Below are 144179 nucleotides of genomic sequence, written 5' to 3'. Positions count from 1 at the left end.
CGAGCGGGCAGTCAGCCTCTGGAAGCTGAAGAAGTCGGGGAAACAGATTCTGCCCTCAGAGCCCCCAGAGGCAGCCACCCTGCCAACACCACCTGGGCTTTAGCCTCCTGAGACTGATTTTGTACTTCTCACTTCCAGAATCGTAAGTTAATGAATTGGTGTTGTTTTATGCCAGTAAGTGTGTGGTAATTTGTTACAGTAGCAATAGCAAACTGATACAAAAAGTTTGCAAATGGTTTTAGGGTTTTGATTGCCAAATTTTATCAGCAGTGTATGCATGCCTGTCTTTTTAAATTTTTAATTGGCACATACATATTATGGAGTATAGAGCGATATTTTGATGCATGTGTACAATGTGTAATGATCAAATCAGGGTAATTAGCATTATCTGTAACCTCAAATATTTATAATTGCTTTGTGGTGGGAGCATATAAAGTCCTCTCTTCTAGCTTATGAAAATATAAAACAAATTACTATAGTCACCCTACGGTGTCATAGAACATTACAATTTATTTTTCCTAACTGTAGTTTCGTGTCCATTAACCAGCCTCTCCCTGTCTTCCCCTCTCCCCTACCCTTCCCACCTTCTAGTAATCACTATACTTTTTTAGTGTCCACATATGAGTGAGAGCATGCATTACTTATTTTTCTATGCCTGGCTTATTTCACTTAATATAATGTCCTCTAATTCCATCCATGTTGTTGTAAATGATATGATTTAATTCTTTTTATGGCCAAATAGTATTCCATTTTGTATGTATACCACATTTTCCTTAGCCATTCATCTGTTGGTGGACACTTATGTTGATGCCATATTTTGGCTATTGTGACTAGCACTGCAATAAACTTGGGGGTGCAGATATCTCTTTGATATACTGATTTCCTTTTCTTTGGATAAATACCAGTAGTAAGATTGCTGGATCATATAACAGTTCTATATTGAGTTTTTGAGGAAACTCCATACTGTTTACCATAATGGCTATATTAATTTACATTCCCACCCACAGAGTGTTAAGAGTTCCCTTTCCTCCACATCCTCACCAGCATTTGTCATGTTTGTTTTTGATAATAACCCTTCTAACTGGAGTAGTATGATATCTCATTGTGAGTTTTATTTGCATTTCCCTGATGATTGAATGTCTCTTTAATCTTTACCTTTTTTTAATGGGTATGTTCTCATTTAAATACATTGTTAACTCTTCTAGGATATGAAACATGTCTGGTACTTCTTATTCTTATACAGGTATCCTGAACCTGATAGATCCACAAAAGTATTAACGATGTTGATAAATTTCAGTAGCGTTGATAAATTTCAAAAGAAACTTGACCTGAGTTTTTGAAAAGGAATTGCATGAGTTCTACTTTGAGCCTTCTGAGTTAGGTTGAGTATGACATTGCATGTTTTAGAGTCAAAAAAAAAAAGTTCCTTCAACAGAATAGGATATCAAAAACCAAAGTTTTTGAAAGTAAGCTTAGCAGTGCCATTTTGTTACCAAAATGAGAGACAAAATTTGAAAACAATAGGAAAGAAATAGAAATACACAATGCAGATTAATATGTAGAAATCGAACATAGGTCATGCTTAACCTTTTACAATTGTATGTTTTTCCTCTTTTTCCACCTTTGTTGTTCTAACACATTATCACATCTAAGAGTTTTTGCAGGTATCTTTAGTTTTTAAAAACATGATTATGTCATCTGCAAAGAAGAATGAGTTGATTTCCTCTTTTCCAACTTGGGTGCCTTTTATTTATTTCTCTTTCCTGGTTGCTCTGGCTAGGATTTCCTGTACCATATTTAATAGGAGTGGTGAAAGTGGGCATCCTTGTTCCAGTTGTTAGAGGAAAGGCTTCCAGCTTTTCTTAGTTCAGTATGATTTTGGCTATGGGTAGTCATATATGACCTTTATTATGTTGAAATATGTTTTTTATACCTAGTTTGTTGAGAATTCTTATTAAGGTTATCAAATGCTCTTTCTGCATCTAAAGATGATCAGATAGTTGTTTCCTTTATTCTCTTGACGTGATGTACCATGTTTGATTTGTGTATGTTGAACCACACTTGCATTCCTGGGATAAATCAGATAAATCCTACTTGATTATAGTGTATTATCGTTTGATGTGCTGGGGTTTGGTTTGCTAGTATTTTGTTGAGGATCATTGAATCTATGTTCCTCAAGGATACTAGCCTACAGTTTCCTTTTTTGTTGTTGTATCGTTGTGTGTTTTTTTGTACTGGGGCAATGTTGGGCTTGTAAAATGAGTTGGGGAGAATTCCCTCTTCAATCTTTTAGAATAGTTTGAGAAGAATCAGTATTGGTTTTTTGTAAGTTTGGTAGAATTTGGTAGTGAAGACATCTGGTCCTAGACTTTTCTCTATTGAGAGACTTTTTATTACTGTTCCAATCTTGGTTGGTTGTATGTGTCCAGGAATTCATTTCTTGTAGGTTTTCCAGTTTGTTGGTATATAGCTGTTCATCATAGTATCTGATCTTTTTCATATCTGTGGTATCAGTTTTTTTTTTTTTTTTTTTTTTTCCTACAAGTGTGTTTAAGAGAGTTGGCCGGGCACGGTGGCTCACACCTGTACTACCAGCACTTTGGGAGGCCAAGGCAGGCGGATCACGAGGTCAGGAGATCGAGACCATCCTGACCAACACGGTGAAAACCAGTCTCTACTAAAAAATACAAAAAAAAAAAAAAAAAAAAGCCAGGCTTGCCGGCGGGCACCTGTAGTCCCAGTTACTCAGGAGGCTGAGGCAGGAGAATGGCATGAACCCAGGAGGTGGAGCTTGCAGTGAGCCGAGATTGTGCCACTGCACTCCATCCTGGACAACAGAGCAAGACTCCATCTCAAAAAAAAAGAGGAACAACATGACCCAACTTCAAATTGTATTACAGAGATACAGTAACTAAAATGGCATGGTACTAGCATAAAAACAGATACACAGATCAGTCAGGCATGGTGGCTTAGGCCTGTAATCTCCACACTTTGGGAGGTGGAGACAGGGGAATCACAAGGTCAGGAGATTGAGACCACCCTGGCTAACACAGTGAAATCCCATCTCTACTAAAAATACAAAAAATTAGCTGGGTGTGGTGGCGGTCGCCTTGTTTGTTATTATCAAAAGAAACATGACAAATGCTCATGAGGATGTGGACGAAAGGGAACAGAACAAGACTCCATCTCAAAAAAAAAAAAAAGCTTTATTCTAGTTTTAGGATGAAACTTGAAACAAGTATTTCTGTTAGAAAGGATAAATTGTGCAATATTCACAGATGAGTGAATAACTATTACAATAAGTAAACAGTATCTTAATGCAAACAATATGGATTAATCTTATAAGCATCATGTTACATAAAAGAAGCAATGCAAAATAATGCATTTCACAGTTGCTAACATGAAAAGTAAAGGAATTATAAAACTAGGCTAATTACTTTCATTTTTAAAAATCTATGTTTATTTTTGTGGGCACATAGATATATATTTATGGGATACATAAGATATTTTGATACAGGCGTGCAATGTGAAATAAGTATATCATGGAGAATGGGGTATCTATCCCCTCAAGCATTTATCTTTTGAGCAATCCAACTACACTCTTTAAATTTTCTTAAAATGTACAATTAAGTTATTATTGGCTATAGTCACCCGATTGTGCTATCAAATAGTAGGTCTTATTCATTCTTGCAATGTTTTTGTACCTATTAACCATCCCTACCATCCCCCAGCCCCCACTTCCCTCCTAGCCTCTGATAACCATCCTTCTCCTCTCTATCTCCATAAGTTCAATTGTTTTGATTGTTGGATCTGACAAATAAGTGAGTATATGCAATGTTTGCCTTTCTGTGCCTGGTTTTATTTCACTCAACATAATGATTTCCAGTTCTATCCAGGTTGTGGCAAATGACAGGGTCTCATTCTTTTTAAGACATATATATTATGTATATGTACTACATTTTCTTTATCTGTCTGTTGATGGACACTGAGGTTGCTTAACAGTGCTGCAACAAACATGGGAGTGCAGATATCTATTTGATAAACTGATCTCCTTTCTTTTGGGTATATATCAAAGAGTAAGATTGCTGGATCGTATGGCAGGTATATTATTAGTTTTTTGAGGAACCTCCAAACTGTTCTCCATAGTGACCGTATTAATTTACATTCCTACCAACAGTGTATGAGGGTTTCCTTTTCTTTACATCCCCGTTAACATTTGTTATTGCCTCTCTTTTGGATATAAGCCATTTTAACTGGGGTGAGATGATATCACATCATAGTTTTGATTTGCATTTCTCTGATCAGTGACGTTGAGCACCTTTTTTATGCCTGTTTCCCATTTGTATATATATATATATATTTTTGATGGAGTTTTGCTCTTGTCTCCCAGGCTGGAGTGCAATGACGTGATCTCAGCTCACTGCAACCTCTGCCTCCCAGGTTCAAGTGATCCTCCTGCCTCAGCCTCTCGAGTAGCTAGGGTTACAGGTGCCCACCACAACACCCAGCTATTTTTTCTTTTTCTTTTTTTGTTTTTTGTTTTTTGGTAGAGACAGGGTTTCACCATGTTGACCAGACTGGTCCCGAACTCCTGACCTCAGGTGGTCCACCCACCTTGGCCAAGTGCTGCGATTATGGTGAGCCACTGCCTCAGCCACCATTTGTAATCTTTTGAGAAATGTCTATCCAAATCTTTTGCCCATCTTCTGATTGGATTATTAGATTTTTTTTTCCTATGGAGTTGTTTGAGATTCTTACATATTCTGGTTATTAATAGCTTGTCAGCTAGGTAGTTTGCAAATATTTTCTCCCATTCTGTGGGTTGTCTCTTCACTTTGATTGTATCCTTTGCTGCGCAGAAGCTTTTCAACTTGATGTGATCCCATTTGTCTATTTTTGCTTTGGTTGCCTGTACCTGTGGGGTATGGTTCAATAAATTTTTGCCCAGATCAATGTCCTAGAGATTTTCCCCAATGTTTTCTTGTAGGAGTTTCATAGTTTGAGATCTTAGATTTAAGTCTTTGATCCATTTTGACTTTTTGTATATGGTGAGATATAGGGGTCTAGTTTCATTATTCTGCATATGGATAATCAGTTTTTCTAGCATTTATTGAAGAGGCTCCCTTTTCCCTAATGTATGTTCTTAGCACGTTTGTAAAAAATGAGTTCACTGTATGTGTATGGATCTGTTTCTGGTTTCTCTATGCTGTTCCATTGGTCTATGTGTCTTTTTTTTTTTTTTTGCTATGGAGTCTTGCTCTGTTGCCCAGGATGGACTGGAGTGGCACAATCTCAGTTCACTGCAACCTCTACCTCCCCGGTTCAAGCAATTCTCCTGCCTCAGCCTCCCTAGTTGCTGGGACTACAGGCGCCTGCCACTATGCCTGGCTAATTTTTTGTATTTTTAGTAGAGATGGGGTTTCACCCTGTTACCCAGGGTGGTCTCAATCTCCTGACCTCGTGCTCTGCCTGTCTCCGCCTCCCACAGTGCAGGGATTACAGGCATGAGCCACCATGCCTGGTTGGTCTATGTATCTGTTTTTATGCCAGTACCATAGCGTTTTAGTTACTATATCTCTGTAATACAATTTTAAGTTGGGTCATGTTGTTCCTCCAGTTCCCCGCCTCTCCTCCATCTTAGGATAGGTATTGCATTAAATCTGTAGCTTTCTTTGGGTAGTATGGACATTTTAACAATATTGATTATTCCAATCCACGAACACAAAATATTCACTTTTTTGGTGTCCTCTCCAATTTTTTTCATGTGTTTTGTAGTTTTCATTAGAGATCTTTCTTTTCTTTTTCTTTTTTTTTTTTTTTTTTGAGACGGAGTCTTGGTCTGTTGCCTGGGCTAGAGTGCAGCGGCCGGATCTCAGCTCACTGCAAGCTCCACCTCCCAGGTTTACGCCATTCTCCTGCCTCAGCCTCCCCGTGTAGCTGGGACTACAGGCGCCCGCCACCTCGCCCAGCTAGTTTTTTGTATTTTTTTTAGTAGAGACGGGTTTCACCATGTTAGCCATGGTCTCGATCTTCTGACCTCGTGACCCGCCCGTCTGGGCCTCCCAAAGTGCTGGGATTACAGGCTTTAGCCACCGCGCCCGGCCTTCATTAGCGATCTTTCGCTTCTTTTGGTTAATTCCTAGGTATTTAATTTTATGTGTAGCTATTGTAAATAAAGTTTATTTGTTTATTTCTTTTTCCACATTGTTTGCTGTTGTCACATAGAAATGCTACTGACTTTTGTATCCTATAACTTTACTGAATTTATCAGTTCTAGTAGTTTTCTTGTTTCTATTAGTTGTTTCCAAATACAAGATCATATCTGCAAACAAGGATAGTTTGATTTCTTCCTTTTCAATTTGGATGCCCTTTATATGGTTCTCTTGTCTGGTTGCTCTAGCTATGACTTCCAGTACTATGTTAAATAACAGTGGTGACAATGGGCATCATGTCATGTTCCAGATATTAAAGGAAAGGCTTTCAGTTTTTCCCCAGCTTTCAGTTTTTCCCCATTCAGTATGATTCTAGCATGATTCTAGCCGTAGATCTGTCACATATGGCTTTTGTTATGTTGAGCTATATTCTTTCCTCAGCTTTTCGGAGGTTCTTATGAAGAGATGTTGAATTTTATCAAATGCTCTTTCAGCATCAATGAAATGATCATATATGGTTTTTATCCTTCATTCTGTTATGACGTTTCACATCAATTTGCATATGTTGAGCCATCCTTGCATCCCAGGGACAAATCCCTGTGCCATGATGAATAATCTAATATATCATTAATTTCAGTTTGCTAGTATTTTGTTGAAGATTTTTGCATCAATATTCAGAGATATTGGTCTGTAGTTTTCTCTTTTCGATGTATCTTCATCTGGTTTTGGCATCAGGTTAATACTGGCCGTGTAGTACTCCCTGTATTTTTTGGAATTGAGTAGGACTGGTATTAGCTCATCTTTAAATGCTTGATAGAATGCAGCAGTGAAGCTGTCAGTTCCCAGGTTTTCTTTGCTGGGAGACTTTTTATTATGGCTTCAAACTTGTTACTTGTTACTGGTCTGTTCAGGTTTTGGATTTCTTCATGATTCAATCTTGGTAGGTTGTATGTGTCTAGGAATTTGTCTGTTCTAGATTTGCCAATTTATTGGCATATAGTTGCTCACAGTAGCCACTAATGATCCTTTGGATTTCTGCAGTTATCAGTCTTAATGTCTCCATTTTCATTTCTGACTTTATTTGTATCTTCTCTCTTTTTCTTTTTCCAGTCTGGCTAAGGTTTGTTGATTTTGTTTAACTTTTCAAAAAAACCAACTTTTGTGCATTTATCTTTTGTATTGTTTCATTTCAATTTTATTTCTGCTTGATCTTTATTTTTCTTTCTTTCTTTTTTTTTTTTTTTTTGAGACGGAGTCTCGCTCTGTCGCCCAGGCTGGAGTGCAATGGCCAGATCTCAGCTCACTGCAAGCCCCGCCTCCTGGGTTTACGCCATTCTCCTGCCTCAGCCTCCCAAGTAGCTGGGACTACAGGCGCCCGCCACCTCGCCCGGCTAATTTTTTTTGTATTTTTATTAGAGACACGGTTTCACTGTGTTAACCAGGATGGTCTTGATCTCCTGACCTCGTGATCCACCCACCTTGGCCTCCCAAAGTGCTGGGATTACAGGCGTGATACACTGTGCCCGGCCCTAGTTTTGGTCTTAAAATCTACTTTGATAAGTATGGCAACTCCTGCTCTTTTTAAGGTTCCATTAACATGGAATATCTTTCTCCATCCCTTTTTCAGTCTATGTGTATCTTTATAGGTGAAGTGTTTCCTGTGGGCAACAGATTTGTTTTTTCATCCATTCAGCCATTCTACATATTTTGATTGGAGAGTTTAATCCAATTGCATTCAATGCTACTATTGATAAGTAAACACTTACTCCTGCCGTTTTATTTGTTTTCTGGTTATTTTGTGATCTTATCTTCCTTCCTCTTTCCTTCCTTTCTTCCTTTAGTGAAAGTGATTTCCTCTGATGATATGGTTTAGTTTCTTGCTTTATTTTTATTTTCCTTTTTTAATTTATTTCAAAATATATATATATATAGCTTATTGCTTTCTGCTCCTGTCAGACATAACTTACCTGAAGTTTATTGCTTTTTATATTTTGTGTATCCATTATATATTTTTTGGTTTGAGATTACCATGAGGCTTGCAAATAGTATCTTATAACCCATTAATTTAACCTGATTACAACAACACTGCACAAACAAGCATGCAAAAATAAAATTAATAGAAATTCTACACCTTAACTCCATTCCCTGCTTTTTAACTTTTTGTTTCTATGTATCTTATTGTACTATGTCTTGAAGAGTTGTTCTACTTATTTTCAATTGGTTCATTGTTTAGTCTTCCTACTTAGGATAAGAGTAGTTTACACACCAGTTACAGTATTATAATCTGTGTGTGTGTTTTTTTTTGGTCTACTTACTATTATAAGTGAGTTTGATGCCTTCAGGTGATTACTTATTGCTCATTAATAGCCTTTACTTTCTGGTTGAAGTACTCCCTTTAGCATTTCTTGTAGGGCAGATCTGGTGTTGATGAAATCCCTCGGCTTTTGTTTGTCTGTGAAAGTCTTTTTTTCTTCATGTTTGAAAGATGTTTCCATTGGATATAGTATTCCAGGGTAAAAGTTTTTTCCTTCAGCACTTTAGCTGTCATGCCACACTCTCCTGGCCTGTAATGTTTCCACCGAAGACTCTGCTGCCAGATGTACTGGAGCTCCATTGTATATTATTTGCTTCTTTTCTCTCACTGCTTTTAGGATCCTTTCTTTATCCTTGACCTTTGGGAGTTTGATTATTACATACCTTGAGGTAGTCGTCTTTAGACACTAAGTCTGCTTGGTGTTCTATAACCTTCTTGTACTTGGATACTGATATCTTTAGGTTTGGGAAGTTCTGTTATTATCACGTCGAATCAATTTTCTACCCATATATTTTTCTCTACATCTTTAAGGTCAATAACTGTAGATTTGCCCCTTTTAAGGCTGTTTTCTAGATTCTGTAGGCATGCTTCATTGTTTATTTTTACTTTTGTCTTCTGTATATTTTCAAATAGCCTGTATTCAAGCTTATTAATTCTTTCTTCTGCTTAATCAATTCTGCTATTAAAAGGACTCTAGGCTGGGTACGGTAGCTCATGCCTGTAATCCCAGCACTTTGGGAGTCCAAGACAGGTGGATCACAGGAGGGCAGGAGTTCGAGACCAGCCTGGCCGACATGGTGAAACCCCATCTCTACTAAAAATACTAAAGTTTGCTGGGTGTGGTAGTGCACACCTATAGTCCCAGCTACTTGGGAGGCTGAGGAGGGAGAATCGCTTGAACCTTGAAGCAGAGGTTGCATTGAGCCAAAATCATATCACAGCATTTCAGCCTGGGCAACAGAGCAAGACTCTGTCTTAAAAAAAAAAAAAAATCTAATGTATTCTTCAGTATGCCAATTGCATTTTTCAGCTCCAGAATTTCTGCTTTTCTTTTTAATTATTTCAATCTCTTTATTAAATTTATCTGAGAATTCTGAATTCCTTCTGTGTTGTCTTGAATTTGTTTCCTCAACACAGCTATTTTGAATTCTGTTTGAAAGGTCACATATCCCCTTCTCCAGGATTGGTTCCTGGTGCCTTATTTAGCTCATTTGGTAAGGTGATGTTTTCCTGGATGGTATTGCTACCTAGTAGATGTTCTTTGGTGGCCAGGCATTGAAGAGTTCAGTGTTTATTGTAGTCTTCATTGGTCTGGGCTTATTTGTACCTGCCCTTCTTGGGAAGGCTTTCAAGATACTAGAAAGGTCTTGGGTGTTGGGATCTAAGCTGTATCTGCTTTAAAGGGCACCCCGAGCCTAGTAACACTGATTCTTGAAGACTTATAGAAATATCACCTTTATGGTCTTGGACAAGATCCAGGAGAATTCTCTGGATTACCAGGCAGAGGCTCTTGTTCTCTTCCTTTACTTTTTCCCAAACGGAGTCTCTGTCTGTTCTGACCCACCTTAATCTGAAGGTAGAATGGCACAAGCATTCCTGTGGCCACACCACTTTGACTGTGCCAGGTCAGACCTAAAGTCAGGATAGTACTGGGTCTTGCCCAAGGCCTGCTGTAACCCACTCCCTGGCTACTACCTATGTTTGCTCAAGGTCCTGGGGCTCTATAATCAGCCAGTGGTAAAGCCAGCCAGGCCTGTGTCCTTCCCTTCAGGGAAGCAATGTTGCCCGGGCCCTGAGTGGGTCCAGTGATACCATCTGGGAGTTGGGGACTAGAGTCAAAACTTACTCTACCTGGTGTTCTAGTGCACTGCGCTTAGCTGGATAACAGTCTTTCCCACTCTTTCCTCCCCTTTCAAACGTAGAAGAGCCTCTCCCCAGGGCCCCCACCACAGGTCCATGAGGAATACTGCCAGACTATAGCTGGGACTCTTCAGTTAGCTTGTGGTGAATGCTGCCTGGCCTGGGACCCACCCGTCAGGGCAATAGACTCCCTTCTGGCCCAGGGCAGGTCCACAAATGCTGTCCAAGAGTCAAGTTCTAGAATCGGGGACCCCAAGAGCCTGTTTGGTGCTCTGCCCCTCTGTGGCTGTGCTGGTATTTAAGATACAAAACCAAGTCCCCTTTACTTTTCCCTCTACTTTTCTCAAGCAGAAGTTTTGTCCCATAGCCACCACAGCTGGGAATGTGCTGAGTTCATCTCAAGCCAGAGAGTTTTAGGGGTTCACCCCAGGCCTCATCATAGTACCTGGGTAGTACTGCTGGTTATTCAGGCCCAAGGGCTCTTCAGTTAGCCGGTGATGAATGCTGTCAGGACTGGATCCTTTCCTTCAAGGCAGTGCGTTCCCTTCTTGCCTGGGTTGTGTCTAGAAATGTCCTCCAGGAGCTAGAGCCTAGAACAAGGCCTCACAACTCTGCCCGGTGCCTTGTCCTGCCATGGTTGAGCCAGTATCCAAGATGCAAGACAAAATTCTCCCCTACTTTTCCCTCTCTTGTCCCTAAGTGGAAGGAAGGGGCCTCTTTTGGAGCCACAAGCTGTGTAGCCTGGGGATGAGGGGGTGATACCAGCATTCCATTAGCCATCCTAGCTGGTCCTCTAATATGTCACATGTCCCCCCAGTCCACTGTCCCTGGGCCTAATTCATCACTGGGACTCACCTAAGAGTTGCAGTCCTTATGTCCTCAACTGCCTTTCAAGTTCGCCTGGAGACAGAGCGCTATAGCCCTCGTGGCAAGGTTTGCAGGAACTCAAGTTCCTGCCACTGGGATCAGTGATTCCCTCCTCTGGCTAGGGCTAGTTTAAATGCTCCCTCTGTGGGCAGGTGTCAGCTGAGTTTGGTCCAATTTTCCTTTCTGCTCTAACAGGACAGCACTGAGTTCAATGCCTCACAATTGCTGTGTTCTCCTTCCCGACTTGCCCAGAGGTGTTCTCTGCACCACACCAGCTGCCAGGGGTGGAGGGAGGGGTGGCATTGGCTATTTGGGACTGTTTTTTCTATCTCTTCAGAGCCTCTTGCAGTGATGAAGTTAGAACTAGATATTATGAGGGCTCACCTGATTTTTGGTTCTTACGAAGGTGTTTTTTTTTCTGTGTCAATAGTTGTTAAATTGGTGTCTTTGTTATGGAATGATTGGAGCCTTCTATTCTGCCATCTTGCTCTGCCTTTCTGTGATCTAGGCTAATACTTTTAGCAGGAAAAGAGTTTTGAATCAAGAGAAGTGAGATGGAACCTGGTAGTACTCCTACCTTCTTTAAAAAACTGGGGTGATTAATTATTTTATACTATTTGTTAAATCTTATGCTTAAGTTTTATGTACTTTTTCTGTGTGAATATTACATTTTACAAAGAAAAAGTTAAAAAGGAAAACATCTGCTGCATTATTTAGCCCGTCAAAGTTAACCGTTAAGTTTCATTGTGATGCTCTCAAGGGGAGAAACTATATCCCTCATTATCCTTTTTTTCTCTCTCTCCCTTTCTCCCTCTCTCCTTGAACATATTTTATTTATAGAACATATTTTATTTTATTTAAATACCTAACATTTTATTTATTACTGTACAGTTAATGTACAGATTAAACTCTATACACTGTCCTGTAATCTAATTCCCACTTGTAGGTCTCTTGAGGCACATTCCATATCAGTACATACAAATCTACTTTTTGAAAATTATTAATATATTAAATTTTTACATAGAGGTAGCATGATTTAACCACTTCTGCATATGGGCATTTTAGTTGTACCGGGTATTTTATATCAAATAATGTTGCCATTAATATAGTTTTAAATAAAGTTTGATGCTTTACCAATGTATTTACAGGGTTTGCACATAAAGTGTACTAATTTTATATTGTGACAAATGTCAATTTGGTGTCTGAAAAGGTGGCACCAATACACTTTCCTGACAAGAAAGGATAAAACCTATGAGATTTTTCAGAAAATTTCCTTGAAACCTTTCATGTTTATAAATACCAAACATTTTAGATTTTCAAACTGATTAATAAATCATTTTAAAATCAAAATATTTTTATGAAACACTTTTTGCATTAACTATGAAAGCAATACAAAAACATTTCTTAAAATACAATAAGACAATTATCTCACAATATCCAATTACAGAGAACCCTTGTGAAGCTTAGGAGAATACCACAGGCAGAATCTCTCTAAGAGTAAATAAATAAATATAATAGCGCCTAAGGAGAGACAGCTAGGTAAGAATATTATATTGAAATGGGATGGTGTGCTATTTTTAATGATTAAATCTAAACTGTTGTCTTTGAACCCAATAAAAGATACAAAATTTGAATAGAAATTAAAGGATTTAAGGTACAGATGAAGGTGTTATTTTTCTCACATAAGATACATGAGTTCCTAAAAGATGCTTAGATTTATACTATTATTAAAATATTAAGGTAATTAAGTAATATTTAACTATAGCTTTCAATACTCAACAAGATCTGTGATTCCTTTAGGTGAAAGATGAGAATAATGGTATTGTAATGCTTTTCCTAGATCTCTGCTATCCATAACCTAAGTTCTTATTAGGAATTGACAAGGTCAAACCATTTTTGTTATACTTTTTTTTTTTTTTTGACAGAGTTTTGCTCTTGTCACCCAAGCTGGAATGCAGTGGTGCGATCTTGGCTCACTGCAACTTCCACCTCCCGGGTTCAAGTGATTCTCCTACCTCAGCCTCCTGAGTAGCTGGGATTACAGCCAAGTGCCACCACACCCACCTAGTTTTTATATTTTTAGTAGAGATAGGGTTTCGCCATGTTGGCCAGGATGGTTTCAATCTCTTGACCTCATGATATACCCACCTCGGCCTCCCAAAGTGCTGGGGTTACAGGCATAGGCCACTGCGCCTGGCCCCTACTTTATACTTATGATAAAGACTTTGAGGGGACTTAACTATCTGATTAAATCATTTTGTACATACCATAATCTTTTTTACCATGGTGTCTTCATTCTTTAGGCCCTTGTTTGAATTCATCTTTTGGATGCTTGTATTTTATTGTTAAGTGGTGTTTTGCAATATTTTACTATAAATAATCCTACTTGTATTTAAGGGAATATTAAAAGCTGCAGCACATACGGGCCAACAGAATCTAACATTATAGTTGTAAATTTCTCAATAGCAAGAGAAAACTGCAACGAAAATAACCTGGGCCGGGCACGGTGGCTCACGCTTGTAATCCCAGCACTCTGGGAGGCCAAGGCAAACGGATCATGAGGTCAGGAGATTGAGACCATTCTGGCTAACAAGGTGAAACCCTGTCTCTACTAAAAATACAAAAAAGTAGCCGGGCGTGGTGGCACGTGCCTGTAGTCACAGCTACTCGGGAGGCTGAGGCAGGAGAATCGCCTGAACCTGGGAGGCAGAGGTTACAGTGAGTGGAGATCGTGTCACTGCACTCTAGCTTGGGAGACAGAGCAAGACTGTCTCCAAAAAAAAAAAAAGAAAAGAAAAGCTATTGAAACATTTTGAAACATTTAAGGTTGATCATTCTATCTATATTTGCAAGAGTTAAAAATCTCTTTTTAATAGGCAGAATATTCACTTTTATACATATTTGGGTTCCTGGCTTGTCCATTAAAAGAAATAAAACCAAAATTATATGTATTGAAGCATAACATAAAACTGTCATACTATTTGACATTATTATGTATACAGAATATCCAAAAGCATCTGTGGGTAATTATTTTAGAACAAATCAGTGTTGTAAGTTTTGTTGGGGACAACTGTGGTATCAGTTTTAATGTCTCCGTTTTCATTTCTGATTTTATTTGTGTCTTCTGTTTCTTTCTTGGTTGATTTAGTTAACAGCTTGGTTGACTTTATCTTTTCAAAAAAACCGAGTTTTCATTTTGTCCTTTTGTATTGGTTTTTAAGTTTTTATTTCATTTCGTTCTCCTCTGACCTTGTTTCTTTTCTAATTTGTGGTTTGGTTTGTTCCTGCTTTTCTAGTTCTATGAGGTGTATATTGTTTATTTGAAATCATCTTTCTACTTTCTTGACATAGGGGTTTACTGCTATAATCTTTCCTCTTAACACTGCTTTTGGTGTACCCTATAGGTTATGGTATATTGTGTTTCAACTTTCACTTGATTCAATAAGCTTTATTTCCTACTTAATTTCTTTCTTGACCCAATGGTCATTCAGGAGCATGTTTTAATTTTCATGTGTGTGTATAGTTTCCAAAGTTTCCCTTGTATTTTTTTCTCATAGAGACAAGGTCTCACTCTATCACCCAGGCTAGAGTACAGAAGCACCATCATAGCTCACTCTAGCCTCAAACTCCTAGACTCGAGCAATCCTCCCACCGCAGCCTCCCAAAATGCTGGAATTGTAGGAGTGAACCACTGTGTCTGGCTTGATGACAACTTTTTTTTTTTTTTTAATTAGTTGACTTGTTTCATGTTGTAACATATGACCTATCCTGGAGAATGTACCACATGCTGATATATTCTATATCTGTTAGATGAAATGTTTCGTAATTGTTAGTTTGGGCTAATGTGCAGTTTAAATGTAATATGTCTTTGTTAATCTTCTGTCTAGATCTAATACTGAGAGTGGGGCATTGAAGTCCCCAACTACTGAGTCAGTCTCTCTCTCCCTTTAGACTTAATATATTTACAAATCTGGGTGCCCCAGTGCTGGGTGCATATATGGTTAGAATTGTATCTTCTTGTTGACTTGATCCCTTTATCATATAGTGGTCTCCTTTATCTTTTTTTTACTGTTTTTAATTTAGTCTGTTTTACTTAAGTATAGCTGCTCCTGCCCACTTTGGGTTTCTGTTTGCATGGAATACCTTTTTCCATCCCTTCACTTTCAGTGTACATTTGTCTTTATATGTGAGATGTATCTCTTGTAGGCAGCATATAATTGGGTCATTTAAAGTCCATTTATCCCATCTTTATCTTTTTTGCTGTGTTGTTTTTGAGACAGTGTTTTGCTCTGTCACCCAGGCTAGAATATAGTGCCATGATCTCAGCTCACTGCAGCCTTGACCTCCTGGACTCAAGGAATCCTCACACCTCAGTCTCCCAAGTAACTGGGATTACAGGTGCATGCCACTATACCCAGCTAATTTATTTTTTATTTTTTGTAGATACAAAGTCTCACTATGTTGCCCAGGTTAGTCTTGAACTCCTGAGCTGAAGGGATCCTCCCGCATTGGCCTCCCAAAGTACTAGGATAATGGATGTGAGGTCCTGCAGCTGGCCTCCATCTATATTTTTTAAGTAGAAAGTTTAATTTGTTTACCTTCAAGGTCATTATTTATACATGAAGATTATTCTTATCATTTTCTTTATTGATTTTTTGCATAGCTTTTTTTCCTTTCTCTTATTTATCATTGTGGTTTGGTGGCTGTGTATAGTGGCAACATTTGAGTCCTCACTTTTTCTTACTTATATGTTTGTTCTACCAGTGGGTTTTCTACTTTTGTGTCTTAATGATAGTAGATATTGTCCTTTTCCTTCCAGGTGTAGGACTACCTTAAGTACTTCCTCTAGGACTACTCTAGGGGTGATGAATTCACTTAACTTTTGCTTGTCTGAGAAATACTTTATTTCTCCAACTATGAAGGATAACTCTTCTGGGGATATTATCTTTGGCTGGCAATTTTATTTCTTTCAGCACATCGAATATCTTATCCCATTTTCTTATGGCCTGTAAGGTTTCTGTTGAGAAATCTGCTGTTAGTCTGATTGGAGTTCTCTTATAAGTCACTAGATGCTTTTTTTCCCCACTTTTTAAGAATTATCTTTTTATTTGGCTTTCTTTAGACAGTTTGACTAAAATGTGCCTTGAGGACAACCGTTTTGAATTCTATCTATTTGAAGATCTCTGAGCTTCTTATATCTGGATATCTAAATCTTTTGCTAACCTTGAAAGCTTTCAGCTGTTATTTCATTAAATAGGCTTTCTATCTCCACCTTCTGAAATACCAACAATTTGAATATTTGGTTGCTTTATGGTGTCACATATATCATGTAGGCTTTGTTTATTCTTTTTCATTCATTTTACTTTGTCTGCCTGGATTATCTTAAGAGATCTATCTGCAAGTTTTGAAATTCTTTCATCTGCTTGATCTAGTCTATTGTTGGAGCTTTCAAATTTTTTTTTTTATTTCATTCAATGAATTCTTCTGTTCCATAATTTGTTTGGTTCTTCTTAATGATATCTCTCTTCAGTAGATTTCTCACTCATATCCTGAATTGTTTTCCTTATTCCTTTGCATTGTTTAATCTGTGTTCTCTTGTATCTCACTGAACTTCTTTTAATTCTTTTAAAATTTTTATCTGGTATTCATAAATTTCTTTCTCACTAGAATCTGTTACTGGATGTATTAGTTGATTTTCATGCTGTTGATAAAGACATACCTGATACTGTGTAATTTATAAAGGAAAAAGGGTTTAATTGTCTTAGAGTTCCACGTGGCTAGGGAAGCCTCACAATCATGGCAAAAGGCAAGGAAGAACAAGTCACTTCTTACATGCATGGCAACAGGTAAAGAGAGAGAGCTTGTGCGGGGAAACTTTGCCTTATAAAGCTATCAGATCTCATGAGATTTATTCACTGTCACAAGAACAGCACGGGAGAGACCTGTTCCCATGATTCAGTTACCTCCCACTGGGTCCCTCCCATAACATGTGAGAATTCAGGATGAGATTTGGGTGGGGACTCGGCCAAACCATATCATTCCACCCCTGGCCCCTCCCAAATCTAATGTCCTCACATTTCAAAACCAATCATGCCTTCCCAACAGCCCCCCAAAGTCTTAACTCATTTCAGCATTAACTCAGAAGTCCACAGTTGAAAGTTCCATCCAAGACAAGGCAAGTCTCTTCTGCCTATGACTCTCTAAAATCAAAAGCAGTTTAGTTACTTCCTATACACAGTGAGGGTACAGGCATTGGGTAAATACATGGAAAAATTGGCCAAAGCAAAGGGGCAACAGGCCCCATGCAAGTCTGAAATCCAGTGGGGCAGTAAAGTTTTAAAGCTCCAAAATGACCTTTTTTGATTCCATGTCTCACACATCCAGGTCATGCTGATGCAAGAGGTAAGTTCCCATAGTCTTGGGCAGCTCCCTTCTGGCTACTTTCATTGGCGGCATTGAATGTCTGCACTTTTCCAGGCACATGGTGCAAGCTGCCAGTGGATCTACCATTCTGGGGTCTGAAGGATGGTGGCCCTCTTTTCACAGCTCCACTTGATGGTACCCTAGTAGGGACTCTGTGTGGGAACTCTGATCCCATGTGGCCATTCCATACCACCCTAGCGGTAGCAGAGATTCTCCATGAGAGCCCCGCCCCTGCAGCAAACTTCTGCCTGGACATCCAGGCATTTCCATACATCCTCTGAAATCTAGGTGAAAGTTCCCCTACCCCAATTCTTGACTTCTGTGCACTTGCAGCCTCAACACCATGTGGCAGCTGCCAAGGCTTGAGCCTTGCACCCTCTGAAGCCATATCCCAAGCTCTACATTGACCCCTTTCAGCCACAGCGGGAGCAGCTGGGATGCAGGGCGCCAAGTCCCTAGGCTGCACATAGCATGGGGACCCTGTGCCTGGCCCACTAAACCACTTTTTCTTCCTAGGCCTCCAGGCCTGTGATGGGAGGGGCTGCCATGAAGTCCTCTGACATACCCTGGAGACATTTTCCCCATTGTCTTGGGGATTAACATCCAGCTCCTCATTAAGCAAATTTCTACAGCCAGCTTGGATTTCTCCTCAGAAAATGGGATTTTCTTTTCTATTGCATTGTCGGAATGAAATTTTCCAAACTTTTATGCTCTGCTTCCCTTCTAAAACTGATTGCCTTTAACAGCACTCAAGTCACCTCTTGAATGCCTTGTTGCTTAGAAATTTCTTCTGCCGGATACCCTAAATTATCTCAATTCAAAGCTCCACAAATCTCTAGGGCAGGGGCAAAATGCCACCAGTCTCTTTGCTAAAACATAACAGAAGTCACCAGCTAGGCACGGTAGCTCATGACTGTAATCCCAGCACTTTGGGAGGCCAAGGAGGGCAGATCATCTGAGGTTGGGAGTTCGAGACCAGCCTGACTAACATGGATAAACCCCATCTCTATTAAAGGAAAAAAAAAAAAAAAATTAGCCAGGCGTGGTGGTACATGCCTATAATCCCAGCTACTCGGGAGGCTGAGGTAGGAGAATCGCTTGAACCCAGGAGGCAGAGGTTGCGGTGAGCCAAGATCATGCCATTGCATTCCAGTCTGGGCAACAAGAGTGAAACTCCATCTCAAAAAAAAAAAAAAAGTCACCTTTGCTCCAGTTCCCAGCAAGTTCCTCATTTCCATCTGAGACCACTTTAGCCTGGACCTTATTGTTCATATCACTGTCAGCATTTTTGTCAAAGTCAGTCAACAAGTCTCTAGGAAGTTCGAAAGGCAACCTCTGCCTTCCGGGTTCAAGTGATTCTCCTGCCTCAGCCTCCCAAAGCAGCTGAGACTACAGGCACGCGTCACCATGCCTGGCTAATTTTAGTATTTTTAGTAGACAGGGCTTTAACATATTAGCCAGGTTGGTCTTGAACTCCTGACCTTGTGATCTGCCTGCCTCGGCCTCACAAAGTGCTGAGATTACATGGGTGAGCCATCGCACTCAGCCAATAGTGAGAAACTTCTAAAAGCTGGGGGTCATGGCGCATACCTGTAATCTCAGCTACTGGGGAGGCTGAGGCAAGAAAATCCCTTGAGCCCAGGAGTTTGAGGCTGTGCTGAGCTAAAATTGTTCCACTGCACTGTAGTCTGGGTGACTATGAAATCCTGTCTCTTAAAAAAAAAAAAAAAAAAAAAAGGTAATAGAATTGTTAAGCAATGTCAGAAGTCCACTTGATATCAATGTTTCTGAATTTAAAGTGAGGCCAGTTGGAGCAGCCGACTGTTTTTCTCTGGCCATTTTCATTTGCTCAGGTGTAGTTGCAGAATAGGAAAAGAGTTGAGTTTAACCAGGGTTGGGAAGTTGGGATTGCCATAGGTAAATGTAATGAAGGGTAGATAGGGGCAAGCAAACATTGTGTTTCAGGGGGGCTCTAGCGATGGATCATCGAGCATAAGCTGAGTAAAGAGATCATGAGGACATGAGGTAGGTTTAAGGCTTAGTGATGGACAGTGGAAAAGTAGTAGGATCAATGGATAGAAAAAACAAATTTTAGAAGTGAAGAAGAGGAAAGATGGATATTCAAAGGCTTGGATGCTCGAAATAAAGACCAGAGATGGTGAAATTATTGACAAGGTAGAGTAGAGGGAAAGATGAGGCCACACAATTCAAATATATCAAATATGAGATATTGAAAGCACTAAGAATAGTGATAGAGGTAGTAGTGAGAAAAAGACAGTGACCCAAGTTCTAAAATCATCAGTGAGAGAGATGGCCAGGAGGTAGGTAGATGATTGCAACAAGGAATGTCTAATCTGTTGCTAATTATAACCTACTGCTTGGGATTGATCTCTTGGACAATTAGTAGTAATGAGACTTGAATTTGTATATTATATACAAATATATAACATGCAAATGTATATATTCTCTATATGCATATATATAATATATAATATTATATATATATATAAAATCTCCCTGTGGGTGGTATCATAGCCAGGAGAGGAATGGCCTGAGCAAAGCACACAGAGCAATCTTGGCTCATTTACAGATTGCAGTGGACAATTTACCAGCCAGTGAAGTGATCACCTTGTGGGGTAAGGTGGAGAAGAGGTATCTAACTAGGGGAAGGCAGCAGAATAAAAACTCTATAGTTAATTTTGTACTTCGTACTTTTAGAAAATGTAAAGAAGCTTAAGTAATCTTTTCAAAGGAAATCTTCAAAGGTGTACGGGGGCTCCTCTTACAGGTTCCACTTTGAATGACTATTCCTAAGTAGATGAGAAAATCTGTAGAAAACTCTTTGTGCCTATGTCTAGATCATACTGTTCTGTGGGCAAAAACCTTGTGGCTTCTTTTCTAAAGTTCCCATTTTCAGACACATATTGCAAATCTTAGGAGCAGTAATGTCAATTTGTTTTCCCCAATACCACATGTTTACTTCTCCAGTTACCTCTGGTCAATGAAGACAAGCGCAGTCTTACTTCAGGGTCAAAGTACAACCAATCAAGTACTGCTTGAAAAGTAGAATCCAAGGGCTGTTCACCCTGGACGTCAGTATAAAAATAAAATTGCTCCTTTTAATTAGCTTCCACCACTGCAGGCCACTGCTGCTGCTTTCTCTCACCAGCAAGATTCTACCACTTCTTCTTTCTGCAGGTGGATACATCACATTTAAACATGAAAATTGCCCTTTTCTCTCCAGGAAACCAACCATAGAACTAAACTCTACCTTTCTTCGACTTCCTCATGTTTTCTAGATAGTTGCATGCATCTTGTACCTTCTCTAGGGTCAGGTTGGAAAATCAAGACCACGTTATCCTTCTCCAATATCCAACCAATTATAGGTCTCAATTAGTGTAAAATTTGGCTGCATATAACAAGAAAATCCAAAATAAGTTATTTAAACAACTAAAAGTTTATTCCTTTTTTTTGTAAAGTCCAGAAGGAATTGAGGCCTAACATGATAGCTACATGAATTTGTCAGAGATACAGGTTCTTTCTAGCTCTCTACACTGCCATCTATAGGATGAGGCCCTCATCTTTATGGTCCAACATAGTTGCTAGATCTTCAGTCATCATCTTCACTATAGGCAGTAGGAACAAAAAAAGGTGTATTCCCCATCTTTATTTTTAGAGATGGGGTCTTGCTCTGTTGCCCAGGCAGGAGTGCAGTATAGTGATCATAGCTACTGCAGCCTCAAACTCCTGAGCTTAAGGGATCCTCCCACCTTAGCTTCCTGAGTAGCTAGGACTGCAGGTACTATGCCTGGCTAAATTAAAAAAAAAAAAAAATTTAGAGACAAGATCTCACTATACTGCGCAGGTTGGTCTCACACTCCTGGGCTCAAGTGACATTCCTGCCTCAGTCTCCCGTAGCTGGGACCACAGGATTATGCCACCACGCCAGCTTATCCCCTCTTTTAAGAAGTCTTCCCAGACCTCCTACCTATCAGTGGCCAAAACCTAGTTACATGGTCACATCTAGCTGCAAAAGATGCTAGGGAATATAGTCTTATAACTGGGTAATAACATGCATGGTCAAATTTCAGCCTTTTTTTTTAAGGAGGAAGGGAAGAATTGTTAAGTGGAAGCAACTATTTGTCCTGCCTTTTCCTCCTGCTCAATACACAGACAACACAGCAAGAGATACTGTTGTCCTTTGAGAAGCCAAAGTTTAGTATGGCTAAATTGACTAATTATTACTTTGTGAATTAATCAGAAGATATTTTTAAGAATTTAAAATCTTAAGTATTCTCACCACAAAAGTGAAAAGAATGTGAGGTTATACATGTTAATTAGCTCAATTTAGCCATTTCACAATGTGTGTGTATATTATATACACACACACACACACACACATATATATATATTTTTTTCTTTTTCTTTTTTTGAGATCGAGTCTCGCTCTGTCGCCCAGGCTGGAGTGCAGTGGTGCGATCTCAGCTCACTGCAGTCTTCACCTCCCCGGTTTAGGCCATTCTCCTGCCTCAGCCTCCCTAGTAGTTGGGACTACTGGCACCCGCCTCCAAGCCCGGCTAATTTTTTTGTATCTTTTTAGTAGAGACAGGGTTTCATGGTGTTAGCCAGGATGATCTCCATCTCCTGACTTTGTGATCCGCCTACTTTGGCATCCCAAAGAGCTGGGATTACAGGCGTGAGCCACCGCGCCCAATCATGTATATGTATTTCAAAATATATTGTACAGGATATATATGCACAATTTTTATTTGTCAATTTAAAAAACAATGGAGACTTGAGGACATGGGGTGTTCTTAAAGAGGAGTGTGACATTCAGTGTTGCTTTAGAAGAATCCTGTTTGGAGGCTGTGTGGAGAGCAGGCTGGAGTGGGGCAACTTTAAGAGGTTCATGGTGACCTTGGCAAGTGCAGATTTGATGAAATGATGGGGCAGGGGCAGGGAAAGGCAATCCCAAATCTTGGACTTCCAGATCATTGACTTTTTTAATAATGTCTTGTGCTCTTTTTCCTTTACTCACTTCACCATTATGTGAACTACCTCAGAATTGCTTATTTTAAATATCCTACTTTTTGACCATCATTTAAGAAAAAATATTTCCAACAAACCTACTTTAGCATCTCCACTTCAAAAAGTCTTTACTCCCAAACACTGACCCTACCACTTTTCATACACATCAAGCACCTGCCCACAGCCACCTCTGGTTCTTGCTGCCTTCTTTGTTGAGCTTAATCTGTGCTCTTCCCCTAAACCTCTACCCAATGTGCCCCCAATCCTCTTGCCATTTTCTCCTTTTATTGTGAATATTGTATATGTCATTCCCCCTTTCCATTGGTGCCTTCTCACAACATTGAAACTAAAGTCTCTCCTATCTTCAACCGTAGTCAGCTGGGTGTGGTGGTTCATGCCTGTAATCCTAGTGCTTTGGGAGGCTGACGCGGGAGGATTACTTGAGGCCAGGAGTTTGAGACCAGGCTGGGTAACATAGCAAGACCCTGCTTCTACAAAAGTGCTTAACTTATTTATATATTTTTGAGACAGAGTCTCACTCTGTTGCCCAGGCTGGAGTGCAGTGCTGCAGTCTTTGCTCTCTGTAGCCTCTGCCTCCCAGATTCAGGTGATTATCTTGCCTCAGCCTCCTGAGTAGCTGGGACTACAGGCACACGCCACCATGCCTGGCTAATTTATTTTTGTATTTTTACTAGAGATGGGGTTTTGCCATGTTGGTCAGGCTGGTCTCAAAATCCTAACCTCAAATGATCCTCCTGCCTCAGCCTCCCAACTTACTGGAATTACAGGTGTGAGGCACTGCTCCTGGCTCAAAAACTTATTTGGATGTTGTAGTGGGTGCCTGTAGTTCCAGCTACTTGGGAGGCTGAGGTGGCAGACTCATTTGAGCCCGGGAGTTTGAGCCTGCAGTGAGCTATGATTATGCCACTACACTCCAGCCTGGGTAACAGAGTGAGACTCCATCTCTAAAACAAAACAAAACCATGACATAACCCCAGTCTTCCTTTCAGGCCATACTCCCTCTATCTCCCACCCTTCTTCCTTCCTTCCTTTCACAGCCCTGCTTCTCAAAAGAATTGTCAATCTTTGCTGCCTCAACTCTCTCTTTTTTTTTTTTTTTTGAGACAGAGTCTTGCTCTGTTGCCCACGCCGGAGTACAGTGGTGTAATCTCCACTCACTGCAACCCTGCCTCCTGGGTTCAAGAGATTCTCCTGCTTCAGCCTCTCGTGTAGCTGGGACTATAGGCACCTGCCACCATGCCCTGCTAATTTTTGTATTTTTAGTAGAGATGGGGTTTCACCATATTGGCCAGGCTGGTCTTGAACTCCTGACCTAATGATTCACCGGCCTTGGCCTCCCAAAGTGCTGGGATTACAGGCATGAGCCACTGTGCCTCGTCTGCTGCCTCAACTCTTTACCTCCTCTGGACTCTTGTTTATGTAGAAACTGAAGTTGCCAATTATAATGACAAATAGTTGTTGAAGATGATTTAGGTGCTAAACTCTTCAACAAATAGGGTAAAATGTGGCAGTAGCTAAAAGGTCAGTAGTTGGGGACACTTTACAATTTTTAAGAGGAGGACCGTTCAGTCATGATGAGTGTTGAACAGCTCGTTGACACCAGCGTGAAGATCTCAAAGCCAGATTTATATCGATTTAAGAAAACTAATGTGGGCCGGGCGCGGTGGCTCACGCCTGTAATCCCAGCACTTTGGGAAGGCAAGGCGTGTGGATCATGAGGTCAGGGGATCGAGACCATCCTGGCCAACATGGTGAAACCCCGTCTCTACTAAAAATACAAAAATTAACTGGGTATGGTGGCATGTACCTGTAGTCCCAGCTACTCAGGAGGCTGAGGCAGGAGAATCACTTGAATCCAGGAGGCAGAGGTTGCAGTGAGCCAAGATCATGCCACTGCACTCCAGCCTGGTGACAGAGCAAGACTCCATCTCCAAAACAAAACCCCAAACTAATGTGATGTTTCTTCTACGAGAGTTGTGGAGCAAACCATATGTATGTGTGCATATATATGCATACTGTCACTTCTATAACATTGTGTGTATATGTTATAAGCATAAAACTATGTCTAGAAAAGAGTTTGCAAGTGTTAACAGTGATTACCACTAGGGCCTAGGATTTGAATAATCTTTCCTTTTTTTTTTTTTTAGAAAAAATCTTCAATATTCTTTGAAAATGTATATCATTCTTGAATTCAGGAAGATGTAAAATGATTTTACATTTTTGGGGAAGCTTTTAATGGATTATTTTCAAGTGACCCGGGTTCTTACCTTGCCTCCATTTAAAACTGCATGTCTAGTAAGAAGGAGAATAAAAATAAAGAAGGGTCAGTGGCTCATGCCTGTAATCCCAGCACTTTGGGAGGCTGAAGTGGGCGGATCACAGGGTCAAGAGATTGAGAACATCCTGGCCAACATTGTGAAACTCTGTCTCTACTAAAAAATATAAAAATTAGCCAGGCATGGTGGCGCGCACCTGTAGTCCCAGCTACTCAGGAGGCTGAGGCAGGAGAATCGCGTGGACCCGGGAGGAGGAGGTTGTAGTGAGCCGAGATTGCACCACTGCACTCCTGCCTGGGTGACAGTGCAAGACTGTCTCAAAAAAAAAAAAAAAAAAAAAAAAGGGTGATGGGAAGTGACTTGATCTTCACGTATGGTTGGATCCTTAGGTTCAAGCAGGTAGCTGAAAATCAATTGTAGGAAGACACAGCACACCTAGGCACAAACCCAAGTGCAGAGACCCCTCCTACTGCATGCAGTCAGAATATGAACCTGCTTTTAAGTTTTTGCTTCTCCTAGAAAAAGTGAGAATATTGCAATTTGTTGAATAGCAAAAATTAAACAATTGTAGCAATATGTCAGATAACTTAAGCTTCTCCAGAAAAAAAAAAAATTGTAAAAGCAATGTCTAATTTGTTACATTGTCTTTACAAACCATTCATTAGAGTTTATGTCATGAGCTTGCGTCTGTTATGGTCAGAGTTTAGTTAGATTGTGAATTATAGGCTTGAAATAGAGATGTATTCTTTCAACTGCTGGAATCCAGCACTTGACTTTTCTCATGCTGAAAGATGATTTTTCCTTATTTAGAAAATTTCCTCAGGCCTTTGCTAAAATATTTTTAAAGCTTTGGTCCTTTAATAAAGAATAAAGAAAAGAGGCCAGGTACAGTGGCTCATGCCTGTAATCCTGGTGCTTTGGGAGGCCAAGACAGGAGGATTGCTTGAGGCCAGGAGTTTGAGACCAGCCTGGGTAACATAGTGAGAATCTGTCTCTACAAAAATTTTAAAAATTAGCTGGGCATGGTGGTGCATGCCTGTAGTCCCAGCTACTCTGGAGGCTTAGTGGGAGAATTGCTCAAGTCTGGGTGTTTGAGGCTGCAGTTAGCTGCAATTGTACCACTGTACCCCAGCTTGGGTGACAGAGTAAGACACTGTCTCAAAAAAAAAAAAAAAAAAAGACAAAAAAAAAAAAAGACTGAGAAGAACACTATTAGATCATATACAGACAACAGTTAGCACACACATTCTCCTATGAGTGTTACTTCAGGAAGACAAACTTAAAATAGAAATGTACAGTCTTCCATTCACATAATGAATATTTGAGCACCAATTTTGTTTCCAGCATCAAGTTGGGAACTGGGAATAACACCATGCTGAATAAGACATCAGTTCTTGTCTTGAGAAAATCTTAGTCTAGTGGAGGTCAGAATGGTCAGTAGGCAGTTACTTATAGAGTAGTACTTGCTTCAACTGGGAATTCACAGGGCGCTTCCATGAGCACAGAGGGGCTCCCACACCAGTATTTGAGGGTAAGGAAGACAACTTGGAAAAGTTCAATAGAACTTCTTTAATTTATGCATAACCTGACTATAAAATTTAAACCTTACTTTGACCTTTACTGGCAATATTTTAAGTAAGTTGCTACCAGGTCGTGCCACTTAAGTAAGATATGGTGGGTGGCTTTTATTATACCTACTGTGACTTGTATGGACACTGTTGAACCTTTACATGTGGTATCTGGAGAATACATAGGAATCAGGACAAAGGAGTGGGGAGAGAGCAAGGACAAAAGAAGGAATGATAGGAGAAATAGTGCTGAGTGACCACACTTATCACTAGACAACACTGAATATGGTGCTTATTTTTTCTTTTTTCTTTTCTTTTCTTTTTTTTTTTTTTTTGCAGATGGAGTCTCATTCTGTCACCCAGGCTGGAGTGCAATGGTGCGATCTTGGCTCAGTGCAACCTCCGCCTCCCGGATTCAAGCGATTCTCCTGCCTCAGCCTCCTGAGTAGCTGGGATTACAGGCATGTGCCACCATGCCTGGCTAATTTTTGTATTTTTAGTAGAGATGGGGTTTCACCATGTTAGTCAGGATGGTCTCAAATCTCCTAACCTTGTCATCCACCTACCTTGGCCTCCCAAAGTGCTGGGATTATAGGCATGAGCCACTGTACCCAGCCAGTGCTGAACTTTTCATAATAAACTATAGGTGTATGGTTAGGCTAGCATAAATGGTTTCTAGTGAGTTTTTGCTCGGAATACCATCTATTCTTCAGAGTAGCTATGAGGGCAAGGAAGGTTAAGGTGCTTGACGCCACACAGTATATTTTTTTTATCCATAACACTTCAAACATTTTAATTGGAAATCATTTCAAACTCACAAATAGGGTTACAATGATAATACAAATAATCCTTGCTTCATTGTCTTATTTCTCTCACATTCTCCCTCACAAGTGTGTGCACATGCCTGGGCAATTTTGTTTCTGAATCATTTAAGAATAATTTGCATACATCGGCCGGGCACGGTGGCTCACACCTGTAATCCTAGCACTTTGGGAGGCTGAGACGGGCGGACCACGAAGTCAGGAGTTTGAGACCATTCTGGCTAACAGAGTGAAATCCCGTCTCCACTAAAAATACAAAAAAATTAGCTGGGCATGGTGGCGGGCGCCTGTAGTCCCAGCTACTCAGGAGGCTGAGGCAGGAGAATGGCGTGAATCCAGAAGGCAGAGCTTGCAGTGAGCCCAGATCATGTCACTGCACTCCAGGCTGGGTGACAGAGCGAGACTCCTCTCAAAAAAGAATAAGTTGCATATATCGTAGTCTCTATTCCTAAATACACCAGTGTATACTTTCGTAGAAGATACTTTTACAGAAATGCAGTAACTAACTTCAGTATATTTAATATTGATATAATATTCTTTTCTAAGCTACTATCCATACTCCAATTTTGTCAATTAATTCAATGTCCTTTATAGCAGTGGTCCCCAACCTCTTTGGCACCAGGGACTGGTTTTGTGGAAGACAATTTCCCACGGACCAGGGTTGAAAGGGGACAGATGGTTTTGGGATGATTCAAATGCATTATGTTTATTGTGTACCTTATTTCTATTATTACATTGTAATATATAATGAAATAATTATATAATTCACCATAATGTAGACTTAGAGGGAGCTCTGAGCTTGTTTTCCTGCAACTAGACGGTCCCATCTGAGGGTTATGGGAGACAGTGACAGATCATCAGGCATTAGATTCTCCTAAGGAGTGCACAACCTAGATCCCTTGCATCTGCAGTTCACAATAAGGTTTGCACTCCTATGAGAATCTAATGCAACAGCTGCTCTGACAGGAGGCAGAGCTCAGGCGGTAATGGGAGATATGGGGAATGGCTGTAAATACAGATGAAGTTTTGCTTGGTCACTGGCTGCTCACTTCCTGCTGTGTGGCCTGGTTCCTAATGCCCAGGAGGCTGGGGACCACCTGCTTTACATTTTCTTCTCTGACACAGAATCTAGTCTAAGATTAGGTACTACATTTAGTTATGTCTACTTAGAATCCTTTAATTTGGAACATTGCCACATTTTTTTTTTTTTTTGACATTGACAGTTTTAAAGAGTCCCTTTTATTGTTCATAGTACTTTAATACTAGATAACCTCTTAGTACCTGGCACAGGGTCAGTACTTACTTATTGCTTGATCTTGAAGACAGATATGCCTCCAAACAGGAAAGAAAAAGGATTGGTAAATGTTGATCTGGGCTGTAAGCACAGTTAAGAGCTGCCTACTTTGCCTTAACTAGTAAAGCATATCTCATGTAATCATTTTTCAGAATTAAATATTATTTTAACATAAGGGTATTCAGCTCTATTTTACATTATTGCCTACTCACTACAACATTTCACTGATTTAGTTATACAGTTCTCTGCTTTGGAATTTTAACTTTATTTGGAATTTTAAAAAAGTCTTTGTCAAAACTAGCCATGTCTCCTGTTTTGCAAGTGAAGCAACCAAACAAGAATAGAAAGCACTTCTGGGTGAAATGTAACCTTTTGATCAGGAGATTATATAACAGACGTTTCACAGTTTAGGTGAGAATTCCAGTCTTATGGCCAAAACATAACATTATGGGGAAAATGGGCATCAAGTACGTATTAGAAAATTACTGTTTGTGATTTTGCACAGTAAATAAGACTACAAAACACACAGACTGCACAAATCTCAGTGAAGTGTAGAATTATGTTGAATTCTAGGTTGAGGACCTTACATATTTGACACTAATCCTATCTCCGTGCTCATAGCAGAGTCCGTCAACACTTGATTGTCTTCCGTATGGATGCAGATTTTCTGATCTTTTTTTCTGTGTAAATCTTATCACTCTACTGCAAACGGATAGCAGGAATGTTTTACACAGTACCTTTCAGAGTGCAGTGTACATGGTTGCCATTGAACCAATACTGATAAAATGTTCTGCCAGAAGTAGGAATTGATACAAGTGTTGCAAGTCAGACAAACCTGAACCCCTAGTCCCAAGTCCCCTACTTAGCTGGCAGTGTGGCCTTGAGTGTGCTAAGCTCTATTTTTCTCATCCATAAAATGGGAATACTGGTAGTTTCTGCCAGAAAAAGGCAGTGTGAGGTTGGTATAAAAGCTTTGAAATTCAGTACAACAGGGCTCACGAGATGGGTCTAGTTCGGCCAACATTTCCAATTCTACATTTCGGTGTTCAGCAGATTAACATGCTTTTAAGTTGTTCATGAGTTTCTAACTATGTATATCTCATGATTCATGAGCTGCTCAATTAAAGTCTGAGCCATCCATAAAGATGGCAACGTGAAATAAAGCCACCTTTGAAGCACCCAAAATCACAAATGGGGCCTTGCCCAAGGTTAAGTCATGATTTCTGCAGATAAACTATGCACCACCACAGTATACAGGGACCCCAAGCTGGCTGGTGTGAAAGTCATCCTTCTAGAATAGAAATGGAATCTCAATGCTCTAAGTCCTACACAAATCACTTGGGGAATCTTGTTAAAATGAAGATTCTGATTTAGTAGGTCTGGAGTGTGGGCTGAGATTCTGCATTTATAGAATGTGTTTGGTGAAATATTTTGATATCATTCTAAAGACCAATGAAAAATACACTGAAACTTTATTTAAAAAGTCAGGGTATATAGAAAACAAAAGGCATGTTTGCAAAATTATTTATTTACATTTTAAGCTCACATTAAAATCTTTCTAGGATAGAATGGCTAAGATGAAATATACAAAGCTGATATAAACACATAACTCATTAATCTTTATCTGAACAGAAATACAGAGATGGCTTTAGATAATCTGTTTTCTTCACAAAACCAATGTTCCCTTAAGTCATGCCATGATAATGTCTCCCCATTAAGAACTTGTATTGTCCAAAACAGCTGAGAAGCAAAAAGCTAACTTTGATTTGTTAAACAGCTATTCATATGCCACAAAACCAAAACTACTTTACAGTGCTGACAGGTCCAAATAGGTCCAAACATGATGATTTTTAAATGAGTGCTTTGGTTAATTAGGCTTTGACTTGGTTTTTGGCATTACTGGTATAATTGTATCATTCCAATGCGTCATTACAGGTAATCCATTCAAAACATGACTTGCTTAACACTATCACAAAGCACTTAGCCTTGCCTTGATTGGAAATACCTTTAAGATGCTGACAATAGCAACAATTTCTCTTTTCCTTCATTCAGCAAAAAAAGAAATCACATAAATCACAAAATAAAAAATTCATTTCTCACATGTTAAAAAAGCAAAGTCTGCCATAAACCCTTATTCTTGAGAGAAGAAATAGTTTCTCATAATATCTGCCCTGGGTATTAGTGCATTATTAAAATACTAGACCTGTAATATCGCTTCCTATGCCTTGAAAGTCTGACTTCATGATCTACTTATGTAAAATATGCAATGCATTGAAGTTTCTGGGAAGAATTTACATTTAAAACAGTTTTAAAACTCTGGATTTAGTAAGAATTTTAGAAAAATAAATAAAACACTGTGGTTCTACCTCTCCCCTTCTACTCTCCCTTCACAAATCTGAGCTTAAGTGCAGGCTTCTAAAGAACAGATGAGAGCAAGATAGTCTGAGAGGTGGGTTTTACTATCCACATTTTCCTTTTCTTAGTGTAACATGTTATCACAAAGGCAAACTTGATTCCCTTTCCTTGAAATGAAGATCCCATCTTCTAAGATGATCTTAAATAATTGTTCTTAAATAAAAAAGCTTAAAAATCAGTGCTTTTAATAAGCAACTAAATGCCTATAATACATATAACTTAATATTTTGAAGAGTGCTACTGTAAAGTTTGAAACAACATCTAAACGTAATTTTAAGTTTACATTTAATTCTTTAAAAGGTCTTTTAAAAGCTATAAGCTCTATTACAATTTGCCAACTAAATTATAAATTGCCACTCACCTTCTCAAAAATTGTTGCACAAATGTATACATTTAAGGTATCTATATGGGAAAAACCTCAATATGAGAAATATCAATCTCATAAGTGGGGTAAAACGAGAAATTAAGCACCTAGATATTGGTTAAATTCACTTTCATTTGAGCAGCATTTTGATTTTGAATAGAGATTCTAAATGTAGTCTAAACTTTCCAGAAAGTCATATTTACATTCATGGTACATTTTATATACACATAAATACAAATTTATAGGAAATACACAAATTAACCTACACCTCTTATCGTGTAAAAGACGAAAATTAAAAATACAACAACTGTGATCACATGCTAAGGCCAGCTATCTGGGAAATATTATTGTTCAGTTCCGACAGCAATAACCTTGAGTAACTTGGCGCATATCACAAATACACTACAGGTACTTAGTTTATGTCTGTCCTTAGCCTAGGCCAAGCCATAGTTTTAAGTGAAAAAATTTTCTGTGAAAGCTAATGCCATACAAGTAGTTAAACACCTACTAGAAATGTTTGCACCGCAGAAGAAAGATCTAAAGAAGGCATGATAGCAGATGTCAAATATTTTGATGTATAATAATAGGGAAGGATTAAAATTAACTCTATATCCAGGGAGAAGTCAGGGCTTTCTGACAAGAGCTGTGCAAAAATTCAAAGGTCTGCTTCATCAGTGTGAACTCCCAGTCCCACAAAAAACCGTGCCTTGTTAAGGCTCTTGTAGTGAGGCCTCCTGGATTGACCGGTGAGACTCATAAGCCCCAGGAAACCCTGAAATTCCCTGATGGAAATTATTTTGTTGAGATTGAGTTTCTGACACGATGACTTCTTGGGCAGTTTGCTTTCTCTTGTGTTCCTGCCCATAAAGCAGTCCTCGATTTTGCTGTTACACCTTTTGTAAATGGATGGGCTTGGCCCTCCAGGAATATATCAAAGCGAACTTTTCGGATTATTGTCTCATGAAAACAAGCAGGTTGTTGTGATGAGCTTGGATAGTGCCCTGCACCTAGTAAGTATTCCACCAACTGCTGGCGGAAGTGGCTAGAAGCAGAGATTATAATTGGAAGAAAAAGTTACCGAATCTAAAATGTGTAACTGTTCTATAAAGTTTTGATCTTGAGCATGAGTGGTAAGTCCTATTTGGCACTCCTTGACCTCAGGTGGCATGCCAATGATTATCACAGTAAGAAATTCTTAGAATCAGATTTGAGGTATAGAAGGAGTAAGAAATACGGAAAATTTTGATCTATATTAAATAAACTCTTCTATAAGTCAGGTTTTTAACCCTAAAATCAAGGCCTTTTTTCCCCCAGAATATTACATTTACTAAAAATGTAGAAATAAAAATTCTACTATGGCTGTAAATATATAAGACAAATAAATGAGGTCACATGGTTTATACATTTCAGATTCTTAGAGAGGCCCTACAGTAGTTCAGGAAGACAGTTTACAGTATTGTTCCCTGAGTTCTTGAGGCAACCTCAAGTAAGTTCATGAACTCCAAGATTTGAGAGACAGAAAACCTACATGGTCTGCTAATCCCTCTTTTCTAAGAGTAGCTATTTACTCCAAAGTGGTTTGTTCAGTGCTTTCCCTATAGTTCAACTGCTTTAATTATGTGGCTTTATCCATTTCTTAGAAGACCAGCTCCCCAAATGAAACCTCTAAGAGAAAGAAGAAAAGAAAAGGCTGTTTAAAGCAAGTAAGCTTTAACATTAGTTAAGAGTGCAATTGAGTAAATCACTTCTAAATCTATAATACAAAAAGAGTGGTAATACTGCCACAGGTGTTAGAAGGTTAGAATTCTACAGATTTGGGTTTGTCTGACCTCAGTGGTTAATAAGCCCTGCCTCCTAACCAAACAATTATACTCTACCAATTAATTGTCTACCAATTAAAAGAACCAAAACTATTACAATAACTTTCCAGTATTTAAATATGTAAGAACACCTACATTTGGCTTTAAAATACAGTTTATAACAACCATTCTCATCAGATCTCAAACTTCAAATATCTAGACTTTACACATAGATTGGTAACAATGATTTAAAAAAAAAAAAAAAAAACCCAAACCACAAAAACTCATTCAAAACTGCTATTTTTTAGGTTCTTGAATTGTTTTCATACGTCCACATTCTTGGTGGCTATTAGAATTTTAAAATAAACTCAAATCTTGGGAATAATTTAAGTAGTGAAATATGTGAGTATTTATTTTCAAACTCCCGTTAAATGTCTATTTAGAAAAACTAATTATGATAAATGGAAACTCCAGTTCTGTTGCTTAATTTTAACTTTAAGCCAATAAAGGTTAAAAAAGTTGAGAACCTTCTGAAATGTTCCATGTATTTCAGTAAAGTGCACAAATATGAGTGTACCCTTTGGTTTGGCTATGACCTCAAAGGAGGTGTAGAAGTCAGTGGCGCTGGTGTCAGATTCCTAACTATATTACTGAGGCTGGCAATCTTCTCCTCCAGGAGGTAATTTTTCTTCTCTGCTGTTTTCTGTCGCTGTTCAGTCATTTCCAGAGCTTTCAACAACTGGGCATTCTCAACATACAAGTCCTTCACCATTGCGTCTGCCTTAGTGTTCTTGCAGAGCTAGAAACAGAACCAGAAACATCTTGACTCCATTTCTGTAACTCTTCTTAAACCTTTGGTTTAAGGTCTGACATAAGGACTGTTGTTTTGTAAAGGCAAATCACTTCTTCTAATTATATTGTTGTATTTTACAATATAGCTTCAACATCAGACTTGGCATCAGGGATACCATTGGAGCAAATCCACCTTTTCCAAGCTATTTCTTTGCATAAGATGTTGATGTAGGTTACTAATAGAACAGATTGATATTAGAGGGCACCAAAACAAAAGGTTTTTTCTACCTAAATAGGCATTATTTCTTTATTTATTCTTTAAAAACATAAAATACTTTTAAAACTTAAATTCCTGAGGTGTCAGGTGTGGACTGTTTAACTCTGCTTGTAACAGATTGCTTGAATTGCCCATTCGTAACTACAACTCACTGATTATCTAAAAATACAGCTCATGTATTTATTATAACAGAGATAAGATTTGGGCAGTTACTTTTCCTGAAATGTCTTTGTTTTGTTTTGCATGGGGCTTTGTCTAGTCTAATCTTTATAGTTAGAATATATGGTCTAGGTTGGGGTGGGAAAACTTGTTAGCAACCTTGGGATACTTTCATTGTTGTTCCGGTTAATATTTTCCATACCCCCTTCCCATGTTACCTTTTAAGTGTTCATTTTACACCCAATTTTAAGTAAGGCATCTAAAAGTATAAAGGTTTATGAGAATAAAGAGTAAGTAAGGAGTAACTTAACCTATTAGGGCAGGGATAAGGATGACAGCACTCTCAAGCTCAGAACCTAGATGTTTGGCAGGCATCACGTAACATTTCAGAAACTATTCTCTGTTGAACTTCCCAAATACAACTTTTTTTTTCCTTCCTCCCTCCCTTCCTTTCCTTAAAAAAAAGTTGATATTTCTTCATCACCAATAGAATAAAAATCAGGCTCCTTGGCTCAGCACGGGAGGCCTACTGTCCTGTTCCCCCTTCCTCTCTAGTCTCTCCTGCTGCCTCTCCCAGGACAGTGTGAACTGGCAATGCTGAAGTGTTTATACGTGTCCACACCCCACATGTGGTCATAACTCCATGACGTTCCCACAGTCTAGGATGCCCTTCCCCACACTTTAACTGGGTGAAATCTTAACCCTCAAGACGCAGATTAAGAGGTCTTTAGGAAGCTTTCTTTAAACTCTCGGGTTGGATCAAATATCTCTTCTCTTGTGTTCACCTCTACTGAAAACAGGACGGATCCCACTCACTTCTGAACCTACCATTTGGCCAAATGTTTGGCACCTTGTAAGTGCATTCTATATGGGCAGCGACTGTTGTATCCCTGTGCCCACGGCAGGACCTGGCCCACAGTAACTATGTGCTGAATGCTTGGATACGTAAAGAACTGAATGGATAAATGCTTACTAAACGGGACTTTTTCTTCCGTGTGTATTAAGATACAGGGCAACAGAAAGTTCCTGTCTACAGCTGAATTCAGACCCTCTCTTGGGGTTATTCTTAGGTTTTAAGTATCTAAAGAACTACGTTGGGCAATTTCTGCCCCCCACCCAACATGTTCATCTCAGTTTCCAGAGAGGCTATAACACTCTTCCAGAGGGTAGTACTTTTCTGCTTGTCTCTTCAGTGGAGGCGCAACTAATTTCTAAACACCAAAGCCACATCTGCCACCAGCAGGTGAAAAGGAGCAGGCTGTTTAGTGGTCCTGGAATCTGGGGTCTAGACTGTAATTCAAACTACATCTTTTTGGAGTCGCTGTAGCAATAAGATACTTTTTGAGGTTTTCGTAAGCTGTTGGGAACAGGAAAGCTAAAGTTCCATTTATTATCCCCCCCCCCTTTTTTTTTTTTTTTTACCAATATCATTTTTCAATTTAAACAGGAGTATTTCCTGTCTTGGGCAGAGAAAAATCTATTGGTTCACATGGACCTAAAGCATGTGAATGGATATGCTTTGGGTCCATGTGAATCAATATATATTTTTTGATCTTTAAAATCTTAGGTCCATGTGAATCATGTTAGCAAAGATTTACACTTTTATATTGTGGACAAACATGCCTTAAACAGAGCTTTGGAAAAAATACACAGTTCATATTTTTGGGGCGGTATGAGGGACAGGAAATCCTAAGTTCTTGTAGACATTTATAATAGAATTTGCCTTTATTAGACAACGTAAGTTAATGAGTTAATGGCAATAAAGGGATGTAAAACTGGCGTTAAAGCTGGAATGTGAGGTGGGTGAACAGAGATGACCAGGGAGGCTCACTTGTTCTTTGAGCTGATTCACTTTCTCTTGAAGAAGCCTTTTCACTAGTTTCAGTTTCTGTTCAACTTCTATCATTCGTTCTTCCATGACAGTTACCAGTTGTTCCTGGTTTCCCTGAAGGGAAGAAAAGTATATTATTCGAAAATCATGTCACACTGAAAAGAAAACACTGGTTTATTTTCCCCACAAGATGCCTAAAGAAAGGACAGCAAATGTTTTGCCTTTGTAACAGGAAGGATGGATTTCTCATGAAATGAGAATTTTGAGCCCTGCATGGATTGCACAGGTCAGAAAAGTAACCCTATCAGAGAAAGAATCAGATTTAAAAAACAAAAGAATCTTACCTGTGTTACCATCATCCCCCTGATATAAAGCAAAATTCTTAAAACCCAGAATTTAATACCTGTGTGTACTTCTAGTAAAATGGAAATCCAAAGTAACTTAAAAGACAGTTATCAACTTCCCATCTGTGATTTGGGACTTTGCAATGTTGTGGGCCTGTCAACACCAAAACAAGCACGGAATAGATTCAGGGTTTCCCAACATTTCCAACAGCTTGCAATATGCATGTCTGTTTTTCCTTTGACGTGGCTGATAACTGTGAGGGTGGTTTTCTTTCTTCATAATAATCAGCCTCTTCCTGCCAATTTTTCTAGTCATCTGTTTCCCACTTGTAAACGTGAAGCACACACCTGGATTGGAGGATGAGTTTACTACCAGAGCAGATTGAAAATTAAAAATCTCCTCCACAACAGTGATGGGTTAAGGAGTAAGTGGGTTTTGGAGAGGAGAGAGACCTAGAATGCAACCCTCATCCCTCTGCAGTCCACCCAAATGTCCCCATAAGGAATTTCAGATTTCATAAAGGTGTTAATAGCTGATGGTAGTTAAGAAAGACTTTAAAAGACATGCAGAATGACCAAACATGAGTCAAAGGCCACCATCTGTTTAGATACTAAGTAATAACACTTAATCATAAAAGAAACCCTAAATCATTGTAGTAACTATCCTGAGGATAAAAACTGTAATAGGCAAAGGTCTAATGCAGGAAGTAAGTTACAAAAAATTGGGCCTGGAGGACATCTAGCTTTTAAAAAGGCCTATATTTAAAAAAAAATAGCTTTTTAAAGTTCAAACATATAAATATAAAATGTCTGATGTCTATGTGCCCGACAACAAAGCAAAACAAAAAAACAGATAATTCAAAGAGTTGGCAAAAGAGAAAACAGGAAAAACAAAGGCAGTCATATACTTAAAATTTATTTTATTGTTTCATCAAAAATTTCCTGTCAAAAAGATTTATACATCTTATACAAAACAGTATAAATACCCCTGATTTTCTTCAAATTCCATATATAAAAGTAGTACCTTTGTTAAAAATAGTTGCAACATATGGAATGAGAAAATATATAGACTACATCCTTTCAAGAATCTTAAATTCACACTCTTTAAAGGGTATAAATAAAATGATTCGTAACAAGTTGATGTTTGTGAATTTGATTCACAAGATCTGTCATTTCTACATAAATAAATAAGGACATAATACTGCAAAGGTTTAACAGTAAAAATAATAAAATAATTCAAAAGAGCACTTAATTCCAACACAGCTTATGTCTCTGTGTGTGGTGTGTGTGCATGGGTGGGTGTGTGCATCTGTCTGCCATGGTAAGAAATGCCAGCGATAGCAGCCCAGTTTTCACAGGTGCCCAATCCTTCTGCAGGAATCTGCATGCACTGCTTGCTGCTCCGGTAGCAAGGCCTAGAGAAAGAAGGCAAGTGGTACACTTCACCCTCATGTCAGGATGAGTTTTTAGGGGGAGTCTAAATTCACACATTTATAATGCAAACAATTGTTAAAAGCATACACATTAACACTGCATAGGCAAGCAAAGCAACACAGAATGCAGAAGAGATCACATCACTCCACACACAGAAACGTGCAGATTTAACAATATTCTGTATTCTTAAAATCAGTGTCAGCTTAGCAGCGGGAAGTTAGCCTGCAGTAGCATTCTGGTGAGAGTAATAAGCAGTCCACCCTGTCATCTGGTTGGAGGATTTTTTTTTCTTTCAAAGATCTTAGTGTTTGTCTAATCCTGAAGGAATTGGAGGAAAAGGATATTTTTTTTAACATTGGTGGGTGGGTTGGAAACAGCAGGCTTTGAAAATAGTGTGTACGAGAGCAATGAGTAGAATCCTGGTGGATCATTTGGTCAGAAGGTCCACTAAAAACCGAGATCAAAGTTTTGTAGTTCAATTATATACTGGAGAGTTAAAGCATCTAACACTCGACCATCACAATTTAAGAACTTTAATACTGGGAAGTTGAAGAAGTATGTATAAAGCTTCCAAAAACAGATTTTAAAGCTCATAAGACAAAGACCTTCTGAAGTTCATTAGAAATACAGCATAGGTATGGATGTAGAGGGAAAAGTTTATTAGAACTGACAAGTGGTAGGAGTACTTAGTAATTAAGCATGGATGGATACTAGCAGAAGAAACAGAACTGTTCCTATGTAGAGTTCCAGGGCTAATGTGACTTTGCAAAGTCATGCTGAGGGGATTCAAATAAGAGATGGGAAATTCCTTATCAAGCAAGGGATCTGAGAGGCAAGGTATCTGAACACACAAGCACATGCAAACCAGAAAGCATTAACGTTGAATTCCACAAAGAAGGACTTTCTGTTTTATTCCTAATTCTGAATTAACTAAATGGGCAAGCCCCAAGAGTTAAGAAACTTCTGAGAAAGGGATGATGAATGAGGCACTAAAGAGAAATAACTATGAATACTTGAAAATCTAAGTAATATAAGATTGGATGTGGTGGTGAGCTGGGATCATGCTAACAAACCATGAGAAGACTTTTACTTTCTTAAATAGTTGTATGAACTATGTCAACTAGAAACATGTCACTGACTACATACTCTGTTGTGAAAAGTCCTCATTTGTGATTTTCATGGGATGCAGCAGGCTGCAGGGCTCTGGCACAGGGAAGCTCAGTATACTTTGTTAGTGGCGCATATCCTAGCCACATTTAAATTTTGTAATATTTTTGGCATGGGATGGGAACATTAGGCCAATTGTACACTATGTTTAAGTGATCCTGATACTTCATTGTCGATTACAAATGGGCAAAGGAGACCCAGAACACTAAATGATTTAGCTTAGAAGCTGAGAGCTCAAAAGTAGCACTGCACAGCCCAAAAAACAGCACTGCAGTTCTGTGGATTTGTCATACAGGAAAAATATAACTCTGAAAGAAGATTTAGGGTTGTGATTTTGTTTTGTTTTTTAAATTTAAGAGATGGAGTCTTGCTATGATGCCCAGGCTGGAGGACAGTGGCTATTCATAGGCATGATCGTAGCTCAATGCAGCCTTAAACCTCTGGCCTCAAGCGATCCTCCCATCTCAGCCTCCCAAGTAGCTGGGACTACAGGTGTGTGCCATCAGATTTAGGTTCTTTCTCTCAACCTTTGAACTGGTATAACTTTCAAATAAACAGGTAAAATTAACAGGTGATTAACAGGTGATCTACTACTAGAGAAGAGAGAGCTTCACACCTGTGGTGTGTTGGTTTCGGAGGTCCTGTTTTCAAGTTCCTCCTGCAGGTGCTGGTTTATCCTTTCTGCCTGCAGCAGCTGGTGTTGAAGCTGCAGAAACTGCTCCCTGGGTACCATCAGACAGGCTTGCTGCTGGAGCAGCTGCAAATCCCAAGCATGAGGGGACGGGCTAGGCGTCACAGTGAACCTCAGGTGCTGCATCTGAAGGACAAGGGCAAAGTCCTGGTCAGTTGAGTCCCTTCAGTCCCCGAGCTGCCCTTCATGGTGTCAGGCAGTGAGAAATGAAGACTATGAATTCATTAATAACCCCAGATCCACTGAAACTTGGAAACAGGACAGCATATGGGCCTGAGGAAATGAGAAAAGCTATTTCACTTAGCAGAGAATATGCTTAATAAGTAGCCTTTCTTAAAAGTTTTAGGCTTAAAAAAAAAAAGCCCTTCCCAACTCTGGAGTGATATTAAGGGCATGATGTACATAATGCATCTGAATTCTACTTCATTTTTTCTTACACTGGAAAAATTGCCTCCCCTCTTTTAAAAACTGGGGTTAGAGAAAGTGGTTATGCTTTAGGGTTTTACCACTTACCATTCATAAAGATTCTTAAATGACTACATTTTTTTCCAACCCCAAGTTAGCAATTTTTTTGAAGAACCTCATCTTGCATCTAAAATTATTTTAACCTACCTTTAGTTTATCAGTATGTAGTTATACCCTTAGATTAAACAGCACAAGACAGACAATTCTGGGGCATAAAGCAATAATATCCTAGAACATCTGGGAACTGGAGAACATGGAATGGAAGAATTCAAGACAATGAGGAAATGTGTACCAACATGCCAGTCAAAGTGGGGGAGAGGAAAGGGAGGAGGATGCACGGCATTTTGGCTAGTGAGGCAGGCCACCTCACATTTATAAATATGCAGAGCATGCAACAAACATGACCAAGTACTAAATTCAAGAAGCGGCACCTCCAGGCTTGTGTGAGAAACGTGGAAAAGAACCTGTAAGACTCGGCTATGACTAAATGTTACCATGAAATGTCAGAGCCACTATCCATTTCCTTATATCTAAATTTCTAGGTGGGGACAGGTGCATTGCCCACTTTAAGATACTTCTAGTTGTAGATTCAGAAAACCACTTTATTTTTATGATTAAAATTATGGAGAATTATCCCATAATTTTATATCAGTGGGATAATTTTCTTCATACATAATAATGCTTTAAATACTGAGGAAAAGTTTGATGTAAACAGACATACCATTAAAACAAAATGAATACTGGCTCTTAGCTTAAGTACTTATTAACTGTTATAATCAATAGAAATGATAACATGAGCAAGGGGTTTAATGAGATGGCTCCATGCTATGAAAGTTCATTGTAAGAGAATGTTCTACCTTCACACACTATCTCAGGCAGAGAACTGCACCCTTCTCTGCTACTTCCAACCACTGAGTTCTAGGTACAGGTTAGCCACAGACAAAACAAAAAGAGAAAATTACAGGAGTTATAAAAAGAGAAAAGTATGAGTTATAAAAAGAGAAAGAACAGTACTAATTAGGTCTATTATATACATGAATAAGAGCATATGAAAGACCAACATTTACATTTTTCTGTATATAAATTTTACAGACATTAAAATGTCCTACAATTCTAATTCTGCAAATGCAGAATTCTAATTCACTTACTGTATCCTATTTGTGCCCCTCCCAATATAATGATGTAGAAGATTCCAGGTCCAGGCCAGGTGCAGTGGTTCACACCTGTAATCCTAACACTTTGGGAGGCCGAGGTGGGTGGATCACTTGAGGTCAGGAGTTCAAGACCAGCCTGGCCAACATGGTGAAACCCCGTCTCTACTAAAAGTACAAAAATTAGCCAGGCGTGGTGGCACGTTGCCTTTGGTCCCTGCTACTCAGGAGGCTGAGACAGGAGAATTGCTTGAACCTGGGAGGCAGAGATTGCAGTGAGCCAAGATCACACCAATGTACTTCAGCCTAGGTGACAGTGAGACTCCGTCTCAAAAAAAAAAAAAAAAAAAAAAATATGCCGGGTGTGGTGGCTTACACCTGTAATCCCAGCTCTTGGCGGGGCCAAGATGGGCAGATCATGAGTTCAGGAGATGGAGACCATCCTGGCAACTTGGCAAAACCCTGTCTCTACTAAAAATACAACTGGGAATGGTGGTGGGCGCCCGTAATCCCAGCTACTTGGGAGGCTGAGGCAGGAAAATTGCTTGAATCTGGGAAGCGTAGGTTGCAATGAGCTGAAATCGTGCCACTGCATTCCCACCTGGTGACAGAGCCAGATTCTGTTTAAAAATAAATAAATAAAGATTATTCCAGGTCCAGTATGGAACGGATCTGACATTAAATCTCTTGCCACTTGGAGATGCAGAAAGAAGTATAAACTATAAACCATTTTTGTGAAGTGTCTGAAATGTTGGCTATCAGAGAGGTACACAGCAGACTCGAGAACTGCTGATATAGTCTGTAACCCTTCTGCTGAATGTTCAAAACGAATTTATTGAACCGCTCACATTGAAAAAGTCCTGAAGTAGGAGTCAAATTCTAGCCCTAATTTCCCCTTTTCCTAGTCTAGTGATCTGTGATGTTTAATTACAGTGGGGGGATGTGTTATATTAGAACCGTGACTGTTAAACTAGTAAATAGAGATGAGGAGAGGCTACTTCCCCCAAGGCAGTGCACATGTCAGATCAGAACCTGGAAGACAGCTTTGCTCAAATCCCGATTCCAGAGATTGTGATGTAAAAACCTGTCCCTGCCCAGCCCACCAGCATTGCTCCAATCAGGTAAGAATCCCTGCCAGAGTGAGAAGGAGTGTACCTACCCCTCAGGTGAGCTGGGACACACTGTACATCCCCCAAATTAACCTGCTCTATAGATATCACACTGTCAATAAAAATCCAGTTTGTAGGGCTGGAGAGGGGGAATGGTTAATGCTTAATAGCTACAGCGTCTGTTTGGTGTGATGAACAGGTTTTGGAAGTAGTGGTGATGGTTGTAGGATGTTGTGAATTTAACGAATGCCACTGAATTGTACATTTTTAAATGGTTAAAATGGCAAATTCTATGTTAGTCATATGTTTATCACAGGTTAAAAATTAATATACTAAAAACTATTGAATTGTACACCTGAAATATGTGAACTATATAGTATGTGAATTATACCTAAATAACACTGTTTTTGTTTGTTTGTTTTGAGATGGAGTCTTGCTCTGTCACCCAGGCTGGAATGCAGTGGTGCGATCTCGGCTCACTGCAACCTCCACCTCCTGGGTTCAAGCAGTTCCCTGCCTCAGCCTCCTGAGTAGCTGGGACTACAGGTGCACGCCACTGCGCCTGGCCAATAACACTGTTTTTAAAAACTCCAATCTGGAGTAATATAGGAGGGATCAGGAGACTCCCAACACTTTGGGAGGCTGAGGTGAGAGGATTGCTTGAGCCCAAGAATTCAAGGCTGCAGTGAGCTGTGATCACACCACTGTACTCTAGCCTGGGTGACAGAATCTCAAAAAAAATCCCATTTGTATAAATCTATAGCGTTTTGTTTTTTGTTTTTGAGATGGAGTCTTGCTCTGTCGCCCAGGCTGGAGTGCGGTGGCGTGATCTTGGCTCACTGCAACCTCCGCCTCCCAGGTTCAAGCGATTCTCCTGCCTCAGCCTCCTGAGTAGCTGGGATTACGGGCGCGCGCCCCCACACCCAGCTAATTTTTGTATTTTTAGTAGAGATGGGGTTTCACCATGTTAGCCAGGTTGGTCTCGAACTCCTGACCTTGGGATCCGCCTGCCTCCGCTTCCTAAAGTGCTGGGATTACAGGCATGAACCACCGCACCCAGCTAATAATTCGGTTCCATTTCCTAATGAAAGCTTCATTTGAATAAACAGGTATGAGATGTTCTTTTCAGTGTTCAAATAGAAAAATTCATGCTTTCTCCTTAGCTATTTGGCTCCAGTGTCAAGAACACTTAATTTTCCTCCTCTGTTAGCAAATATTTACTACTAGGTCAGAAAAAAACATGGGGAAATTGCTTATGATGGCTAATACTGTCAACGGGTGCCTGGTAAGACGGGAACAGGCGGGAGAAGAACTGGCCTCTTGGCAGAGCCTCTGGAAAGGCTCTCCGGTGACTAAGTACACACTGCTACTTTTCAATTTGATACTAGACAATATGGGCTTAGTTTTAGACATCTTATTCCTCAGAGTATATAATTATATTTCATGAGAAAAGCATGTCTACATCTAAGTACAGCCCACAGCTCAGTTTTGAATGCATTCATTTTATTGCTGTTAAAAAAAGAAAAAATGGTTTAGATTTCACTAAAGTTTCATAAATTTCCCCTTTAGCTGACAGATCAGAGAACACAAAATCGACAAACTTCACTGGTGATTTAAATGTTACTGCTATATGTATGCCCATATTTCACATTAAAAATCAGTGCTTGATGCTTGGTTTTTAAAAGCTACCTTTGCACGTGGCCAGCTTCATAAAAGAAAAAAATAGCTCCATTTCTTCTTTTTCCTCTTTTTTTTTTTTTTTTATGAGATGGGGTCCGGCTTTGTTGCCCAGGCTGGAGTGCAGTGGTGTGATCTCGGCTCACTGCAACCTCTGCCTCCTGGGTTCAAGCAGTTCTCCTGCCTCAGCCTCCTGAGTAGCTAGGATCACAGGCGCCCACCACCATGCCCAGCTAATTTTTTTGTATTTTTAGTGGAGATGGGGTTTCACCATGTTGGCCAGGCTGGTCTCGAACTCCTGACCTCAGGTGATCCACCTGCCTCGGCCTCCCAAAGTGCTGGGATTATATGCGTGAGCCTCTGTGCCTGGCCCCATTTCTTCTTATAATTCTGGATTTAAAAATATGTGTATACATAGTACTTCTTAAGAGCACAAAAAGAATTTCTACATGTTCTTCTCTGCCTTACAAAAGTCTTATAGTTCACTAAATGTTAGATTGACTAATTTCATCTACCCAACGTATATCAATGAAATCCTTAAGAAGGATTTATACATAAATTTGTTTTCTGAATACTTAGTTTAATTATAGGATATAACAATCTAGAAGACTGGAACCCAAAGTCCAAGCTGACAAGTTAGTTTTACAAATCCAGTTTTTTCTTTTTCTTTCTTTTTGAGACAGGGTCTCTGTCGCTCAGGCTGGAGTGCAGTGGCATGATCTCGGCTCACTGCTACCTCCAACTCCTGTGCTCAAGCAATCCTCCTGCCTCAGCCTCTCAAGTAGCTGGGACTACAGGTATATACCACCATACCTGGCTAATTTTTGTGTGTGTGTGTGTGTGTGTGTGTGTGTGTGTGTGTTTTGTAGAGACAGGGTTTCACCATGTTGCCTAGGCTGGTCTTGAACTTCTGGACTTAAGCCATTTGACTGCCTCAGCCTCCCAAAGTGCTGAGATTACAGGTGTGAGCTACCATGCCTGGCCACAAATACATTTTCATAGTTATTAGATGTACCTCTCACAAAGGAGTGCTGAGTTCTAAATGTAGTAATGAAGAATAGCAGCACTTGAAATGAAAACTTCAAATGTTAATGCTCTCAAATTTCCCGCATGGATTTCCCAACTGAAGAGGGTGCTAGAGATCAATCATGTCTATAAAATGCTGCAATATAGGAGGGATCAGGGGAACTGGCATAAACACGGTGATGGCAAGAGTGCTCAGGGCCCCTTGGCTAATCAGAAAGTCCCTGCAACCTGGATTTGCAGAGGTACGGGTCTTTGCATTTTAGGTCATCATTATTACTTCCTCTGAAAAGCAGTATGGCTTCCTATGACAGTATAATTAAGCAAAGCTGTCTATAAAACTTGGTAAGACAGACCAAAGAATTCAACTTGGCAGTGTACTTAGATTTTCACAACGGGAATTCAATGCCATGTCTAGTCGCTCCCAACAAATGGCTCATTCATGGATTAAAATATTCTTCATAGCTAAGGCCATCTGCTGAGAAACTTACCTCCATGAGCTGCTCATCCAGTTTTACTTGTTTCTTTTTCAGGCCTTCATTTTCCAAATGAATTGTTTCCAATTCTTGTTCAAGAGAATTCATCTGACTGACCTGTTTAAAAAAAACAAAATATTCCCTTTAAACAAAAACAAAAAGACTTGAGTTGCTCTAGTTTATTTTGACAAATCTGTGGTTGTCAGAAATCTCAACTCTTGGAAGAAAGCCAAGTTAATTCAGTGACAGAAAACAAATAATACAATTCAGTGTATTGCTTACATTTAAGTGATCTAGTTTTAATCACCTGTCCTCATAGAGAATAGATTCCTTAAGGCAGCTGGCTTTTAAACTTGGATGCCACCCACTGTAAGAAATACATTTTATCTTACAACACAGTACATACACCCACACATATGTACAGTACATAGGTACATATCACTGAAATATCCTTACCATGGACCATGTACTCTGATATTTTGTGTATTTTATTAATAAAAAATGCTGGTTTCCATTAAATTGATTTCATAATCCTCTACTATGGATCTGCAGTAGGAAAAATACTGTCTTAAGGCAAAGTTAAAGGCTTAAAATTGAGAGTACATAAAACCTGATTTATATAACTTTACAATTTTCAAGATTTCATGAGTGCTTTTTAATTTTTTTTGAGATGGAGTTCACTCTGTTACCCAGGCTGGAGTGCAGTGGCACAATCTCAGCTCACTGCAACCTCCGCTTCCCGGGTTCAAGCGATTCTCCTGCCTCAGCCTCCCGAGTAGCTGGGCCTGCAGGTGTGCACTACTGTGCGCAGCTAATTTTTTGTATTTTTTTTTTTTAGAGATGGGGTTTCACCATGTTGGTGAGGCTGGTCTCAAACTCCTGACCTCATGATCCGCCCACCTTGGCCTCCCAAAGTGCTGGGATAACAGGCATGAGCCACTGCATCCAGCCTCACTTTTATAACTCTTACTACAGGAAGAACCTAGTGAGCTACGGGTCACTGAGTCAGAATATTGCTCAGTAAAAAAACATACAACACTATCTTAGAAAGTTGATTTTGCTTCTATCAAAAAGAACTGAAGAGAACAGCAAGAATTGTGAAGCAGAAGTGTAGTCTTCCGGGTCCGTTTTAAAATTCAATATAAATGAAAAGCCTAGCACAGACTTTTTTCCCCCTAATGAGCAGCTAAATGAAACCCATTTTCTTTCTGCAAAGTTTACTTGAATGTACCTGAAATTAAATGACATTTCGGCTTTAGAGCACAACCAGGCCTTCTTACTGCAAATGGTCATAACTTTCACAAAAAACAAAAATTTTATGAATATTTTATAGTGAAATATTTTTCTCAGATTTCTAAACAAACCATTTTTTTTTTTTTATAAAGAGGTAATAGTGAAAACTGAGTTTCAGTTTAGAAAAAGAAAACAGCTCTGAGAAGTCTGGTCTGAACTCTAACTTCATGGGACAAATTACAGAAAGCAAACTGAGTGGCACTACAGAGCTGTGACCATGGGGTAGCCAGCCTCCCAGATGCCCTAAAGAGCCCCACCTCCGGGTATTCACACCCTTATACAGTCCCCTCCCACACTATACTAGGGTTAGTCCGTGTGACAAATACAATGCAGCAGAAATGTTGGTATGTCACTTGCAGGCTTAGATCATACAAGGGACCACAGCTTCTGTCTTGGTCTTTTGGTCTCAGTGTCTGTTTCATCACTTCTTCTGGGGGAAGCCAGATGTTATACCCTAAGAAAAGGCCCAGGTAGTGAAGAGCTGAGCTCTCAGGCAAGCAGCCAGCAAGGAACAGCAGCCTCTTGCTAACAGTTGCATGCATGAGCTTGGAAAGTAGATCCTCTAGCCCCCGTGAAGCCTTCAGGCAACTGCAGGCCTGGCCAACATCTAGACTGCATCCTCATGACAGCCTTGAGTTGGACCACCCAGCTAAGCTGCTTCTGAATTCCTAACTTGTAGATAAAGACAACAAATGTTGTTTTAATTTGTTACATGACAACAAAACATACAGCCCATATTAAGATGTTTCTAATATTCGGGTGATAAATATTTTGCCAACTTATAAAGCTTCTAATACTAATAAAGATGATTAACTGCCTTCTTTAAGAAAGGTTAAATTGTTTTTCTTTTTTTTTTTGAGACAGAGTCTCACTCTGTCACCCAGGCTGGAGTGCACTGGTGCAATCTTGGCTCACTACAACCTCTGCTTTCCCGGTTCCAGCAATTCTCCTGCCTCAGCCTCCCGAGTAGCTAAGACTACAGGCACGTGCAACCACGCCTGGCTAATTTTTGTATTTTTTAGTAGAGATGGGGTTTTACCATGTTGATCAGGCTGGTCTCAAACTTCTGACCTCGTGATCTGCCCACATCGGCCTCCCAAAGTGCTGGGATTACAGGTGTGAGCCACCGCACCCAGCCAAATTGTTGTTTTTTTCCAACCATTATTCAATCAAAAAGAACCACGATGCTATTTTGACAAGAGAACATCAGCACAAAGAGATATATGCCAAAATATGCCATTGTAATCATTTCCTTAGAAGTACACCTGAGAAGAAACACACTTAGGAACATATTATAGCGAGAACACAGACGCACGCCGTATATTCTCAAAAACTCACCTTCCTGTTAGTAGGAGATCGTTCTTTCTGAAACTGATCACACTCTCTCTTTAAGCTCAATTTTTCTTGCTCTGTGGGTTTCATGGTACCTGATGGGTTTAGATGTTTTTGGTGCTTGGGAAGAAGATTGGATTCCAGTTGATGGACCTAAAAGAACAAATGTAAGAGGAAGAAATGCTAATACCATCACCCAGCCAGCAAAAACAACAAACATAGGGCAAGTTTTAATTCAGTACTTGGGTCCTGTTATAACTTTCTTTTTCAGTCAAGCCTGTAAATACTCGAAGCTAGCTTTTCTGGATTTCAAAAGACCCTTTCTAGGTAAGTCTGCTTAGGTCTACAAACCCAACACTGGAGGAACAAGACAGGGAAGAGGAGACTTCTGGGTCTACTAACTCTCCAGGAGTCACCAGTGTATGTGATGTGGCTGCCAGGAAAGCAGGCACAGCAGTCCCAGGCCCTTTTTTTCTGACATGAACACTACTTTTAGGAGAGAATGGGCTGACAGTCCCATCTGCTCTTATTGGACTGTTCACATCTAAAACAGTTCTATGAGGACATGAACCATGTCTGTCCTGCTCACCACTGCAGCATCAGTGATAGCAGCTTCTGGCATGGAATAGACGTTCTAAATAAATATCTGCGACTCTTCAGAGTTCCTCCTCAAAAGAGGTGTTAAGCATAGGTTAAATATCACTGGGAGACTATGCACCAGAGGTAAGGAATTCCAGCACCAGGTTGGTGGTTGGAAAAGACCTTTAAAGATGATTCTAGCCTTGTTAAAGGAGGCACCTTTTTCTCTCGTGAGGAGTTATTTAGATCTGCAAGATCTGAGTCTGGTTTTACCATTTTTGTACACTAGTCTTGGTGGCTGGCCAATGTGAAGAATACACGGTTCACATAATTTCCATGAGTCTACATTTTGGATATGAAGATTAAAGTCAAATATATTTTAATATAAAACTGCTGTAATATTTTATAAACATCAGGATAAAATTATATGTGAGTAAATGATAAATTATACATTCTTAAGTCTGCTATAGCAAGATACTCAAATCCATACCTTAGAACCATTCCAATCATATCCAACATTCATTTTCATATCAAACTAGTCATTTTCAAACATATGCCATGATGTGCAGCTTCTCAAGTTACCTTCTCCCGGGAGTGCGTAAGTTCTGCTTTGGTGTTCTGTACCACGGTCTGGAGCCTCTCATTCTCTTGCCAAAGCAGCTGCTGTTCCTCATTCATCAGATGATCCAACTTGTCCCAGGACAGCCTTTTCTGCTGGTTATGGAGCCCTGATGGAGGAGTAGCTATTTCTGGGGCCCAGCTCTTAAGAGAATTGCAGAGTGTAAGCCTTAAAAACAAGCTATTGGGTAATTTCTCTTTTGAGACAGGTGTCATATTTACCCAATGACAATGACACCTAGTAAGTACCTTTCAATTGTCCCCTCAGTCTTCTAATGAAAGTATGTGTATGTACATATAAATAAGAATAAAACAATATTCTTGAAGTTTGATTTTAAAAAAAAGGTTTGGAGAGTCTCTGTTTAAAATGGTCTTTGATAAAACAGCCATGTCATTTCCAATAGTGAATATGACTGAAGGGCAAGGTCCAGTTCCATAAAGGACTCAAGTGCATTGAGATTGGTGGCTCAAAAGTTGCTTCATTCTGGCCGAGCGTGGTGGCTCACGCCTGTAATCCCAGCACTTTGGGAGGCTGAGGCAGGCAGATCACGAGGTCAGGAGATCAAGACCATCCTGGCTAACAGCATGAAACCCCATCTCTACTAAAAATACAAAAACATTAGCTGGGCATGGTGGCGGGCGCCTATTGTCCCAGCTACTCGGGAGGCTGAGGCAGGAGAATGGCGTGAACCTGGGAGGCGGAGGTTGCAGTGAGCTGAGATCCGGCCACTGCACTCCACTGTGGGCGACAGAGTGAGACTCTGTCTCAAAAAAAAAATAAAAAATAAAAAAAGTTGCTTCATTCTTATAAGTTATCTTTGAGCCCAGAAGATATTCATTTGATTCACAGAGGACATAAAGAGAAAGCTGAAATGCACTGCTAACTCGAAAGCTTTCACAAGCTAAACTCTACTTTCATTTTCACATATGCAATCATATCCTTTTTTAGAATTCAAAGCACATATTGTCCATGTAATTAACATCTGAATTCAGAAATGTGCTTTCAGCTAGCAAAGTGATTTTTTGGATCTTGAAAATGATTTAAAAAATAAAAAAGATAACACAAATAGATAAGCCTCTTGCCTTTTAAACCAAACATGAAAAAAAAAAAAAAAAAGGTACAATCTCATTTTGAGAAAGTCAACCCAGAAGTAATTTCAAAAATGGAAACTTTTTTGAGACAGAGTCTCACTCTGTCACCCAGGCTGGAGTGCAGTGGCACAATCTCAGCTCACTGCAACCTCCACCTCCCGGGCTCAAGCAATTCTTATGCCTCAGCCTTCCCAGCAGCTGGGATTAGAGGGGGCGTGTACTACCACACCTGGCTAATTTTTTTTCTTTGAGACAAAGTCTAGCTCTGTCGCTTAGGCTTGCGTGCAGTGGCACGATCTTGGCTCACTGCAACCTCTGCCTCCCGGGTTCAAGCGATTCTCCTGCCTTAGCCTCCCAAGTAGCTGGGATTACAGGCACCTGCCACCATGCCCACCTAACTTTTGTATTTTTAGTAGAGATGGGGTTTCACCATGTTGGGCAGGCTGGTCTTGAACTCCTGACCTTGTGATCCATCCGTCTAGGCCTCCCAAAGTGCTGGGATTACAAGCATGAGCCACCACACCTGGCCATTTTTGTATTTGTAGCAGAGACAGGATTTTGCCATGTTGGTCAGGCTGGTCTTGAACTCCTGGCCTCAAGTAGTCTGCCTGCCTCGGCCTCCCAAAGTGCTGGAATTACAGGCATGAGCCACCACGCCCAGCCCAAAACAACCATCTTATTTTTTTACAAAAATTTCACCAAGAGAATTAGTATCTACTTTTATTGTAGGACAAAATCTTGACATCTATCCCAAAACTGACATCTATAACATTGTTCTTAATTTATTTGCACACAGATTAGGCAGCATTGTGACTTACTAAAATGAGACACTTTCTACCACATCACCATAATGTGTCAGCCAGCTAACGCTTTAATCAGTTCTTCCTGGACTTTCTCGTGCCACAGCAACCGATCTGTAGCAATGAATTATCTCCTGAAAGTCAATACAATTGTTTTATGCCTTTTTAGCAGAAGTTGTACTTTTTTGCAAGTCTGTGTATGTTCCCAGATTAATTTCTTTCAATGTTTTTCTTCACTTGATTTTTTTAAGGTCCACAAATACTTTTATCTACCATTTAACAAAATGTTTTAGTTTTGTCATTACAGAACTCAATTCAGTCATGGTCTTCTGACTTGCTCAATACAAAAAAAGACCTGTTTTATATCATTATGGTTTCATCTATATGAAGTTTAGAAAAAAGCATCCCTAAACTACAGTGGCAGAAGGTACAAAAGTGGTTCCCTTGGGGTTACCAACTAGAGGGAACAAGAGAGAGCCTGTTGGGTGCTGGAAATTTTCTCCCTTTTTATCTAAGTGATGGTTATACAAACACATACATACAGATACATAAAATATGCATATTTATATATACATGCATATACATATAATAACCAAGTTGTAGACTTAAGATGTGTGTGCTTTACTGTAAATAACTTATACCTAAATAAAAAAAGAACAAATCACCTTGCCACCAGCATTCTGAAGTTGCTTATGCAAAGACATCAATTCTTGTTTTAAAGCCTCCTTTTCCTGCTGAGTCACTCGCAGGTCAGATTTCATCCGGGACATTTGCAGGTTTACATTCTGCAGGGTTTCTTCTAAATTCTGAACCTGTATCATGAGAATGATCTTTTACCGCTACACAAACTTGTGGTCTCACCTCTAGCATGTTCAGGAATGAATAAGGACAAAAGAACTTTCAGGTCCCTTTGTTTCTCTTTACTAAATCCAGCTTTCTTGTCAGTAGCTCAGGGGAAACCCAGGATAGTATGTATATTTACAGGATGTTAAATTATATTTAGGACAATGATGAACTATGTCTGGAGCAAGGTATTGCTGATAGTCATCGGGTAGATTACTAAATGGTATCTTACAGAACCAGTGGGTACCAACTGGTATCACAAAAGATGGTTTCACTGGATTTTGTAGAAATTATGTTTTAGCCTGAGATGTTGGACTGTAAAGGGCCCTCTTAGTTGAAAATAAAAATGTGGCCGGGCGCGGTGGCTCAAGCCTGTAATCCCAGCACTTTGGGAGGCCGAGATGGGCGGATCATGAGGTCAGGAGATTGAGACCATCCTGGCTAACACGGTAAAACCCTGTCTCTACTAAAAAATACAAAAAAAACTAGCCAGGCAAGGTGGTGGGCACCTGTAGTCCTAGCTACTTGGGAGGCTGAGGCAGGAGAATGGCGAAAACCCGGGAGGCAGAGCTTGCAGTGAGCTGAGATCTGGCCACTGCACTCTAGCCTGGGTGACAGAGCGAGACTCCATCTCAAAAAAAAAAAAGAAAAAAGAAAAAAGAAAATAAAAATGTAAACTTGTAGACTCCTATTCTAGGCTAGGCATAGTGGCTCACACCTGGAGTGCCAGCACTTTGGGAGGCCAAGGCAGGAGGATCACTTGTGCCCAGGAGTTTGAAACTAGTTTAGGCAAGATGGCAAGATCCCCCATCTCTACAAAAAATAAAAAGCCGAGTGTGGTGGCATGCGCCTGTAGTCCCAGCTACCTGGAAGGCTGAGGTGGGAGAATCCTTTGAGCCCAGGAGTTTGAGGTGGCAGTGAGCGGTGATCCAACCTGGGATACAAAGGGAGACCTCATCTCTTTTTTTTTTTTTTTTTTGGAGACAGAGTCTTGCTCTGTTGCCCAGGCTGGATGGAGTGGAGTGGCATGATCTCGGCTCACTGCAACCTCCACCTCCCAGGAGCCATTCTCCTGCCTCAGCCTCCCAAGTAGCTGGGACTACAGGCGCCCACCACCATGCCTGGCTAATTCTTTGTATTTTTAGTAGAGATGGGGTTTCACTGTGTTAGCCAGGATGGTCTCGATCTCCTGACCTCATGATCCGCCCCCCTCAGCCTCCCAAAGTGGTGGGATGACAGGCATGAGCCACTGTGCCCGGCTGAGACATCACCTCTTAAAGAAGAATCCTATTTTACACTAATATCACATATAAATTCCAATTTAAAAAATTTAAATTCACAAAAGGAATGTTGATACAGATTTTTAAAATAGGGTATATACACTGCCTTAGAAGTCCTATTTATAAATTAGGAACAAGCAGTCACTTTTATGCACTATTCTGAAGCCTTCATAATTAATAAACTTTGAGGGAAATATTTAAATTACTGTGCCACAATATATTTGAAATATTATTTAAATCATTTTGTCACACTACATTTACTTTTTTTTTTGAGATGGAGTCTTGCTCTGTCATCCAGGCTGAAGTGTACTAGCGTGATCTCAGCTCACTGCAGCCTCCACCTCCTAGGTTCAAACAATTCTCCTGCCTCAGCCTTCAGAGTAGCTGGGACTACAGGCATATGACACCACAGCTGGCTTTTTTTTTTAAATTTTTAGTAGAGATGAGGTTGCACCATGTTGGTCAGGCTAGTCTCAAACTCCTGACCTCAAGTGATCTCCCCACCTCGGCCTCCCAAAGTGCTGGGATAACAGGCGTGAGCCACCACGCCCAGCCTTGCCACACTATAAACACACATCAAACATTGGTCAAATTGAATCATTTGGAACCCTCTTACGCTACTTCTACCTGGAACATTCTTTTTCCTGGGATTTTTGTTGGAAGATCTAGGAGAATACCAACTGTGAAGATGAAACAAGAATTGTCCACATACCTTTTCCTGAGAAGCCACCAGCTGTGACTTTAAGCTCGCACTCTCATGTTCCCAGGATTTCTGTTCCTGCTTCATCGTCTCAATTCTGTGCTCTAAAAGACTTGATTTTGCCAACTGTTTCAGTAAGGGAAAAAGAGGTAAGAGGGCATTTTTGCAAACATAGCTAGCCTTAATTTATATGCTTGCACTTACATTGTCAAGAATAAGTACCACCTTTTTATGTGGGGGAGCAGGACAAGGTCAAAGGAAATGGTCTTTCTGGCTCCAAATCAAGACAAACCAAAGACTGTTTTATACACCTAATTTTGAGGAGTTGCTTCTTTTTGGAAATTTCCTATTTTTCTTTTCTACTGCTTCATGTTTTGAGGGTGGAAGATGGTAAGCTGGAAGGCCGTTAAAAATCTCAAGAGCACACCACAGGAAGAAAACACAGAATATCTATTAAGGTAAGTAGGGGAAAAAGGTGGTGTTTTTGGATTTGCTAAAGAAGATAAAATAGAAAAAAAGTGTCTATAAAATTGACCTCAGATTATTAAACACATAGTTATATTATAACAAAATAGTATAAAGTAGCACTGTGATATGATAATGAGACAAATTTTATATTATCGAGTTTAATAATATAATTAGTAAACAACTAATTTAGACTCCATCAGTCTTGGCGGCAGGAAGTCTAGGGTCACAGAATGCCAAAGAAATGTTGCTCCAGGACACTCTGGAACAACAGACTACCACAGAAGGCCCCTGTGCCACTGTTCACAGAGAAAGGTTCATTATGGTGTGTATTGTATACGATGATGGCAAAGTCTTATTATTTTTATTACCTTATCAACACAGCTATTTAATTCCTCACTCAGAGCTTCCTTTTCTTTCAGCAGTTTTTCATTGTAGCTTAGAACACTAGAGACTTTTTGCTGGAAGTCAGAGAGATCGGGACATCTGTGCAGCTGTAAGAGATAAACAAATGAGCCATCCCATCATATCTCATGGCTGTAAGTACAAAGGGGTATTTCTAAATAAGGCATTTTCACAGCTGCTGCTATTTGCCTATCTGTAGATATTTCAGAGGACATAAACTCTAGCAGAGACTATAATAAACTTCAAGGATTCCCTTCTGGCTTCTCTCTGCTCCCCAGTTGACTGTTGAAATGTCTGCTTAGGTAGATTCAACCAGACAGACATTGTTAAATAATGATCCTAGCTCTCCATTTTACCTTCAGGGTAAAATAACATGCGGCCATTCTGTCATCAATTTAACACATGTGGCATATTACATTTTCCTCATGCTTTTAACTAGAAAAATGTTTTTCAAAAAATCAGTCAAGACTATAGAATTGGGCTGTGGGGGTGGCTCACACCTGTAATCCCAGCACTTCGGGAAGCCAAGGTGGGGAGGATCACTTGACGTCAAGAGTTTGAGGTCAGCCTGGTGAACATGGTGAAACCCCGTCTTTATTTAAAATACAAAAATTAGCCAGACATTGTGGTGCATGCCTGTAATCCCAGCCACTTGGGAGGCTGAGGCAGGAGAATCGCTTGAACCTGGAAGGTGGAGGCTGCAGTGAGCCGAGATGATTGCATTCCAGGCTGCGCGACAGAGACTCTGTTTCCAAAACAAAAGCACCCTAGAATTGGCATGGATCACATACAAGGTATGTGGCAAAACCCAAAGGCAAGTTTAAAGATACAACGGTGTTTTCAGCTTGTTCCCTGTACTCTTCCTTTCAGAAGATGCCTACGCTGACTGGCCAGTAAAATGTTTAAAATGTTGTTGGTGTGAACACACTGGCTTTTCCTCTCTACTTCATGAAATCAAGACAAACCAAATACTGTTTTTATTCCTTTTCAACATCAGTGCTGGTACTAATCTCATTTTGGGCTGGATAATTCTTCGTCAGGAGTTGGGGGTCAGGGGACATTCTGGACATTGTAGGCTGTTTCACAGCGTCTCTGGCTTTATTCACAAGATGCCAGTAACCCCCCAGCTTCCAGTTGTGAAAATAAAAAATGTGCCCAGACACTGATAAATGTTCTGGGGTGGGAGAGCAATCCTCATCCCCTCACCTTGTTGAGAACCCACGCTTTAAAGAGGCTGTTTCTTAAACTTAACCCTTTCCCACAGTTCATAGGTTTTTAACTTTCCTCTATTTCACTTGGCTCTTCAATTCTTTATTATTATGATTTTACGACCATCTTTCTACTTCCTGAACCTGAAATTCTTTCACATTTAGCTGTAGCAATAGACCTTCGGGGATGAATCTTGTCTTCAACTGGCGACAAATCCAGCATACCTCACAAATCTGAACAAGTCAGAAGGATATAGGAAAATGTATTTTGAAATGCCTGGGCACTGGTTTAATAAAGGACTTTCTACTTTATCCACTGCCTTGCCTCCCCACCCTCCAGACACCCATAAAGCTTGATACCACTTTGGATGTCTGTAGACTGGCATGTGACTTCTGCTAATGCTATTTATGTTTCCTTTCAGTGCAACAAATAACACACATAGATGTGCTTTGTGAACTATGAATCACAGTAGCATACACAGTGACACATGCCTTCTAGGTCCACGTTGTATAACAGCAATGATAGGCTGATACTACCCTATTCTTGGGATCCAAAATGATCCAGGTGCCTGATAAAACAGCTTTCTACCAAAAGCAGACCAGGCTATTTCTTCATCTCACTATTTATACCGATGCCTCTGTTTAAAAATAAATAAATAAATAAATAAATGAAAAGGTGCTGAATGACGTCCTCATCATGTTATTTTTCTCCTAGCTCTGCTCCTTTCCTTCTGTTCTCCAGCTTAGCAAAGCCACAAAGCACACATTTCCCATACTATGAATTTGAAACCAATCATTATCATCTAAAGGCTGAACAACAGATAGGCTTTCAAAAAATCAAGGAAAAAAGGATGTTCAAGTTAATTAGGATAAAGTTGGTAATAGCAGCCTTGGAATACTTCACCCCACATAAAGGCCCTATGAGTTTTAACTTCTATTATGTTTATATGGACAGGCAACTTCTCTAGTCACAGCAGAACATGCATTTTGCATAGCAGTAGTTGACTTGAAAAGGTTCTTACAAAGCATTTATTGAGTACCAGTACTGTACTAGGCATTATGGAAGACCCTGAGGGTTTTATAATGCTATTAAGAAAGCCAGACTCATAGGAGTCAATCAGATCAACATAAACATAATACCAGATGGTATAGACTCAATGTTTCCACATTCAGGAAAGGACAACTTTGTGCTTACAGGCTGAAGAGACAGATGTAAAAAAGAAAATTTTATATGAGTGCCATCACAATCTGATGCTGAAGTAAACAAATGGAACAAATTTTCCTACTATAAATCAGTATTGTTCCAATTGAAAGACTCCTGTAAATACTGAAAATTAAAACAGGACAATGTTTAGGACACAGTTTTTTTTTCCAACAATGCATTTCTCCATGAGAGGACATAATTTTTAAGTTGAGATCTCTTTCATATTTTCATATTTAAAAATAAGCCTTTTTTCTTTTTGAGACAGAGTGTTCTGTCGCCCAGGCTGAAGTGCAGGGGCACAGTAGCGCAATCTCAGCTCACTGGAGGCTTGACTTCCCGACTTCAGGTGATCTCCCATCTCAGCCTCCTGAGTAGCTGGGACTACAGGTGCACACCACTACGCCCAGTTAATTTTTTGTAGAGATATGGTTTTGTTCTGTTGCCCAGGCTGGTCTCAAATTCCTGGCCTCAAGTGATCTGCCCACCTCGGCCTCCCAAAGTATTGGGATGACAGGCATGAGCCACTGCGCCTGGTCTAAAGTTAAGCCTTTGAAACTTTGAAATAGGCTTCTGAAGGCCAAATTCATAAGTGAGACTGCATGCCATCATGCTCTAGAACTGATGCCTCAGTTGCTACAGAAAAAGGCAGAAGGACCAGCTTCATCAGTGTCTCACAAATCAGTGTGAACAGAATTAGAAAAGTTATAAGCAAGATAGTCCCTCTCCTTTTAGACAAATTATATGTTACTTTATCTATAACCTGACTGGGTGAAAGAACAACAATTTCTTAAACTGAAGTGGTTAGGATTCATTCATGATAATAGAATTTTAGAGTGGGCCGGATGCAGTGGCTCACACCTGTAATCCCAGCACTTTAGGGGCTGACATGGGCAGACTGCTTGAGCCCAGGAGTTCGAGACCAGTCTGGCCAACATGGCAAAACCCCACCTCTACTAAAAACACAGAAATTATCTGGGCGTGGTGGTGGGCACCTGTAATCCCAGCTGCTCGGGAGGCTGAGGCACAAGAATTGCTTGAGCCTGGGAGCCAGAGGTTGCAGTGAGTTGAGATTGCACCACTGCACTCCAGCCTAGGCAACAGAGGGAAGAAGGAAACTGTCTTTTAAAAAAAGGGGGGGGATTTTAGAGTGTACAACATATATAAGTTAGACACATGGATAATTAGCAATAGCCTTTACAAATCTGATTTTGCATTTTAGGTCCTCAACTTCGCCAAGCAGCAAGTCCTCAGCTACCAAGCTAGTTGATGGGACTCGGTACAAAAGACAACTGGTGGCTAGAAATACCAGCCCACCAGGTACATATTGTTCTGTGAACCCCCCTAAGCTGCATACAGCCTTACCTGTTTCATTTTCTCCAGTTCATCTTTGAGAAGGAGGTTTTCCTGTTCCACAATATGGGTCTGTATTTTAATTTCAGAGAGTTCTGCCTCTAGAGAAGACACTAAAGTGGAGGACTAAGAGAAAAATAAAAAAGTCAAATAGCAGACATACATATTTAGACTGGGGAAACTTACTAGGTTCATTAAAGGCCATAGGAAGGAAACAATATGAACTCAATGACACTGTTTTATGACCATTTTTAATCCTTATATGTAAAAGACTTTCCACTTAAATGGCATGGAAAATTCAACACCACTTCACGCTAAAAACTCTCAATAAACTAGGTACTGACGGAACGTATCTCCAAATAATAGGAGCTATTTATGACAAACCCACAGCCAATATCATACTGAATGGGTAAAAACTGGAAGCATTCCCTTTGAAAACTGGCACAAGACAAGGATGCCCTCTCTCACCACTCCTATTCAACATAGTGTTGGAAGTTCTGGCCAGGAATTTCTTTCTCAGGCAAGAGAAAGAAATGAAGCGTATTCAAATAGGAAGAGAGGAAGTCAAATTGTCTGTTTGCAGATGACATGATTGTATATTTAGAAAACCCCATTGTCTCAGCCCAAATTTCCTTAAGCTCATAAGCAACTTCAGCAAAGTCTCAGGATATAAAATCAATGTGCAAAAATCACAAGCATTCCTATATGCCAATAATGGTCAAATCATGAGTGAACTTCCATTCACAATTGCTACCAAGAGAATGAAATACCTAGGAATCCAACTTATAAGGGACATGAAAGTCCTCTTCAAGGAGAACTACAAACCACTGCTCAAGGAAATAAGAGAGGACACAAACAAATGGAAAAACATTCCATGCTCATGCATAGGAAGAAACAATATCGTGAAAATGGTCATACTGCCCAAAGTAATTTATAGATTCAATGCTGTTCCCATCAAGCTACCATTGACTTTCTTCACAGAATTAGAAAAAACTACTTTAAATTTCATATGGAACCAAAAAGCCCATATAGCCACAACAATCCTAAGCAAAAAGAACAAAGCTGGGGGCATCACGATACCTGACTTCAAACTCTACTACAAGGCTACAGTAACCAAAACAGCATGGTACTGGTACCAAAACAGATATATAGACCAATGGAACAGAACAGAGACCTCAGAAATAACGCCACACATCTACCACCATCTGATCTTTGACAAACCTGACAGCAATGGGGAAAGGATTCCCTATTTAATAAATGGTGTTGGGAAAACTGGCTAGCCATATGCAGAAAACTGAAACTGGAACGCTTCTTTATAGCTTATACAAAAATCAACTCAGGATGGATTAAAGACTTAAACAAAAGACCTAAAACCCTAACAACCCTAGAAGAAAACCGAGGCAATACCATTCAGGACATAGGTATGGACAAAGACTTCATGATTTCTAAGGTAAGTTTTGCATGTTTCCACACTGTAAAATTACTGTCTTTTTCTTGGAGGAGATATTTTGAGACTATACAAATCCTGTTTATCCTCAAACTTCTGCTTATTAATTCTAGCATCTATCAATGCATGTTTGTCTACAACTATTATTACTGGGGTGTTTGCCTAATGATGGTTTTCTATTTTCTTCATTTATTGGAATTAGAGCTGTCTTCCCTCCCCGCTTAATTTTTTTATATCGATATGGACTCATATTTATTTATTCAGTTTTTTTGGTGGGGAGACAAGGTCTCACTCTGCTGCCCAGGCTGAAGTGCAGTGGTGCAGTCTTGGTTCACTGCAGCCTCAACCTCCCAGGCTCAAGCAATTCTCCCGCCTCAGCCTCCTGAATAGCTGGGACTATAGGGGCATGCCACCATGCCCCGCTAATTTTTTTTTTTTCAGTTTTTGTAGAGATGGGGTTTCACCATGTCGGCGAGGCTGGCTGCAAACTCCTGGGCTCAACTGACCCACCTGCCTTGACCTCACAAAGTGCTGGGACTACAGGCATAAGCCACTATACCTGGCTGGTATTTACTGTAGTCTATGTTTATTTCATAATTATTTTATTCTATACTATCATTTATTTTGGTGATCACATTGTTCCAGCTTTGGCCATTAGGAGCCCCTTCAGCTAGGAGCCTCTGTCCTTTTGACATGTCCTGTCTTTTTTTCAAAGAAACACCTTTTTCCTTCTGGTCCCATGAGATGTTCCACGCTTATCCTGTATTTTCTCTGCCCCAGCTATAGAATCATTTTTCCAAGGAACCCTGGTTCCTTTTATAAGAGAATGGTGCTTACTTGGTAACCAAGATCTGGGCAATCCATGCATATATACACATCTATGTTTCTGTATCTATCTAGCTTTTTATATATGTTAGAAACCATGAATTTATACAAATATCTCAGATCTCAATCTAACATCAGAGGGCTCATCTTAGCATTCCCCATTGCCCCACTTGCAACTTCTTCTCCAACAGTGAGAAATCTAGTTCTTATTGCTCACAACCTATTTACTTATTTGTTCAATTCTAGTAATACATATAGTTTCAGAATTACTAACCCATACCTCTCATGAGAATCCTGTTTACTGACTAGATTATCATAGCATGTAGGTACAGTTCATCTTGTCTTTAGCCCGGATAGTATCCAGTCAAGATATTCATTTCTGAATTACTTAAGATAATTGTTTTCTTCCCCAGTGTGGTTATATTATCCATTTATAATACAGTTAGGCTCATCTGTTCATGTATGTGCTCCCTTTGGGTTTCTTCCCCCACCACTACCATATTGATTAGTTGTACTTGTGCACTTATTTTGGGGGTAAGTGAAGAGTATGTGAAACATCATTGTGGTTCTAAGTCAGAGCTATATGAAAAGATAAACTCAGAGAAGTGTCACTGGCCTTCCTTGTCCCTTCTAGCGCATTCTCATTCCTCTGTTCCATCCCTTTCCCATCCTCCCTTTTTAGTTTCTGGTTTATCATTCTTATGTTTCTTTTGCACAAATGAGCAGACATGTATTTTTAATATCCATTTCTAACACACACAAAGGCATTCTATAGATCACTTTTTTTCACTTAACAGTATGTCTTGGAAATCATTTCATATAAATAGGGATTTCTTTTTTTCTTCTTTTTCTTTAACAGCTGCACAATATTACTTCATGGTATGGACATACGCCCCACATTTATTCACCTATTCGCCTACATATCAGCATCTATGTTGTTTCCACAATTTTGCAATTAGAAACAGTGCTGCAGTGAGTAACCCTCTGCGTACGAGTTTTCATATTGTTGGGGTAGATTCCTAGAAGTGAGATTTCCAGGGCAAAAGCTAGGTACATATGTACTTTTGTTAGGTATTGTCAAATTCACCTACAAAAAGGCAGATCAGTTTGCATTCTCCCAGCAAAGTATGAAAGAGTCTGTTTCCCCACAGCCGTGCCCACAGAGTATGCTGTCATATTTTAAAATTGATGCCGGTCTTACAGGTGAGAAATTATACAACAGTGTTGTTTTAATTTGCGTTTCTCTACTTACGAGTGATTCCGAACATTTTTCCATAGATTTGAGGGCCATTTTAATCATTTTATTTTATTATTTAGAGATAGGGTCTCACCCAGGCTAGAGTTGTAGTGGTGCAGCCTCAAGCTCCTGGGCTCAAGGGATCCTCTGGCCTCAGCTTCCTGAGTAGCTAGAACCACAGGTGTGCGCCACTGCACCCAGCCAATTTTTAAACTTTTTTTTAGAGATGGAGTCTTGCTATGTTGTCAAGGCTGGTATTGAACTCCTAGGCTCAAGCTATTCTCCTGCCTTGGCCTCCCAAAGTGCTGGGATGACAGGTGTGAGCCACCACGCCTGGCCCATTTTTATCTTGTGTGTGTGATTTATTTGTTCGTATGTTTCTCCAATTTTGCTATCAAATTTTTGGTCCCATGTCCCTCCATTTTTAAGAGTTCTTTACTAATAGGGATATTAGGCCTTTTTACTGTGGTATATGTTTTGAATATTTTCTCCTAGTTTGTCAGCTGTCTTCTAATTTTGTTTATGGTATCTTATTGCCATGTAAACATTTTTTAACATATAAGCAATTTTTTCTTTTATTGCCTCTGGTTTTTGAGTTACAGTTAAATAGCCTTTCTTTACACCAGGGTTAAAGACAAATTCACCTATATTTTCTTCAAGTATTTGTATAGTTTTTTTTTTTATATTTAGTCTCCCAATCCAATTAAGTTTATCCTTGTGCATGGAATGAAATACAGGTCTAATTTTATCTATTTCCAAATGTCTACTCAGTTGTTCGGGCACCATTAATGAAAAAGTCCATCTTTACCCCAGTGGGTTGAGAAGTGGCGTTGGCTATATACTATGTTTCCATTTGTATTTGGGTCTAATTCTAGCCTTTCTATTCCACTTATCTACTTGTCTGTTCATGTGCCAGGACCATACTGTTTTAATTACTAAGGCTTTATGTTTAAGGAAGTTTAATACAAACATTTCTTCTATTTCTTGGGATTTCCTCAAAAAAAAAAAAAAAAAACTGCCGGATGGCTACAGAACATACCTGCACTTTACAACGTTCCAGTTCTTCTTTCAGATTAAACTTCTCTTGTTCCCGTTCCTCCAATGCACTGTTTCCTGGCTCTTTTGCCTTCTGGCATAGCATTTCTGTTAGACGTTGATTAAGTTCTTGCAGTTTTTCCTGGTTTTGAGAGTTCTTTTGGCTAAGTTCTGTATTTTCCAAATCCAACTGTTGGTTTTTGATTTCTAATTCTGAAATCTAATTAAAATTAAAATAAGTTTTTAAAACTTGTTACCCTACTTGTGCTAAAAAAAAAAAAAAAAAAAAAAAGATCTAGAGACATAATTGTCTTTTCCCTCTCTATGTAAAGTTTAAAATATATATACATATATATATATATTTCAAAACAGAAATAATACTCATTATTACAAATTCAATCCATTCAGAAGTGTATGAAGAAGTGAGACACTCGGTCTAACCCCACTCTAACCCCACTCTACAGGCGAGCCCATTGTCCACAGCTGGATACGTGTCCCTCCAGATCATTTTCTATGCATATACAGAACCCATACACACATACAGATTCTTTTCTTCTCTTTAGCAAAAATTTGGAAATTTTATGTTTGGACAGCTTGCTTTTTCTACTTATAATATCTTAAAGATTCTTTCCAGGCCAGGCATGGTGGCTCACGCCTGTAATCCCAGCACTTTGGGACGCCGAGGCAGGCGGATCACCTGAGGTCAGGAGTTTGAGACCAGTCTGGACAATATGATGAAACCCCATCTCTACAAAAATACAAAAATTAGCCGGGCGTGGTGGCATGTGCCTGTAATCCCAACTACTCAGGAGGCTGAGACAAGAGAATCACTTGAACCCAGGGGGCAGAAGTTGCAGTGGGCTGAGATCGCACCATTGCGCTCCAGCCTGGGCAACAAGAGCAAAACTCCATCAAAAAAAAAAAAAAAAAAAAGACTCTTTCCAAGTCAGTGTGTTCAGCAGCCACCACATACTCTACTTTTGATTGGCTATAGGATATTCCATGTAGTAAGATATTCCATAATGCATTTATCTGTTCCCACATTGACAAAGTTTTTAAAATCATTATTTCTTTTAAACGGATCTTTTAGAAAATCCATTTCTACATGGTAGCATTTTGTATTTAGAATTATTTTTTAGAAGTAGGATTGCTAGGTTAGAAGATCTGTATACATACATACATTCATTACTGTTTCAACAGATACCTCCAATGTGTCTTCCTCACAGTGCTACCACCTTATAATCCTAATAACAATGCATGGGCACAGTCATTTCCTCACATCCTTTTAAATACTAGATTACTTTTTGCTAATTCAATAGGTTAAAAAAGAAACATATTGAATTTGCACTTCTCTAATCACTAATAAGGCTAACCATCTTTTGTATTCTTTTTTTTTCTGTGACTTGACCATTCACATAGACTGCCTATATTTCAACTGGATTTTCCCATTTATTTGTTAGAGTCCAAAATACATTTTGGATGTTAACACCTTGTCTATTTCAAGTGCTGAAAATACTCTTTCCCAATATGTCCTTGTCTTTTGACTGCTTCAGACAGATTCTTAAACGGCCTTCCCTTTTTATAACTGCATGTTGTAAGATTACACAAATTGAGCACTGAATGGCACCAGCTATCTGAATAAATTGTAATTCTGTGAAATGATATGCTGATTAGCTGGCATTCTGTATATGTGAAATTCTGTCCTTAACTTTCTGCTTTCAATCATGGTGAAGAAAAAGGAGGGGCTAACATTAACTGAAACTACATAAAGGCTAGAGCTAATATTTCGTAGGCATGGTTTTAGAGGTATCACCTCCCCAACTCTGCTGATTATAAAGCTTTATTAAGCACTTAGGGCCTAGAATAATATATACATTATTTAACATAAAACAGGAAGCTAAGTTTAGAGTCAGGATGAGGTAAGTTTCCATTTTCAAATTCAGAATTTACAACCTTCCCATCATTAGCTATACGTTATTCATTACCGTGTGCTGTAAAATTATAAATTTCAAAAAAAGGGAAAATTTTGGAGTCCAAAAACATTGAGAAATATTAAGTATTTCCTTACCTGTTTCTTTAAACTTTCAACCATCTTCTGAACTGCAGCATTTTCTTGTTTTACAGTTTCCGTCTTTTGCCTAAAGGAATGATGAAAATAAAATTTAACGGTTAGACTTTAAAAGTTGATGTAAAAGAATTTTAGCCTTTGCAAAAATGTCTTAGGAAAATGTAAGTATATGTCTTACCACATTTCTTCCTGAGATCCATTTAATTTCCCTAATTTCAGGTTAGAAATGCTATCTTCTTCATTTAAAGTAGTAATTTCATTTCTCAAAATAGAATTTTCCTGTTGAAGCTTTTCAGATTCATATCTGAAGCACAGAGATTGAAAAAAATAGTTACAAGGCAGTCATCTGGCATCTTTGGAAAATATTTTCTAGTAACTTCCAAAAGGATGAGTATTCAATGCCAGTTAAAAAGAAAAGTCTAAATTAGTAGTCTCTTAGTACTTGGAAATCAAGTTATGACATATTGACACATTTCTTTTGGGAAGTAAGAATTTCACTAAAAGATGTTAGAGAAGTGTGACTAAAAAAACCTTAAGCCTGGAGAAATGAATCGAGACTCAATGCTCATTCTGGTTGTTGATTTTTCTCAATGGCAAGCATATTGCTTTGAGCAAATGACTTCATTTATCTCAGTCCCAAGTCCTACCTGTTCTGAATACACATAAGCCACGTTACAAAGCTATATTAGCTTAGTTTTAGGCCCCTGGGTACCTAGGGAAAGAAAATTCTCTATGTAAATCAAAGGGCCATGATGAAATATGTACACTGTTTACTTTGTGATTTTATTCATCTCATTATATTCTGAGTTTTAGGACTAAAAATGGTCTGAAGAAGAGGAAAAACTACATTCAGAATTAAATTATTCCAGAGACATTTCAAACATCCTGTAATAGTTTACAAGTTTTTTTTTTAAAATAAATTTGCTAGAAGACTATGCAATTATATTTTACAATGTCAAGTGGACAGTGGTTCAAATTAGTTCTACTTTTATCTCTGCTTTTCAAGCATATTTATTAGAATCTGGAGGCTCCTCAAATTATATGTTCTAAGACAAATTTCCACTGTTTTGTTTTGTCTCTTTTTTTTTTTTTTTTTTTTTTAAGAGACAGGGTCTTACTCTGTCACCCAGTCTGGAGTGCAATGGCATGATCATGGCTCACTGCAGCTTTGACCTCTCAAGCTCAAGCAACCCAACCCGCCCATCTCAGCCTCCCAAGTAGCTAGCACCACAGGTGTGTACCACCACACCCAGCAAACATTTATTTTATCTTTCTGTGGAGGCAGTCTCGCTATGTTCCCTAGGCTCGTCTGGAAACTCCTGGCCTCAAGAAATCCTCTTGCCTTGGCCTCCCAAAGAGTTGAGACTGCAGACGTAAGTCATGGTGCCTGGCCATTTGCACTGTTTATGGGTTATCAGCATGTGCTTCAAGTGATATGAGTACAAAACTATAAAGACAGAACATTTTTTCTATATTAGCATAAGAAATGAGTTCTTATCTACTAAGTTAATAACGCACAAAAAGTCATTCATTTGTATATAATATGTTTCCTCAAAATGAGGAAAGTAACACTTAGCCAAAAAAAAAAAAAAAAAAAAAAAAAAAAAAAAAAACCCTATCCATCCAAATGAAATAAGTGCTAGAAAAAAGTTAAAGAGGTACATTGAGGATGCATGTGGTTAAACAGCAAACACTCGCCATTGTGAACTTTCACACCCCATATGAACATTTGTTTGCTACAGAGGAAGGGAATGCCTCCTAAACAAGGTTATTTTATTTGTTAATACGGCACAGAAGCAGAAGGAAGTCTAGAGAGTACTGCTCTCTTCTTGAAGACTAATAGGTTAGTTTCTCTAGACACAGCAAGCAACGGAAGTTAGATCTGGTGAGGTGCTCTGTGGGATTCGTGACGTCTAGAAGGTACATACATTACCTCAGAAGTTCAACTTTTTGCTGCATCTCACTGCAGGTGATCTGCAAGTCATGCATCATTGCCTTCAGCTCTTCCTCCTTTTCTCCTTGAGAAAGTACATCTTTTTGCTTAACTAAAATAGTGACTCTCTCCTTCAACTTCCTAGTCAGCTCCTGTAGCTTTGTTTTCTCCAGTTCTAACTCTGCTATTGTGGCCTGACGCTGAAAATGTTTGTCTTGAAAGCCTAGGAGAGTAGTGTTTTCCTCCAGTATAACTTGATTCTGTGCTCTTGGCCTTTCTTGATGTGTCTGAATTGTTCCATGTAACCAGGCAATTTCATGTGCTTTTACTTTTTTCAAGAGCTGTGTATTCCCCTGCTCAAGGTACTGGTTTTCTTGCTTACATTCTTCTATGACATGATGTACACTCCTAACCCTGGGCACACACTCTTCCAGTGTCTGATTGAACTGGAGTATATTTCCATCAGGTTCGACTTCCAGGTTCTCCAAACTGGCTTCCCATAAGCAGCAGTCACACCGCTGGACCATACTTAACTGCAGCTTCTCAATCTTTCCTTGAAGTCTCAAAACCAGAACATTCAGCTCCTCATTTTCTATTTTGACCTCATCGTAACTCTTTTCCAGGCTAAGGAATGTTTCAGTGACCTCCTCCATTTTCTTTAGCTCATCCTGCAACCTGAAAACCTCTGCAGTGAGTTCTTTGTTATTTTCTAGTGCCTCATCATAGCGTGTCTCCATCATTCTCAGCTCTTCCTGAAGGCAGTCATTTTCTTGGCTCACATCTTCATACAACAGCTTATATTTGGGAGAAGCCTCAGGGATTTTCTCAAGCATCTTTAGTTTCTTTTTTAGCACAGAAACATCAAAAAGTAGGTCCTGTTTCTTTTCAGAAGCTCGATCACAGTCCGCACATAACATCATTAGCTGTTCCTGAAGCTGACTAATCTGATTCTTCAGCTCCCAGGATTCAGTCCTCGTCTCCTCACTGTTTTCAAGCTCGGAAAAACCCTCTACTGAAGCTTCAGACTCCTCTATTTTGACTTCCTTCCTCTGAACAGAGCTCGTCCCTGTACTTCCCAGGTCCCGGACCTCATCATCTTCCATGTCACTTAGGACATGCCGCCTGGTCACACCTTCTACTTGCTTCGTTCGATTTTGCTGCAAAAACGGCTCTGTTTGTTCCGCAGTATCTCCAAAAAACTCAGTAGCTGGTTCATCCAAACAAGAAGACATTACTAACCCTGGCTCTAACTTTTGTAGCCTCTGTTGCAATCTGGAAATTTCAGTAGCCATTTTCACATTTTCCTTCACTGCCTGTTCATGAGCTCTCTGCAGACTTAAGAGGACATCCCCATTTTCTTCCAACAGCTGCTCCCCTTGCTGAAGCAGGGACAGGGCTCCATCTCCTTCCACCTCCTCCTCTCCTATCACCTGGCAACCACTCTGAAGCGTGGAGAGAGGAGACGCTGCCTGCTGCATTTCCTTTATTTTACTCTTAAGTCTGGAGATTTCTGTGCTCATCTCAGCTCTTTCTCGATCTGCTTTCTCACAGGTTGTTTTGTGAATGTTCTCCATGGCCAGAAGCTTAGACATCATTTCCTGCCTTTCCTGGTCATGTTCCATTTCTAGTCTTTCCAGCCGCTGGCTGGCCAACTGCTCCGAGGCCCCTGCCTGGCACAGGGCCTCCTCGCGCTCCCTCAGTTCTCGCTCATGACTGCTCTTCAGCTCGAGAATCTGGTCGGACAGCAGGCTTTGCTGGGTTTCAGATACATTCCTTAGGTCTTCCAGGTCTTGGAGTAACTGCTCTCTTTCGACAACCATGCTGTTCAAATGTTCTTTGTATGCTTTCTCCAGCATCTCTCTCTCCTGCGTCAGGACCAGAGAAGTCGCTTTCTCTCTCTTAAGAGTCTCTTTCAGCAGCTCCTGGGCTTCCGCACACTCCTGGGTGAGCTCGTCCTTCTCAAACTCCCACTGGGATTTCTCCTCGCGCTGCTGTTCCCGGAGGTCCTTCAGCTCTTGGCGGTAGCGCCCTTCCAGGCTTTGCAGAGTGCTTTCACACCTCTCAGTGACTTTCTGACAATCAGACTGAAACTGGGCTTCTATCTGAGAGGTTCTTCTATTACACTCTGTTTCCATTTTTTCCCTAAATGTAGTCAACATACAGCATTATTGAAACTGCCGCCAACTCCAGAAGCAAACAAAAACCATTTTCCCATGCACCGAGAAAGCTGCTAAGCAAACAACTGACATACTCCCTAAAAATGGTCTTAACTTACTCCTGTGTGATTCATTTATACTGGAAAGGGATCTCATTTCTGAAAGCTAAGACTGGCAGCCATAATTCATTCAAAAGACTTACCTCTCTCCGGAGCTAGAGGGAAATCTTAGAAACTAATTTCTCTGGCATACTCCCGGATGTATTTGTTTATGGATTTTTAAACCAAAGACAAATGACCAAAGGCGTATTAATCTAATCCGTAACTTGGGAAATATATACCATTCCTTCATGTTAATTAAGCATGCATTATAGGATATCAGTCACATAAATGACACATATTAACAAATTCATTCTGCTTTTGCTTCTTATTTAACAAAGTAGCACTAAGTCAATCAGGATGTGATGAAACAAAGTCCTCAAACAAACCTGGGACTTCACATGAGGAACGTAAGCACGAAGTGCTGTTTCTTAATTCTGGTAGGAAATGTAACCTTGCCTGGAGTCCAGTTTAGCTTTTCTCAGAAAGCAACAGGATTGAACTAGGAAGGAGCCACTTTTGGGATAATCTTATCCTCCTCTTGAGCCTTATAAGATACAATAAATCTGAATACAAGGAATACTTTCCTCTTTTACAAACATAACAAAATAAAAACAGTTCCAATCATCCCAAGGTAGGTTCACATCAAAACAATGGCAAAAGCAGTAAAAAAAATATTTAAAAGAATCTACTCAATCAATGGGCTACTATGCCTTCTGATTTCTCCAAGTCTCTTAAGCAACTGACACTTTTTTTATTTGACACGGAGTCTCGCTTTGTCACCCAGGCTGGAGTGTAGTGGTGCGATCTCAGCTCACTGCAAGCTCCACCTCCTGGGTTCATGCCATTCTCCTGCCTCAGCCTCCTGAGTAGGTGGGACTACAGGTGCCCGCCACCACGCCCAGCTAATTTTTTTTGTATCTTTAGTAAAGACGGGGTTTCACCGTGCTAGCCAGGATGGTCTTGATCTCCTGACCTCATGATCCCCCCACCTCGGCCTCCCAAAGTGCTGGGATTACAGGCTTGAGCCACTGCGCCCGGCTGCGACTGGCACTTCTAATGCCCTGAGGGATGGCACTCCAGGTAGCTCTGTTTCCCTTCACTTTCTTACCTTCCCTCCTGAAGCTCCTTTTGGTGCTTTTCCAAGAGCTCTTTTCTTAACTCCTCTTTCTCAAGAGTGTGCTTCTCTACCAGGCTCTTCAGCTGCTCCTGGTGAAACCGCTCTAGTTCCTGAGTCAAGCCTCTCACCTTCTCTTCTGTCCAGGCGTGACTCTGAAGGCCTTCCCTCTCCTGCTCAAAGCTTGCTTGAGCCTGCGTCAGTCTAGCCTTGAGCTCCATCTCATGTTCCAGCCTCAGCTTCTCCTGCAGGTGAGTCTTTTCCTCCTCAAGCTTTGCTTGCAGTTGTTTCTTCTCCTCCTCATGCCTACAAGTGGCCTCATGATGTGCCTCCTTGAGTACCGCTGCTTGCCCCTGAAGTTCAGCAATTTCATTTTTAAGGTCACTTATTTGTTTTTCCAAGGTGTGCATTTCATTCTCGTGCCTTTGCTTCATGTTCGCCTGTGCCTTCTCGCAGCTGACAATGGTTTCATCCAGCTGCTTTTCATAATGGTGCACCTGAGGGCAGAGAGCGACAGCACCACAAGATTACTCAGCTCAAGGCCACTTAAAGCGCAGTGACGGAGCAGCAAGTGCTTTTTTTTTTTTTTTTTCCTACAAGACATTTCTCATTTCCCGATCTTGTTTCAAAGTAACTGAATTCAAGACTTTAAGTAAGATATTTAAGTCAGGCATGGTTTACATATCTCTTTTAACTGGCTGAATTTTATTAGTCTCTGAACAGCTCTATTAAGAACTGAGCAGCCGTTACACACAGATACCCTCTGTCTTCCCGTGCATCCTTTCCAACCGTAAACTTAAGTCTTGAAACACATATTTTTTGAGACAGGTTCTCACTCTGTCACCCAAGCTAGAGTACAATGGCATGATTATGGCTCACTGCAACCTTCCATCTCCTGGGCTCAAGCAGTGCTCCCACCTCAGCCTCCTGAGTAGCTGGGACTACAGGCACACGCCACCTTGACCTGCTAATTTTCTTTTTTTTTTTTTTTTTGTAGAGATGGGGTCTCACCATGTTGCCCAGACTGGCCTTGAACTCCTAGGCTCAAGTGGTCTGCCCACCTCGACCTCCCAAAATGTTGGGATTACAGGCGTGAGCCACTGTACCCGGCTGTGTCTTAAAATATTTAATTAAATTCAAATATTTATTGAACACCTATCAGGTACTTGCAGGCCTCAGAACATAACACTTTGGGTAAGACATGGTCCCTGCTATCCAGGAGAAACCAGTCTAGACATGGATATGACAACTATAAGTATAGTAGGAGGCAGAAAATAAAAGGTATAGAAAAAACAGCTACCATGTAACCCAGGGATTCAGTGGAGGGAAAAATCACATTTTACTTGGAGGAATTCAAGAACGGCTTCATGCAAGAGGCAGCATTAGATATAAATCCTAAAGGGTAAGTAGACTTTCAAGAGGCAGAAAGAAACTAATATCAGCACAGTTTGTAACAGCACAAGCAAAAGAGAACAGAGTTTGATGGACAACTGGGAATTACCCAGTTCAGCTGGAGGATAAGGTAACTCAGAAGAATGGTGTAAGAGAAAACTGGAAACGTACGTTGAAGCCTCATGGTGAAGAGTTTAGAGGCCAAGGTTCAGAACTTGTACCTAATTTAGTAGGCAATGCAACATCAAAGGGCTGGTTTTGGTTTCATTGAGATGTTTTTAAAAAATAAACTGGGAGATAATATAATGGGTTTCAAGCTTCAAGTTCCACGATTGCCAGGGCTGAAGATAATACATTTTGGAGAAACTCTCTAGTAAAAAAAGGACCTGGCTATTACCCTACAAAACCATCCTGAGCATGTGGGTTCCCAACATAGAATGTGCTGCTCTATGAGAAAAAGGAATTGGAAATGCCCTACACACATAAGGCTGTCAGAGCCAAAATAGAGAAGTGGATTGGTGGGAAGGACTTACTTTATCTTCGAGTTCCAGTCTGAGGCAGCATATGTCCCTGTGATGTTGTTCTTTCATCTGTTCAATGACCAGCTCTGCCTCAATGCTCATATTCAATGGATTGCATTCTTCAGAACCGAGCCCTGAAAACACATGGGACTCATTGATCCTGCAGCAGGTTCTTTCAATAGCACAATGTGGCATCTGAGGAGGGACATCCAGTTTAACTAAGGAATTATTTTCAGCCTGAACTGCCACAGATGTGAACTAATAGGAAATCAGGAAAATAGGAAATTAACAGAGGCCAAGAGAAGTCCTTTCTCTTTTCAAGCATTAGGGCAAACAAGAAATGAAGGTGAACAGATTCTTTCAGCTATAGGCAGTGGAAAAAACCTTAATAGAATCCATCTCTTAGAACAGTAGGTGGTGGTGGGGGTGGAAATTGTTGCTTAAAGGTGGCTACCTCCTAATGAAACTGCTGCAAATTGAGGTAATAGCATGAGGTAGTTTGGTCAAACCAACCAGACTCCTACTCATCCAACAAATACCGAATGACGATGTGGCAGGAAAATGAATGGCCAGCATACTAGTTGTTATGCCCTGAGGAGTTAGCTTCATGGGTTACACTATCCACAACCTGTCACCCAAAATTACAGAAGACTGGCTATTTCCTATGAATTTCCTGGAGTGTGGGTAGATCCCCATTTTAAATTATCAGCTAAATTTTTAAAAAATAGGGCATAGGTTAGGAACCAGGATACAGGCAGTTGTGGGTAGAAATTCTTAATTCACGCATAAGCTCATCTCTGCAACTGCCCATGATGATGACTGAGAATGACACTGAAAATGCGAAGCATGAGTTGGGGGCTGAGCTTGTACGTAGAAGAAAAGATTATGACTAATCTCTTAAGGCAGTGGGACCCAAAATAGCTTTGCATGTGGGGATACACAGGCAGATGGGAGAAAGGAACTTTCCTGGGTATAGGTCTAGCAGCTGCAACTAGCAGTCTTGCTTTGGGTCTGCCCTTCATATTTGATGGCATATTCCCAACTGAGAAGTAACACTCAGGGTGTGAGCCACACCACGATGGTACAACTTCTTGTCCCCATGAGGACAACCCCAACACTTGGCCATCTATGGAAAAGTCCATAACAGCTGCTGAGATATATCATATTATGAGATCCTCAGACTAGAATGAGCTAAGAATCAGAAGGGAGGTCTTAAGGCCTCTTCGTCTCCTCCCTCCCCAATCTGTTAATTATTCTGCAGTAAGAGGAGGAAAAACAACATGTGTAAGAATGACACTCCTATCCCAAGTAGCGCTGGGGAAAGTTATTTATAACAGAATGACTGATTATGAGCTCTCTTTGAAATTTAAACTCAACATCCCCAAGAAAAGAGGCAGGCTATCGCGAGAGAGGAAAGGAACTCATTGTTAATGTGAGAGGCTCCCAAACTCTGCCTTCCAAACTTGCCACTCAAAATCTTCCTCAAAGGCCCAGGAGGCCAGTCCGTAATTTATCTTCTTTGTTCTGCTGAGGTAATACAGACATTCAACACAGCCAGTATAAGAAAACCAGTTATGGATTCTGTAGTTTCTGGCTGGCCTGCTCTCCAAAGCCGTCTTCTTATGAGTGAGGCACTCTCCTCAAAGGGGACAGCAATAGCTCAGTGTCTGAATTCTAATACTCCCAAGGCCTGGATTCCCAGATTTGCAGCCAGTTTTTTGTTTGTTTTGTTAAACAAAGCAAATACCCTTGTGGTTTGATTCTTCCATTCCTTTGTTGATGCATATCAAAATCAGATGGAAATGTTCTCATAAAAACTTCAAGGACAAATGAAAAACCAGACCACAAGTGAAACAGCTCAAGAAAAAAGTATGGCCAAATTCTTTTTTTTTTCTTCTTCTTTTTTCAAGTTGCCAAAGTTTTGCAATTTTATATTGAACCATGGTTCTAAAAACAAGGGTAAAGTCTTTATCTACAGCCTGTCTGAATGTGTTTACCCTGGTCGGGCTCAATGCCACCGCTGTTAGCATCAAGTTCTTCTGACAGCGAGTTCTTCAAGGGAAGCCTGAGCACTCTGCCTTGTGCACGATATTCTTCCAGCTCAGACTGGAGTTCGTCTACTTGGTCTTGTAATACCTGGGGTTTATAAACCAACACAGGTCTTAGATGTGACACCAAAAGCAAGCAACAACAACTAACAACAACAACAAAAACGATAAATTGGATATCATCAAAACATTTTGTGCTTCAAAGGACACCATTAAGAAAGTAGAAATGTTTTGCAAATTACGTATCTGATAAGGGACTTGTAACTAGAATACACAAAGACTATTATAACTCAATAATAAGACAATTTTAAAAATGAGCAAATGATCTGAATTGATATTTCTCCAATGATGATATATAGATGACTAATAAACACATGTAAAAGATACTCAATATCATTATCTATCAGGGAAATACAAATCAAAGCCAGAATAAGATACCATTTCATACTCATTAGGGTGGTTAGAATCAAAAAGACATACAATAATGACTGCTGGTGAAGAAGTGGAGAAATTGGAACTATCATACTAGTGGGAGTATAAAATAGTGCAACCACTTTGGAAGAAGTTTAGCAGTTCCTCAAAAGGTTAAACATCGGGTTACCATATAACCTAGCAATTCTACTCCTAGGTATATGCCCACAGAAAAAATTGCACACAAATTTTCATAGCTGTGTTATTCCTAATAGCCAAAACCCACCAAATGTCCATTAACTGGTGAATGAGTAAACAAAATGTGGTATATCTACACAATGGAATATTATTCAAGAAATGAAGAACTGATACATGCTACAACATGGATGAACTTTAAAAACATGTTAAATGAAGGAAGCGGTCACAAGGGCTAATATTGTAAGATTCCATTTATATAAAATGTATAGAATATGCAAATCTGTAGAGACAGAAAGTACACTAATAATTGCCTAGGGCTGGGGGACTTGGGAGAGATTATAGCTAAGTGGAGCACGGGTTTCTTTCTGAGGTGATGAAAATGTTCTAAAATTGAATGCGGTGATGTTTGCACAATTCTGTCCATACAGTAAAAGACTGAATTTATACTTTCAATGGGTAAAACATATAGTGTACAAAGTTGTTAAGAAAACAAGTGGATGAGGCTGGGCACGGTGGCTCATGCCTGAATCCCAGCTCTTTGGGAGGCTGAAGTGGGCGAATCATTTGAGGTCGGGAGTTTAAGACCAGCCTGGCCAACATGGTGAAATCCTGTCTCTACTTAAAAAAAAATTAGCCAGGCAGTGTGGCAGGCACCTGTAATCCCAGCTAATTGGGAGGCTGAGGCAGGAGAATCGCTTGAACCCAGGAGGTGGAGGTTACAGTGAGACGAGATCACACCACTGTACTCCAGCCTGGGTGACAGAGCTAGATTCCGTCTTTAAAGAAAAAAGTAAGAAAGAAAACAGGTGGAAGAACTGGGAGAATTTCTGAAGGTAGAGCTGACAGATTTTACTGATGAATTCATTACATTTAAAGATATTTAGAAAATACCTCTGTTTAATTAGAACCAAGAGCTAAAATTTAATTATAAAAGCAGTAGAAATGTTTCTTTCCTTAAACGTGTACATATATTTCCTGAAAAGGAGTAACTTCAAAATGATTGTTTTCCTCATCTTTGCACAATTAAACTTTTTATCTAAGTAGCCAGAACTCAGTTATATTTGTCTCATTAAAATAAACACATATTGCTGGTTTAAGAAAAAAATTCAAATTCCTAACTTTAGGGAAATTTTTTTTAAGTCAGATTCTTGCTATTTGTAAAAATGTTTCCTTCCCTCCTGGCAGAAATTGGAAATGATTTACTAGCTAAGACTTGAGATGTTTCTGCTTCATTTGCATTTTATAAATAAATGGAGTAAAAAATGTATTAAGAAAAAAAAACCCCACAGGACAAAACCAAATCACATCAGATTAGATCTGCAATGATCAATCAGGAAAGGCTAATTTTTGAATAATAATATTAATAGCTAACATATGTAAGTGCTTACTCTATCCTTGGCTCTGCTCTAAGCACTTTACATATACTCACTTATGGAATTTTCGCTACAACCTTTTGTGGTGGGTACTTTTATTTTTACCATTTTATGCATGAGGAATTGAAGTACCCACAGATTAAGTGACTTGCTTAGGGTCACAAAGCTAGGGAATGGTGAAGCTGGGGTCTGAACCCAGGCACTCCTGCACTTACTCGATTCTCTGTGTCTACCTACCCTGCACTGCTGCTCATATTCATTTCTCATCTGTGTCAGTCTCTCTTCTTGCAGGAAGAACTCAGCACTGCTGGGATCGAGGTCACCAAACTAGAAGGGGAAAAGGGCAAAGCTGTCATTTCTCCCGAGTGCCCTTCTTTGACCCAACACAGCAAAGGCCCAGTTTCTGGTATTCACCCAGTCTCTTGAGTATGAGAGGAATGCGATATTTAAACACAAACACCACCAACTGGGTGATGGGGAGAACGCACTAGAGTGACGTGTTCAATGAACACAGGGATCATTTCTCAGTGCCAGGCATGTTCTCCTTCATAACCAACTTAGTAAATTATATCCTTGCAAAAGTTAGAGCATCCTTTAGCTATCCCAGTACTTCCCTAATAAAAACGTTCTGGTGGCATTGCTTCTGTTCTTTTGAGTAAACTACATAAAGTAGGCTGCCTATCAGGAAATGAGATTTGAACAGGTTTACCTTTTCTGCTAACACATTTTCCAAATTTCGCTGAAGTTTGTTCGTCAGATTCTCATATTCTGCCAACTTCTCTGCATTTTCCAGAAGCTCATTTTCCAGACGACTGTTTTCCTGAACAAGTATGGGGAAATTAAATGTGGCACAGATTAAGAAATTAGCAAACTGTGGTACCATTTTATATACAGCATAAATCAGCACTGTAGATTAAAGATGTTTATCCATCTTAAGAGTTGTAGTAGACTACAGGAGGCAAAAGTAAATATAAAAAGGTTGATATCTATTTTATAACAACAAAATAAGTTTGCCCTTTTGTTTTTGACCACATAGAACTGTGCTGTCCCAAACAGGTAGCTGCTAGCAGCCACACTGGGTACTGAGCCCTTGAAGTGTGTCTAGTACAAACTGTAAGTTTAAAATAGACACCAGACTTTGAATAGCCTCAAAATGTAAAATAGCCCAGTAATATTTTTTGTATACTGATTATGTATCAAAATGATAATGTTTTAGAGATAACTGGATTAAACAAGATTATTTGAAACTAGTTTCACCTGTTTCTTTTCACCTTTCAATGTGGTTACTTGCAAACTGAAGTTATAATGTAAGCCACATATGTGTATCTATTGGACAGCATTGCAGTAGAATATGAAAATATTCTCAATACATAGTAATGACAAATGAAAGAAAATGATTACAAAATACCTTGTTCAGCTGCCAGCAAAAGAGAACTCAGAAAAAGTACAAAAAGTAGAGTAACTCTAGGCCACGCATGGTGGTTCACGCCTGTAATCCCAGCACTTTGGGAGGCAGAGGTGGGCAGATCACGAGGTCAGGAGATCAAGACCATCCTGGTTAACACGGTTAAACCCCGTCTCTACTAAAAATACAAAAAATTAGCTGGGTGTAGTGGCGGGCGCCTGTAGTCCCAGCTACTTGGGAGTCTGTGGCAGAAGAATGGCGTGAACACAGGAGGCAGAGCTTGCAGTGAGCCGAGATCATGCCACTGCACTCCAGCCTGGGTGACAGAGCGAGACTCCGTCTCAAAAAAAAACAGTAGAGTAACTCTATAATCAATTTATTGATATTATGATTTGGTATATATTTAATGTATAAATTTATTTTGGTTTAAAGATGTAAAAACTATATATACATTGCTCATAATTTGTATATGTTTATATTATAACAAAATAACACATTGACTAAAACCCACAAAAGTTTTTTTTTAAACTTAAAAGGATCTGTATATATAGTATTTTTAAGGAAGATTTCCAACCACATTTGCTAACACACACACACACACAGACATGCCATTTGACATTTTTCTTTTCCAATGTTAAAGGCTGATTGGAAGAACATCATTTTTAAAGTACATTTTGCCAAAAGAATACAGAGCCAGTATATTTTTAGTATATTCTAGTTCATACCCTCATACAGCAATATAAGTAAAAAATAATGTACCTGGAGAATTTAAAAAACACCACCTTCCCCTAAAATGCCAGTTCTATAACATTAATCTTTCAAAGTATGTCTAAATGTAGAGGCTAGAACAACATGGAGTAATCTCGGTGTATCAGGCAGTGCTGGTGCTCTGGAGATTGACAAATCAGATACTGTTGCTATCTTGGGGAGGGAGGCAGATGTGGATACAACTCTATATGACCCAACAGGAAATGTGCTATCTCTTGGCAAGAAACAAGTAAATGTAATGGGAATGAGAAGGTAATTTGGCCTGCAGTGTTGGGGAAAGCAGTGAAGGAGCATAAATGTGCTCTGCCCTCTGGGGCACGGAGAGAACTGAGGTAGGTGCAGTGGGGTGGAGGAGGGCATGGCACTGGGACTTGCTGGCAGCAGCTCAAGTTTGAAAGGTATGAGGACGAGCTGCCTTTCGGGAGCCTTGACTGTTAACACATTGTTTTTGTTGTTTTATTGCAAAGGGTGGTAACAGCATGATTGTAACTGATCTTTAGTTAAGTAACTGGTAGCCATATGGAGGTGGAAGAAATGGAAGAAAGGACTGTTCAGGATACACATTAATTAGCTGAGACATCACGATGAATTCTGAACCTAATCAGAGGCTGGGGAAATGCAGAGGAAGGAGATAAATCTGAGAGTCACTTCAGAGCATCAACATAACTTACAGACTGATGAGTAATGATGAGGGAAGATGATGAAGAATTTTAGCTTCTGAGACTTACACCTCATGGTGTTGATGTTGATTAGGGAGAAATTCATGAGATGAAACAGTTGGATGGCTAGGGAGTGATAATTAGCTCAGTTTTTGATGTATGGAGTTTCAAGAACCTTTCATGATAGCAGTAACAGCAAACATTTCATATGTACTTATTATTTCCCACTGTATGTGCATCATCTCATTTAGTCCCCACATCAATGCTATAGGGTAGGTATTATGGTGCCCATCAGGCTGAGGAACCTGATCTAAGTTTTCAGTAAGTGGTGGTACCCAGATCTGAACCAGGCAGCCTGACTCCAGAGCCCTTGCACCTTATTATCTGGTGTAAGAGTCCAGTAAAGAGAAGGACCACTTCTTTCACTGAGGCACAGGAAAGAGGGGAGGATGTTTAAGCGACAAGGCACATTTGGAGGCCAAGGTGGGAGGATCACTTTAGGCCAGGGTTCGATACCAGCCTAGGCATCATAATGAGACCCCGTTTCTATAAATTTTTTTTTTTTTTTTAAAGATGCAGAGTCTTGCTCTGTCGCCCAAGCTAGAGTCCAGTGGCACAATCTCTGCTCACTGCAACCTCTGCTACCCAGGTTCAAGCAATTCTCCTGCCTCAGCCTCCTGAGTAGCTGTGATTACAGGCATGCACCACCACACCCTGCTAATTTTTTGTATTTTTAGTAGAGACAGGGTTTCACAATGTTGGCCAGGCTGGTCTCGAATTCCTGACCTCAAGTGATCTACCCGCCTCGACCTCCCAAAGTGCTGGGGTTACAAAACACATTTTTAATTAGCTGAGCATAATAATATGAGCCTATAGTCCCAGCGACTTGGCAGGCTGAGGCTGGAGGATCACTTGGGGCCAGGAGTTTGAGGCTGCGGTAAGCTATAACTGCACCACCATGCTCCAGTCTGGGTGACAGAGTGAGACCCCATCTCAAAAAAGAAGAAAAGGCACATTTGGAGGCCAGGAGAAACAGGCATCCATGTAGCAGGAGGCAAGACCATCTGCTGAGAATGAGGGGGGTGGGCAGGCGAGGAGACGGGGATCTGAGGGTGAGGGCCAGGTTTGGAGTAGCAGCGGGAGGAACAAAGGGGTCAGCCAGGTGCCAAACAGCCCTGAAGACCTAGTGAACCCGCAGTGGGAGAGAAGAACAAGATATGCTAATCAATACCGTGAGCAAAGCAGGAGCCTGGGTAGCCCGGCTGAAATCCAGATTTTAGCAGCGTCCTGCCAAGTCTGGGTGAAGACTCAGCTGGGCAAACTTAGAGGATTTTTGGACTGAACCCCGTGCAAACATGCCCACTTCCAAAGCTGTAGTTTTCCACGTGGTGTTCCCAGCAGGGATGCAGACCACAGAACTAATAAGATGATTACCTTTAAAGAGAGGGCCAGGCGGTCCCGGATATAGTTCTCTTCTGTTTTTGCCTTTTCAATTTCCTGTTCAAGTTCTAAACGCTGCTTGCCTGCCTGCTGCAGGATCTGCTCTCTCTCTTTTCGGAGTTCGTTTTTTAAGGCTGCTATTCGCTCCTTGTACTCTTCATCCAGTTTCCTGTAAGGAAGAAAAATGGACAAGCTGCCACCACGTCTTTCAGAGGTCCCAGTATTGATCTACCAAAAATGGAAACACAGAGGCATAGAGATGAAAAGCACCTGGATAAAATGTCTAGTGTACCCAGCTTTCCCTTAGAGCTTGGCCACATCTGAGTCACTCCAGCCAGGTGTGGCCAACAGGCTGGCCAGCAGAGTCCCCAGTGCACTGTTCTGCCCCTGCAGCTGCAGGCGCCACTGCGCTGGGCTAGGGTGGTGGGTGAGGAGGAGCCTCACTGCTGGCCTCACCTGAGGTTGTACTCATTCCGCCGCTCTATGGCCGCATGGTGATCATCCACCTCCGAGGCCATTAAAGACTTGAGCTTCTCGGCCTTGTCCAGATCTGATCGTAGCTTCTCTTTTTCTCTGACCACCTGATCAACTCGTTCCCTAGGATCATAAGTACACTGAGTTAATGGGAAACTGTTTCTAAGCAACAAGTGGATCCAGAAAGGCTCTCATCTGGCTTGCATCAATGCAGAAGCAAAACCAAGACAACCAAAACCCTCCCAAAGCAAAAAGGCATTCCACCTTTCCCTTCAAAAGCCCACATGTCAATCTACGTTCTCCTTAATTTTCCTATGGTTTAAGGAAGATGTGTGCAGCAGTTTGATAGAAGATGAGCGACATTTGCATACAGAATAGAAGGATGTCTATCCAAGGCATCCGAATGACTTGCTGGACAAGTAGGAAAGGGAATGGGGCAGGCAACCCTTCTGCTCAACTCACAGCAAATGCCGGATTTCAGCCTTAAAGCTGGCCAGAGCCGCCTGGTGAATGCTGTTCTTAGTGACCAAAAGTTCATTTTCAAGGGCCAGTGTTAATTCTGTCAAGTTGATGTTTCCATCAAGGCTGAAATCCAAGGCCTAGAAGTCAGAGCAAGGCATAAATTCAAAAACAAATCACTTATTCCATCCTCTGAAAGCAGAAAACGTGAAGGCTATACAAACTCTGAGAGCTGACAATGATCCAGAAACTAGACAATTCCATTGCTTTAGTGATTGCTTAGGAACAGCTATCAGTCTAGAACATAGTTAAGTTTTCTCTAAGGAAAGCATAACATGGTTATTTGTGCTAAAAAGAAAAAAAAATTATCTTGGCCAGGTGCAGTGGCTCACACCCATAATCCCAGCTCTTTGGGAGGCCGAGGCATGCGGATCATTTGAGGTCAGGAGTTCAAGAGCATCCTGGCCGACATGGTGAAACCCCGTTTCTACTAAAAATACAAAAATTAGCCGGGCATGGTGGTGTGCACTTGTAGTCCCAGCTACTTGGGAGGCTGAGGCAGGAGAATCGCTTGAACCCGGGGAGGTAGAGGTTGCAGTGAGCCGAGATCGCACCATTACACTCCAGCCCAGGTGACAAAGCAAGACTCCATCTCAAAAAAACAAAACATAACAAACAACAACAACAAAACTATCTGGCCCTGTAAATAAATGCAATTGTAAGACTATTTCTCACGTCAATAATCTGGGGATTAAAAACATTGAAAATACTTAACAAAAGGCTCCTAGTTAAAAGGGCTTAAAAAAGTTACCTCTTATCTTTGAGACCTTGTGAACAGATGTACCATTAGGGAGAAATAAAATCAAATCATGGTTTTCAAAAAAAAATATTGAAAATTTTCAACCCTTCTCTGGTTTGTCATTTTTCTCAATTTTAGCTGCCACACCTTCAGGATCTCCTGGCTGTTCTCAATGCCCTCTTCTTGCCAGGTGTCAAGTATTCTCTCCACAGATGCATGGCCCATCCCATCATCCAGGCAGGAGAAGACCCGAAAGCCAATGGTACTTGTCATTGCTGATGGGGTTGTGGTACGTCGTCCACTCTCATCAAAAGACTGGAAGGAGGAAGAGACTTAAGTAAGCCTAGCTTGATTCCAGGTATTTCAACAAGATATTGGTCAGTCCTGACCACGATGGGTAGAAGTCATGTTTCTCTAATTTACCGTGCCAGGAAAAAAGTCATGCAGCCTCTCTGATCTCTGTTCCCAAGTGAGTCAAGCCTACAGAGCTTATCAAGACCAACTATTTTGGTAGAGAGTTCTATGACATAGACGAGATACATCCCTAATTAACACCAGGTTTCTTCTGACCCAGAGCTGACATGACAAGGCATAATTAGTGGTCTTCCCATTGTAATTTATGGTCATTTCTCAGACCCAACCTTCCCTTCCTAATGGTTAAGGCTTTCTAATTCTTTTGCTTCCCTCTCTTTCCTTAGTATTTTGTTTCAGACAACAGATTAATTTATTAGACATTACTCAAATGGATTCTAACTTTTATTCACAAAGAAAGCACTTTTGCTTATTTTTTACCTGCATGGAAAGGTGCCTTTTTAGTTGTCTATATGGAGTAGATGCCGATGGTGTAAGGGATTTTCCATTTTTAAACAAACCATAGAAAAAATCTTCTACACTCATTGTACCGTCAGGATCCAGATTATGGAATACTTCCTCGAGCATCTAGAAAAGAGTCACCACATATTTTAAATACTTCACTGAAAATAACACAAGGCCCAAAGTATACTTCTGGCTAATAGTAATCAGCACCATGGTTGGTCCCAGGACTCCAGAAATATAATTATGCCCCTTTATCCTCATTTTACTGATTTTCCTTTCGAGTGATGATATGCCCTCCTTCACACAAACTAAATAAAAGTCAATTTCCAACATCTTCATAATCTTATGCAATTTAGCAATTAACTATATTCTCTTTTACTCACACTCCTACAATAGGCAGTCTTTAATGTTGTTACACATGATTCTTACAAATTAAAAAAAATTACCTAAATAATACAAAGATACGGCTTCCTGGCTGGGCATGGTGGCTCACGCCTGTAATCCCAGCACTTTGGGAGTCCGAGGCAGGTGGATCACGAGGTCAGGAGATCGAGACCATCCTGGCTAACATGGTGAAACCCAGTCTCTACTAAAAATACAAAAATTAGGTGGGCGTGGTGGCAGGCGCCTATAGTCCCCGCTGCTCGGGAGGCTGAGGCAGGAGAATGCCATGAACCCATGAGGCGGAGTTTTCAATGAGCCGAGATCACACCACTGCACTCCAGCCTGGGCAACAGAGCGAGACTCTGTCTAAAAAAAAAAAAAAAAAAAAAAAAAGATACAGCTTCCCAGTGTCATAACAGCAGAAAGCGGTTAGACATCTGTTACACCTTTATACTGTGGTGACCCTCGGTGATATTTTCTTTATGTTGAATTTTTGAAACTGGTATGCTAACACAGCAGAATTTGGTCTGGGACAGATTACAATGATCTGATTACAATTCAGATTTGGGTTCTGAAATCCATAACCTGGGGTTTAGAACCTTACTTGTAACAATACAGAGTGTATTGGCTTTTTGCTTTAATGTTTTAGCACAGGAGAAACAAAGATTGTATGTGTGTGCAATAGATGGGTTCCAAGAGATGTAAAGGCAAGGGAGTTTTGACTGGCTAGTCTGCACTCTCGAATGGTAATCAAATAGCCCCTATCCTGTAATAGGGAAGGGAAGACTGGGCTACAGCCCCATCTAGAAGTTTGCCTGGGAATGGCTGGTTCCCTAGCTCCACAGATGAATGGGAAGGTGAACAGAGAAACGTGAATCATTGAAGCCACAGAACGAGGAGGAAAAGCAAAACCCTCCTACTAGCAGTCAGATTCTTCTTTATTCTGGGGGCTAAAATGTTTCTACAGGAACATGCCTCCAACGTAGAAAACAGAAATCTCTTGGAGAGCTTATTAAAATGAAGACCCTAATATAGTAAGTCTGGTGGTGGGGACTCAGATGCAGCATTTCTAACAAGCTTCCAGTTGAGGCCTATGCCACTGAGCAGTAAGGAGACAGAATAAGCAACAAATTGCTCTTGTTGCATTTGAGCCTACAACTGGACTCATTCTAACACAGACCTAAATTCTCTGCAATACATTCTCAAAATTTTCATATTCATTTTGTAAATCTGGACTACTGCTAGGATTTATACAATCTCATTATTGTTGATTTCATTCTTTGTCTAAGGGCTTGAGGCAATTCTTTCATCTCAAATGTTGTTTTTCCCCCAATTCTTATCCAATAGGAAACATCAGTTTCCATTCTTGCTTTCATACTACTTCCTCTGGAGGGAACTCTGAAACAAGAAAACTATTCTAAGGAGTGGAAACGTTTGCAAGAAGCAACAATCCTAAAAGAGGATCAAATCAATGGAGAGATATTTGGGGCAAGATTCTGAGGTTGCCAAGATCCCTTAGCTTTTCTATCCTATTCTTATCAACCAAAATAATACTCTCCTAGAGGACAAGGCTTTCAGGACCATCATACCAGAAATTATAGTCAAGTCCAGGTATGCTGACTGAAGTTAACAAGGTTAAAAGTTTGGCTCTAACCTTAGATCCACAGTGCTTGACCTGTGACATTAGCCAAATCAGTGCACCACTTCCAGACTGCCTAAAGACCTTGCACCTGTGAAGTCCTTCCAGTTATTTGAGGTGGTGGAGTGGGCAAGTGATGAATAAAACAGTGTGGATTCAGAAGACCGGGGGGGCTAGGCAGAAAACAATGCTGGTTAAATGGGCAACTGGGGCACGCTCTACACTTCGAGCATGAGCTGTCTCTGGAACTGTGAGGACATTCTAATTCCCCAGGATACAGGGACCAGGTCTTTGGATGGTTGGTTTATGGAAGTGTAAGCTGGAAAATAATCACAAACCCACACACTCAAAGAGGGCTGGGAAATGATGTCAATGAATGAGGCAAGATGGGTTTAAGACATCAGAAAGCAGTGAGTGCTGGGAAACTGAACACAGGGGTGCATGTTCTCTCCAAAGGAGCTGGCTGCATCTTACTGCCCACAAAATGGAGCCAAATCTTTGGATTTTGAGAAAAATCTCCTGATTTTTTTTTTTCAATGTAGCAAAAAGTTCAATTTTAAGAACACTGGGCATGACAAATAAAATAGGCTTGGGGCCAGATTTGGCATCGAGCATGCTAGTTTGCATCTCTGCCCTGTCACTATTCTTGCTTTTGGAAAAGAGTGTGCTAGTTACAGGCATAAGACAGTGACTCTATTTCCCCTTCATGAAAGCAGGAAACAGCCATGATTTCCCTCTCTCTACCTATAAAATGAGAGGTGATTAAATCTAAAATGGCTTTCAGTTGTAAAATTTTAGGATTCCAAGTAAATGAGATCATCTTGAACTTCCAGCTCCTCTGTGGTTTAGAGCTAGTAATACTAAGTACTACAGTATTTCACTATTTTTCTTTAGCAGGAAAAACACTAAGCAAAAGCTATATTCACACTGCTTGTCCTCAGGCCAGAGGAAAATAACTAAATGTGCTATTTCTTTTCCTGAGCTTTGGAAACTCCACCACAGAAGAAAATGCAGCTTTCCACAAATGGCTACAATTTATTCCAAGAATTGGTTTTAGATAAATAATCCAAGTTTGTGCAATATTTTTTGGCAAAAACAACCCAAGATTCTGCATACTGCACTGATTTACAATTCAGGAGAATAAATTTAATTTTATGACTCAATAGTCACCAGTGAAAAATAAATGACCACTGAGCCATTAAAAAGGTATATAAAGCCATTAAAAAGGGTATATAAAGCCATTAAAAAGGGTATATAATGGTCAAATACACACGGAAGAAGGGGAAAACAACAACAAAAAATTTCTGTAAGGCTACTTGGAAGCTTTTGATAATAAATCAAAAGCTATTATTTGTTTAGAAAAATACCACTAAACAAATATTTCTATTACTTGTTTAGAAAAATACCACTAAACAAATATTTCTATTACTTGTTTAGAAAAATAATACCACTTACCTCCTGAGCAAGCAGAAAGCATGGCTTCAAATATCATTATAATCAAAGATTCCCAAAGCGACAACTGTAGCCCTAACCTAACTCTCTCCAGTCCTTATTTTCAGCTCGTTGAAAGGCACATCTTAGAATTATTTCTATTCTTAGGTTTCACAGCTATTCATGCACCCAGTCCTATCAGTTCCTCTCTTAATTTTTTAGAAAACATAAAGCTCAGAGTTTTCCCAAAGAAGAGTCTTTTGGGGGCTCCTTCAAAACTCTTCTTAGTACTTTCAAAACAACCAATCTACCCTTTACCATTTTCTCATGACCAGAATATTGTGATGGCTGCTGGCTGCTCTCACCCAAGGCTCTCTTCATGCCAATATGTAAAAGCAGTTTCACTCCTGTCAGCAAGCAAGATTTTTCTCTATATCGCTCAATCTGCTTAAGAACTCAGGGATGATACTGAGATGTTCTTTCCAAAAACTTAAATTTATCCTTCTGGCCTACAAAATACTCCCCCAACTCAAATCTACTGAAATCCTTGCTTAATTCTTCCTCCACATGTTTCCCACATTTTACTCTGCGAATGGCACCTCTACAAATACATGTGACATCATGGCTACACAGAGCTAGTGCCTGACAGTTTCACATGGGGTAACCTGCCTACCACAGTGAGCTTGCAATAGCTGGGTAAGTGTCAGCCCTTGTCAGTTTTTCTTTTCCACAACACAACAAGAGCTCCTCAATGACAGAATCTGTATGAATGACTTCTTAGGAAAAAAAATCTTTATGAATGACTTCTTAGGAGAAAACAAGCTGCAGAGAGCCACACCACAGCTGTTCCTAGCCTGTGGCCAGCTACGCTTTTACCATCACTATTATTCCTGAATTACACTGCGAGGCTCACCTCTCCATCCACACTCTGTAAACCGTACTGCTCACAGATGGAGACCAGCTTCTTCCGGTTCAGGTGACCATCACGGGTGATCCCCAAATCTTCACAAACTTCTTGCAGTTTCTCTTCTATCCAGTCTTGGGGAGGGGAAGATCCACTCTGTGAAGCATTCAAGTCATCTGGGTTCCAAAACCTTAACTGGCCTGAGAAGCAAATGTTGCACGGTTTCCAAAGGAATGACAAAGACAGAGTGCCTATTCTTAAAGAAAACTGTGCTTTCTGAAAATCAATATTATAAGAAAAAGACAATAAATGTCAATTCCATTTTGATTTGGTCCTGAAGCTCCCATGAAACAGAATCAATGGTTCTAAGGCTGCAACTAGAGTAAATGGGTACTTTTTGGCTCCCTGACAGTCATTACTGTGTAATAAATATAATCTCCTGTGCAATATTGCAAAGTTCTAGGTTTGTTTTATTTCAATACTGAGCACATCACAAGCTTAGACTATAGTGATTACAAGAGAAGGCTGGTTGAGGGCCATTATTGAGAACTCTATAAGCTCTATCTCAGCTATAGCTACCAGAATGTATTACCTCCACTTTCTTTCCAGTCTAAGTACTACAGCATCTTTTACTGAAAAGAAAATAATCTCATGATAAAAGTCTCAAGATGGCCGGGCGTAGTGGCTCACACCTGTAATCCCAGCACTTTGGGAGGCTGAGGTGGGCGGATCATGAGGTCAGGAGATGGAGATCATCCTGGCTACGATGAAACCCCGTCTCTACTAAAAATACAAAAAAATTAGCTGGGTGTGGTGGCGGGCGCCTGTAGTCCCAGCTACTCGGAAGGCTGAGGCAGGAGAATGGCATGAACCCAGGAGGCAGAGCTTGCAGTGAGCCGAGGTCCGGCCACTGCACTTCACCTGGGCGACAGAGCGAGACTCCATCTCAAAAAAAAAAAAGTCTCAAGATTAGCCTGTTCCCAAATCTTTACATATGAATATTCTGACATACAGAAACCAACAGTTCAACTGAAAAAAAAAAAAAAAAAAAATTCAATGGTTGCAAGCTGTAAGTTCCCAGTTATCTATACATTAAGGTAAATTTCATTTGAAGACTTAAGGATCAAACTACTTATTTAAAAATCAAAACTGCTTACTTATTCTCTTATTAAAAGCCCTCACTTGTAAATTTTGCTTTACACATTAGAGATTCTGTAAAGTCATTACTTAAACATGAGATAATTACTGGCACAATTTTGTGTGCTTGGAAGAACCTCAGAGGGTTGAAAGGCATATTTAGTGCTACTCCCACTCTTTACTGACAGGAATTAAGCCCATTACTGCTGTGGCGTTTCAACCTAGAGAACAGGTTGTAATTACACTTAAGTACAGCTAATCCACAGAGGGTTGTGAAGTGGGCTGAGGTTCTGTTAGCTGAACCACAGTGCCATCTTGTGGCCACAGGATCAACTTGTTCTGATGCTTCTGAAACGCATTTGAAACTTGTCAAAGGATGCATTTTGAAGTTAACTAATTAATTTATATTGTTATTTTTATTTTTTGAGACAGAGTCTCTTCTGCTATCCAAGCAGGAGTGCAGTGGCACAATCACGGCTCACTACAGCCTCCAACTCTTGGGCTTAATGGATTCTTCCACCTCAGCCTTCGGAGTAGCTGGGACCACAGGAACGTGCTAACCACACCTGGCTATTTTTAGTAGAGACGGGGTTCGCCATGTTGCCCAGGCTGGTCATGAACTCCTGGGCTCAAGTGATCCTCCTGTCTTGGCCTCCCAAAGTGCTGGGATTACAGGCATGAGCCACTGTGCCTGGCCAAGGGATGCATTTTAATAGGTCACTATTTAGGACTGTTATAAAATTAATCTGAAAGTCTGTATAAGAGAGAAATTAGCTCATAAGTGAAATTATGTATCTCAGTTACCATCTCTTGCACGATATTAAATGCTAGGATTTTAAAACTAAAAGCTATCAATTGTGAATAAATTTTTTGTTGCTGTTTTTCTTAATGTTACTTCCCAGCTGGCCTCCAGCATAAGAGATCAGAAAGACGGGGTGTGGAGAGCACCTGACAGCCCTTCCCTTCCAGGCATGTCCTGACACACTCGGCTCTTACCTTCCGCTTCATACTCCTCACTGCGTTGCGTCTTCCAGTGCTAGAGGAGGCAAGAGAAGATGAGTGTGCTTTATAACTTATTCAGAAAGAACTATCCTAGCTTTTCCTAGAGCAGATCACTCTCTGGCTCTGAAATCATCATCTAAGTGAGTTACATAATTTCAGGTCTCTCTAGTGTATCCATCTAGATGAGTTCTCTTCAGTTAACCAGCCAATCAGGACGAGACTCCTAAGAAACACCACACAGCCTTCTGCAGCATTTCACCAATGATTTGTCCTCATTTGCTAGGTCACTTATTCAACAGCAAAACCTATCAAAACCAATTAAACCCAGCCAAAGCAAATATCCAGTATCATCAACCAACAAGTATCTATACACATGCATTTATGAATTTATTCTTCAATAAATGTGTACTGAGTGCTTCTTTTTGTGCTAGGTACTGTGCTAAGTCTTGGTAGTACAACCATAAACAACCATGAACAGGACAAACGTATTTCCTGCCTCAAGAAGTTTATATGCTAATGAAGACAAGCAGACAAGAAAATAGGAAATACAACAGGGTAGTATTTTAAGTGCTATGACAAGGAAGTTCAGGATGCTATGTGGCTACACAGATGGACTACTTTAGACTTGGTAGAGCGGGAAGAAGCAATGTCTAAACTGAGACTCGAAGGATAAACTGCAGAGAGCCAAATGAAAAGAAGGGGACAGTTGTTATTTGCTGAAGCAAGAAGGCAATAATGAGCCTGGTTTATCTGTGGCATAGTGAGGAGAGAGATGCAACTTAAAATAAGTAGGCTAGAGAAAGTGTAAGTAAAATATACATTATCAGTAAATTACATTAAAGGCAGTTCAATTTATCTGAATTGGACCATTTTGCCACCTTATCATGCTTCATTACTCCTGCCTCTTCTCCAAAGTCACAGCATACAGTTGTAATTTGTGCACTGCACAAAAGTGCCCTGCTAAGGGCACAGGTCAGGACCAAAATTCAGCCCTTGCTCCACTGGCTGGGGACGGTACAGGTCGTCTTTTGACCAGTTCCAACAAGTAGGTCCACAGTGGCTGTGGCTTCCAGCAAATGGCTTTATCTTCTCCAGCAAACTGCCCAAAACTAATCACTGTTATGGGGGGTTACTACAACCATCAAAGAAAACCCTGCTAGAAAAGGTGAATCGCCCTTTCCAAATGCGGCTGCTGTCATAGCAGTGATCCAGCTTTACGAATGAAGCTGCCTTTGATAACAAATAACCAGCACATTTTCTGGGTAGCTGACCTGTACAAGATTACTTGATTTCTTAGAATCTGAAAATAAATTCGACAGGAAAGTCAGCCTAATTAATACCTGTCTCTAGAACTTGGATTCCTCATGACAGATGGTATGCCACATAAAATTTTTAGTTGAAATGTTGTTTTCCAGTAGTTCATTCAAGTTAATATGAGTTGAAGTTCTTCTCTACCCTCATCTACTTTATTCTCCACACTCAACAGTGGTAGTTCTCTCCTCTTAAATGAGGTCCAACCACCTATCATGGTTTCACAGGTCCATGTTTTACTTTAAGATTTAAGATAGTATCAATTCAGAGAGTTCATTTAATTTGACCATACCAAACTGACAATGCTGAGATGGGTTACTGCTGACAAACGGAAGACACCAAAAGGCCGTAACTCAAAATGCTGAAGTTCGCTACAATTCATGCAGTTTATAATGGAAAGTCACTAATAAACACGGTATCAATGAAAAATGAATTAGGACATGGTGTGATTTTTGCTTGTGATAACGATTTCATCAGCTCGCTCAGCCTACATTTCTACATAAAGACGTCTCTCCAATCCAGTGGATGTCGGAGGCATGGTGGGGATGGGGAGTGAATGGTAAAGTCAACAGTCCTTCATACATTTTCTTACATTCTCATTTCTGGTCAGAATTAAATTGTTTTTGCATAAGAAAATTTAGGGCCAGGCGTGGTGGCTCAAGCCTGTCATCCCAGCAGTTTGGGAGGCCGAGAAGGGCGGATCACGAGGTCAGGAGATCGAGACCATCCTGGCTAACACGGTGAAACCCCGTCTCTACTAAAAAATACAAAAAACTAGCCGGGCGAGGTGGCGGGCGCCTGTAGTCCCAGCTACTCGGGAGGCTGAGGCAGGAGAATGGCGTAAACCCAGGAGGTGGAGCTTGCAGTGAGCTGAGATCCGGCCACTGCACTCCAGCCTGGGAGACAGAGCAAGACTCTGTCTCAAAAAAAAAAAAAGAAAATTTAAAAGAACAAAATCATCCTGCCTGTCTGTCCCTCCACATTTATTTCCCTAGTCAACAGAGGAGACAATTTAAATGCTCATACTACTTTGGCATCCAAAATTATAAAATTCATTATTTAGCATACCAGTTGGAAACACCCCAGAACTAAATCCACTAATTCCACCTATGACAAATAAAATAGGGTTTTATGGTCTCAGAACCATTGGTCAAAACCTACCAAATCTCAAACAGGGGATGATTTCTAACAGCAGAAACAAATGAGAGAAATAGCAGGAGAATGTTATATCACTGGCCCCAAAACATAAAGAGAGTCCCAGTTGGAATATACAGCTGTAAAAATGCAACGCACACACCTTCGAAAAATCCTTGTCATTACTAAAGCATTGGCTCATTTACTTCTCAGTTCATCTGAAAATAGTGAGCACAGAATTCAGAGAAGCAAGATGCTCCAATATACTGTTTCCAATGTCTTATGAGTCTATGGGACTGGGTGCTTACGTCTGATTCACTCTCTGGGACAGCACCTCCCCGCTACCTTCTTCCCTGGATTCTTACTCCTAACTAATAAGGGATCGAGTACGGAGGCCACTGCGTAGACTTAGGAGCCAGAGTGCCTGGTGCTGAATCATGGCTTCCCTATCAGGTTGGCCTTAGGCAAGCTTCTGACGACTTCTGCCTCAGGTTCTCTGCCTCTAAAATGGGAACAAAGTAGTACGTATTTCATGGAGTTATGGTAAAGTGCCTGGCACATACTAAGCTCTATACAGTTTTGTTATTTTTATTGGACATATGTTTATATGATACATGTAGAATTTATTTTAATTTTAGAATATTTTAATTTCCATATTTAAACTTAAAGCATTCAATTGGGTCGGACTGGGAAGGTATCTGTCATTCATATACATTTGTAAGAAAAATGCCAAGTCTTCCCAGCAGAGAAGCAAGAAACACAGACAATTCACATAAGAGGCTACATAATTAAAAAAAAAAAAAAAATGGAGGAAGGTTCATCTCAACAGCAATCAAAGAAAGATTAAAACCAAGAAGTCATTTTGTTTCCCACAAAAAGGTCATTTTGTTCCTATTAAATTAGCAAAGTGTTTAAGATATGACTTCTACTATCATCAAGGTTATGATTTAAAATAGGTCTGTTTATATGTCATGGGTAGCACCGTAAATGGTTATTACTTTTAGTAACGTAATGGCTTTATGTATCAAAAGCAATAAAAATGTTCATACTTTTTGGTCCAATAATTTCACTTGGTATTCAAAGACAATAAAATTGAGGAAGAAAAGCCATATGTGTAAATATGTACATCACATCACTTTTTGTAACAAGAAAGTATTAAAAACAATTTAAATATTCAACAACAGCCTAAAGTATAACGATACATTATAATGTAGCCATTAAAAGCATAATTAAAAAACCATGTAGGAACATGGAAAAGCATCTTATGAAACGTTAAATGAAAGACCATTACAAAAATGCTACCTATACGATGAACAAATATTTATACATTAGACAAAGGTTGGAAGGAAACGGAGATAATAAAAACAGATGCATCTTGGTTGAACGATGATGGGAAACAATTTCCTTTTATTCTTTTACTGTTATAAATGTTGTTTATGCAACAGAAACAGGTACAACTCTCACTATTTGCCCACTAAGTTTTCACTAAATTCATTTCCTGTGACTTGGGGGTGGGATAAAGGGAAGCTCCCTCCTCTGGGTAAATATTGCTCTGCAGCATCTGCAACATCTCCTCATACTATGACAGATGAGGAGGTTTGGTGGGAAGCCCAGGTGCTGCTCAGGCTGCTGAATGCTGGATGCCAGCGCCTCCTCAATTTAGCAGACTGCGGCAAGATCAGAGACACTCGACTGAGACCTGCCTTGCGGACTGAGACCATCCCAAAGAGACATTCTTGAGACAGTCCAACCCCAAAGCGTCAGATATGGCACAGCCTTCGAAAGCCCAGACAGCATCCTCATCTTCAATGATTTCACACAAAATCTTAAGGCAAGTGGGGGTGGAGGTTGGGGGAAAAGGATAAACATGGTTTTTGTTTGGGTTTGTTTTTAAGACAGAGTCTCACTCTGTACTGCAGCTTCAACCTCCCAGGCTCAGGTGATCCTCTGGCCCTCCCCGCCGACCCACCTACAGGTTCCTGCTACCACACCAGGCTCATTTTTGTATTTTTTTTTTTTTTTTTTTTTTTGTAGAGATGGGGTTTTGCCATGTTGCCCAGGCTGGTCTTCAATTTCTGGGCTCAAGTGATCCAGCCACCTCAGCCTTCCAAAGTGTTGGGATTACAAGTGTGAGTCACCGCACCGAGTCACTTTAAACATGTTTTAAAGTCTTCTGGGAGCAGCGGTATCCCAAGAATTCCTTTGTAAGAAACACAGATCAGCCAGGACCACCCTGCTAAAAGGAGAAACAGGCTTATACTAATGGCTACATTTTCATTCCAAGACCACCTCAGTTGGAGATGGGGCTTACCACACAGATATGAGGAATTCTGTGCTTCTTCCTACCTAGTCTCCACCGAGGATCTGTTCCCTTAATCAGAGGTAGAAAAGCACAGGGTGGTTGAGCATTTGTTATTAAATTGCTATTTCGGGGGGTGGGTGGAGGAAGATTCAATTCATTCACAGCTCATTTATTTTCATTCTCACTGCCTGGAGCCAGCAGTTCCAATTAGAAAGCAGGGAGAGAAGGAGGTTAGAAGGCTGGGAAGTATTAAATCATTCGGTTACTGGAACACCACCAGTAAAGGGAGGCATCATTCTGGAAGAGGGTCCTTCAATTGCTGATGGCTTTCGCAGCACAGTGGAAGCCTGGCAGGTGGCCTGTAGACACAGATCTGCGATGAGCACTAGAAGGACGATTATCACAAAAATCTTTGGAAAAGTAGAGGGGAAAGCAAGGCACAATGGCTGAGACGTGTTCACAAGACTGAATTCATAAGATTTATTTATTCCCTTGAAATGTATGTAGCCTCTCACTTGAGAAAGAATGGATATTAATACACATAGAAATCATCCTGTGGGACTTCAGTTTCTCCCTACTCTGGAGGCACAGTTGTGGACAAATAAGCAAAAGGGTTTGGCAGAGACACTGGGTTGTTTGGCTCCACCACTTTCCGTGACCCCTCAGTACCTTACAAAGTGAGGAGGACACTCCAGTGCACCCAAAGGGACATGCAGCCATATGTTTGGCACTTAGGAAACCTTAGCTACTGTTATTATTTCAGTCAGAAAAAATAATGTGTTTAGGGATTTAGACTGCAGAGCCACACTTGAGTTCAATTTCAGCTCTACCACTTACTCGTGGTGTGACCTTGGCCAAGTTACTTAACCTCTGTATGCCTCAGTTTCCTCATGAGTACATGAATAACAACACGTACCTCTGACGGTGTGCTTCATATTTGGAAAGCACTTACAACAGTGCCCGGTAAGTGCCAAGCATTTGTTAATAAATATTACAATTACTGTTCTTACTACTTGGATGTGTAAAACTAGGCCAAGGGCAGAAGAAACAGCAGACAGACCAGTGCCAGCTTTAAAGAACAAACCCAGAAGAGACTCTCTTTAAAAGTTACAGCCTTGATATGTTAATTGGTTTAATTTAGTTATTTCACAATGTATCCATATATCAAAACATCATGTACACTGTACACGTACATAACTTTTATAATCATACTTTAATAAAGTTAAGGAAATCCCCCAGAACTACAGCTTTGAGCATGATGATTGTGATGAGGCGATGAACTTCCAATTCACCTTAGGATCAGGGCTTCCCCTGGGGCCCCTCCCTGCAGACAGTGTCCCCTAGGCAGCCATGGCTGGCAGGGGCTGCCTTGTCCTTCCTCATTACCATGCCAGTGTACTGGCCAACAGCCCCATTGAGAGTAGGCAGAGGGGAGAAGGTCAGAGGTTGTCCAGCCCCAAAATGGCTGCTCACAAGACAGTCCCCACGCCCTCCCTCAGGCAGACAAAGGGAGTCCCCAAACCCACTCTGTGGGCCACGCATCTCAATGTCATGCTGGCCATTGTAGCCAGCTCTTGCGTTGTCCTACAGCTGGACAAGGGTGCTCTGCACACGGCGGCTGCACAGGCGGCACCGATTTTTGGAATGCTTTCTTTGGAGGGACATCTGCTTTGCTGGACTGCAGAGCAGATGGCCCGAGCCTCCTGGATCTCCAGCTTCCAGTCCCAAGGCCGGGCCAGCATCTGCAGCCTGTGGTCCTGGTGTGGCCCCTGCCCACAATAGCCCAGCCACCACCCCCACCAGCCATCTGCTCCAGCGCAGACCTTTGCAACCCGCAGAATGTACGGCTAATTAAAACCATTACGGGGGCAGATGTGGGCCATTCTTTCCCAGCAGAGGTTGCCGAGCTGATCTCAGCAGCCTCAGAGCCTGGCGTAGATTTTTTTTTTTCTTTGGAAAGGAGAAAGCCCTGTAAACCCAGAGAGAAGAGGAAGGAAATGTACTAGAGTAACACAGCTCCCCAAACTGAGCTGTAGTGTGCATTTAGAAGAGCAGCACATTTAACTAAGCACAGGAAGTCTCTGAGAAAAACCAGAAATCAGTTTAAGAAGAGTGCTCATTAAAGAAACTTCAAGACTTTCAAAAAAATACAGCATCTATGGAGTATTTCACTAACAGTCCTAAGTATTTACAAAGCCTGTGCTCTGAGCTGGGTAGTGGAAGCTGAGTGCGCCTGGCAGGGCTGGCTATTGTTTCTGCAGGGACACACTTCCTGGGACTCTGGTTCATTTTCCACTATGCCACCTTTGAAGGCAAAGGCAGTGGAGAGCCTGACAGCCCAGCTCCCAATCTCTCCATTCTGAACTCCGGGACAAGCTCCTAAGGCCAGGGTTGTCACGACCAGAATGCAAATCAGTGCCTTTATCTTTTAAGGCAATTAACTGCTACAAGTGCATGCAGGGGATAACAGGAATTAATACGATTTTTAAATGCACATACATTTAGATGAGTCCTATTATAAATTCACACACATTTAGATGAGTCCTGCCACACTGAAGGCTAAAAGGCCTTTGGTACCACTGGTTCAAGGAAATGCTGAATTTAAGAGTTTGGGCCTTAAGCCTCTTCTCCTACCAAGCAAGGATGGGGACTAGTTTTGGTTCACTGGATTTTAAAGTCCTTAAAGGAAAGAGATTAAAAAAATATCTTTCCTGCTCCTCAGAGTTGCTCAGTAAGTAACGAATACTACTTTTCTGTTGGAAAATAGTTAATGATAGGTAGGACAGAAAATGTTACTGTCATCATGAAAATTAATTCTTGATTTCTTGCCTATTTTAGTTTCTAGTTAGAAAATAAATATTAGAAATTTTTGATCTGGAAGGAGGTGGGGGTGCGGTCTGGTCTCCAAGAGAATTGCCGCCGGGATCAAGTCAGGAAGGCTTACCAGGACACCAAAGCCTAAAAGTATGTGTCAGAAAAAAAGACATTTTATAAGCTTTGAAGGGGCTTCTTTCTATCACTTTCAAATGATCTACAATTGCATCTTGAATGAATGTTTCATCTCTGGGAATAGCCATATGATCTGATAAGACTTAAGACAATGAAGGAAAAGACTGGAATTCCATTAAAAAAAAAAAAAAAAAAAAAGTCTATCCTGAAGACATCATAGCCTTTGGTAGAATAAATGGCATCAGCAATAAAACTGCTTGCTTTGTCAAAGACCGGAACAGAAAATTTAACAAGGGAGTAATAGGAAAATAGGTGCATTTCAGCTACAAAAGATCTTAGCAGAACTTCTCTTGGTTATTAAGTTTACTCCAGAATTAAATATTGACTCTGTACGATGTAAATGAATAATTCATAAACTGCAAAGTTATGCATACATGAAAATGAACATAAGGGAAAAGATAAGTCAGTTTCACACTTCTTGAAGAAGTTTCATTTTATGTAGGGTAGTAAAATCAGTTTGTCTTTTTTTAAGCTTTTTAACAACCACCTCCCCATCCTCCTACCCTCACAGTCCCAACACAAAGACTGGATTTGCTTGTAGTGCAGTAATCAGCTTTAACTTTTCTCTCAGGCCCTCACTTAAACCACACTGTGCAAGCCAATGGTTTTGGCTTACACTACTATTGTCTACAGTTAGAAAAATGACTGTATAACACCCTTGCTGTTGATAAGAATCTTACTAGACCCGATTTATTCCCTGTGGAGGAAGACAGTTAACAAGGTGTACCCTGTTTTCAACCAGGGCAGAAAGCAAAGTGGCCCTGCCCCAATTGTATTAATTGCACAACCTTTTCTACTAGGTCTGAGTAATCGAGAACAGAATTGAGAATTAGTTTAGTTTAGTTTTGTTTCCCTTTCCACCTACCCTGAGAAGAAACATGAGCATAAAATTCAAGGATAGTTCAGTAGCTATTAATACACAAGGCAAAAAATGTACTCTTCTGACTCTCACTTGTTTCTTAACGAAGTCAAGCAAAAACAGTGACAACCAAAATCTTCTCATTAATCACACCGTAGGTTGGAATCAAGAAGGTACCCTTTGTTAGTCTGGATTAATTCAGAATAGAAATGGCCAACTGAATTGACTTGAGCGAAAATGATCCTATAAAAAAAGACAAATCACCACTTTCTTTTCAATATCACCCAAGATGAGAGGTCAGACTCCCAAGGGATCCATTTGCCAGATAAACACGTGAAATTGGAAGTCGAACCCTCATGGTAGCCTGATGGTGGGACCTACCTGTCACTTATGAATTAGCACATTCTGCTTCGGGATTTCCAAATGAAATTCTGAAATGCGTATTTTAGTGCTGAAAATCTGGCTAGGTTACAGCAGCCTTTCCCTACAGAGTAGCTTTATTGCCTTGTAAACTAAACTTGGTAGAAGAGACACGCTTAATAGCTAGGTTATATATTTTCTGTTTCAGCAGCAAAGAATCAAAGTGCCTGATAGAAGCATGGGGTGGAGGAAGGGATGGAAACTACTAAAATGTTTACAATTTATGTTGGGGCTTTAACATATACAAACTAAAACAAAAGTAAAACATGATCAAAAGCAACTCGTAACAAGATTTATTTTCATACATTCCACTCAGGAGAGGAGGCCAAGGTGGCAGAACATTTGCTACCCCCTAGTGCCAACATGGGCTCTCCCACCCGTGCCACCACATCACAGTGGGCACTCTGAATAGGCACCAGATGAGCTCCAAGTCCCTTGTAAGTAATGAAGCCTGAAGCTTCACAGTGGACTTACATTAAATATAAACTTAGTTGCTTCAAAGCAATCTCTATAATAGCCTCCCTCTCACATGCCTGTATTTCTAGATGTTTTCTTGAGTGGGAGATGAAGGGTGGAGTTGTAAGTAGACTCCAGTGAATGATTCTCAGTAATCACTGAGGATGACCCGTAATTTGGATTATGCTTATGGGCAATAGGAGAAGGCCCTCCAAATAAGGACGCAGAGAAAATATGGTGAACCACTAACCCAAGAGCCTGGGAAGGAATTCTGGCTGACCTGTAGCAACCTCCCGTACTATGAAATCACCTTAGATGGCAAAAAAGGAGAAACTATTATTTTATCTTTTCAGATGACTGTCTGCTCACTAATCCCTTTAGGATGAGTTCCTAGAAGGAAGCCAGCCCTTGGGGACAGTTTTTACAGGAATTGTGACACTGTTCCATTCCACTGCCCACCCCTCCACAATCCTCAGAAAAATAAAATTATTCTTTGATGCAACCTAGAGCTAAAATTTGTCTTCTCTTGAGTAGCAACAGTCAGATTTCCCTCTCTTTAACTTCGGATGATGGGTTTAGGCCCTTTTATTGTCTTCATCACAAACAGAAAAAGTCATTTTAGGAAAAATGAGGCATGTCTGAGAGCAGGGGAAACTGAAGTCCAAAAGTGAGCTGAGAATCCCTCCTTTCCCTAAGCTGGGATCCTGAAGTCAAAGGAAAATTGCAATCAAAACAAAGAAGGCCTGGCTCCAACTCCCCATCTTATTACTCCTTATGAAATAGTCACATCAGAGGAGACTCGACCCCAGTCCCTCCTTCCACATTGCCCAGTAGCCCCAAGATATGAGCCCAAGTTGGGAGCCCAAATTCCCAACATCCTCAAAGAGAGGAGACAGAAGGGCTTTCAGTAACCAAAAAGGAGAAAAAAGCAGCCAGTAGTAAAATAAAGAACTGTCAGAGGCCGGGCGCGGTGGCTCACACCTATAATCCCAGCACTTTGGGAGGCTGAGGCAGGTGGATCATGAGGTCAGGAGTTCAAGACCAGCCTGGCCAAGATGGTGAAACCCCGTCCCTACTACAAATACAAAAATTAGCCAGGCATGGTGGCACGTGCCTGTAACCCCAGCTACTAGGGAGGCTGAGGCGGAGAATTGCTTGAACCTAGGAGGCGGAGGTTGCAGTGAGCCGAGATTATGCCACTGCACTCCAGCCTGGGCAACAGAGTGAGACTCCATCTCAAGAAAAAAACAAAACAAAACAAAACAAAAACAAGAACTGTCAGATTCAGAACTCATTATAAGAGGAGGAAATCGATTCCACACATCATTGAGAATTTTTTTCCTCCCTATGCTCTGCAGCTGGGGGCCACTCTAGAACAGGAAAGATCACTGGGTCACCTAAGAGACCTGCACAGCTTCTGTAGAAGGAACAGAGGTTTCTAGAGCAAGCTTGTGCTGCCCATTGCATGAACTTCTGAAGGCCAACAGAATGGCCCTCAACTGCTAAGCCTAATATGGAAAGTGGCCAGAAACAGGAATGCTGTCTTGACATAATAGTAAGTAGCAAGACTGACGCATTGACAAGGCTGTACCACAAGATTCCTGCATACACGGCAGTGAAGGCAGCGAGTGTGACCCATAGCCATAGCTGCTGTGCAAAGCTGGGCTTTGCCCTTTTAACTGCCAACAGGAACATCGAAAATGTCTTGTGTGAAGCTATTAACTTTTTTTTTTTTTGAGACGGGGTCTTGCTCTGTCACTCAGGCTGGAGTGCAGTGGCATGATCTCGGCTCACTGCAACCTCTGTCTCCCGGGTTCAAGCGATCCTTCCACCTCAGCCTCCCCAGTAGCTGGGACCAAAGGGCATGCACCACCATGCTCAGCTAACTTTTTTAAGTTTCGTAGATACAAGATTTCTTTATGTTGCCCAGGCTGGTCTTGAACTCCTGGGCTCAAGTGATCCTCCTGCTTCAGCCTCCCAAAGTGCTGGTAGGCATGAGCCACCATGCCTAGCACTGAAACTTAATTTTTTAAAGAGATGAAGTGATTTGAAAACTGACAGGCACAATTCAGCTTACAAAACACTTTATTTTTAGGCAAGAAAGCAGTTAGATGGGCTTTGGTTTGAGTCTACTTTTGGTAACAAAAAAAGGTGTGGTACAAAGGTATTATCTTGTATTCCTACAGGCATTGCTCTGGTGTGGGATATAACAGAATAGCAAAGTTGAGTCAGTAGGAGTCCTTGCTGAGAACAGAAATCCAGAGAAATGACCAGGTCCAGGCCTCTATTTGCAGTTCTGTTGATGGAGGGTGGTGAACGCTACAGCTTCTGTGTATAGAGCATCAAGAGGTCATATCTAAGAGGTTTCTGGAGGAGTTAAGGGAAGTTGTAAGTACATCAAGGGTGACATGATTGTCCCAAAATACCCTTTAACTGAGACATAAGCCACAAGATTTTGCCCAGGCTCAGACCTCAACTCTTATCTTTATTTATACATGAAACCAAAGTCTCACTTTAAAAATAGTAAATCTCCCTGGGCACCAGTAGATAACATATAACAAGGATATAAGAAATATGTTGCCAGCAACAAAGTCAGCTCTGCCCAACAGCTTTCTGGGTATTCCTAGATGAGGACTAGAAACTCATGTCAAAAAATAAGTAAGCATTTACTTTCTTAGTACCAAATAATAATACCTTGGGGACTGAAATAGTTGGGGAAATGAGATATTAAACTTGAAAGTGTTTTCCAAATAACAAGAATCTACCCCCAAAGGACTGAGACATTTGAACCATTTTTTTTCATAAAGATGTACATTCCACACCACTCAGGGTTATAGAACAGACTTTATGATACCTTTCCTGACAATAAGAAAATGATTATGAATGCTGTACTAACTGAAGTATGTAAATTACTTGCATCCCTGAGATTATATATGTAAAATTTTTGTGCGTATGAGTATATGTGTTTTACTGGGGAAAGACCCCATCTCAATTTGCAAAGAGACCCAAGAAAGCAGAAGTACTCCTGAAACTGTTCTCAGCTTTTACTGCTTTTGGCTTTTTTTATTTTCAGCTGTCACTTCTCATCCACACTACTCTTATACCACTTTTGTGGGCTTTTTTTTCCCTCTTCTCTCTTCTAGTTGCTTTTCTCCCTCTCTTCTCAATAACATTTCTGCCACTGATGCTTCACTTATAGTGAAGGACAAGTGTCATTTGTTTTTTAAAAAAATGATGCAGACCTCTGATCAGCAGACTGGTCATGTGTCCTTACAAATATCCATATTTTTTGCCAACATTTGGGCTCAACACTTGGACTCTTTTTAGTTACTTTTGGATTTTGGGGTATTCTGGAAAGTTGAGGAGGACACCGGATGTCTGATTGCTGGGGCCATTGTTGGGAGCAAGCTTTCTGTAGATTTCAGTAAGCTGAACATGGATGTTAGACTGCAATGAACACACAGGTGTGCGTGCACAAACACACACACACATACACACACACATACACACACAGAATCCACTGACAATCTACAGACCACTTTCAGAAAGTGAAGGTGCTTTGTATCTTTTCCAATTTATATTAGTATCTGAAATATCTGCAGCCCCAGTCTGAGCTGGTATTTGCAAGAAATATTTACAGCTTGCTCAGCATGGCATTTTCAATCACGTTCTATAAATGGGATGCTGGTAAATGAGCCATAAAGAAAGAATAAAGAAAATGTTACTGAACCTCCTTTATTGGTAGATTATGGCAATATGCAAAATGAAAAGATGGGGAATGAGGGAGGCTGACAACTCTCTGCATGCTGGAGAACGAGACAGGCCTGGGTGCAAGGAAAGCAGCAGGAAGAACCATGGCAACTGCTGGGCACTGGAAAGCACCCCTGGCTCAGTATCTTGAAGCAGAAACCAAGTGTTCGAGCTGCTTTATCACACTACGAAAGATAAGATGCAGGCTCTCAAAATGCCTGAACACATTGCTTTCATTTCCTGCTATAGATGCTGTTTTATAGTTTGGGGCAAGGGTAGGGGAGGAGCTGGTTCACCTTTTAAATAGCTAAAAATGATCATGCTATAGAGGAGAGAGATATTCAAGAACTAGAAGTGGGAGACCCCAGATGATGTGGACATACCTGAACTCTAAATGTATACATGACGCATGCACAGAAATGTCAGCTCTCCAAAAGCTGAAACGAGGTAAAAACATTCAAAACATAGAAACATTATGTGTGTCCAAAAGGCAAGTAATAAGATTAGCAAGGAGTTGGTAACTGAGAAAAGCCCACATTGTGTCATCAACCCCCTCAGCTCTCCTGTCTCTGTCCTACACTGACGTGGGGCTCGTGATCCAGATGAACGTGCACGCCCAACTCCTTACCTCACTGCAGTCACTGGCTGGGATGTGTGAAGGCCGTGCTTCTTCATCCAGTGGCTCAATCACTGTCACTTCGGCAAACTCCTCCACGGACTCTTGGAATTCGGGCAAGGACCTTCGTCCATAACGCTTCCCACCTCTAACATATTTGGGCTGAGCTTCTAGTGAGCAGTCTGAGTGAGGAGACAAGAGTTGAGGCCACATGACATCAGAATCTCAGTTCTTAGCTGCTACTCACAGCCATCGGACACAGCCTCTTATACCAGCCTTAAAATAGACCACCACTGTTTGCTAGTTGTGGTGGCTGTGGGTGTATATGAACCATCAGGTCAGATGCAGAACACGCCTTCTAATTCTGAATGATTTATGGGACCATGAGTATATATCTGCACATGATGGGAGCCATCCAACAGTGGGCAGCAAGGGATCTGACTTAATAGTAGAGGATTAAGGTCAGGAAAAGGTGAGGGGTCACATTTGTTCTTCTGTTTATTAAGCTGGGTTTTCCAGCAGGGTGGGGAGACATCATATTAACAAAGAGTCACCTTGGAGGAAGTCTTAGAAAATGGTAACACAACGGACACCATATCAGCACTGTAAACTTAGTATCCACATCAATTAGTCTGAAACACCCTCCCTTACCTTAGTGATTCCGCTGTTAACCATTCCACTCTCTGATCTATCAAACAAGCAGGATGACAGAACAAAGAAACGGACACAGCACATTCTAAGTAATTAATGACAGCTAGTTACTTATATGAAACCTGGCATCAAGATCTCATTGTAAAATTAAAAGCAGTGAAATAAAATAGCAAATGTGAAACCACAGTTAAAAAAAAAAAAACAACTGTATTGTTTTATCTCTTTGTAAGCATCGGTGTTATACAAAATAAAAAGGAATGTGCATGAGGAGAGAGTCATCTCTTGACCTTAAAGAAGGACTTCAGCATTTTGACATCACATGTCTCAAGTTCAACATTCACCACCTTCCCTGTCACCATCGCCACCACTGCTGGATCACCACTGCCATCACCTCCACCACCACCACCACCTCCACCGCCACAACTACAGGCTAAGCTTTTTCCACAATTGGAGCTTTAAAGCAATAAAATAAATACTTCACTCTATTCAAATGTTATCTCGGATATAGATTTTTTTAGCACCTTGTACAGCATTAGAATAAAATGTTTCATTAAAATACAAAAGATGGCAATGCTTTGATTTCTGTTGTCTGACTGTCCACACAGACATACTCTCTCGAGAACAGATATGTATTCTGTTTGAACATGAGTCTTAGCAAGGTATGTCTGAACTCAGACATGTAGACTTTTTTTTTTTTTTTTTGAGACGGAGTCTTGCTCTGTGCCCAGGCTGGAGTGCAGTGGCCGGATCTCAGCTCATTGCAAGGTCCGCCTCCCGGGTTTACGCCATTCTCCTGCCTCAGTCTCCCAAGTAGCTGGGACTACAGGCGCCCGCCACCTCGCCCGGCTAGTTTTTTCTATTTTTTAGTAGAGACGGGGTTTCACCGTGTTAGCCAGGATGGTCTCGATCTCCTGACCTCGTGATCCGCCCGTCTCGGCCTCCCAAAGTGCTGGGATTACAGGGTTGAGCCACCACGCCCGGCCGACATGTAGACTTTTAAATGAGATGATGTACACATATTATAAAAACGACAATAGTTGATTAGATAAGAACTAAAAGAACGACTGTTCCTTTACCACCATTGAAACCATGTTGGGGTTCAGCCATTACTTGACAGTTTCCCAGGAAGGACTGGCGACCCTCTTTGACTAACCACCTCCCCGCCATGTCCTTCCGCTGGGACAAGCTCAGATTTCACTAACTTCACAAATGTGGCCAGACACATCCTGAAAATGCTCAGCAAAGCTCAGAGTGAAGTATTTATGCTAGCCATACCATTTCCAGTGATATTTATATCCAGCTTTAAAAAAGTCCCAGTCAAGTCATTTTATTAGGTCGAGTGATTCTCTTACAGGAAGTGTTTAAGCATACAAAATTTATACTGAAAATTGCATGCATATTTGAAGGTACCTTTTATCAGAAGACAGTGTGTCAGCTTGTGACCATTCAGGAGCGGCCCAGACACCCGAGCTACTTGTTGGCAGCTGACACCCACAGATGCTAGTCAGATAAGAGGCAATGCAGAACCATCCTTAATTTATTACCTATTCTTAAATTTTGGTGGCAGACAAGATACACCATTAGTGACCACAGGGTTTGGAAAAGATTAAAAGAAACACTTAGAACCTTGGATAATGAACCACGGTATTTTCCCAGTGTAAGAACAAAGTCGTATCCTGGGGATGGAAGTGGGGAAGGAGCTCTTATTGCATGCTGCACTTAATCAGCGGTAAAAAAAAAAAAAAAAAAAAAGCAGTGGGACAACACAACTATCTTTTAAAAATCCATTGTGATCTAATCCCAAACCTACCAGTGGATGAAATGGTTCCCTAGTTGTTTACTATTCACTACCCCATGTAGTGCATAGTGTAGATGCAGTGGTGGATTCAAAACAGCTCTTTCGCTAAGCAATAAAAGGTAATAGATTGTGAGCTAGCAGGGACCCTGTGGAGTTTTGGCTTATTTACTCATTTATTTTTGCATTGCCAGGCATTAAAACGTTTATTTCATTATCTTATTTTATAATAACCAATTTGAGCAAACTTTAGGTTAATATCCTTCATAGAATATACAAACATGATAAAGTCAATTTCTAGAGACATCTACTGAACTGTGTAACCTTTCTGGAATAAAGACATTAGCACATACAAAGAAAAATGGGTTAAAGTTTTCTCATCACCACACGTGTGACCAATAACGAAGTGGATTAATCACACCATTTAAAAATAGTCACCTCTTAGAATGATACACTCACACATCCCTCTCCCATTTAGAGCATCCACCTCATTGCACTTAACATGATACGAAGGGAACAGGGATGGCAAAGGTAAGGATGTCCAGAGAGAACATTCATGGTCAACAGCCCTTCCTGGGTTAAGCATTGAAAACACTATGTTTCTCCTTATCAATCTCAACCAGAGATTTTGAACTGAAAAGCAACCGTTCACGGAACCATGCGGACTCTAAGACACGCTTACCCACTCAAGTTAAAGAATGCCTTGAGCCTTTCTGACCATGCCTAATGGAAGAGATCCAAAACTGCAACCCTGGGGCTAAGTTTACTTACTTTATGAGCACATCCAGATGGAACCTTTATTTTTCAGGGTGTCATTCTGGAACAATCTTACCTATGTCAGATAATATGGAGGCTTTTGGTTTATTAAGAAATGAAATTATCGACATCACAGAGCTTCCTTTAACACAGGTGAGAGTAACTGCTCCAATCACCACCTCCAAGAATGGTCATGAAATGCCTGGCCAACATGGTGAAACTCCGACTCTACTAAAAATACAAAAATTAGCCAGGTGTGGTGGCTTGTGCCTGTAGTCCCAGATATTTGGGAGGCTGAGGCAGGAGAATCGGTTGAACCTAGGAGGCAGAGGCTGCAGTGAGCTGAGATTGTGCCACTGCACTCCAGCCTGGGCAACAGGGCGAGACTCCACCTCAAAAACAGAAACAAAACAAAACAAAAAGAAATGCTACCAAAACAAAGTATAAAGGACGGCCATGCTTTCAGTGTTTCAGTGTTTGAGTTCCTTAAAAGTATATTTACGATTCTCCCTGGACTGTCAAAATTCTGAGCCATTTTTCCTTCTTTCCCATTTTCCATTTCTCCTACTTGGCACCACTACAAAAATTAAAATGGGCTTCAAAGGAAAGCAGACAAGCCCGGCTTGCCTAGAGCTGTCTCAGACCCCATCCCTGGAAAGCTTATTATGAGACACACCAATCAGAAGAAGGTGGCTTTGAGGCAGTCCAACCTGACCTAGTTTAATGGTCTAGGTTTTATTCCATAAACCAAATGTTTGGTTACGAGCAGGGGACAATAGAGAAACCTTGTTTCAATCCTCTGCTGGAGTAATGTGGAAGTGAGTCACAGTTTCTACAGAGCACGTAGGAAAAACATCTGATCCAGAAGTTAAAAAGATGAAGAAAATACTATTCTTTCTGCCCTCAGAAACGACAATTGGGATGCTCACATGCCACATTTGTTATTTCACATATCATCTGTCCCAAGAAGAGAAACTCCAGAGCTGTGATAATGTTCCCCTTCCAAATCAGGATAAACCACCATGCACATGTATGATGCTTGACCAGAGGTCTTGCACTCATAATAAAAAGAAAGTTAAAATGCGGTGTCAGGGAAAATGACCACTCTGAGTAGATAAGCCAGCTGCAGCCAGGGGAAATAACCAACAGCCGCCTCATTCCTCGCCCAATTCCTTTCCCACTAGCAGTGTGGAGGGGAGAAACACAGCCTCCCCTACTCCAGGTTTCAAGCAACACAGAGTACACTTTTTAAAGCTCTCCCCTAAAACTGACCACTGCATCAGATCACCACATCTGCATCAGATGTGATACAGGTCACTGCTTAAAATGCTCAGCTCTCCTGAAACCACTGCATGAACGGCCAAAGCCAAAGCAATGAGGAGCTAAGGGAAGCTAAAATCATTATGCAAAACCTGAACACTAGATATCCAATTGAATGCTTTCTTTGCAAAAAAACACAAGCTCAGGACCTGGAATGAAGTGGCAGCCATAGCTGCTTCCGGGAAGTTAAAGGAGATTTTTCAAACATGCTCCCCAGTGTTAGGTAGATTCGTTTAACGCATAAGCGTATTTACCAAACACCTGCCATAGGCAAAACATTATGTTGTCACTGTTGAGGAATAAGATGGATATTTTATCATTTTTTTGGAATAAAAAAATTCCCTGTTCCCAAAATGGCCTGAGGCCATTTCCAAGGTTGAAGAAGAAAACCCTGTCCTTAGGGTGCTGGTATTCTCATTCTGGAATTGCTTGCATAGGACTTTGCTTTCTATGTCCCTTCCTGACCCATTTAGTGAGGCTGGGAAATCATTCCCAGAGACACCACCCCCATCCAAAGAACCTCAGCACAGGAGGCCCATGTTCATGTTACATTGCTGCTGAGCTCACAGGAGTGCTGAAATCGTTTGAAAAGGAAAGGTAAAAAATAAAGCATGCGCAAACCTCCAGGACAGCATCCCCAAGAAGCTTTCTTGGGAAAAGGCAGTCATGCAGGCAAATGAGCCTCACCCAGCCCCATTCTGCATCCCGCCTCCTTGCCTTTGCTGAATGCACCATCACACAGGGATTACACAGTGAAAACGCAAACCCACGCCTGATTCTAAATAAGAGAAGGGAAGAGAATCCAAGGCAAGACTAAAACCAAGAAAAATAAAGACAGAGACCAGTGGAGACTGACAGAGAGAGACAGATATGGAGAGAGAATGAGACAGAGACTGAGACCAAGAGAGGGAAAGAAGTGGGTAGGGAAACAGGAGATAATAGGGACCTAGAGGCCTATGGAGGGGTAGCGAAGGGGAGCGAGAGATATAGATGTGGGAGGACCACCAGGAAGGGAAAGGGTGGAGTAGGAGACTGAGGAGGAGGAGGGGAGAGGTGAGCTGGAGTGGAGGAAACAAGGGAGTGGGGAGGGGAATGTCTCAAGGATGGGAAGGGAGAAGAGGAGGCCAAGAAAGGTTAAACATTAAAAAGCCATCAGCAAAAGCTTTCTGACATGATCTGCCATTCCTTTTGCTTCCCAGTGCACTCCCTGCCTCTAGGGCCATCACCAGTAAGCAGCCTCACCACACTTCTGTGTGTACTAAGCCCTTTCCAAGGTAGCTGCTTGGAAGGGCATTAGCACCTCCATCCCTAACTACTCTCTCCTGGAAACTCCACACAAGATACACACACACACACACACACACACACACACACACACACACATATATCTCAGACACAACTCCCAAGTAAACTGTTTCATTATCAAAATTCCCACCAGTCCTATTTAATTTTAAATGACATGAGCATTTCTTGCACATATACATATTTTTAAGTTGCCTTTTACCCTTAATAAATTTACCATATAAATAAGTATTCTTTCATAGCACAGTTTAATAGCTACTTAGTCACTGATTACATAGATAGAGCATGATTTGCCTCTGAGTACACTGTCCAATTTCTTCACTTGCTTTATACAGGCCAAGTATCCACTATCTGAAAGGCTTGAGATCAGAAAGAAGTGTTTCAGATTTCAGACTTTTTCAGATTTTAGAAAATCTAAAGTGTATCAGTTGAACATCCCAAATCTCAAACTCTGAAATCTGAAAAGCTCCAATGAGCATTTCTTTTGAGTATCACACTGGTGCTTAAAAAGTTTTGGATTTTGGAGCATTTCATATTTTTGGATTAGGGATGCCCGACATATATTTTTTTCACTATTTTAAATGACTAACCTTATACACACATTTTTATGTACATCTACAATTATATGCATAGCATAAAATCTGAGAGTAGCTTGGATTAGCCAAAAGCATTATTATAGTTCTTGGTGCCTATTATCTTATGTAATCCTAGAAAGGTTCTATCATTTTACAAAACATCAGTAGGCACGGGTGTTTCCAATTTCAGGATTATAAACACAATCCTAATATTCTCTTTCGTTGTTGTTGTTGGCACTGGTGGTGGTAATGGTTCACTTTTTTTTTTTTTGAAATGGAGTTTCACTCTTGTTGCCTAAGCTGGAGTGCAGTGGTGCAATCTCGGCTCACTGTAACCTCCACCTCCTGGGTTCAAGCGATTCTCCTGCCTCAGCCTCCGGAGTAGCTGGGATTACAAGTGTGCACCACCACTCTCTGCTAATTTTTGTATTCTTTACTAGAGACGGGGTTTCACCATGTTGGTCACGCTGGTCTTGAACTTCTGACCTCGTGATCCGCCCGTCTCGACCTCCCAAAGTGCTGGGATTACAGGTGTCAGCCACTGCACCCGGTCTTTTTTTTTTTTTTTTTTTTTTTTGGAGACCGTCTCGTTTCCTCCCCCAGGCTGGAGTGCAGTGGTGCCATCTCAGCTCACTGCAACCTCTGCCTTGCAGGTTCAAGCGATTCTCCTGCCTCAGCCTCCCGAGTAGCTGGAATTGCATGCCCCTGCCACCATGTCCAGCTAATTTTTGTATTTTTAGTAGAGACGGGGGTTTCACCATGTTGGTCAGGCTGATTTCGAACTCCTGACCACAGGTGATCCGCCTATCTCAGCCTCTCAAAGTGCTGGGATTATAGGTGTGAGCCACCGTGCCCAGCCTGTTTTGCTTTTAACTCTTGGAGAAAACTTCTGGTCCTCACTGTTAGCATTTCATTGACGCCAAGAGAACAGGGACTAAGTTCTTACTTACTTAACCAAGAGAGGACAACAGAATGAGCCTTTGGGCCATCTGTGTGTAATACCTCCTAAAATCAGGGACTTCAGCCCGACTTCAGTGCCTACCCCAAGGCCTCTGAACATAGTTATAAACACAACTCTTCAATCACCGAAATCAACAGCTAGCCCAGTGACAGGCCATAAGACCTGATTCAAGTCACAATTGCTGAGTAAGTGAAAAAATGTCTGTTAACTGTATGTATCACTTCTTCAAAATATAAAGAAAATAATTACAATTGTGGCAGTCCTTGAAATTAGGAAGGTCTGTTACAATAAAACAATCACCTGCACCAAAACAATGCCTGGTCCTATTTTTTAATGAGTTGGCTTTTTCAAACCTGAGTTTTTCCCACAAATAAACAAAGAGACGTTTCCAATGAATCACATCAAGGAAGAAAGGGCTTCCTGCATTATGCTAACATCGACTAAAGAACAGAAATCTAATGCAAGATGCATCAAACGAGGACAAAATCTCTGGAGACAGGATCCAGCTGGCATGTTGATGCCATGTAGCTTGGAGCTTCTGCCAGCATTTCCATTACAAAAATCCTATAATCCAAAGCCACGGCAAATTGAATAAAAAGCTAATAATTAAGTTGTTGCCCCTCTCCTATTCCAGAAAAACAATTTAAAAATTAAATTGTACACATAGATATGAGAGAATTATGCCACTGGCAATGCTAATCAGTTTGGAATTTACAAAAGACTCCTTACATCCCAATCCATTTTTCTGCCTTTATTTGAATTTCAATATTTTTCACTGTGTTGTTATTATAAAATTGCTTTTTAGGGGAAAAACTCTAAGAGTCTTAGAATTATAAATATCTGAGTTAACAAGATGCTGAAAATAATCTAGTCCATATCTTCTGATTCTAAAAATAAAGAAACTGTACCTCAGAGGAGTTACAAGTGGCAGAGCTCAAGACTACGGAAATAATAACTTCATTTCATCTCCTCTCAAATCCCATGACAGCTTTGTTTCTATAGAATTTATATACAACTGCCTTTTATTAGGAGGCTATAAAAACATGAGATATACTATGCATTTGTCCTTAGGAAGAAGAACTTTATAGTTTCAATGAATGTTAAGTAAAATCTTACACAAACACAAGGCTAGCATTTTTCACAGATATGGATAATGTCATTTAGATATTAGGAGGTGACACAATCAAATCTTGGAGCTGAAGGGGATTTTATGTATTTTTTCAGCACAACCACTTTCACATATGAGGTGACCAAAGACCACTAAGGTCATGATATATAAGATCACCCGATTAGAGGGAGAGAACCAGCATTTCCTAACTCCTCACTCAAGGGTGGCTCTATTAAATCAAGCTGACTTTTTTATATTATAGTCTGGTACAATATCTGATATTTATAAAAAGCTTTGGTGTTATAAAATATCAATTCATGGCCCTCTTGGTTTCCAAGGCTGTGCACTATGGCCCCCCTACTATTTTCAGTCTCCTTCTATAGTGAAAAGGTAACCTTTTATCTCAAAGACTGCCATCTCCATTGATTTCAAAAAGGCAAGACAAAAATAACACAGACCTGCCCGGGCGCGGTGACTCACACCTGTAATCCCAGCACTTTGGGAGGCCGAGGCGGGTGGATCACAAGGTCAGGAGTTCAAGACCAGCGTGGCCAAAATGGTGAAACCCCATCTCTACTAAAAATACAAAAAAATTAGCCGGGCGTGGTGGCGGGCACTTGTAATCCCAGCTACCCAGGAGGCTGAGGCACAGAATTGCTTGAACCTGGGAGGCGGAGGTTACAGTGAGCCAAGATCGCACCACTGCACTCCAGCCTGGGCGATAGAAAAACAAAAACACAGACCTGGTCCCTTCTAAGATGAGCTAAGCATGACCAGCCAAATAATGCAGAGGACACAGGCATCCCTGTCCCTAACGATCAGGTGAAACTTGCTTTTTGTGCATTCCTCCTTGCTGCCTCTGGCCACTTGTCAGACCCTTTTGGCCAGGTTGCACTGACTGAGGACTGGCTCACCCATCTGAAAGCTAAAATCCTTAACCTAAAGCCTTCTTGAATCATATCCCTTGGTGATACAGTGTAAGCACCCTTCTCGCCACTAGCTGTAAGACTTCAATTAAGCTACGTACCTCTTTGGGCCTCTATTTGTTCATGGATGAAATGGCAGGGTTCTCTCCAGCCCTAAACATGCTATGATCTATGATTTAAGGGATAGTTACTTCCATAAAGGGAGAGGGAGAGGTAAATGAAGGTGGCCTCTTGATGTACTGCATTCGAATCCCGACCCTACTTCCTCAGTCTCTGCCCAGCCAAACCAGTCTGCCTGCAGCAGGGTAGAGTCACTTTTTTTTTTTTTTTTTTTGAGATGGAGTCTCACTCTGTCACCCAGGATAAAGTGCAGAGGTGTGATTTTGGCTCACTGCAACCTCCGCCTCCTGGGTTCAAGCAATTCTCCTGCATCAGCCTTCTGAGTAGCTGGTACTACAGGTGCCTGCCACTACACCTGGCTAATTTTTTGTATTTTCAGTAGAGATGGGGTTTCATCATGTTGGCCAGGCTGGTCTCGAACTCCTGACCTCAAGTGATCTGCCCGCCTCGGCTTCCCAAAGTGCTGGGATTAGAGGCGTGAGCCACCATGCCTGGCTAAGAGTCACATTTTAGAGTGGGTGGAAGAATGTCTGAGTGGAAAGAATTGCATGATCCCCACGAACAACTGGAGGGGCCAAGGAGAAATTGGCAAAAGACAGAAAAAGTAGAGATGCTCAGGAACAAAGCGGGGAATGTGGGAGGAAAAGCTGACTCATGTCTCAAAGCGCAGGCTCAATCCTAGATTTTATCCTGCCAGGACAAATGTTAGGGAAGTCATACATGCTACAAGAAATGCTATCAATAAGTACTTTTCTGCTGCATTACACTGACGTGGGGCAGTTTTGAGATGAAGACTTACTGCCTACCCAAAGGATGGAGCACACAGCAAAACTAGAAAAATCCCTTCCATGTGTCGTCCTGGAAGACTTGTCCAAATTATGATCTTTGCCTGCATAGCAGTGAGGCAGATACATAACTATGAAACCACCATCTGGAGCTAGATTTATAAATTTTACTTCCTGGCTGTGACCAAGCTCAACCAGCCATTGTCTAGCTCAAGGATGTCCAATCTTTTGGCTTCCCTGGGCCACATTGGAAGAATAATTGTCTTGGGCCACACATAAAATACACTAACACTAATGACAGCTGATGAGCTAGAAAAAAAAATAAAGGTCCATGCATAAATGTATAATGTTTTAAGAAAGTTTACGAATTTGTGTTGGGCCGCATTCAAAACTGTCCTGGGCCACGTGCAGCCCATGGGCCGTGCGTTGGACAAGCTTGGTCTAGCTCATCCTACTGCTTGGCTCCCAGCAATGTACAACTCTGGGTGAGGACTCTTCACATCTGTAGTCACTATAAATCTGTATATTTATTATGATAAGTTTCTGGCAGGTGACAGTGACAGTACGGGTTTTGAAGAAATGGCAGCAGGAGGATCATGTGGATTAGCAGCAGGACGGTTGGTTCCAAATCCACATAAAAGCACATTATCAGCACACAGAACCCTGAATTTATGCTTATATGACCTATGCTCATGTTAGCTAATATCTACCCTGGTGGTGATGTCACTGTAGCTCTATTCAGGCCCCCCAGATGTCTCAGGCCCCCTAGATGTCGCACCATTGTTATCAACATGACAGACAACCTTAAAAAAGTGAAAACACTAATAAAATGAGACCACATGAAAAAACAAAAGTCCATGTTCTAGCAGTGGTCACCTGTGGAAACGCCAATGTTTGTCTGGAAAATTTCAAGAATGCAATAACCTCCCTCAGGCTCACTGGGGGCTTCTAAAGAGCTCTATCAAGGGTCAGAGTTAAGAATAACATTGCTAGGGGTGTCACCATTACCGAAAAAGGGGGAGACTCAATTCAGAATCTAAAACATTGCTAAAGGTAGGGTCCATCCACACAACACAAATCTAGAGCACTTCAGAGGGCAGGATGAAGAACTAGATCACCCAGCAAGGGTGAGAAATGAGTTTCCATCTGTGCCTCACCTAAATAGGTCACACTGAATGACTCCTTGTAGTGACAAAATGTTAATGATTTATCCTCAGTTTCAAAACTGGACATATTTTTGATGTTCTCTTTTTTAAAGTAGAGTTTATTGAGGCATAATTTACACAGAGTAAATTTAATCCTTTTATTGCACAAGTCTCTGGGTTGGAAAAACTCACACAATCCTATAACTACTAGCACCATCAAGATATAAAAGTTTCATTGTCCCCCAGATTCCTTCGTGCCCCTTTGTAGTCAACTCCTATCCCTGCCCTGGCAACCATGAATTCGATAAAACCAGACTGTACTGTAATACAAATTTCCACAGTGTTTAGACTCCCCTTTATACATCTACCATATTTCATTGATTTGAAGACATCCCCCCCCACACACACCAGAAACTCTGAAATGAAAATTTGCAATTAATGTCATTTTTCATTACAATTGGCAACAATTTTTGTTTTTAGAGATACAGGAAATAACAATGTGTCTTACAACCTATGGTGCTTAGAAGAAAATCAGTGAAACACAATATTAAGTCCTTTATTTTGAAACGTTCATTGAATACTTACTACATGCTAAGCATTCTTCTAGGCACTGGAAATACAAAAATGAACAGCATGGTCCTCAAGGAATTATCACTTGAGAGGAGGAGACAGAGAATTATAATGTAATATGATAATGTCTATAGCAGAGCATTATCCACTCACTACGACTAAGTAAAATTCTCTCTACACTGGCCACTCTTCTACCTTCGGAAAAAATTTCCCCAAATCGTATCCTTCCATGTAAAAGGAAATAAGGATGAAAGCAGTTACCATTCAGCTTCACTCTACTCATTCCAAGAATGAGTTATTGCCACACCATCTGACATATTGCCTAGAAACAATCCAATTATTTTCTCCATAATACTATGCTGCTGTAGTAGAGAAGTCTCATTTTAGTGTTCAACAGCTGCAAAGCTTTTGATAATATTGAAGAGAAGTCACTGAAAATAACTGCTCAATCTGTGAAAGGCAGATGTCCCCAATCCTTCACAGACATGCTTCAAGGTCCCCAGATTCTTCCCTGGATAACTTTTAAAGGGGAATGCAGAGAAGAAGAGTGAGTGCCCTTACCTGGTTCTTGAAAGTGTTCTTCATTTGAGAGAGTTCTGGACAAGATGAGTATTAATGCTTCTTTAAATTGGTCAAAATGTACCTAAAAAAAATAAAAATAGATTTAAAGTAATTTCCACAGCTCTAAGAATGCAAACCTATCTACAAGGTACCAGAACTGTTTTCTTCCCAACCTGACAGCCTTGAAGTGAGTCAGAATCCAATTTGTTGCCTAAATAAAAATAGATTTAAAGTAATTTCCACAGCTCTAAGAATGCAAACCTAGCTACAAGGTACCAGAACTGTTTTCTTCCCAACCTGACAGCCTTGAAGTGAGTCAGAACCCGATTTGTTGCCTTTTTCATTTCTCTAAAGACAGAAGGGAAAATAGGCTGATCATTTTGACACCTAGTGCCATAAACACTCATATCAATATGTATTCACCCCCAAGGAAAAAACTATATAGCAAAATCCTCTTTATAAACTCAGAAAAAGATATATTTTAAACTCTTAGCTCCTTTTATTTTTCTGAACAAGACCAGAAGAGAAAGATGTTAGGCTAGACATTAGAAAAGCCTTCCCAAGCAAATGATCCAATGTAATGGTGTCCCGAAGATGCTGCCATATCTTGAGATATTCTAGAAGGGAGTAAGCTGTCTTTTGAGGATGACTTGAATACAGTCTTCCTTGGGGGAAGGTATGTAATATTTATTTCCCAAGACCCCTATGACTCCATAAATAAGCAAAAATCAATAGCAGATGCACAAAGGATAAAAGAATCTTAAGAAGTATTTTCCTGAATTCTTAAAAAATAGAGTTATCTTGACTGAAGTTGGAAAGAACCTGAGTTTTATTTAAGTAAATAGTCAGAACTAGGATATGACTTTGTTGAAAAGGTAAAAGCATTTTCTTTATGGCCGAGGATATTCTATAACTTAAACGTATGTAATCTCACCTTGGGTCTTCTCATCACAATTCTAGTTTGATAATGTGGCACCTATTGACACAGAACCCCCATGTAAATGCAAAATTGGTAAATTTGTAATTTGTACTGTTACAGGATGGGTCTCTTTGGATGTCATGACAAAACACTGCCCAGAGGTTTAATATAGGTGACAGATAAACTTCCAAATCAAATTTACAAAAGCAGCAAATTTCATTAGTTATTGAAACAATGGACAAAAAATCATATCATGTGTTATCTGTGCAAATCAAAACAAGAGAGGAATCCACTGAGATTTACATGTCATAAAATTTATCTGCTTGCAATTTACCACATTCTCCCAAAATATATGTGATTTCTCTACTATGTTAGTTTTGATTGATTGGAATTACTGAAATCATTGGATTATATTGCATATATTTAAGGTGTACAACTTGATGGCATGACATATGTATACAATGTGAAATAATTACTACATTCAAGCTAATTAAAATATACATCACCTCACATAGTTACCTTTATACTGACTTAAAAAAATCTACATAACCTAAGGAGCCAGAGCAGAAGCCTGTCAAGGAAAACCAGGCACCTGCTAAAGATCCAGGGAGGTACAATCCTTGAAAGGGTGAAAGACTGTGGAAAGGTAGGCTACATTAATTAGGTTTCACAGTCAAGCAGCCTGGGGGATGGAGGGGAGGTCACGTCCTGCTACTGTCCCAGAGTCAAAAATAGGCACCAGTTAACATGGGCAAGGCCAGCTTCCCAATCAGCCAGTTCACAAACATCACACACTCAAGAGCTCTGGTACTCAGGGCCACTTGACAGGCATCTATGAATTTTCACAGAATCATTCATTCTTCTCAGAGCAGCCAGAAGCAGGGTTAGGAGGACACACAAAGGCTCTACAGCGAGGTGGGTCCAGGCTGTAACCTTAGCTCTTCCTTCACTGCCTGATGTGAATTGGCGACATTACAAAGCCTCTCCAAGCTCTAGTTCGTTTGTCTGGAAAACTGAGGACATCTAACAACTGATATTTATTATTCATTCAACAAATATTTATTGAGCAGCTGCTCTATGCCAGGCACTGTACTTGGCCCTGGTGACACAATAGTGAATGAGAGTGACAAGTCCCTGTGCCACGATGCTCACACTCTCAGGAAATGTCACAGAGTGTCCAGGCAGCTGCTAAGAGCACTGCACGTATTTTATGGTATTTATAATACCGCCTCCCTGTGTTACGAAGATAAAATGAGAAATGAGTAAAGTATCAAGAATGTCCTGGGACTGTAAGATACCCAGCAAGTGGTAGTTAATAGTACCAGTAGGTAGAGTAATAGGGGTGACTGACTGTTCCTATCACTTTTATAAAGAATCAGGGCCCTGGCCAGGCACAGTGGCTCACGCCTGTAATCCCAGCATTTTGGGAGGCCAAGACAGGTGGATCACTTGAGGCCAGGAGTTTGAGACCCGCCTGGCCAACATGGTGAAACCCTGTCTCCACTAAAAATACAAAAATTAACTGGACATGGTGGCGCACACCTGTAATCTCAGCTACTTGGGAAGCTGAGGCAGGAGAATCGCTTGAACTCAGGAGGCATAGGTTACTGTGAGCCGAGGTTGAGCCACTGCACTCCAGCCTGGGTGACAAGAGCAAAACTCTATCTCAAAAGAAAAAAAAAAAAAAAGAATCAGGGCCATATTTTCAAGCAAAGCTAATGGCCATGAGAGAGACCAAGATAGCCAAGGGTGAGAGGTGGGGGCGGCAGCAGGGAGGTCCAAGGGCCTGCCTTCTCCTCCGGGATCTGTGGAGTTGCCCAGCATCAGAGAAACTGATCCAGTTTGCTATATTTAGGGACCTGCAACTCTAGGTTTCTTCTCTCTTTCAAGGATATTAATGGAGGGGACTGAATGAAATGTAAGTCTCTCCTTGCTAGAGTTACAAGTTGAACATAAAGAAGGTTCTCTTTCAAAAGGAAGGTGTTTGGAGGATTTCAGATCCTTTACACTTGACTCTGTGGGTCTCCCCGGGTCTTCTAAAGGTGTAAGTTTTGATGGAGGCCATTGGAAATAACCTTCCTGAATTTGGTCCTGACATAGTTCAACTCATTGTTCGAAGGTCACTCAGTAGTCCACGTACCTCAAATTTTACTTTCCCTGACAAATGACAAAGGCATCTATAATCTGGAATTGATTCTAATACACTTCCAGCTTTACATGAGGTCTAAGTACACCTTAAATATGGTATGACAAATACACAAGCTTTTGAGACAGTAAAAGGTTCATTTATGTGGAGTTTATTTCACCGCCTCACCTATCTAGAGTACAGCAGACAACCAGGAAAGAAACACAGGGGGTCAAAAGCTGAGGGAGGTGCCATTAAGCCCAGGCACTCTTCCCATAGAAAATGCCATAGGACCAGCTCAGTATTTCTACATTCCTACTCTACCTGATTATTATAAACTTCATAATCCTGCTTCTCAACTCACTAGATTGGAAGCAGCAAATAAAAGACAGGGGCACTCCAAGCTAAAAGTACAAGGAGTAATTATTAACATATTAGCCAGGTATGGTGGTGTGCACCTGTCATCCCAGCTACTTGGGAGGCTGAAATCAGAGAACTGCTTGAGGCCAGGAGTTTGAGACCAGCCTGATAACATAGCAAGACTCCATCTCAAAACATAAGAAATAAAAAGAAGCAATTATTGACATATTGAGATTGAAGAAAGACATTAACCATCCTTCTTCAAACAAAAATAAAGTATAATGCTTCTTATACTTTACAAACATATTTTTAAAACTCTATTAAAAACTGCATAAACTATAAAAAAGACAATATGTGCATTCAAAAACTTAATAGTTTAGGGTTGTTTGGTGTTGGGGCTTGTATCCATGCTTAGTGTTGAGGCAAGGATTCATTAAGTGAATCCTGAAGCTATTACTTTTTTTTTTTTCCCAGATAGAGTCTTGCTCTTGTTGCTCAGGCTGGAGTGCAATGGTGCAATCTTGGCTCACTGCAACCTCTGTCTCCTGGGTTCAAGCAATTCTCCTGCCTCAGCCTCCGGAGTAGCTGGGGTTATAGGCACGCGCCACCACGCCTGGCTAATTTTTGTATTTTCAGTAGAGACAGGGTTTCATCATGTTGTCCAGGCTGGTCTCGAACTCCTAACCTCAGGTGACCCACCTGCCACGGCCTCCCACAGTGTGGGCATTACAGGCGTGAGTCAACGCGCCTGGCCTTGAGGGTATTACTCTTATAACACAGAAGAAAAACTCATGAGTCAGGAGATTTGAAATGATCACGAACAATCTAATTGTGTTTTAATACACTCTTGTATATGATAAAACTAAAATTTTGAATCCCCAGTGGTCAACCTTTTTTGTTTTTGGTCTACCATTAAATGGGGTAAAAGATCCAGCTATTAAACAATTTTATGGTGCTTTTGTGGTGGTTCACACCTGTAATCCCAGCACTTTGGGAGGCTGAAGCGGGCAGGTTGCCTGAGCTCAGGAGTTTGAGACCAGCCTTAGCAACACGGTGAAATTCCATCTCTACTAAAAAAAATTAAAAAAAAAAAAATAGCTGGGCGTGGTGGCAGGTGCCTGTAGTCCCAGCTACTCGGGAGGCTGAGGCAGGAGAATCGCTTAAACCCAGGAGGTAGAGATTGCAGTGAGCTGAGATCGCACCACTGCACTCCAGCTTGGGTGAAAGAGTGAGACTCTGTCGCTGAAAAAAAAAAAGTTTTTTTTTTATGAATGTGGGTCATGGATAATGCTAGATGGATGACGGTATTATCGTAGGTTCAGTCTTTCCTAGACATTTTGTCATTTGAATCTCACAATATCCATGTGACACAGTCAAGGCAGAGACCCTACCTCAAAATTGAAAGGTGAGAGGTAGAGAAGGCATGCACCAGGCCTCTGACTGGACTCATCAGAGCCCGGCAAGCCTGCCTGGCTCAGGCCCACTTCCCTCTTGGTCTGACCCCTCAGGGAAATCCCTTGCTGCTGGAAGTCAAATCCTCAACTTCACACAAAGCCACCAGGTGTAAAGCACACACCAGGTATAAGGCAGGATCAGGAGATACATGATCGAGAAGACATACAACCTCTGCCCTCAAGGAGTTTATCAGTTACCCCATAGATTCTAGAAAGTGGAAGGGTAGAATGGGGAAAAAGAGAGGAAGGTTTATTAGTAACTACAAGATAGAAGCTGGTATGTGCCTAAGAGAGACAAAGCTGGTAGGGGCCTCTGATAAACAAGCATGTCCTACTTGGCCAATAGGGAGGAAAAGAGGGACAGTTTTGCAACGCTTGAATTCTCTAAAATCTTCACAGACAGAGATTAAAGGTTTCCAAAATTTACTTATGGTGTAGTAAATCGGCCTCATTTTAGATGAAAAAGGGCTCTATAAAAGATTAAACAGGATTATTAACTCAGAGGCTCTTCATAACCCAGTAACGTCTACTTGGTCGAATTCCTCTTTTCCCAACTAAAAGTCCGAAAATTCACACACCACACAGCAGCTGGTCCAAACCATTAGAGCAGCTTAAGTCTTGCATTGATCTTTATTTTCCTTTTTGCAAGTGTAGACACTGGGCCCTTGGATTTAAATAGCAGTAAATGCCTCATCTTTCAAAAAGATAGTTCTCTTGTGGAGGAGGCTACTGCGATTTTTCATCAATGCTCATGAACACTGATGTGGTGGAAAAGCCCCTTAGGGCACAACCCAGAACCGAAATGTTGATGAACACCCCCCACCGGTGGGCTAACCATGTTCAGTAATGTTTGGACGAACGGAGGCAAGATGGTGCACTTCCGGGTTCTTCATCCCCCCACCCCCAACTCTTCCCACGCGCGCAAAAATGCAGCCGGCGACCCGGGAAGGTGCAGACCAACTGGACATGTGCCAGGTGACGTCAATCTGAAGAGACCAAGATTTACCTGGTCGCACCTGCGGAACGCCCCTGACACGCCCATGCCCCACCTATTGCCCTCCCACTCCTAGAAAAGCCGCTCTCTGCCATTGAGCCACGCGGCCTTCTCACAGCCCGGCGGCCTTCTCACAGCCCCACTGCTGTCGGGATGTCGGGACTGTGGGAAGTCCGCCCGAGAGCCCCAGGGGGGACTCTGCCGGCCTCCTTTGCCAGAGGCCGACAGACTTCTCCCCCACACCTTAGGTTACCAAAATAAACGAGCAGTTTTGCTGTTACACTTGCCTACCCGCTGGTTCTTTTGCGCCCGCTCGGCTGGTCTTAGAAAAAACAAATCAGTTGGTGCTGAAGACCCGGGAGGAGACCCCCTCCTCAGGCCTCTAAGGATTGAGGAACCTCCTCCTGCTTCCACACCGCAGACGGACCAGGACCTGAGACCCGCTTCCCTCACTCTCATGGCCTCTCTGGGGTAAGTGCCCTTGTCTCCTCTTTACCTCCCTCGGCCAGAAATCCTGTGCAGGTCCGAGGTCCATTTGGAGCCACCAAGTGGCTCAGGAGACCCCTTCAGGACGGAGACGTCCGCCTGAAGGTAATCTCCACTTTGGCTCCATGAGCCTCCAGTCTGTCTCTGCTGGTTCCAAAGGACGCTTTGAAGCCAGGCAGAGATCCACTTCCATTTCCATTGTGTCCATTGTGTCCCTCGGCCAAAATCCTGCGCAGGTCCGAGGTCCATTTGGAGCCACCAAGTGGCTCGGAGACCCGTTCAGGACGGACACGTCCGCCTGAAGGTAATCTCCACCTTGCCTTCAAGAGCCTCCAGTCTGTCTCTGCTGGTTCCAAAGGACACTTTGAAGCCAGACAGAGATCCACTTCCATTTCCATTGTGTCCATTGTGTGTCGGTAAAGAGGAAACAAATGGGAAACCCCCAGTCCAAATTTCCAAAGAGCACCCCCTTAGGGTGCCTCCTAGCCAATTTAAAAACCTTACAGCTTGAACAAGACCTTAGGAGGAAGTGGTTAATTTTCCTTTCCACTGTGGCGTGATCGACCTCAGCAATTTCTGCCAGCGGCTAGGCAAGTGGTCCGAAATTTACATACAAGGCTTTTGGGCCTTGGGCTCTCATCCCTATACTCCTTCTCTCCACCCCCTCCCTTCCTGCCCAGACTCCTCCTCCTCCCCCCATCCAGACTCCTCCTTCCTCCTCCTTATCTACTAGTAATCCACTCGGTCCCGTGCCTCCTTCGGGGCCCCCAACTGGCTGTCTTGAGTCCCCTATCTCTGCCCACATCCTCCTACAGTGTTAGCACCTTTGCGAGAGGTGGCTGGGGCGGAGGGGGTAGTCAGAGTACATGTCCCTTTTTCATTGGCCGATCTTTCCAAAATTGAGAAGCGTTTAGGTGATTTCTCAGCTAATCCTACCATATACATAAAGGTATTTAGATACCTTTGTCAGTCCTATGACTTAACTTGGCATGACCTCCAGGTTATCCTAACCTCTACCCTAAACTGACTGAGGTTCTAACCCAATATACCCAGTTAGATCCGGCCTCCCCGAGAGGGGCCACCATTTTGGCGTCTTATTTCATTTCTCAATCAGCTCCTGACATTCGTAAAAAACTTCAAAAGGTAGAGGATGGTCCTCAGACACCAATACAAGACCTAGTTAAATTAGCCTTTAAGGTCTATAGCTCCAGAGAGGAGACGGCAGGCTCGCCTTGAACAGAAGGCACAGCTCCTAGCAGCGGCTTTACAGCCCAGTCGTAACCCCAGACCAGAGAGCACACACCCCTCAGACTCCAAAGCTACAAAAGGAGCCTGCCTGCTATAAGTGCGGCAAGGCAGGACACTATGCCAACAGGTGTCCGCAAGGTCCCCGAGTCCCAACGCAGCCTTGCTATAAGTGCAAGGCATTGGGACATTAGGCCAGTGAATGTCCTAACCCTCATCCACCAGCAACCCCCTGCCCTGCTTGCCAGCAGGGAGGAAACTGGAAGTCTGATTGCCCCACCCTGAGAACAGGTGCCGCGCCTCTACGTGACCCCCTTTCCCAGGATCCTGGGAGCTCCTTCCAGCTCCTACATCTGGACGATGACAACTGAAGGTGCCGAGACTCGGGGACCCCCATCACCCTCGCTGAGCCACGGGTAACTCTCCTGGTAGTGGGTAAGACAATTTTTTAATCAACAGCGAGGCTACCTATTCTGTTTTGCCGTCCTTCTCTGGACCTAGCCTTCCATCCAATATCTCTGTAGTAGGAGTAAGTGGAAAGCCATCCACTCCACGAAAAACTCCACCCCTTAATTGCTGCCTGGCCAACAATTACTTTGCGCAGTCGTTCCTCATTCCCAGCTAAAAAGGGCCCCTACCGAAAGCAATCAGTGGAAATCAGTTTGGCTTTCCCCCACTCGCCTCAAACTTACTAAATTTTCTTAACTATCTCATACTCCCCAACCCTGCCGGGACCTTCCTTCTGAGTTTTGCCCATATTCCAACAAATGCTTCCATTCCTCATTCCTATACTAATACTGTGCCTTATTTTATTTTTCATCCATGTGTCCAAATACCAACCATGGGCCCCGACCTTAACAACGCCCCTTAACAGCAGGAAGTAGCCAGACAGACCACGGCGCCCCTTTATCACTATTATCAATAAAAGGTTGGACTGTTTGGACGAACGGAGGCAAGATGGTGCACTTCCGGGTTCTTCATCCCCCCGCCCCAACTCTTCCCGCGCGCGCGAAAATGCAGCCGGCGACCCAGGAAGGTGCAGACCAACTGGGCATGCGCCAGGTGACGTCAATCTGAAGAGACCAAGATTTACCTGGTCGCACCTGCGGAACGCCCCTGACACGCCCATGCCCCACCTATTGCCCTCCCACTCCTAGAAAAGCCGCTCTCCGCCATTGAGCCACGCGGACTTCCCAGCTTCCCAGTCCTGTCGGGATGTCGGAACTCCGTCCAAGAGCTTGGGGGAGGGGAACTCTGCCGGCCTTCTTTGCCGGAGGCCGACAGACTTCTTCTCCACACCTTAGGTTACTAAAATAAACTTGCAGTTTTGCGCCTGACCTTTGCCTACTTGCTGGTTCTTTTGTGCTCACTCTGGTGGTCTTAGAAAAACAAGACAAGTAACTGCCAAGTTTTAAGTACCATTTTTCTCCTCCAAGGGAGCTTTACTACTGTATTTTGTTAAAAATTAGAAATCTTCACACATATACAATTAAGTCTCACAAGGTAATAAGTTTCCGAGTTGTGCATACACTGGTTGGTACCTCTTCATTTGAATAATAATTGCTGCCATTCATTTTGCAAGCATTCCTATACCTCGTATGCCTCAAAGGGCAGTTTGCAGCAATGGGGAAACTACACGACTGATGAAAACCACACATGACATTTAAACTAAATTAAGAGGAAGACCGGTCAAGTCTGATATTTTCTGTCATGTGTCACCACCTCTTAGGAGAAATGTACCTCATCACTTTTCCTCTCCACATTTCATAGGAATGCTTTTTTAGAAACGCAGTTTGCTTATTTTAAAAAAAGAACTTAAGCATCACACAAGAAACACATTCAAACCACACACACACACAAACCCTGTAACAGGAAGTGGAACAAGGAAACTAATGTTGCATAAACCCATCTCACGCAATCATGGAGATCAAAGGCAGTTTCCTCATGTGTGCAGGCACTACTGGAAACAGACCCAAGGTGGGAGAACTCAAGCTAGCTCTAAACCAGGTGAGTTTATGAAACGAGACAAAGGTCTATGTAACTAATACAAACTTAGTAGGTTTGTCTTTACTAATATAAAGAGAAATTAATGAAAGAAGATTCGAAACATTGTGTTAATTGAAATGGCTGCAGAAATATGGACTTATCAGAAGTCAGTGCACAGGAAAGTGCTTACAGCATTATGCAAAGAGAAATGACATAGACTAAAAAAGAGGCAGTTTCGTAATGAAAGATACACTTCTATTTTATTCTAAATCAAGTATTTAGGTTATTGTAACTTGAATTGTTAACTTAATATTATTGTATTTAATATTCATTTATTAAATTGTAATATTGTAACTTAATATTCACTTACTGCAGACAATGTAGAGAGAGGCAAAGGCTATTTTAAAAAGTAGGTTTATAAAATCTAAAGCAACTATATGAAGCTGTACTCCAAGACTGATCCAAGGAATCCTATTTACAAATGGAAATGAATTCAAACTACCACCATGCAAGAGAACTTCTAGCAAATCTACTCTTCACTCTAACCATATTTCCCGGTAAATCATTACTAGGAAGTCACTATTTATCAAAAAGTCATTCTGGGTGTGTAGAGGGTAGGAGAAAGGAGCATACAGCCAGATACAGCAAGTTAACTGTGTCCTTGGCTCTATGATAAGCCTTTGATACACACAAATCTCAGTCCACCTTCATCATATTCTTGTAAGGGAAATATTCTTCCCATTATACTGATGAAAAACCGGAGGCTCAGAGTATTTAAGATAACATGTTCATATGGTTAAAAAGTGGCAAGAGCCAAATAGCCAAGACAATCCTAAGAAAAAAGAACAAACCTGGAGGCATCATGCTACCCACTTCGAACTGTACTATGAAGTTTCAGTAACCAAAACAGCATGGTTCTGATAGAAAAACAGACACACAGACCAATGGAACAGAATAGAAAATTCAGAAATAAGACTGCACACCTACAACCATCTGATTTTTGACAAACCTGACAAAAACAAGCAGTGGGGAAATGATTCCCTATTTAACAAATGGTGCTGGGCAAACTGGCTAGCTATATACAGAAAATTGAAACTGGACCCCTTCCTTACACGTTATACAAAAATTAACTCAAGGTAGATTAAAGATTTAAATGTAAAACCCAAAACTATAAAAACCCTAGAAGAAAATCTAGGCAATACCATTCAGGACATAGGCATGGGCAAAGATTTCATGACAAAAACGCCAAAAGCAATTGCAACTAAGCAAAAATTGACAAATGAGATCTAATTAAACTAAAGAGCTTCTGCATAGCAAAATAATCTATCATCAGAGTGAACAGACAACCTACAGAATGGGAGAAAATTTTTGCAATGTATCCATCTGACAAAAGTCTAATATCCAGAGTTTACAAAGAACTTAAACACATTTACAAGAAAAAACAAACAATCCCATTAAAAAGTGGGCAAAGGACATGAACAGGCACTTCTCAAATGTAGACATTCACGCAGCCAACAAACATGAAAAAAAGCTCAACATCACTGATCATTAGAGAAATGCAATGAGATGCCATCTTACACCAGTCAGAATGGCAATCAATAAACAGTCCAGAAACAACAGATGCTGGTGAGGTTGTAGAGAAAAAGGAACACTTTTATGTTGCTGGTGGGAGTGTAAATTAGTTCAACCATTGTGGAAGATAGTGTGGTGATTCCTCAAAGATCTGGAGGCAGGAATACCATTAGACCCAGGAATCCCATTACTAAGTATATACCCAAAGGAATATAAGTCATTATATTATAAAGATATATGCATGCATATGTTCATTGCAGCACTATTCACAACAGTAAAGACACTGAATCAACCCAAATGCCCATCAGTGATAGACTGGATAAAGAAAATGTGGTACATATATACCATGGAATACTATGCAGCCACAAAAAGGAACAAAATCAGCCTGGCATGGTGGCTGAGGCCTGTAATCCCAGCACTTTGGGAGGCCAAGGTAGGCAGATCATGAGGTCAGGAGTTCGAGACCAGCCTGGCCAACATGGAGAAAGCCCATCTCTACTAAAGACACAAAAAATTAGCTGGGCATGGTGGCCCGCACCTGTAATCCCAGCTACTCAGGGGGATGAAGCAGAATCACTTGAACCCAGGAGGCAGAGGCTGCAGTGAGCTGAGATCCCACTATTGCACTACAGCCTGGGGCGAAAGGGCAAGATTCCATGTGAAAAAAACAAAACAAAACAAAAATGAACAAAATCATGTCCTTTGCAAGACATGGATGGAGCTGGGAGCCATTATCCTCAGCAAACTAAAGCAGGAACAGAAAACTAAACACCGCATGTTCTCACTAATAAGTGGGAGGTGAACAACGAAAACACATGGACTAATTGGTAGGGGTTAGGGGCAGGTGGGGAACAGCACACACGGGACCTGTGAGGTGCGGGGAGGGAGAACATCAGGAAAAATTGCTAATGGATGCCAGGCTTAATACGTGGGCGATGGGTTGATCTGTGCAGCAAACCACCATGGCACACATTTACCTATGTAAAAAACCTGCACATCCTGCACATGTACCCCAGAGCTTAAAAGTTGAAGGGAAAGAAAATGTGACAAGAAGAGGAACCTGAATCCAGGACTGACTTCAAAGCCTGTGCTCTAACTGTATATTATCTGCATGTGGTGTTGGTAGTGTTTGGGGAGCAGGGTGAGGGAACGGAGATTCACTTTTGCAAATTTGGAGTTTGAGGAAACTGTGGAGATATGTATTCAAATGCAGGGGCTGGGAAATCTAGGATCCTATCCTGGTACTGACACAAATGAGTCATCTGATCTTGGAAAAGCCAAGGTTTCTCTGTCAGACAGATGAACTCTGAGGTCTAAAATCTGAGGCAGACACTGAAGAATTTTAAGTCCCCTCTGTCCAGACAGGAAGCTACTCATAAAAGTATCCATGAAATAATGATGAAATCTAATGAGCATCCCTAATCGTAGAAATAAGACATTCTGAAACCAGGTCGGTAGAAGAGAATGGTCATTTAGCACTTGTTCCTCCCTGCCGTTCTGAGTCCAGGCCTTCCCAACAGTTCTCCCTTTTGATCCTTGTCACACTAAATATCTCTGACAGACACAGCGACGTACTGTACACAAACACACACTTAATTCTGCAATGAGTTTGATGAGAAAGCATTAATACAGCGTCAGAGCAAGTTGAGCAGTCTCCTAATCAGGTCTTCTTGTCTATAAATGGGAAACCACAGACCCTTAGGAGTTCAAAATTAGAGATTAGATCCAAGTCTACATATGCAAAAAACCTCCTCCTAGCTATCTTTTCTCTCCCACAGCATAGGCCATTTCCCTCCATGGGTTTAAGTCTCCCTAGCCTCCCTTCCACAAGTCAGAGACAACCAGTCCGACTTTTGTTTGAGTTATATAATGACAACTCCATCAGCAGGACCACTATTACAAACTAATGGCAGTTAATATTGAATGTAATTTTGCATACAGAGAACAAGTCCAAATAAGCACTACAAGGACGTTCTTCTCCATTTTCGATTTACACTTCAAATGATTAAAAGGTACATAAGAAAAAGAAATCTTAAAAAGCTTTCGAGTTGGAAACAAATCTACCACCTGAAATTAATCAAGAAATTTATCAAAGAACCTCAAACCCTTTCAGAAATGTAAGAGAACTGAGTTAAATTATATATATTTGTACAACTATTAAATTTTAATACTAAAAATTTCAACACGTCTTTGATTACCAAAGTCGATATAACCAATGGCGATTTCTGCTGTCTGGAGGCTTATTCTCACTTTAAAGTGTGCCAGGGACATGGCGTATTTCAGCATCCAAATTCATTTTAAGAATACAGCAATGAAACTCTTCAGAACTTCAGCGGGCTGTTTTATCTCAAAATTGGTATACTGTGTAAGGAAAGAATGCTTTTTTTGAAACGGAGTCTCGCTCTGTCGCCAGGCTGGAGAATAATGGCGCCATCTCGGCTCACTGCAACCTTCACCTCCCAAGCATCGATTCTCCTGTCTCAGCCTCCCGAGTAGCTGGGATTACGGGTGCCCACTGCCATGCCGGCTAATTTTTTGTATTTTTAGTAGAGACGGGGCTTCACCGTGTTGCCCAGGCTGCTCTCAAACTCCTGAGCTCAGGCAATCCACCTGCCTCAGCCTTCCAAAGTGCTAGGATTACAGGCGTGAGTCACCGTGCCTGGCCAAGAAGGCATTTTTAAAACTGGATATGGCCGGGCGCGGTGGCTCATGCCTGTAATCCCAGCACTTTGGGAGACCGAGAAGGGCGGATCACGAGGTCAGGAGATCGAGACCATCCTGGCTAACACGGTGAAACCCTGTCTCTACTAAAAATATTAGCCGGGTGTGGTGGCAGGTGCCTGTAGTCCCAGCTATTTGGGAGGCTGAGGCAGGAGAACGACATGAACTCAGGAGGCGGAGCTGGCAGTGAGCCAAGATTGCACCACTGCACTCCGGCCTGGGTGGACTGGGTGACAGTGAGACTGTCTTAAAAACAAAAACAAAGAAAAACACTGGATATAACTAAATGTTTCAACAAAACCAAGGCAAATTAGCTTCATGTCCTGATTACTAATAAAGGAGATAGAGAGGTATGCAGAAACACTTCATTTAAGCATCTACAACTAATATGATTGCTTGGATAAAACTTGGTTCATGGTTCCCTCAGATTTTCGTAGTATTTGCTCCCCATGCTACTCATTTGTCATATATATTACCCAACTAGATTGTAAGTTCTTCAGTGTTTTGAGAAGCCCCTTGGGATGAGGCCTCACCTAGCTGACAGGTGCTTAACTGATGACAGAGATATGATGGAACTCTTTTCATAATCTAGTGGTAAACACATATTGGCAATATCCCTTTTCCTTCAAATCAGGGATCCACAAGCTTTAAGCATTTCAAACACTTGTACAGTAACCGCCTTGCTCAGGTGAATGTGGTTTCAAGCTATAAAGCAAGACAAATGAATCGAAACATAATTTGGAGGGAAATGACCTATCAGTAAAAAACATAGAAATGGCAAGTTGATTTAAGAGCAAGACTTTCATTAACAACTGTTAAACATTAGGCCTTAAAAAAAACCAAGTTATTGAAGATGGGTTGTAAAATGTAAAAATAAATACACAATGTTTGTATTCCTGGTTGAGCGAGACAATGCTTTTCATCGTACTTCTTTTTCAAGAAAAAAAGGAGTAATTTAGCCCAAGTCCAATAGATGGATGGATTTGTATTTGATTTAAAAATTATATTCATTAAGATAATTCAGCCTAAGTCCCACAGAGGAAACTTGGAAGTTGTATGATTTAAAAATTACATTCATTAAGATTTAAAAGACAAAATTAAAGCCAGAAGCATCCAGGAAGTTGATGGATACTAATGCAGCCAAAAGCCAACTTAATGGAAAACTGTAGTTTACAGTAAATGTAAATATAAATAACTTAGACCCTGATATGGTTTGGCTGTGTCCCCACCCAAAGGTCATCTTGAATTATAGCTCCTGTAATTCCCATGTGTTGTGGGAGGGAGTTGGGGGGAGATCATTGAACCGTGGGGGTGGTCTCCCCCATACTGTTCTTGGGGTAGTGAATAAGTCTCACGAGAGCTGATGGTTTTATAAGGGGTTTCCCCTTTAGCTCGGCTCTCATTCTCTCTTGCCTGCCACCACATAAGGCGTTTCTCTCCTCCTCTCATTCTCTCTCACCTTCCCCCATGATTGTGAGTCCTCCCCAGCCACATGGAACTGGAAATCCCTTAAACCTCTTTTTCTTTATAAATTACCCAGTCTCGGGTATGTCTTTATCAGCAGTGTGAAAATGGGCTAATACAGACCCCATGCCATAAGACTACAGGAATGCCCTCACAGGCAGGACATACACAATACATATGTGTTGAATTAATGAATAGATTAATATATTCAGATTTGTTATGCTACCATTTCTTTCTTTCATTTTTAATTAAACCAAGCTGCTAACCCTTGTAAGTTTTTCTAAAGAAATATCTTCTAAAGAGAAGAAAGATGACTGGCAGTAAAAAACACTTATAATTTTACAACTATAATCCCTACTGTATGCATCATGAAAATGATAATACTTGGATAACTCCAGTGAATCCTATGGCATTTTTTCTTATAATTTAAAATTATAGACCATATAGAGTATCTTAATAGCATATGGCCAAGTTTGTGTGATCATCTGAGGAAAATAATTTGGTTTCATTAAAAAATGCAAATTTAACAGTAGTGCATTAACTCATGCCAACCCCCTACTCTCAAGACCACCACCAGGGACCTCCTGCATGAAATCAATATGCATCCATCTATTTAACTTTTATCACTGGCTCACTAAGTAAATATCACACTATAGACCACTTAAGTTTTCATTATTCAGGCAAATAGCAGGCGTCAGAAGCAGGCTGGTAGTGTCAAGTTGTTAACAAATCAATCGATAACTATTCCCTGTTTGAGTCTACCAAATGAGGGTAAAGATGTGCAACATCTGGAGAGCCAACTGTTGACCTGCTGCCAAGGTGCAGTCTGTTTATGGCGTGGCATTCCATATTTATGCAGACTCTAAGAAAACCACTCAAGGAAACCTTAGTTGTATCATGCCTTTTCAGGCTTTAATGAGCATTAAAACAGATCAGCCCACTGATACTATCCTTTAGACATCAAAAGTACTGAGATCCCCAAGGACCATACCAGGAGATGCCAGTTTTTTTTGCTCCCCACAGGATCTAAGACTGAGGCAGAACTGGAAACTATGTGAATGCATGACATGAGGAGGAGCAAATAGTTCAATCTTCAAAGCTTCATTTTAAGATTATTAGAGGAAGATTTTTAGTTTTTTGTGGGGACCACATGTATTTATAGACAGCTAACCCTCCCTCCCCCATGAGAGGCCAAGAATGGCTCCAGTTTTTGCAAAGAATTCACATTTTTTTCCAAGTGTGAGTCCCATTTAACATCACATTCATGTGCCAAGTGCCTGAGAATATCATCTTTTGCACATTAATTTCAGGATGATGGCTACTCCTGTCTGTCTTAGGTTACAGAAAGCCAATACATGGCACTATATCTGAAGTCACTTACCTCCCTTGTCAGCTAAAAGACAGTGAAAATGAAATGAAGAAAAGGAAGTTCGGTCATTAGAATAAAGTTATGCCTCACGACTGCTTCCTCAATTTATATGTGATAAAAACCAGAATGAAGCAACAGAGTGTAAAAAGTGTTGTCCGTGCCAGGCGCAGTGGCTCACGCCTATAATCCCAGCACTTTGGGAGGCCGAGGTGGGCGGATCACAAGGTCAGGAGATCGAGACCACGGTGAAACCTCATCTCTACTAAAAATACAAAAAATTAGCCGGGCACAGTGGCGGGAGCCTGTAGTCCCAGCTACTCAGGAGGCTGAGGCAGGAGAATGGCGTGAACCCGGGAGGCGGAGCTTGCAGTGAGCTGAGATCCGGCCACTGCACTCCAGCCTGGGGGACAGAGAGAGACTCTGTCTCAAAAAAAAAAAAAAAACACACACAAAAAGTGTTGTCCATCTTTCTCTCTAATCATTCCGAAATCCAACAGCAAGAGACCTGACTCAAAGCCATATAAACAAAGCTATTGATAATAAATAGCTATTAATTATAAACAAGGCAAAAAATAAAAGCTATTAGTTATAATTATGAGAATGGAAGGCAATCTCAGGTCATGGCAGATCAAATATTCACTGCTGGCAAGAGGAAAAAAAAGACCCTCTCTCACTCCTTACTCATATCTGTGACTTGATCTATGGTAATAACATGACTATTTGTCGTCAAACACAGAGGCTAACATTGGCGTGCACACACACATCCCTGCTGGAAGCAAGTCGTGCTGGGTTTTAAATGAACCTACACTGCATTTATTTACCCTGCTGTCTTATTTCCCGAGTAGAAGGTTTAATTAATGCTTCACCCAGAAATAATCCAGAGAAGAAATAGCTTCATTGGGAGTAAAAGTCATAACAATAGCTTTCTTACTGCATTTTCTTTCTCTTCAATGGAAATCTTACCCTCCTCCTTTCTGTCCCAGTGATGAATGTGGAGTCAATAAAATAAACTACAAAGAACAAGACAAAAGTTGGAAAACATCCTTTCATTGCCTCTTTTTCTTTATCTAAGATGTTCACTGTACACCATAACTCCAGAGCACAAATTAAAGCAGGCCCTTGTCACCCTAGCAAACTGGACTGTGATGCCACATCCATTACATTCTTCTTTTTATCATGTAACAGCCAGGATGCTAGAAACAAGTTGCACCATGTGTGGTCTGCCCCGCCCCCAGCACCCTGGTAGAAACCGCACCCCACTTCCCACAGCCCTGTTCTTCCCCAGACCTTACCCTGCCCAAGAGGTTGTCCTGAAGTAACGTCTGCTGCAGCACGGGGGCCACCTCCTCCAAGCTCAACATGTGGCAAAGGTCGGTGAGTTCTTCCTGCCCCAGGGACCCTGTGCCCGTCGTGTCAAAACTGTCAAACAGCTCCTTGAGTCGGGCCTCATGCTGGTCCTGCTCCACCTCATCCATCCCATAGCCCACAGCGCTCACCTGTGCAGGACAGAGACAAGGACAGGTTGTGGCAGCCTCTCCAGTCCTACTGTGGTCACCCCCTGGCACATTTCCCTTCTCTGTACCCCACCAGTCCCTAGGGAATGCTCGGGAACACTCAGTTTCTGATGCACCCCACAGCAAGACCTCCGGTTTCTGCAGGACCAGCCCTAGCCAGTGACACTCCCGCATGCACTCACACCAGGGCCACATACACAAGGTTAGATCGCACTGGGAGCAACATTACCAGAATGATGGGGTCAGGTACGGTAGGAGACACCCTCCTGTCTTGCCTAGTTCTCAGGCGGACAGCCAGACTGCCAAACTCAAGGCTGAAGGTAGTTCTCTCCCAGCTCTTCTAGCCCAGGATTTTAAGAAGGTGAAAAGCCACTTAGACCACAAGACTATTCAAGTGAACTAATTGTTAGCAACAGCAGACTGTATGGTCAGAACTTCCATGCTAGCTGGCAAGCTTTAGATAACCTGCCCCAATGTTGCAATTGATCAGCGTGGCCAAGCTGATTTGTTCTACTTCATTCAGCTTAGATGGCCCCCATCAAAGCTAGACTGGAGGGCTGCAACAAGAGGCACTGGATCAACACGACGTCTGCTACAAAACCACCTCCCTGTTTACATGAAACCAAATGCCTTTTACATGAGTTCCTCAAAAAGCAACTCAATTAACTTCACTGGTGCAATTACATGAGGTGTGACGGGAAGAATATTCCCTGAAGCTTGCTTTAGTCCCAGCGAGTTTTAGGTAATGCTTAGTTGCCTAGAAAAAAGGGAAGACACTATTTCAACCTTTCAGACAGTGAGGTTTAAAGGAGCCACAGACTGGTTTATATGAATCATACAGCATCTCAGGGAACCTCCACTCACTAGAGCATCTCACCTCTTTATGCCTGGTTAACCTGTCTTCCGTCTCTCTCACCTACCCATACTCTAGGCTTTCCACTTTGCCACCTTCCTTAGGATCAGTAAAAACTTGGAGACATCAAAAACTGAGTAATTTTTGTTAAAAATATACATCATAAAATTCCAGGTAGCTCGTATTTTACAAATGAAATATGTTTTTTTCTTTGCGTGACAATTCATTTTTAATGTGCTGGATTTTCCGATGAAAGCCTGAAACCTGCACATCTGAAGGTGCCTTCACCATGACACAATGGATGCCAAACACAACATACACCCTTGGGATGGTGACCTCAGCCATCTGCAACAAAGCTCTCAGAACCAGTCCCTTGACTATAAAAAAGCAGCAGCTTTCACTAACCAAGCGTCTTTAATCCAAGTCAACTTAGAGAAAACTTAGAGGTGATCATCCGTATAGCAGATCATTACAACATGAAAAACGTAAGCTAAGATGTTGCACACAGAGAGAACTGAAAATAAAAGAGCTTTCTAAAACAAATCAGCGTTGCTCTAGGTTGTATTTGCTTTCTTTCCATAGACAGCTGTTCAAAACTTGACAAGCTAGAACGGAGCCATGATCTTGCCAGGGGTTTCAGCAGAACTGGGCGGACACAGAAGATAAATGTGAACCGCTCTGCCACACAGCTCAGTTTTTACTGGGGCCACTCATTAAAGTAAAGCAACATGGCACAATTTTGGTCCAGGTTCCTGGTCTTGGACAGGTCTCTCCTAATTATCAGTTTTTCTGTTACTAAGGTGCTGCAAGCTCTGGCTGTCTTCCCAGGATTGGTCTGCTGGGTTAACTAATCACTATGTAAATGTTTTCAAAATAAGTTGAGAGTGTTATATAAACATCAAAGCCTCAGAAAAGAAATACCAAGTTGTTATGCAAAGCCACAGGAGTTAAGAATTTAGACAAGGCCAATACTTGGCTAACAAGATTCACTTTGAGTCCACCAGTTAATTGTCAACTAAGATCTGCTGAGAATCCCCAAGATGCTCCAGGATGTTCAGTGTTGGTAGCACTCAGTCTCACTCTGAGTTTTACAGTCCCTTGCGCTGTTATCTGACCAATTTCATAAAAGCAAGACTCTTCTTTTGCTTGATTTTGCATACATGTTTGAAAACTCAAAAGTGAAAGAATTCTATCACTTCCCTTTTTAAAAATTACTTTTAAGGGGCGGGGATTTGTCCAATGAAAGAGAGGAATAAAACACTGATGTACTGAGATGTCCTGATCTTATCCACAGTGTCGAATTTGATATACTATCATGACTGACTCTTTGGGAGGTCATTGGATTTTCACTAAATCAAACCTCTTTCATTTTATGGCAGCTTTCTTTTCTTTATCTCTTCATTTCATCTCCTTCCTTTTCAAAACACTGTGCTTGACTGAAGGAGAGAAAAGCACCACTCCTGTGGAACAAACGCTCACGCTGAAACATCCAGGAGATGTTACTCATGGTGAAAAGTTGTCAGTGCTCATCTGGTACAGAAGGCATATTTACTGGTTGATATTATTTCCCAAATGTTCATCAGTAATTTCATGTGCAAGAATTTATTTTTTCTCCCCACTTGGCAGAAAGTTATTTAATGATAAGCTCCATGTTCCTATTTCTTTTACATCTTCCCCCAAATGCATAGTAGAGTCAGTCTGTTCTTTACGCCAGGGATTCAGTAAATAGCATGGATTGACTTCCTGTATGGATCACTCCTTGAGAGGAAACGTACCCTTAATAAGGTCTACAGAAGTGGGCATATGAAAATTTTGGAATGGCTATTTCTTCCACCTACACACCTCCACTTCCTCCACCCCACCCTTTCTCAAAGGCATTTTCAGCCTTAGACATAAGCAAGAAGTAGAAAGCCACCACCAACTGCCAATCTGTACTGTGCAGTGCTGTCTGAAGTTTAATTCCATAGGCTAGTAATTAAGTAAATGGATTCACAAACTTTGCTGCATTGTCTTGCTATGGGATGGAACTTTGGAGGAGAATCTATACTAAAACCTTTCTCAGGTCCCCTCGATTACAGCATGAGAATAACAATGTGCATCTGGAAGGTTTGTTCTGAGAGTTAAATGTGGCAAGCAAGCGAGAGTGGCTAATCCCAGAGAAAGCTGATACAAGAGGGAATTTAAGATAATCAAGAGAATACCTGCAGCTACAAAGGAGTGGTAAACCGAAGAGGAGGTAACAAGTGAATCATCTACAGATCTACCTCCAAAGAAGCAAAGCAGGAGATGTGAAATGCTGTAGAACAGACTGAGAATGGGCAGGGAGTGTACTATGTACATAAACATCATTATATTACTAAATGATAATGGCAGCAGGTAATGTTCAGAGCTTCCTCTATCTTTAAAAGCAGGTTATTGATAAATTTAACATCCAATAAAAGCAGAAAGCTGAACTGTAATTGGGAATTACTTCTGAACATTTACTATGAGTCTGGCCTAAACTAAGTACTTTATGTATATTATCTCATTTAATCCTCCCAATTCTTAGAAGTAGATATTCTCATTTTCCCCTGCAAGATGTAGAAATTGAGGCTTGACAAAATTAAGCAACTGTCCAAGGATACAGCACTAATCTCCTTGAACAAAATGGAGGTGGAGCCAAGATTTGAACTCTAGTGCGACGCTCAACTATATTATCCCTCAATCCTACACATGCAAATAGAACACATGAATGAGACCTCTGAAATGATGCCATTGGCAAACTACTTTATCTCCACCTTTATGTGTCAGCCAGTTGAACAGTACTAAGCAGCAGAAATCCCCACAGAACACTCCATGGCCACAAACTTTTCCAAACTGGAATTGAGAAGCAGAGTTCCTTCCTCCCCACCGCCCTTGATCCATTTATTGAATAATTATAGCCTACAAGGCACCAGGGATATACAAATAGGATACACATCCCCTTCTTTTCTAAAGCAGCTTTGGGATTTAGGGCATGAAAGAAATAAATTCATACATAAAAATGATCATGAAGCGTCCCATATCTTCAATAATGGGCATTGTCCAGGAATTGATAATTTGTAAATGACTTCCCCTAAATAAATACTTAAGTATGTATAATCTGTACAATCCAATGCTTTTCAGAGTCAAACCCTAACTGGTACCCACCAGAGGCAGGAATCTTACTCAGAGATTAAGAAAGTTACATTTTGAGTGAGAAATTCTCCAAATTGCAAAGAAGAGCTCCAGTGTTATGAAGCCTGCCATAATAAACCTGGGCCTCTCCTCACCATCTACCTTTCCAATCAAATTGTTAGAAGGCTTTATGACTGTTTTGGAATGAAAGAACCAGTATGGGCAACATTTTGGAGTTCTAACTGGGGATGGTTAAATACGAAGCAGATGCATAGAACCATTAATCAAAACATTTACCACTCAATAACCACCCATCATGACAATTATTCTGAGCATTTTCCTTCCAAATAACTCAAAATGAGGCTGCCAAAATGCTGCCGACTCTGACAGTAGTGTTCATTACCCCAGCTGATGAAATCACAGTGCCAAATAGGACTGCAAACGAAATAGGTGGAGGTGTGACTAGAATCATGAGTGGATATGTGGATTTATGAACTTTTCAGTGTTCAACCAAGGGACAGAAAGGAGCTTGTAAGAATGACACCCCAACTAAAGGGGATGTCTGTTCTGGGCCAGAGGAAGTAAAAAGGGGACAAAGTCTTGCAAGTGAAAACCAAATAATAAATATGCACAATGCCAGAGCCCCTAGCCCAGGCCTTTTATTTCCCCTCCAGATGGTTCAGCAGCTGAAGGGCTCTGCGGAATGTCTGCATGTCCCCTCAGCTCAGCTGCTTTCCTTGAGAGGGCATCATAATAGATGCTTTTGGACCTGTGTGCAGACATAGCTGTTGGGGGTCCACAGACCAGGCAGTGACAACCAGTGACTCATTTACTTACTCTACAGCTGATGTGATGAACACCGACAAACCCCACTTGGGCAAAGCTCTCCATTTATGCCTTTAGCTTTCACCATTTGGCAACCTGGAGCCTAATAATGCCAATGATCAAATTAAAGTGTTTCTTTTTCTTCTCTCTTTTCCGCAAATACTTTAATTGGCTGCAAAGATTTTCAGGCTCACCATATTGGACTAATTTCAGTATAAAGGAAAGAGTGACAAGGATAAATTCAAGTTTAGTAAAAGCTCAATAGAAAAAGCAGTTGCAGCCATTTACGAGTTTATACAGGAGAATACTTCTGCCAAAAACTAGTGCTGCTTAGCAGCAAACTGATTACTGTCAGAATGCCTCCTCTCTGCTCAGACAGTGTCTCACTCCTAACTGGATATCAAAAGCACAACAATATCAGTCTGAATGAAATCATGGTATAAAAATATAACACAAAAGCTTAAATGCACAGGAAAAAAGTCATATTAAATAAATTTGAAAAAATGGCCAGGAACGGTGGCTCATGCCTGTAATCCCAGCAATTTGGGAGGCTCAGGTGGGTGGATCACGAGGTCAGGAGATCGGGGCCATCCTGCCTAACATGGTGAAACCCCATCTCTACTAAAAATACAAAAAGAATAGCCAGGTGCGGTGGCACGCACCTGTAATCCCAGCTACTCAGGAGGCTGAGGCACAAGACTCGCTTGAACCCAGGTGGCGGAGGTTACAGTGAGCTGAGATCCCACCACTGCACTCCAGCCCAGGAGACAGTGAGAGACCCCATGTCAAAAAAAAAAGAAAAAGAAAAAGAAAAATAACAACCTTTGTCAACTACACTATAATATTTAACTAAGGGAATCCTACTAGCATTTATTCAAAAATGTAAGCAAGCTTTATTATTTTGTTATTCTGAAGGATGTAATAAACCCATGCTTTTGTTCAAGCTAATAACTGGTAGATTACCCCATCAAATAACTCAGGTTAGCTGCAGGAAAAAAAAAAACAACAACCATTAGCCTCGCACAACGTGCATTCAATAACCTGTAATCAACTACTAAGTAAATTACAGAAGCAGAAAACAGAGCTTTGTTACTTTTAAAAAGAGTTTGTTACTTTAAAAGAAAAAAAAAGGAGAAAGCTTATAACAACTTCCACTTCTTGAGCCATATGGACTCACGTTAATTTAGGATGCCTGAGGCTATGAGTATGGCACCCTGAGGTGTAAGTGAAGGTGATCTCTTCTCACGTCTATGAACAATATTTTCCCAACTTTGTTTTTAAAGTGAGCATTAGGGTATAGATAGATGCTTTGTAATTTTTCCATCCAAAAGCTTGAATAAATGGTTAATTGCTGACTTAAATTGCAATAAAGAAGTGTCCTAATTTCAAACAAGGTTGCTCACTTTCAGAATCTCATAATCTTTTCAAAATTCGATTTTATTCATAAATAGGATAAAAATCTTTTTGCAAGCTTCACTAAGTCTCTCCATAAGCCCCTGCCCAACAGATGCAAGTTCAATAGCCAGAATTCAACCCAGATAATTTATTGGCTTACAAATGAATTGGCATCTATAAAAATAAGCTTTCTAAAAAGGCTTTACGCTGTTTAAATCCTTCTAAAATGCTCTAAGCTTGCCCACCCTTTATCAATGTAAGACTGATAAAATGTATTTTCATTATCATCATAAAATGGAAGCATCAAGATTGTTGAAATGTTAGTTTAGAAAGTCATTTGCAGTGACATTTAAAACAATTTATTTAAACATTTGACTCATGATAAGAATACTGCCTATTAAATTAAGATTGGCTGTTCAGAATTCACTGGAGCCCTGTTCTCCCGCTCTGTGACAGTTAACATCTTTTGATATTAAGGGTCATTACACATCTAAAATTAAAAAGAAATAAGAAAAAAGAACCCCACGCCATTCTGAGCCAGTGCCTATTAAAATGACTGATCCTCGACATTTCAATGCAAAGACTGTGAGTATGATGGCTTCCTCTCTGTTGCCCCCTGTGAAGCCTTTCCCTGTATCGGCAATAACTTTGCGGATGTCCAACCCTGTGGAACATTCATATGACCTACCTTTTTTCCACTCTGCAGAATGCTTCCCTCTAAAGAATCACCAGAGAACAGGGAAAATAAACAAATCTGCAAACAAATTCCCAGGCAGTCCACATCACCTCCCAAAGGACACTGACAAAAGCTGAAGAGACCACAACAAACTCGTTTTTCAGCCAGCCTGTAATGTTCCTCCTATAAACACTCTGGAAATCCTCACAGCTCCCTGCAACTCCAGAGCAGGAGTCACCAATATTCCAGGTCAGCCACCTGTATAATATGCTCACCACAAGGGAAGACTCAAGGTAAAATTAAACTGACAGAAAAAAGCAATGTTCCTTGTTAGATCATCAAGCCTCCAGAAGCATGCAAACATATGCGTACGTTATGGTGTTTAAGGCGACCCAACTGAGAAACGTCGTGGTTCCAGGGGCTTCCCTCATGTGTCAGGATGGACTTTATCAGGATTCTCATCCTACAAAGCTACCACGTCAGTCATAAAAGACAACTACGCAATCTGTTTCGATGTCATAAATTCAGGAGTTGAGCCGTATGGCAAGCCCATCTTAGAAGTCCTCAACGCCAGGAGAGGATCTGTCCTAGTTAGGTGCAAAAAGCAGATCTCATAATATCCAAGTTGTCTGGAAACATGATATATGGTAGGGTAGTCTTTCCAGCTCCCATTTTGTTGGTGCCTTCACCTCGGGTCGTCAGGGCTGGGGTTGGGGAAAATGCCTCTTTCCGTCTCTATCTCTTAACTTCGCAGCGAACGCTGTAAGCAGTGACTGTTCTCATCACCTAGTGTCCTGTCAGGGGCCGCTTCGGTAGCTACAGAAGCCTAGCCGCTGGAAGCTTCCTTCCCCGACACTCCACACCTCCATGCCACACCTTTCAGGCAATAACCAAATGTCATTTTGTTCTTTCCCCTTCTCCTAGGCATTACACCGGGAAACTGTTTACGCGCATCGACCCCACACACCTTCCAAAATCTCCACTTTCCGGGCTCCAAGCAGCTCTCTGCTACTCAGACAGCCCAGGCTAACACCTCGGGTTTCCCCACGCAGCTTCCTCTTCAGCGTCTCAATCACAAGACTGTGCGGGCGGCACATGCCAACGGAACCACCACCCCTCCTGCTCCCTCGGGGACTCAAGTCTGCTCTCGGACAGCGCACAGAAGCGGCTTTCAGCTCCGGGCAGGCGGCCGGGGCTTCGGGGGTACTGGGGGTGCCCAAACCCAGGGGTGCCGCCGGACGGGCAAACGGAGGTGCGGCCGCAGGACAGGCGCGCCTCCCAAGTCCCTAGCCACCTGCGATGCGTCCTCAACTCGCCTGCCCATCGCCACCACCAGAAACCTCAGACACCCCATTGTGTGGACAGGCAGCGCGCTCCCCCCGGCCCAGCCGCCCTCGCCTACCTTCTGTCGGTCTCTCCGGAGCGCCAGCACAGCCGGCCGCCCGCCTCCAGCGCTCTGCAAAGCGAAGGAGGACGCTTTGTTAAGGCTGTTCGAGAAGCGGGACAATACTTCGCAGCCGGCGCCGCGGTTCCGGGCGGGTGTCCTTCAAAAGGACGCGAATGGGGACCCGCGCGAGCGTCATTTCCATATGTAAGGGGCCAGCTCTTACAAAAGCGCGGCTCTCGGAGGCCGCGGGCTGCAGCGCGCATCCTCCCCACCCCCGCCGGCCCGCCCCCCGCCCGCGCCTCCGGGACCGGCCCCTCCTCCCGCCTCCGAAGCCGCCCCGTCCCCGCCTCGTCCTCCCGCCCGGCCGCCGCTTCCTCCCGGCCCGCAGGGATTGCGCTCGCCCTGGTCCCGGACCCCAAATGGGAAGCCCCCGCGTGATCTGGTACCCAGTTCGCTCCGGGCGCTCAGGGCCTCGCCGACGGAGCGGGGGCAGCGCGAGGCCTCCGTGCATCCCCAGGCCGTGGGTCCGGGTCCCCGGGGTTGCGCCACTTACTGCTTCCCGATGCTCAGGCGCCCGGCGCCGCCGCGGGAACCATGGCCGCTGGCGCACTCCGGGCTTGGCGGCGGCGGCGGGACGGCCGCGCCCAGCGCGCTCGGCTCCCGGCTCGGCCGCGGCCACCCGGAGCTCTGGACGCTGGGGAGGAAGGGCCCGGCCCGCGCGGGGAGGAGGAGTCAGGGCGACGCCGGCCCCGGCGCTGCTCCTCCTCTGCGGCCCGCGGGGCTCCGGCAGCTGAGGGAGGAGCAGGCGGCGCCGCCTGGGCCCTCGCGGATGCGCCCTCCCTCTCCGAGTGCCCGCCTCCGAGATCTGAAGTTAGAAACGCCGGGGCTCCTGGTGCGGGTGGAGGAGGCTGGCGCCCCGAGGTCGCCGCCGAGCTGGGGCTGGCGCTGCCACCCTCGCCTCCTGCCTGTCCGCCTCCCTTTCTTTCCCAACACGCCTGCACTCACCCGCACCGCTGACATTGGGGCAGCAACGTCTCCGCGCAGAGGAAGGGCCCCCGCCTTCAGCCAGCGGGACTTTAAGGGGGGCATCCCTGTGCCTCTTTTGCTCTCGGGCGGCCCTGGAT

The 144179-nt window shown here is 41.3% G+C and overlaps 1 protein-coding gene across 8 annotated transcripts; it reads right to left on the bottom strand.

Annotated features, from left to right (window-relative positions):
• Positions 1 to 30081: 30081 nt before the first annotated feature.
• NIN (ninein) lies at positions 30082 to 143835 on the bottom strand. Of its 8 annotated transcripts, XM_023222696.2 has the most exons (31): positions 143609 to 143835; positions 143071 to 143124; positions 134563 to 134766; positions 116576 to 116657; positions 104013 to 104182; positions 90138 to 90177; positions 88014 to 88204; positions 83623 to 83769; positions 82978 to 83145; positions 82035 to 82171; positions 81555 to 81695; positions 81093 to 81267; positions 77536 to 77646; positions 77064 to 77153; positions 74794 to 74932; positions 72809 to 72930; positions 70878 to 71380; positions 67513 to 69654; positions 65758 to 65883; positions 65580 to 65649; positions 63516 to 63731; positions 58980 to 59093; positions 55172 to 55294; positions 54348 to 54461; positions 52178 to 52324; positions 49585 to 49764; positions 48430 to 48576; positions 45814 to 45915; positions 39823 to 40023; positions 36262 to 36375; positions 30082 to 34001 (listed from the first exon to the last, which is right to left on the bottom strand). In XM_023222696.2, exons 3-31 carry the CDS (start codon positions 134743 to 134745, stop codon positions 33792 to 33794), a joined length of 6405 nt encoding a protein of 2134 aa, XP_023078464.2. In that variant the 5' UTR covers positions 134746 to 134766; positions 143071 to 143124; positions 143609 to 143835; the 3' UTR covers positions 30082 to 33791. The 8 variants fall into 8 exon arrangements, with proteins under 8 accessions (XP_023078464.2, XP_023078467.2, XP_023078460.2 ...); XM_023222699.2 differs by lacking the exon at positions 67513 to 69654 and having other exon boundaries at positions 143609 to 143830; XM_023222692.2 differs by lacking the exon at positions 143071 to 143124 and having other exon boundaries at positions 143609 to 143739.
• Positions 143836 to 144179: the final 344 nt, after the last annotated feature.

The sequence above is a fragment of the Piliocolobus tephrosceles genome, chromosome 6 (assembly GCF_002776525.5).
Source record: "Piliocolobus tephrosceles isolate RC106 chromosome 6, ASM277652v3, whole genome shotgun sequence".
Classification (NCBI taxonomy): Eukaryota; Metazoa; Chordata; class Mammalia; order Primates; family Cercopithecidae; genus Piliocolobus; species Piliocolobus tephrosceles.
The sequence above is the reverse complement of the archived record's forward strand: the minus strand, read 5'-3'. Positions and strand labels throughout refer to the sequence as shown.

What these genes read in the sequence shown, in the direction of transcription:
- NIN (XM_023222696.2), bottom strand. Translation starts at nt 134,745, where the DNA reads ATGGATGAGGTGGAGCAGGACCAGCATGAGGCCCGACTCAAGGAGCTG. An exon ending in CGGAATGAGTACAACCTCAG is followed by an intron (nt 81,268 to 81,554) that starts GTGAGGCCAGCA and finishes TCTTCCTTACAG; the next exon opens with GAAACTGGATGAAGAGTACA. An exon ending in AAGGAGCTTCAGGAGGGAAG is followed by an intron (nt 69,655 to 70,877) that starts GTAAGAAAGTGA and finishes GACTACATTTAG; the next exon opens with GGAAAAAATGGAAACAGAGT.